At 55.8% G+C, this 127,270-nt stretch overlaps 9 protein-coding genes and 1 non-coding gene across 15 annotated transcripts; 2 read left to right on the forward strand and 8 right to left on the reverse strand.

The window, feature by feature from the left end:
• Positions 1–7,583: 7,583 nt before the first annotated feature.
• On the reverse strand, positions 7,584–10,961 carry LOC138814180 (paraneoplastic antigen-like protein 8B). The gene has a single exon (XM_070003144.1). The coding sequence runs from the start codon at positions 10,664–10,666 to the stop codon at positions 8,834–8,836; it is 1,833 nt and encodes a 610-aa protein (XP_069859245.1). The 5' UTR covers positions 10,667–10,961; the 3' UTR covers positions 7,584–8,833.
• Positions 10,962–19,353: 8,392 nt separating this feature from the next.
• Positions 19,354–27,268, forward strand: LOC138814187 (calmodulin-1). Its single transcript, XM_070003156.1, has 6 exons — positions 19,354–19,512; positions 23,183–23,213; positions 25,021–25,164; positions 25,280–25,386; positions 25,517–25,652; positions 25,743–27,268. The coding sequence occupies exons 1-6, from the start codon at positions 19,510–19,512 to the stop codon at positions 25,769–25,771; spliced, it is 450 nt and encodes a 149-aa protein (XP_069859257.1). The 5' UTR covers positions 19,354–19,509; the 3' UTR covers positions 25,772–27,268.
• Positions 27,269–32,449: 5,181 nt separating this feature from the next.
• LOC138811933 (prostacyclin receptor-like) lies at positions 32,450–36,036 on the reverse strand. The gene is made up of 2 exons (XM_069999904.1): positions 34,750–36,036; positions 32,450–33,565 (listed from the first exon to the last, which is right to left on the reverse strand). Exons 1-2 carry the CDS (start codon positions 35,515–35,517, stop codon positions 33,185–33,187), a joined length of 1,149 nt encoding a protein of 382 aa, XP_069856005.1. The 5' UTR covers positions 35,518–36,036; the 3' UTR covers positions 32,450–33,184.
• A 5,345-nt stretch (positions 36,037–41,381) lies between these two features.
• On the reverse strand, positions 41,382–45,176 carry LOC138811946 (guanine nucleotide-binding protein G(I)/G(S)/G(O) subunit gamma-8). 2 transcript variants are annotated; one of them, XM_069999909.1, is made up of 3 exons: positions 45,132–45,176; positions 42,066–42,151; positions 41,382–41,559 (listed from the first exon to the last, which is right to left on the reverse strand). In XM_069999909.1, exons 2-3 carry the CDS (start codon positions 42,147–42,149, stop codon positions 41,431–41,433), a joined length of 213 nt encoding a protein of 70 aa, XP_069856010.1. In that variant the 5' UTR covers positions 42,150–42,151; positions 45,132–45,176; the 3' UTR covers positions 41,382–41,430. The 2 variants fall into 2 exon arrangements, with proteins under 2 accessions (XP_069856010.1, XP_069856006.1); XM_069999905.1 differs by lacking the exon at positions 45,132–45,176 and adding an exon at positions 43,273–43,324.
• A 2,523-nt stretch (positions 45,177–47,699) lies between these two features.
• Positions 47,700–56,547, reverse strand: LOC138811964 (dapper homolog 3-like). Its single transcript, XM_069999921.1, has 4 exons — positions 56,260–56,547; positions 51,693–51,789; positions 51,407–51,559; positions 47,700–49,884 (listed from the first exon to the last, which is right to left on the reverse strand). Exons 1-4 carry the CDS (start codon positions 56,506–56,508, stop codon positions 48,530–48,532), a joined length of 1,854 nt encoding a protein of 617 aa, XP_069856022.1. The 5' UTR covers positions 56,509–56,547; the 3' UTR covers positions 47,700–48,529.
• A 2,009-nt stretch (positions 56,548–58,556) lies between these two features.
• On the reverse strand, positions 58,557–76,759 carry LOC138814192 (serine/threonine-protein kinase D2). Its single transcript, XM_070003167.1, has 18 exons — positions 75,735–76,759; positions 73,510–73,648; positions 72,203–72,334; positions 70,885–71,039; positions 70,551–70,773; positions 69,027–69,104; positions 68,782–68,935; positions 67,968–68,085; positions 67,432–67,509; positions 66,283–66,541; positions 64,849–64,901; positions 64,677–64,749; positions 63,521–63,627; positions 62,539–62,700; positions 61,104–61,202; positions 59,693–59,960; positions 59,204–59,289; positions 58,557–58,933 (listed from the first exon to the last, which is right to left on the reverse strand). The coding sequence occupies exons 1-18, from the start codon at positions 75,972–75,974 to the stop codon at positions 58,721–58,723; spliced, it is 2,637 nt and encodes an 878-aa protein (XP_069859268.1). The 5' UTR covers positions 75,975–76,759; the 3' UTR covers positions 58,557–58,720.
• A 2,018-nt stretch (positions 76,760–78,777) lies between these two features.
• Positions 78,778–97,089, reverse strand: LOC138814198 (striatin-4). Of its 3 annotated transcripts, none has more exons than XM_070003198.1 (16): positions 96,953–97,089; positions 90,131–90,234; positions 89,622–89,695; positions 88,717–88,795; positions 87,337–87,534; positions 86,725–86,866; positions 85,327–85,486; positions 84,669–84,782; positions 84,232–84,347; positions 82,600–82,823; positions 82,364–82,485; positions 81,651–81,821; positions 81,424–81,564; positions 81,151–81,249; positions 80,931–81,017; positions 78,778–79,896 (listed from the first exon to the last, which is right to left on the reverse strand). In XM_070003198.1, exons 1-16 carry the CDS (start codon positions 97,016–97,018, stop codon positions 79,727–79,729), a joined length of 2,067 nt encoding a protein of 688 aa, XP_069859299.1. In that variant the 5' UTR covers positions 97,019–97,089; the 3' UTR covers positions 78,778–79,726. The 3 variants fall into 3 exon arrangements, with proteins under 3 accessions (XP_069859299.1, XP_069859288.1, XP_069859282.1); XM_070003187.1 differs by lacking the exon at positions 96,953–97,089 and adding an exon at positions 95,497–95,980 and having other exon boundaries at positions 84,232–84,326; XM_070003181.1 differs by lacking the exon at positions 96,953–97,089 and adding an exon at positions 95,497–95,980.
• Positions 95,401–103,860, forward strand: LOC138814210 (ribitol 5-phosphate transferase FKRP). The gene is made up of 3 exons (XM_070003210.1): positions 95,401–95,420; positions 97,048–97,109; positions 100,299–103,860. Exon 3 carries the CDS (start codon positions 100,326–100,328, stop codon positions 101,808–101,810), a length of 1,485 nt encoding a protein of 494 aa, XP_069859311.1. The 5' UTR covers positions 95,401–95,420; positions 97,048–97,109; positions 100,299–100,325; the 3' UTR covers positions 101,811–103,860.
• A 5,239-nt stretch (positions 103,861–109,099) lies between these two features.
• On the reverse strand, positions 109,100–120,543 carry LOC138814215 (neutral amino acid transporter B(0)-like). Of its 3 annotated transcripts, none has more exons than XM_070003224.1 (8): positions 119,821–120,536; positions 116,732–116,774; positions 115,642–115,698; positions 114,966–115,135; positions 113,913–114,146; positions 112,363–112,557; positions 112,144–112,278; positions 109,100–109,926 (listed from the first exon to the last, which is right to left on the reverse strand). In XM_070003224.1, the coding sequence occupies exons 1-8, from the start codon at positions 120,351–120,353 to the stop codon at positions 109,692–109,694; spliced, it is 1,602 nt and encodes a 533-aa protein (XP_069859325.1). In that variant the 5' UTR covers positions 120,354–120,536; the 3' UTR covers positions 109,100–109,691. The 3 variants fall into 3 exon arrangements, with proteins under 3 accessions (XP_069859325.1, XP_069859341.1, XP_069859333.1); XM_070003240.1 differs by lacking the exon at positions 119,821–120,536 and adding an exon at positions 119,382–119,561; XM_070003232.1 differs by having other exon boundaries at positions 109,804–109,926; positions 112,363–112,588; positions 119,821–120,543.
• LOC138814674 (small Cajal body-specific RNA 23) lies at positions 114,778–114,909 on the reverse strand. Its single transcript, XR_011368049.1, has one exon. It is a non-coding gene; the product is annotated as a small Cajal body-specific RNA 23 (non-coding RNA).
• Positions 120,544–127,270: the final 6,727 nt, after the last annotated feature.

Below are 127,270 nucleotides of genomic sequence, written 5' to 3' on the forward strand. Positions count from 1 at the left end.
TTTCCTGCCCGGGCTGGCTTTGAACCGAGATCCTCAGATCTCAGCCTCCTGAGTAGCTAGGATTACAGGTGTGAGCCACTTGTGCCCAGCAACACCTTTTCTTGAACTCATGGCTCATACGTTGTCCTTGCTCAATACTTTATTAGGAGACCTCCATAACTGAGTGGCCATTTTTTACTTCCAGCTCCCTCACCAATACACCTTATAAAAATGTTGTCATGTGCCAGGCGCTGGTGGCTCACGCCTGTAATCCTAGCTACTCAGGAGGCTGAGATCTGAGGATCGCGGTTCAAAGCCAGCCCGGGCAGGAGAGACCGTGAGACTCCTATCTCCAATAAACCACCAGAAAACCGGAAGTGGCGCTGTAGCTCAAGTGGTAGAGCACTTGCCTTGAGCTGAAGAGCTGAGGGATAGCTCCCAGGCCCAGAGTTCAAGCCCTACGACCGACAAAAAAAAAAAAAAATGTTGTCATGTTAGTGTTCAACCCAAATCCTTTTTTTGTTTTCTTTTTTGCTGCCAGTGCATATGAGTGGAAACACACACACACACAACCTAAAGACAAACCAGGTTCTTGTGGTTCACCTTTTTTTTTTTTGGTCAGGCATGGGCTTGAACTCTGGGCCTGGGCGCTGCCCCTCAGCTCTTCAGCTCATGGTGAGCACTCTACCACTTGAGCCACAGCAGTTTTCTGGTAGTTTATTGGACATAAGAGTCTCACGAACTTTCCGGCCCAGACTAGCTTTGAACCTCAATCCTCAAATCTCAGCCTCCTGAGTAGCTAGGATGACAGGTGTGAGCCAACAGTGCCCGGCAAGAATATTTTAAATAATTTTGTATAAGCAGCTATATAGAGAGCTATAATAAACCCAAAATACTTAAGACATATTTACAAAGGAATAATTAAAAATTTGCTTACAAAGAAAAATGAATATATAGCTACTCAGGAGGCTGAGATCTAAGGATCATGGTTCAAAGCCAGACTGGGCAGGAGAGTCCGTGAGACTCTTATCTCCAATAAACTACTCAGAAAATGCCAGAAGTGGCACTGTGGCTCAAATGGTAGAGTACTAGCTTTGTGCACAAAAAGGCTCAGGTACAGCACCCAGGCCCTGAGTTCAAGTCCCAGGACTGTTAAAAAATACACTCATAAACATTTATTTATAGCCAGTGCCAGTGGCTCACACCTGTAATCCTAGCTACTGAGGAGGCTGAGATCTGAGGATCATGGTTCAAAGCCAGCCCAGGCAAAGAAAGTCCGTGAGACTCTGATCTCCAGTTAACCACCAGAAAACCGGAAGTGGCGCTGTGGCTCAAGTGGTAGAGCACTTGCCTTGAGCTGAAGAGCTGAGGGGCAGTGCCCAGACTCAGAGTTCAAGCCCCACAACCTGCAAAATACATTCATACAGACAGACAGACAGAAGACAGACAGACATAAGTATTTATAAGTGTACAACTAGGAGCTGGGAGTGAGGCTCAGTGGTAGAGTGCTTGCCTAGCATGCATGAAGCCCTAGGTTCGATTCCTCAGTACCACATACAGAGAAAAAGCCAGAAGTAGCATTGTGGCTCAAGTGGTAGAGTGCTAGCCTTTAGGAAAAGTAGTTCAGGGATAGTGCCCAGGTCCTGAGTTCAGAGACAGTGCTCAGGTCTTGAGTTTAAGCCCCAGGACTGGGGAGAGGGGGGGGGGTACAATTAGGTATAGACCTGTATATATACACATGTGAACATTTGTTTCTGTGTCCATGTGTTGAATGGAGTCAACAAGCTACCTGCTCATTCTCCTGTGCTGAGACACGCTCACTGCAGGCAGATATAAAAGTAATTTTGAAGCATCCTTAATAGGAGCCTTACTGTGGTTTCTATAGCAACACCTGGGTGCTGTGGTTTCTATATGGACACTTTGAGCAGTGGTTTCCATGGCAACACATCCCTGCAGCTTCCACACTCCCCTCAATCTCTTCACATTTGGGATTGCTTTTCCATCTTTCCTCTCTCTGTTTAGCTTTTGTATTTTTATTTTGGCCTGCTGGATATTCAAGGGAGATGAGAAGAACAGGACTTTGAACTCAGTGCCTTGACTAGGTACTCTCCCTCTTGAGCCATGACCCTGGTCCTTTTGGCTTTAGTTATTTTTCACATAGAGTCTCTGAGTTATGCATAGGCCAGCTTGGACTGCAATCCTCCTATTTAGACTTCTCTCTAGCAGGGATGACTGGCATGTATCGATAACAGGCCCAACTTTTCTATTGGTTTGGGGCTGGCCTCACACTTCAATCCTCCTGATCTCGGCCTCCCACACAGCTAGGATTACAGGCAGGAACCACCAGATTCAACTGTTATCTTTTTTTTTTTTTTCCAAAAGGTGAGATCAGGAGTCATACCAATACAAAGTGGACATAAACATCAGTAGCAAAGGTTTTTTTTCTGTAATTTGTTACATCAGTGAGACTGGAGAGCCAGTTTAAAAGAAAAATCCAGACAGGAGCTGGGAAGGTGGTTCAGTGGTAGAGTGCTTGCCTTGCATGCATGAGGCCCTGGGTTCCTCAGCACCACATAAGCAGAAAAAGCTGGAAGTGGCGCTGTGGCTCAAGTGGTAGAGCGCTAGCCTTGAGCTGAAGAGCTGAGGCACAGCGTCTAGACCCAGAGTTCAGGCCCATGACCAGCAAAAAATAAACAAACAAAATCCAGACACGCTCAAATGTTGTTTCCTCATTATCGAGAATTTAAGCTGTCTTCTCACATCAGGAGAAAGTAGGCAGCAGAACCCCGGCCACAGAAAATTCAGCCTCGGGGCTGGGAAGGTGGCTCAGTGGTAGAGTGTAGCGACCGTCTACTCGACCAGCGAGAAAGAACGACCACCACACCAGGAGTCTTCTCAGATCACGCTTTATTGGAGAGCCTTTTAGTTGTAGGAGAGCTTGGGCGGGAGAGAGCGTGCACCCGAAACATAGCCGCTTATATAGGGAAATAGGAACGCGGGTCGGTCTATTGTTGGTCGCCTGCCTTTCACCGTCACCAGGTGTCATGGGATTGGCTGGGGACTCTACCTGGCTCGCGCACGCGCACAGCCCAGGCGTCCCGCCAAGCACCGTCTAATATGGGGTGGTTACCTCAAAGCTGCAAGGGAGTGGGCGGAGTCTCGCCCCGGCTCCCTACAGTAGAGCGCTTGCCTTGCATGCATGAGGCTCTGGGTTCAATTCCTCAGCACCACATAAGCAAAAAGAAAAAAGCTGGAAGTGGTGCTGTGGCTCAAGTGGTAGCGCGCTAGCCTTGAGCTGAAGAGCTGAGGGACAGCGCCCAGACCCAGAGTTCAGGCCCCACGACCGGACCCTAAAAAAAAAAAAAGAAAAGAAAAGAAAATTCAGCCTCAGGGCTATGGACAAAGAACATTTGGCTACAATTTAAATCAGTACAAATGGACTAAGAAACTCCATAGAACCAGCCTAGCTAAAAGAATGGGCTGGACCTCATTAATTCCCTACAAAGATGCCAGTCACCTTTTGGGTACATTTCAAGGTCTTTCATAATTTTCCCCATTGAAACAATGGAATACAAAAGATCAGAGTTCATCTGGTATGCTAAACTGTTGCTTTGTGAAGCTTTCTTTGATCTCTCTCTCTCTCTCTCTCTCTCTCTCTCTCTCTTTATCTCTCTTTCTCTGTTTTTGTCAGTATTCATGTTTGAACTCCTGCTTTGAGTTTGCTTGCTCAGCTGGCACTCTACCTCTTGAACCATGCCTCCAGGGGAACTTCTGCTGATTATTTTGGAGATGGGGGAGGGGGGTCTTATAGACTTTTCTTCCTAAGATGGCTTCATACTGTAAGCCTCTGGATCTCAGCTTCCTGAGTGGCCAGGAATAGGCTTGAATCACATGTGTGGTGAATGAATCAATGATGCTAAGGTTTCTGTTTTGTTTTTGTCAGTCATGCGGCTTGAACTCTGGGCCTGGGCACTGTCCTTCAGCTCTTCAGCTCAAGGAGAACGCTCTACCACTTATGCCACAGCGCCACATCTGGTTTTCTGGTGGTTTTTGGAGTCTCGGGGGGCTGGGAAGGTGGCTCAGTGGTAGAGCGCTTGCCTTGCATGCATGAGGCCCTGGGTTTGATTCCTCAGCACCACATAAGCAAAATGAAAGAAGCCGGAAGCGGCGCTGTGGCTCAAGTGGTAGAGTGTTAGTCTTGAGCTGGGACATCGCCCAGGCCCAGAGTTCAGGCACCAGGACTGGACCCCCCCCCCAAAAAAAAAAGTCTCAGGAACTTTCCTGCCCTGTCAGCCTCCAGAGTAACTAGCATTACAGGCGTGAGCCACCGGTACAGGGCTGATGCTAACCTTTATCTAAGAGGAGGAGGTGTAATTTGTTTGCAATGTGGTGCAAATAAAATATGGTGCAAACACAAACGTGGTGTGATTTCAGACAGAGCTGGGAGGGACTGGTGGGTGGGGCTTTTTAGACCCCCTAAGTTGCTTGGATTCTCCATTTGGTTCGAAATCCAGAAGCTTCTGAGAACTCTTCATGGAGTTGGTCCATTTCCACCACAGGGAACAGCGACAGAAAATCAAACTCCCCTACCGTGTGCTGGGCATTTCCCAGCTCACACTCCTCCCTCTCTCCCTCTCTGGGACTCAGGCCAGAAACTGGGGTCCTGTGGAGGGGACAGGATCAACGTGGTCCCTGGCAGCTGAGGCTCAGGTTACAGCCTGCATGGGGGGAGGGGGAGGTGCTGGGGCTGAGCTTCTTGCAGCAGCTGCTGGGGCCCAGGACCTGGGAAGGCCGCAGTCTGGGGCCCCCGGGTCTATCTGCTTTTCCTGATAGATTTTTCCAATAACAACAACAACACAAAACAAAATAAGCCACTCCATAGGATTGTCCTCATAGCACATGAAGAAATAGTGAAATCCACAGCGTGCAGAGATTGACATTTTACTGAATAGCAAGAGAAGCGTGGGATTCAGACAAGCCTGCCCTACAGGAACAGATACTAGTAGTGGACTGGTGATTAGAGTTTATTCGAGCAAAACGCTTACAAGGATGATGCTCCCGGCTCAGGCCTGAGCAAAATTCAAGACCTTGTGTCCAAAAGAATCAGTGAAGCAGGCTGGGAAGGTGGCTCATTGGTAGAGTGCTTGCCTTGCATGCATGAAGCCCTGGGTTTGATTTCTTAGCACCACATAAGCAGAAAAAGCCAGAAGTGGTGCTGTGGCTCAAGTGGTAGAGCACTAGCCTTGAGCTGAAGAGCTGAAGGACAGCACCTAGGCCCAGAGTTCAGGCCCCATGACTGATGAAAGGAAGGAAGGAAGGAAGGAAGGAAGAAAGGAAGGAAAAGAAAACAGGAGCCAGGCTGGGCACCGGTGGCTCAGGCCTGTAATCCTAGCTACTCAGAGGCTGAGATCTGAGGATTGTGGTTCAAAGCCAGCCCTGGACAAGAAAACCCAGGAGACTCTTTTTTTTTGTCGGTCATGGGGCTTGAACTCTGGGCTTGGCCGCTGTCCCTCAGCTCTTCAGCTCAAGGCTAGCGCTCTACCACTTGAGCTACACTGCCACTTCCGGTTTTCTGGTGGTTTATTGGAGATAAGAGTCTCACAGAGCCCGGTGCCGTGAGACTCCTATCTCCAATAAACCACTAGAAAACCGGAAGTGGCGCTGTAGCTCAAGTGGTAGAGCGCTCGCCTTGAGCTGAAGAGCTGAGGGACAGCGCCCAAGCCCAGAGTTCAAGCCTCATGACCGACAAAAAAAAAAAAGAGTCTCACAGAGTTTCCTGCCTGGGCTGGCTTTGAACCGCAATCCTCAGATCTCAGCCTCCTGAGTAGCTAGGATTACAGGCCTGAGCCACCAGCTCGCAGCTCCCATGAGACTCTTATCCCCCAATTAATCACCAGAAAACCAGAAGTGGAGCTGTGGCTCAAAATGCTAGAGCACTAGCCCTGGGTAAAAGAGCTCAGGGACAGAGCCCAGGCTCTGTTTGGTCCCCAGGACTGTCAAAAAAGAAAAAAGAAAGAAAAGAAAACATGACAAAATGTAGCAGAAGAGAATGGCCACCCCACCCTGGGGTAGGGGAACTTCCTGGATCTCCCTTCCCAGGTAAGGAGGGGTACAAGCTGTGTGACCTGGGGCTGGTGACTCAGCCTTTCTGTGTCAGCACTGCTCTAGGGACCTGGAAAGGTGTGATGTGTTCAGGTCAGCCCGGACAGCTGTCACTTTTTTATATTGCTGTGACAGGGTGACTTGGGTGACCCAAGTCCTGATGGGGCCTCAGCAACAGTGCCAGGAACAAGTGGGCACCCCTAGTTCCTAAAGATACCTACGTGTTTGCAAAGTACAACCTGGAGAGAATCAGAACCGAGGGCAGCAGCTTTCAACCTGATTGTGGGTCACAGTCACCTTGAGGGTGCTTTGGTTAGGGGGATAATCCACTCCCAAAATGCCTAGATAGGTCCCTGGTAGGCCCAAGAATATGCATTTCTAGCAAACAAGGCATTTCTAGCAAACAAGGCCCGGAGACCGCAGGAAGAAGCACCCGCCGCCCGCTGGGTTTTAGCCAGCGGTTCCACAGCGTCTCCTGGTGGTCACCTGCAGGCATTGCAGCGCGTGGGCCTTGGCGCCTTGTGGGCGGGGCGTCGAAGTGAAGGGGCGGGGCCTCAGTAGTGCCTCGTGACCCGACGGGCTCTCGGGCCCGGGTGGGCGTGGCTTCGTGCCCCGGGGTCCGCCTTGCCCCTGGGGGCTCCGGCGGGGTTGTTGCCTGGCCTCTGACCACCGGAAGCAATGCTTATCCCAATGAACGCCCCTGGGGTTGGGGATGGGCAGGGTGATGCCGTCCAAGAAGAAAAGTCCCTCCTTCACCTGACGGTCACCGTGACCGACTGAACCCGGCGACGCTCGCTACTCAGCAGGATGAGAGCTGAGGCCGGCAGTTCGAAGCCAGCCCAGGCACATCATCACCCCAAACCGGAAGTGGAGCTGTGGTTCACATGGTAGAGCGCCAGCCTGGGGCACAAAGGCTCAGGGAGACAGCCAAGGCCCTGAGTTCAAGACCCAGGAACGACCTCCCACCGCACAACCACAAGCAGCCTTGGGGTTCGGGCCTGCGTGCAGGGCGGGGGGCGAGGGGCCCTCCTTTACATGCTGACATCCGGGTCAGGGACGCGGCGGGCGCAGGGCAGACCCCGCGGGACCCCGCAGCCCTCGCTGTGTGGCGTTGGTCCACCACACTGCCCATCCAGCTCGCCGGAAGAAGCCGGCCTTTCCTCCTAGCTGTCCTTCTGGACCTGTCACCAGGGTCTTGTCGTCCCCTGGCTCCCCTCCCCCCCAATTCTACTCTTGAGAAACTGGAAGATCCGAGCTCTGAAAATCAAGCCTGGGTCTCCTAGAGAAAGCTCTCAGTTTCCTAGGGAAGTGTTGGTCCAGGCAACAGCCAGTGCAAAGGCCCGGGGGCAGAAATAGGCCAGCTCTCTGAGGCCTGGGGGTGGAGGGGGAGAAAGGAGGCCGACAGAGCAACCCCCCCCCCGGGGGGTGGGGAGGAGTTTCTCAGCTCAGGGAAGGGGCTGTTACCTTCTGACTGCGACAACCCACAAATGGATATTTGATTTATTTTATTTTAATCACATTTAGACTCACAGGGCCCCGAGTGGTGAGCGGCTCCGCTACAGGGGAGAGTGTAGATCTTAGGCGATCTTTGGCTCAGAGCTGTGCAGACAGTGATGCAACCAAGCTGGCGGTGTGACCTCTGCGGGGCGCGGGTGTGACCTGGGGGGGGGCGTTGCCCTCTGGCAGTGGCACACGTGGGTCACAGGGTGAAGCTGGAAACACGGGATGGTTCCTGGCGGAGTGCAGTGGGGTTCAACACATCACTAGGCCCCAGCGGGGCGCCTGGGGGGAACAGAGGAGATCGGGGTGGGGGGAGGACCCCATCCTGGAGGGAACATCCGGGGCTACGAAGTGGGGGTCTGGGTCTGGGTCTGGGTCTGGAGGAGCGCAGCTGGGCTGGGGGCGGGGGCAGGCGCAGAGCGGGCGCTGAAAGCGGAAGGGGCGGTGCCGCGGCGTCGGCCCCGCCCACCACGGCCCCGCCCCAGGCCAGGCCCCGCCCCCAGGCAGGACACCCGGGAGGACTCTAAGCCACACAGCACACACACACACACACACACACACACACACACACACACGTGTCTCCAGCTACAGTGAGGAGGAGTCACATGCGGGGGTGGGGGGAGGACAGATCCACCTGTCCATCAACCCCCGGGGGTGGGGCCTGCGGGGGGGGAGGACAGATCCGCCTGTCCATCAACCCCCGGGGGGTGGGGCCTGCGGGGGGGAGGACAGATCCGCCTGTCCATCAACCCCCGGGGGTGGGGCCTGCGGGGGGGAGGACAGATCCGCCTGTCCATCAACCCCCGGGGGCGGGGCCTGCTCCTCAGCCCCAGGCTGCCCCACCCCTGCCCACCGTGGACCTCTATCAGATATTGGCTTCTCTCCTCCCCTTCCTCCTCCCCGCCTCTACTTCTTCGCCTACCTCCCTGCCCTTCTGGGGTTCAGCGAGGCCCTGACACCCCTAAGGGGACCCCAGGCCCCGGCCGATCGGGGCAGGGACTACACGGGGCGTGTGATAGCCACACTGGCCTTGCTGTGGTCGTCGGAAATTCGGGTCCCCGGCGCATCCGGGGCCCGCCGCAGCCTGGGGTGCGTTTTCTTCTGGAGTCCCGGGGTGGGGAAGGACGGCAGGTGGATTCGCTTTGCTCTCCTGAGAGCCTGGAGAAAAGCGGGGCGCAGGCCGGGGCTGGGGAGGGAAAGCAGGGGCGAAGGTCCACTCGGGGAGGGCAGGGTGGGCACTGGGGGAGTCTTCCTAGCGGCATTTGGGGGGCCGCTTGGGACCCCGCCGCGCCTTCTTCCCGCGGGCCGCCCTGGCGCCCGCCGGCGGCTGTCCCTTGGCCCCGGCGCCCCCGGGGCCCTTCTTTTTCTTCTTGGTCGCCGCGTCGTCGTCGACGGAGGCCTCGCCGCCGGCTTTCTTCTCCGGGGTGACGGCCCGGCCGCGGCCCCGGCCTCCCCGGCGGCGCTGGCGGGTGCGGGGCGCGGCGGGGCCGGCGGCCGCGGGGCCCCGCGCCTGGCCCTTGGAGCCCGTGCGCGCGCGCTTGGCGCGGGGCTTCTGGGACGCGCGGTCCTCGGGCTCCGACTCGGGGCTGTCGGTGTCCTCCGAGGACTCGGACTCCGTGTCCCCGGACTCCTCCGAGTCCTCGCTGGACTCCGGAGGCTCTCGGGAAGCCAGGAAAGTCAAGACCTCTTCTAGATCGTTCTTGTGGTGACACTTGGCCGCCCCTCCGCAGCGGTTCTCCTCCTCCTCTTTTACAATGTGGACCATGTCCTGCGCCGCCAGAAGCGCCACCAACTCCAGGAGGCCCCCCTGGATTTCTCCCTCCTTGCTCCAGCTCCCGGGGATGCCCAGCGCACCCTTCTTGCCCTTTGGACGATTCTCGGGTTCAGCCAGGGTAGAGATGCATTCTAGAAGGTTCCCATCCTCCTCGGCCTTCCTCAGCACCATGGCGTCCACCTGGCGGCCGGCCTCCTCCACTTTCACGCGCGTCCCCGAGGTGTCGCTGGACATGACCGACAGGACTTGGGGCAGCGCCTCGCCCTCCTGGCGCTTGTCACCCCAGCCCAGCGACTGGATCACGGAGGCGATTTTCAGCATCTCCTCGCGCGCCCAGGGGTCAGTGGGCTCCGTGTAAGCCACGATGGCCACAAACTCCGGGTTGTCCAGCCCTTCCTTTTCCGGGTCCCCATCACCTTGCGACTCGCTGCCCGAATCGTCGCTGTCCAGGGGCTCCCGCACGGCCATCAGGGCCACCAGATCGGGGACCCCGTTCCTGTCTTCTTGGATGTCCAGGCAGATGGACTGGGTCCCAGGGAGCTCTTTCTCTAATTCCTCTTTCTTGGCTTTGTCTGTCACGGTGACCAGGGCGAGGAACTCGCGGGGGCCATCGCCCGCGTCCGCGTCCTCCTGGAAGGTCCACTTCTTCAGGAGCTCCTTGGCGGCGGCTTGGAGGGTCTGGTACAGCGCCCGCTGGTCCTCGTCGACCGTCAGGTCTTCGGCCTGCAGCTCCTCGATCACTAGGCCCAGGCTGTCATCCGACGAGTCCTCGGCCTCGCTCCGGGCCGGCCGGCCGCCCCGGCTTCGCTTTTTGCACTTGCCCGTCAACCTGTGGCCTCGGGCCCGGTGCCTGGCGCCCCGACGGCCCCGGGGCGCTTTCTTGGCTGTCTGGTCCTGCGGCTCGGCGGCGCCGGCCGGCCCCGCCTCCGACGCCTGGGGCTCCGGGGCCCCGGGAGCCTGGGCGGGCCTCTCGTCCAGCAGCAGACGCTTCATCTGTTTCAGGACCCGCGCGTTGTCCTGCGATCTGTCCTTCCACAGGACCTGCCACGCGCCGGCCGGGCCCGGGACCTCCCTGGGGATGGCGTCCACGTCGACGTCTTCCGGGAACTCCACCAGGGCGGCCCTGGCGTCCTCCCGGCTGCCCAGGCTGACGGTGCGCAGCTGGAACTCGCCCAGCGGGAGGAAGGCGGGCCGCAGGGTGGCTTCGATCTCCGCGCGCCCCAGGCCCTCGGGGAGGCCGGTGACCAGCAGGGCCCGGCGCTCGTCCACCTTCAGCGCCCGGCACCAGCTCTGGAAAAGGCTCATCGCCATGCTGCGATCCGGGGGACGCTGACCCTTCCGGGGGGAAGGCAAAGAGCCCAGGACCCCGGGCTGCGCGCACGGCGCGGGGCGGGTGCAGCAGGATCTGGGGTTCGGGGCTCCCTCACCCCCCTTACACTTTTGCCTGAAGGCTGACAGGACACCCCGCAGGAGGCTTACGTGTGTGCTCGGCCGGTGCCTTCGTTCCTGACCGAGGGGCGCGACCCCCGGCCCGGGGCAGCGGCGACGGCGGCGGCGTGGGGGAGGGGGCCGCCGCTCGCTGGGGCGCTCCCGCCGCGTCTGGGCGCGCGCCCGGGACCCCAGACGCGCCGCGGGGACTGCGCCTGCGCACACGGTCCCCCGCCCGCCCCTCTGGTCCCCGTCTCCATGGCAACACCGCAGGATGCAGCGCTGGGCACCCGGGATGCTCTTAAAGGGCCGGGTGGGCGGGAGGACGCGAGGGCGGGCGACGCAGCCCCCGAATTGCTAATCAGCGATCACAGGGACGAATTCACCTGGCGGCCCGCGGACCCGTCCTCATCGGGAGGTGGGGGGGACGGAGACCTCCTTCCTGGGCGCAAGGGCAAGGGTTGGGGGGTTAATTAAGGGCAGTGGTCAGGGCACTAATTACCCTTCTCAGGGAACAGACAGGAGGCGCTCGATGACTCAGAGGAAAACCAAGGACGCATGCTCACGCAGCTGGGACGGGGAGGAGGGGACAGGAAGGGGGCGAGCTTCAGTTGGAGTGTGGGGTCTTAGGGTCGGCCAAGCCTGGCCTGTGAGCTGCAGGCATCGCCGATAGGGCACTGGATTTACTCAGTCCTCATTTCTTTCTTTTTTAATATTTTGGAGGAACTAGGTTTTGAACTCAGGACTTTATTCTTGCTAGGCAGGTGCTGGAGCCACACCTCCATTTTCCACTTTTTGCTGATGAATTGAAGACAGAGATCTCTCAGGCTTTTATGTCCCGGCTGACTGAAAACTAGTTACTCAGATCTTGGCCTCCTGAGGAGTTAGGATTACAGATGTGTAATCCCATCCAGCCAGTTCTGTGTGGGCTTTTTGTTTTGTTTTGTTTTTGCCAGTTCAATGGCTTGAACACAGGACCTGAATACTGTCCCTGAGTTTCTTTTGTTCAACGCTAACCCTCTACCACTTGAGCCATAGCACCATTTCCAGCTTTTTGTGAGTAATTTATTGGAGATAAGAGTCTCACAGACTTTCCTGCCTGGGCTGGCTTCCAGCTACAAATCTCAGATCTCAGTCTCCTGAGAAGCTAGGATTACAGGGATGAGCCACCAGCTATTCTGATTACTTATGAGACAGAGTTCTTGCTTTTTGCATCCTGGACCATGATCCTCCTTTTTATGCTTCCCACTACAGCTGAGATGAAAGTCAGGCAGCACCACCTTGCCTGGCCTTTTCTGTGGAGATGGAGTCTCATAACCTATTTTTCCCACTAAGCTGGCTTAGAACTGTAATTCTCCCAAGTTTAGCCTCCCAAGTCGCAGTACAGGCACAAATACATCTTTATTTGTGGATTAAACACACACACACATATATATGGATTAAACATATATATTTATATATGATCATCAATGACTTTAAAAGAATTTGAGTGGGTAGGCACCAGTGGCTCACGCCTGTAATCCTAGTTACTCAAGAGGCTGAGATCTGAGGATTGTGGTTCAAAGCCAGCAGGGGCAGGAAAGGTGGTAAGACTCTTATCTCCAATAAACCACCAGAAAACCAGAAATGGTGCTGAGATTCATTAGCCTTGAGCTGAAGAGCTGAGGGACAGGTCTGGGAAGGTGGCTCAGTGGTAGAGCACTTGCCTTGCATGCATGCTTGAAGCCCTAGGTTCCATTTCTCAACACCACATAAGCAGAAAAAAAAAGCCGGAAGTGGAGCTATGGTTCAAGTGGTAGAGTGCTAGCTTTGAGCTGAAGAGCTGAGGGACAGCGCCCAGGCTCAGAGTTCAGGCCCTACAACCAGACCCCCCCCCAAAAAAAAAAAGCTGAGGGACAGCACCCAGGCCTAGAGTTCAAGCCCCACGACCAAACAAACAAACAAACAAAAAGAATTACTTAGAATTTATTACTGTTACATAAGCCTCTGTTAAGTCAGAAACAGAACAAAGAGCCAGGCGCCAGTGACTCAAGTCTGTAATCCTAGCTACTCAGGAGGCTGAGATCTGAAGATTGTGGTTCAAAGACAGCCCAAGCAGGAAAGTCCCTGAGACTTTTTTTTTTAACTGTATTTTTTGTTTTTGTCTTTTCTTTTTGGTACTGGGGATCGAACCCAGGACGTTGCATTGCTAGGCAAGCGCTTTGCCACTGAGCTACATCCCCAGCCCATAAGTCCCTGAGACTTTATCTCCAATAAACCACTAGGAAACCGGAAGTGGTGCTGTGGCTCAAGTGGTAGAGCACTAGCCTTGAGCTGAAGAACTGAGGGACAGCGCCCAGGCCCAGAGACGACAAAGAAACAAAGAAACACTACAGACACACAGGTTGTGTGTGTGTGTGTGTGTGTGTGTGTGTGTGTGTGTGTGTGTGTGTGTGTGTGTGTGTGTGTGTGTGTGTGTGTGTGTGTGTGTGTGTGTGTGTGTGTGTGTGTGTGTATTACATAAGAAGAATCCATTGCAGGGTTGCCATGGCAACCTGGCCCTGAGCCACTGCTAGCCTCAATCTATTTTCCTGGGTTTTTTTTCCCCCCTTAATTTTTATTTCCCCCCCCCCTTTTCACCTTCGTGATCCAGACTAGATCCTCTTCTTTCCTCCAACTAGAAATGCAAGGCCAGGCCAGGCACCAGTAGTTCATGCCTGTGATCCTAGCTACTCAGGAGGCTGAGATCTGATGATCAAGGTTTAAGCCAGCCCAGGCAGGAAAGCTCCTTAGACTTCTGTTGTTGTTGTGGAGCTTGAACTTAGGGCCTGGGCGCTGTCCCTGAGCTCTTTTGCTCAAGGCTAGCACTCTACCACTTGAGCCACAGCTCCACTTCCACTTTTTTTGGTGGTTTATTGGAAATAAGAGTCTCATGGAGTTTCCTGTCTGGGCTGGCTTTGAACTGCGATCCTCAGATCTCAGCCTCCTGAGTAGTTAGGATTACAGACGTGAGCCGCCAGCGCCCGGCTGCTTTAATGATTCTTTACTATGCCAGCCTTTGTGCTAGACTACTAGAACATTCCATTCCAGCTGCTTCTTTTCCTACAAAATCCTCTTAAGTTCACAAGTATTGATGAAGCACAATCAGACATGTGTTGTTCTTTGCCTGCTCTGCCCCCCTCCCCGGGGTCCCACCCTTATTTCACTCTCTCTTGGTAGAGTTGAGTGAGGACGTCATCCTATCTTCTGAAGCCAAGTAGAAAATTTTATTTATTTATTTATTTTTTGGGTCGGGTCGTGGGGCCTGAACTCTGGGCCTGGGCGCTGTCCCTCAGCTCTTCAGCTCAAAGCTAGCGCTCTACCACTTGAGCCACAGCGCCACTTCCGGTTTTTTTTTTCTGCTTATGTGGTGCTGAGGAATCAAACCCAGGGCCTCAAGCATGCAAGGCAAGCGCTCTACCACGGAGCCACCTTCCAAGCCCAGTAGAGAATTTTAGAGTCAGAACTTTCTAGAAGGAAAGGTATAGCATCTAAAGATGCTGAGGGAGCCTGTGGTTTGCAGAGGCCGCAGGGCCCAGGCAGGAGACAGGTAGATAAGATTGTTCTTGATCAAATGGGGACCATCCGAGAAGGGGGACATTGGGAGTCTTTCCCCAGATAACTCTCAGGGAGCCGTGACCCCCAAATGGCCAGCGATGGGACCTTCCGCAGCCACCGCTGCATCTCCAAGGTTCCCATGGAAACAGTTTTGTGAAATTCTCTCCTGAATCTTTGATGGGCAGGAAAAAATAATAACGTATCTTGTTTTGTTAAGTGTCCTCATCCTCGAGTCCAGTCCCCATGGTGGCCTTGCTTTTTGTCTTCCACACACCCCAAACTTGGTCCCGCTTCGCCCCTCTGCAATGCTTCCTGGGGTTCCCCAGGACCCTTCCCCCACACACCTGCCCTCCTTCCAGCTCAAAACATTGGCGCTTGGCTCTGTGGAGGTTCTTGTCCCTTACTATACCAGGTTTTGACATCCCCTGGAGGTTAAGGATGGGTGTCAGTCAGGGTCACCCCAGGGACCCTGGGAGCAGAGTTAGGAAATGGTTGGAAGAAAGGAAGAATGGATGATTGATGTCCTCGGGTCCCTGAACTGCCACTATGTGCCCACCAGATGGCGCCCTGACCCAGCAAATCTCTACCGCGGCGCGGCAGCCAGCTGCATACTCAGCAATGATCGGGAGAACTCACATCAGTCAAGAACAGAATGAAAGCCACCGCTAGCGACCATTGAAAGCCTACAGCGCACCGGACCCGCCAGCGCGCAAACCCTCCGCAGGCCTAACTCCACACAGCAATCCAAGTATTTTACCAACGAGAGGCTCAGAGAGGTTGTTTGATTTTCCCAAGGGTTCACGAGCCATCCACCTGCAAAGAAGATTCCAGAATGCTCTGTCCTCAGCGCCGCGACAGCCTTCGATTCCTGGGTCACACTCCAGGCATGGCCAGATGATGTACAAGCGGGTGACCTGGTTCCGCCACCCTACTCCAGTCCGCTGTGTGGCCACGCCCTTCCACCAACAACCAATCCCAGACCACGCCCCCAAACGTCCAGCCTCTTCCTCCAGTTACAACCACGCCCCCGTACAAACCACGCCCCGCAGGGCCACGCCCACAGCCAACTATATTTCTCCCTGTCGGCCACGCCTATGCTTCGGGGCCACGCCTTACTGTGTCGGCCACGCCCCCATCCCTCAGCTAACTGCTCCTAGTCCTCTGGCTCTCCCTTTTCCTACCACAGATGGTCACTTCCCTTTTACACCTCCTCTTCTGGGAAGGCTGTCCTGATCCTACACCCTTCCCCTGAGAGTATGGCCTTTCCCTCTCAGCACCTACCGCCCTGTGAGCTCTACTACCTTGAGCCTCAGCTCCGTTTCTGGTTTTCTGGTGGTTACTTGGAGGTAAGAGTCTTAGGGATTTTCCTGCCTGGTTTGGTTTCGAACTGTGATCTCAGATCTCAGATCTCAGCCTCCTGAGTAGCTAGGATTACAGGCGTGAGCCACCAGCGTCCAGCAGTACCTGGCTTTTCTTACACTCCTATTGTGGAAAAATGTAAATTTTAATAAATATTTACAGTATGTTAGTTTGATTTTCTTTGATTTTGGTTGTATTTTTTGTGTGTGTGTGTGCCAGTCTTGGGGCTTGAACTCAGGGCCTAGGCACTGTCCCTGAGCTTTTTGCTCAAGGCTAGTGCTCCACCACTTAAGCCACAGCTCCACTTCTGGCTTTTTCTGTGTATGTGGTACTGAGGAATTGAACCCAGGGCTTCATGCATGCTAGGCAAACACTCCACCACTGAACCACCTTCCCAGCCTCTTGGTTGTATTTTAACTGTAGTAAACTTTGCCAAAGGACAGGGAATCATTTTCCAGACATCCATTTCCTTATTCAGTGCAAACCATTAGGCTCTGCTGAGTTTTCCAGTTATCTGCCTGGACTATTGTCTTCTTGGAAATTTGCCCTTGAAAGGATAATTCGAACAAAAAACCCCAAAATTATCTGAGAAATTGTTACAGTATCTGAACAAAAAGAAAGTCAGGAAAAAAGCTTCAGTTCTGATTGGTTGCTTTCCTTGATTACTTGTTGCCATAGTAACTAGGAGGTTAACTAGCAGTTTCACTTGCTTTTTCTTTTTAAATTAAGTACTTGTGGGAAGGGGTGACATTGTCCAGAAAGAAGTGTTCTCTTTACCTGGCTTATGTAACTAATCCCTCTGTGTAGCACCTTTATAACAACAATAAAAAATAAGTCTTGTGGGTTTTCTCTGTCAAATCAGAAAAAGGATTATTTCCCTCCATCCATGAGCATAATGAAATAAAAACCTAAAGTTATTCTAGATTTATGTTTTTTAATAAAGAAATGGATACTTTTGTTCTATCTAAATGAACAGAAGCACTCATGGAGGGGAATGGACTTAAAAAAATCTGGAGTAGGGCACTGGTGGCTCATGCTTGTCATCCTAGCTACTCAGGAGGCTGAGGATCACAGTTCAAAGCTAGCCCAGGCAAAAAACTCTTCGAGACTCTTATCTCCAATAAACCACTAAAAAAAACTGGAAGTGGTGGTGCTGTGGCTCAAGGGGTAGAGTGCTGGCCTTGAGCTGAAGAGCTGAGGGACAGCGCCCAGGCTGAGTTCAAGCTCTATGACCAACAAAAAAATTCCCAAAACTTTGTATCTCTCTCCTACCCTCTCTCTTAAGAGAAACAGCTTTCAGACATTCAAATGCAGAGGTTATCTTCCTGCCCCTGACACCCTGGCTGATGCCATTTGGAGCAAAGTTAAGCAACATGCTGAACTCTTAAACTACAACATTCCAGAGAATCCCAGGAAGGTAGGTATCACAGAGGAAGATACTGAGGGTCTGAGACATCCAGTTAGTCATCCAAGATCATATACCGGGAAGAGCTGAAGCTAGGGAATGAGCTTTTGTCTGCCTGGGTCCCAAGCCTTTATGCCCAATGCTTAGTTGGGGAGTAAGGGGAGAGATTGTAGCCCTCAGAGCAACAGAGCCTTGTGGGAACAACCCAGTCCCCCTCCCTTCAAAGCATTTATCAGAAAGGGGAACATAGAGTTGAGTGGCAAATATAGGTTTGGCTGCACTGACAAAGAGACCCAAAACATCAGAGATTCAAAAATCACGGAGCTTTAAACAATACCAATAAGTGTTTCACTCTGAAGTAAAAATTTGATCTGAGGGACTGAAGAGTGAGCTTTGCTCCAAGAAAACATGAAGAAAAGGCCAGGCATAGAGACACATGCCTGTAATTCCATCCCTTGGGAGGCCAAGGCAAGAGGATCACAGTCTGGCCTACATAGTGACATCTTGTCCAGAAAACACAAAAGAGGGCTGGGAATGTGGCTAAATAGATAGAGTGCTTGTCTAGCATGTACGAAACCCTGGGTCCAATTCCTTAGTAGCATGTAAACAGAAAAAGCCCAAGGTGGCACTGTGACTCAAGTGGTAGAGTGTTAGTCTTAAGCAAAAGAAGCCCAGGGACAGTGCCCAAGCCCTGAGTTCAAAACCCAGGACTGGCAAAAGAAAAAGAAAAAAAAAAGAGAGAAAAAAGAAAGAACAGGGAGATGGGAGAGGGAGAGAAGAGAAAAGGTAGGAGGTACATATTATAATTCTTTTTCTTTTCTTTTGTGCTGGTCATGGGGCTTGATTTGCTTGGCTTTTTCTCTAAAGATTGGTGTCACAACTTCCACTTCTAGCTTTTTGCTGGTGAATTGGAGTGAAGAGACTCATTTCCCTGCCCGGGCTGTCTTTGAACTGTGATCCTCAGATCTCAGCTTCCTGAGTAGCTAGGATTACAGGCCTACTCCACCAGCACCCGGCTTAACAATTCTTGCAGCCTCAGAACAACTGGAACCAGGGAAGTAAATACCAACAGATTTCTTACCCCATTGCCTCAGCACCGGGAAGGTAAAGATCTCTCCCACGAGCTCCAGGTGCAAAAATCCAGGGAAGGGCTCTCATTGGCTCAGCCTACATCCTGTTCTGGATGAGACACAATGATTGGTCTAGCTCCACTTACGGGCCCGTCCTCCAGCCAATCACTGCAGTAGGGAGAAGACAGCTGGGAAATGTCAGCTCCTGTTCTAAACAGAGACCATAAAGTTGTCTTAGCGCCCAGGAACAAATACTGTATCATTAAATCTTTTTCGTCCTCTGGCTGACACCCTGGAGCCAACCAAGTCATCCGGGAGAGAATGATTGATGATGATCCATCATTCTCTGGATCCCCCCCCCCATCCAGCCAAGCACAAAGCTCTGCATACAGCAAGGGTCCAATTCCTGTTCATCAAAGGAATGACTGGATTAATCTGCTCCCAGAGACTGTGCTAGGACAGTCCTGAGCGGATTAGAAGTGAAACAACTTGAGGGTCTCTGACACCTGTGGAGCGCATGTGAAGGTTGGGGAGTAGGGTGGGCGGAACTTGGAAGACCCCGCCAGGGGGCGGGGCCACTTGGGGGCGGGGCTTCCAGACAACATAATTTTCGATTGAACCACCTTCCATTGGTTACAGGGGAGAAACAGGAAAGTCCTTCTGCATCTTTCGCCAGACCCTTGCCGCTTCCAGATCAAAAAGACATTTTGATGTCTTCCAAAGGCCTCCCGCTTCCGCCTCTACTTTATTATGCTCCGCGGCCTCATGCAGCCACACAATTTATACTTTCCCCACCACCGCCGCACAGTGGTTCATTCCAGTTTGACGCATTGCAGGGAAGTCCGGACCAATGGTCGCCCCGCTCTTATTTCCGCCTTGGGACGGGCCCAATAGCGACGCGGCTCACAGAGAGGAGAGGGACGCGTCACGCACCGCTGTGTAGTGCCCTTCCACCGCGTGAAAGTAGTCCCGCGGCGGGAGCGCGCGCGCGCGGCGAGGGGTAAAGTCCGGCCTTGGACAAAAGGGTGGGAGTGAAAGGGTCCCGCGGTCCCGCCGGGGCCGCGCGCGGCGCGGAGGGATCCGGGAGCGCCGCAGTGCGGCGGCGCGCGGGCGGGGCGGGGCGGGGCCGGGCGGGGCGGGACGCGCGCGGCGGCCGTTAGGGGGGACCGTTGGGGCGGGCGGCGGCCGCGGCGGCGCGCGCGCGGCGGGCAGTGAGTGCGGAGGCGCGGACGCGCGGCGGAGCTCGAGCTGCTGCAGCTGCCGCCGCCGCCGAAGGAACCTCGATCCCCCGCGTTCCGGACACCTCGGGCCTCGCCATGGTGAGTGGGGCCGAGGAGCCGCGGCGGAGGCTGGGGGGCGCAGCGTGCCAGGACCCCGAGGCGGACGGAGTGGGGGGGGGTGTCCGGGCCCCCGCCGGCGGCCTCGGAGTCGCCCCTCGGGGTTGCGGTGGCGTCCGAACTCCCCAGGGGGGTACCGAGGCTCCCAAAGCGACTTTGGCGCCGGGTGGGGTGCGAGCCTTATAATAAGGAGGGGCTGCGGACCCCTGGAGGGAGCGCCGAAATGGGCCGTTGGATCCCAGAATTGGGGGTGACCGGACCCCTCCCCCGAAGATGACCCGGGAGGGGGTCCTCGATGCAGGCGATGGCGCCGGGGGCGTCGGGAGGAGGGAGGCCGGAGGCCTGGGTGGGGAGTGGGGGGGGTCCCGCCGGGCTCCTGCGGGGCCCAGGACACGGATACGGGATGGGTCACTTCTGCTCCCGAGACCCACGTCGGGAGAGGGTCCCCAAGACCAGCCCTTGCAGAAGAGGAGGGCGGGGTGCGGGCGGGGGGGGGGCGCGCAGGTGCGGAGATGCGCCCGAGGAAGCCGGTGGGGACGCCGCCCCGGGTCTTGGGGGTGGTGACATTGGTGCTTTCGCCTCCTGGGGGTGGGTTTTGGGGGGGGTGGTGATTGGAGGAGTAGCTGGAAAAGGCTCAGAGGTTACCGGGTGGGTTCAGGCTGTTGAAGTAGGAAGAAGGAGGGGGGGAGGGGTAATCGAGGAAGGGTGTTACGCTTTGGGCTGTGAAAATCTGGGTTTGGGGGGGGAGGGGAAAGGGGGGAGGACTTGGCTTTGCGGGGGGGTGGGAGATGAGGTTGATGGAGGGCTGTGGGCGATGAAGGGGGAAATGAATAACAAGCCAAGGCGGGCCTAGGTCTGGAGGCGGGTATGGGTAGCACCCCGCTCCTCTCCAGAGAAAGGTCCAGACAAAGCCTGTTCTGGCTGGGGTGAGGGTGGGGGGCCTGGAGGACCCCTTTCCTCAGGAGGACGCAGCACCAGGGCATTGGGAGCAGGTGGGTGTAGTTGCTCGGGCTGCTATTGCGCACTGAAGCTGCATGAAATGGGAGCGTGGGGGGGGGGGGAGGATCAAAGTTTGGGGTGCATGGAAGGAGGCTTCTTGTTCAAGCCCAGAGGTTCTTCTCTTCTCCCCGACCCTCGTCCCCCCCTCCCCCCCAGCCCCATTCAGGCCAAGAAAGCTGCCTTTCCAAACAGGGTGCTGGTTTCTCCTGGTCTCTAGCCCTGAGCACCTTCTGCTTCTCCTCACGTGTGCCAAATGACAGTGCTGTGTGTACAGTGTGGCGTCGGTGCCAGCGGATGCCTGTGCCCGTGGCTTCTGGGTAGAGATGCAGAGCTTGACCACAGCGGGTCCCCCAGGGCACCTTTCATTGGCCTCAGAGCCTCTTGTTCCTTTCAGGGTCTTCTGTTGGGTGTCTCTGCAAATTACCACAGCTGGGGCTGGGAGCAAAAAACAGCCGCTCACAACCCCCACACCCCACCCCTCAGCCCCCCTCCAGGCTCCCTGGCAAGGCTGGGGAGTTCAGGCAGCCACCGTGTATCAAATCTCATACTTGCTGACACAGACCTGAGGGCTCCTCTTGCCACCACCCCATTTTTCCCCCAGCAGAGTCTACTAAGGGGCTCCCCCTACCCGCAGCACTGGCAGCACCCCAGGAGGGTCTGGGCTTTGGCCCTGACCAGTTTCTCTTTCCATTTGTCATCAGCAAGGTATGGGTAGGACAAGTCTGATAACTGGGGTTGGACTTTGGCTCTGCGCTCCCCCTTGGCCGGGTGAGGCCCTGGCCTTGGTTTCTGAGCTCATCAAACACCACCCTCTGGCACCACTGGCTGAGGGCTGGGCAAGGCTGAGAAATCATACCCTCTTCCCTCCCCCACCCCAAGCTGCAGCCCTTGGCTAAGGGAGCTAGAGAGATTGGTGATTTTGGAGATGGTTTTTGGTGAAAGCCAACAATCTCTGTGCTGGAAAAGAAAGCAGCCTGGGGACAGGGTGACCAGGGATGGGCTGGTGGCGTGGTCACACTGTGCAGGGAGGTGTGGGCATGGAGCAGGGGGGAGGACGGCTGCATGGGAGCGAGTGCCAGCGTCCCACAGGCCTCCACGAAGAGCCACGCCTATTTGCAGCAACCCCTGGGCAGAGCTGAGCATGATTGTGTGTCATTCACATCTTCCAGCACTGGCCTGGGAATCACAGGCCCCACACAGGCCTGGAGAGCCAACCTTGGGCATTGTGCAAGCTGTCCCAGCCCCCTGGGCCCCCAGCCCCTTCCAGTGTGGTGAGGACAGCAGGGCGGGGGAGTCCCTGAGTGGAGAAGACTGGGAATGAGAAGCAGATGGAATGGCAGCCCTCCCCTCCCCCAGCGCCGCTGTCACCAGAAGCCCATCCCTGGCTCTTACTTTCCCTGCAGCTTCCTCAGGTGTCAGGTCTCAGCCCTTCGCTGCCTGCAGGAGCCCAGGGAGACGGATAGGGCACAGGGCTTATCAGCCCTGCTGCCAGGTTGGTGTGGCGGCGCCTAGCACCCTGAGTCGTTCAGACAAGTCCATTGGACCTCCTAACCTGTCCTTTTAGACTTTGGATTTTTCCAGAATATGTATGTGTGTTTTTCCTTCTCTACCTCCCTTCTCTTCCTTCCCTCTACCATCACCCCCCCTCCCCCCAATGCCTGTTTGGAGCTTGGCTTCAAGTTCTTCTTTCCCATGAAACACACACAGGTGGTAGATTGTAAACCAGGACTCCGATGGAAGTTCTAGAACCTTCTCGTAGAGTGACACAGTTGCACAGTTGTTTGCTTCTGCTTCTGCTTCTACAGAATCCCATAGCAGAATTGGAGCCCCACCCCCTAACCAGGAAGGGCGTGGTCTGGACCCACACTGGCTGGCACACACACATCCATGTACCTTCTCGAAAGCATCCACCACCCCAAGGGACATTTGCCTTGGGATCTTAAAGCTCTCACCCAGCTCCCTGTGCTCCAGCACTGGGAGGAGGACTGGCTCCTGTGTCCTCTCCCCAGCCCCCTCCCCCAAGCAGGGGATGCCCTGCCCCCACTGCCCAGGCTGGCCACACTGGAATGGGTTAAAAACTGCAGCCCTTGGAGCAAATGTTCAATCCTTCACCACACGGCCACTGCCTAGAACTCCTGGCCACATTGGTCCCAAAGAAACAGAACAGAGTGGCATCTGGCCTACCCCATGTGCTTGGGGGGTGGGAGTGGGGAGCGCTTGCCTGGCCAGGATGGTTTGGGGCGCACTGGGACAGCCTCAAGTTAAGAGGATTTTTTTGCCACAGGTCCACCGTGCCTGTCGTCAGATAGGTGGCACAGAGCTGGCAAAGGTGGCCCCAGGCATCTCTCTGCTGCCCTTCCCAGGCCCAGCCTATTTGGGTTCAGGGTTCCGGCTCCCATCAGTGACATCTCTGCCAGTGCTGTAGCCGCACAACTGCCCTGGAGCCAGAACAGCGCTCCTCCCTCCCATGGCTCGTGGGCAGCGTTCTTGGCCCACACCAAGCAGGCCAGGGGTTTGGTCCACCCTGGCACCCAGCTCTGAAACCCTCTCGCCCAGCAGGGGTGCCGTGTGAAACCGACCTCAGCAGAGGGGGCAGGGCAGACGGGGAGCCTGGGGCCCAGTGGCTGACTGACTGTCCTTCCTGCTTTTCCAGGCTGACCAGCTGACGGAGGAGCAGATCGCAGGTGAGTGCACCATTCCAGCCCTCTCGCCCTGTCCCCACCTCCTGATGGACGAATGTGGGTCCCTAGTGCCAGCATAAGAGCCCATCGGTGCCCTGTTCTGCGCCGCCCCCCCCCCCCCCCACGGCCAGGCTGCACAGGCTCTGTCTCTCGCTTAGCAGAGGCTCATTTGGGGCCTTGAAACGAACAGCTACAGACCGAGCCGTCTCCGAGCCAGTGCGCTCCTCCCGTGGGGCCACAGTCCTCAGCTCCTTCTGCGCATGCTTGCACTTGCTTTTCCCTCACAGTTCCCTGCACAGCCCCTGCCCACGGCTGCCTGTGTCCCACAGGCTGGCCTCGCTGGTTGCAGGAATTCTAGTGCCACCTGGTGTGTCACCTGTCACTAGACGTGCACTCCTCGAGCTGGGAGGACATGGTCATGTCCTCAGTGCTCCCCCCCAGGCCCCAGAAAGCTCAGTGGCACAAAGCAGGGTGCAACGGGGGGGGGGGGGGTGTATCCTGTCTGTGTTTTCCTCTGCAGCCCGGGTGGCTTGGGGAGTGGAGCCAGCCCTAGCGTCACTCCTAACCGCGGGCCCCGCAATGCAGACAGGGAATGGTTCCCAGAACAGGCACGGGTGCACCCGCACCCCTGACCCCAACTTTACCATAGGACAAGCCCAGCCCCTGCAGTGGGCCGAGGCCAGGCGGCGGCTAGGAGAGAGGAGGCAGATGAACTCCTCCCAAGCCAGTGGCCCAGCCATACTCATTCACAGTGCCTTAACTTTGGCCCTGGACAGGTGGAAATCTAGATGACTGACTGCCTTGTTTAGGGGCCTTGTGAGCCACTCCCCCCTTCCCCCAGACAGCAGCGCAGCGTTAGCATCCCCAAGGGGGCTTGGACTGATTGTTTGCTTCTGCTTCTGCTTGGCTCTGGGTCACAGCTGCAGTGTGTGTGTGTGCGTGTGTGTGTGTGCGCGTGTGTGTGTGTGTGTGTGTGTGTGTCTGCGTGCCCCTTCCACACCACCTGCCACCCTCTTGTCTCACAAACACCACCCCATTTTCACCCTGTCCTGTACCTCACCCCGCCCACCCCCTCTGCCAATGGGCTGCCAGCATCTGTTTCCCAAAGGTCTTAGGGTGGGAAGAACTTGGGTACCAAATGAGCCCCGTGGGAGGGCGGGAACCACGTGCTTCCCTCCTGCCCTGGCATGGCCCAGCTGTGGCCCTCCCACTCGGCACAACGAGCTCCCCCCCCACCTCACCCCCACGCAGCAGCCCTCTGCTGTGCTCTGCCGATGACCGCGTCCCCCGTGTTCCCCCCCGACGGGCTCAGCAGCTCCTCCCCTGGAAGCAGGCAGCACCCACAGCCAGACTGGCAGTGCCAATCAGAAGGGACTCAGCGCCCACATTTCCCCTTCAGGCTGACCAAAGGCACCCCACAACTGCCCCCTTCCCTTCCTCTGCTAACCTTGGCTGACTGACCTTGACTGCCCGCTTCAGGTCATTTTCAGCTCTCATGCAGTCCATCATTCGGGGTCCCTTTCATCACTGAAGGGGGCGGGGGCGGGGGGTGGTCAGAGCCAGGGGCCAGGAAGTGGGGCGTTATCTGTGGAGAGCTGCCCGCCACTTCCCTGGTTCCATACCGTCCTACAGGCAGCCGGGCACGCTCTGCCAGGGAGAGGTGGCCTGGTCCTGCCCCACGCACTGCGCACAGAGGTTCGGGCCTGACTTGGGTCTGGCTCTGTTTCTCCTTCCTGCAGGGAGGGGGCCTGTACTGAGGTTCGGGGATCCACGTGGGCCTCGTCACCCTGACTCAACCCTCTCTCCCCAGAGTTCAAGGAGGCCTTCTCCCTCTTCGACAAGGATGGAGATGGCACCATTACCACCAAGGAGCTGGGGACAGTGATGCGGTCCCTGGGACAGAACCCTACGGAAGCCGAGCTGCAGGACATGATCAATGAAGTGGATGCAGACGGTGGGCCCTGGGAGTGGGTGGGCAGCCTCGGTCCTGTCCCCCCAAGTGACCACAGGGAGCCCTCTAAGGCAGTGGGCGAGCCTGCTTTCTCTAACCTCCCTTTCCCTCCTTCCAGGCAATGGGACCATTGACTTCCCCGAGTTCCTGACCATGATGGCCAGGAAGATGAAGGACACAGACAGCGAGGAGGAGATCCGGGAGGCGTTCCGCGTCTTTGACAAGGTAGGCAGTCCAATTCCAGCCTGCCCTGTGGGGAGGGCCGGTCCCCCCACCCTGTGAAGGGGGCACAGCCTGGCCCACAGCCCTTCTGCCAGCAGGGGGAGCTAAGCGCAGGTGTGTCCCCACCCCTCAGGACGGAAATGGCTACATCAGTGCTGCAGAGCTGCGCCACGTGATGACGAACCTGGGGGAGAAGCTGACCGACGAGGAGGTGGACGAGATGATCAGGGAGGCGGACATCGATGGAGATGGCCAGGTCAATTATGAAGGTGAGGTGGCGGGGCCTGGGACCTGGGAGGGCGGGGCCGGCTCCTCCTGCTCACCCCGGCCCCCCTCCCTCCCCCCCCATCTCTCGGCAGAGTTTGTACAGATGATGACTGCGAAGTGAGGCCGGGGCACTGGCCACGCCCATTCTCCTGGTCTCGCGCGCTCTTCAACACTCCCCGCGTACCCCGGTTCTAGCAAACACCAATTGACTGACTTGAGAATCTGATAAAGCAACAAAAGATTTGTCCCACGCTGCATGACTGCTCTTCCTCCTTCCCCTCCCTCCGTGCCCCTCTTGGCTTCCTTTGGCCTCCCCTTTCCGTTCCCATCTTCCAGGCCTGATGCATTCACAAGACCACCCCTCCCTCCTGTCCCCCCATCCCCCCCACCCCGGGGAGCCTCTGCCCTTCTTCCAGCCCGGGTGGCTCTCCTCTGTTTCAGTTTGTTTGCTTTTGTTCGTCCTTTCGGTTGCTGGGGTGGCTGCCAGCCCAGTCCCGGACCTGAGGAGCGGGACGGAGGCCCCGGCCCAGGCCGAGGAGCATGCCTTGCTATTGCATGAGCCACTCCATGCTTCCACGCACGAGCCCAGCAGCCTGGGGGGAGGGGGGGGAGCCAGGCGCAGGAGGGCATCTGAGGACCCAGGAGCATCAAGAATTGTGGCAGTGACAGGCTATGGCCCAGGACAGGAGTTGGGGGGGGGCGGTCAAGGGACAAGAAGACTCTGGGAGCTGGCATTCCTTTACCACCTGAGGGGATCGCCAGGGCGGGCAGCATCAGGTCCTGCTGGCTGGTTCTGGGGTGAGGCCGCTCTGCAGATGGCCCTTGCCCCTGTCCCTCCAGCGGTGACGCTGGCCTGCACATACCTGGTGCTAACATCCCACGTGGCTTTGCTCCCACCGCCACGGCCCACCACAGCCCGCCTGGGAGCAGTCGCTGTGTGACGTGCCGGTTAGCCTCTTCTTTTTCCTTTATGCTCCTGGAAAGCTCGATTTTTGTCCCAACCTCGCCAGGCCAGCTGAAGGGTGGGGAGAGAAGGGGACACAGCCCACACCACGCTCTCAGAACAAACCTGCAATAACACAGTCGCCGCCACGCAGAGCACGGAGCGGGCAGCCCCTGCCTCCTGCCCACCAGGGCGGCCGCCCGCCCAGCTCTGCCCCTCCCGTACTGCCTCTGCCACCGCTGTCCCCCCTGCCCTGCCTGCCCCCCGCCCAGCGGAGAGCATGGTCCGCACCCCCGCCTCTGGGACACGTCAGTCACCGTGGGCACTTGGGTCTGGGTTTGTTTCCTTTTTCTGTTCTTCTCATCCGCGCCCCCCCCCCCTCAGGTCGATCAAGTGGCTCTTCCTGCCCAGCTTGGAGACTTCTCTACCCTCTGGCAGCAGCCTGGAGGGAGAAGGGAGGGACAGGGGATGGTGGGGACCCAGCCAGGAGCTGAGGGCAAAGGGCAGGTAGGCGTTGAGGCTGTGGACGTACCAGAATGTTTTGGGTTTTTTTTGTTTTATGTTGTTGTTGTGTTTTCCTTTTTCTTTTTTTAAACCGGGCAATATTGTGTTCAGTTCAAGCTGTGAAGAAAAAAATATATCAATGTTTTCCAATAAAATACAGTGACTACCTGACCTGGCTTTTCCCCTTGGCTGTGCCTCTGTGGGTCTCTTCCCCCATTCCGCCCAGGTAGTTGAGGATGGAGATGGTCGGGCCTGTGCGTCTCTGCCCTGCAGCACCAGTAGGGCCCTGGGACCTCCAGAGCGCTAGGTGGCAGAGCAGCAGAGACCTGAAAGGCCAGGAAGGGTGTGTGGTCTAGGAGGGAAAGTAGGAGCAGGACAGGATGAGGCCAGGTGGGACCCTGGGGGACAGGGGGCGATCTCAGTGGAGACTTGGGGTGACAGCACAGGTCGACCCCTGTGGCTGGAGGACCTGGATGAGGAGAAAGGCTTCCTTCCCAGTCCTCTGGACCCACTGCGGTAGAAGGGGGTAACAGGAAGCCTGAGGCTTTTCTCAGGAGAGTGGATCACCCAGAGGGGGCGGGCAAGCATGGACAGACAAACTGGGCAGAAGATGGATGTCTTGGCTGGACACAAGTTGCCATCCAATAGCTCCACCTCTTCTGTCTGTGGGTACAAGTGCCAGCCCCGGATGAAGCATGGTACCTGCCAACATGGTACGGCAGGTAGGATGATAGCCCTGAAGCGGGTGTGTGCCTCTGTGGAGCTGCAGGTACCAGGCAGGAGCAGGCAGCTGTGAGCCCGCCTGGCAGCAGCCGTCAAGCTGGTTGACACGAGAGAGCTGGACGTCCAAGCAGGCAGAGCCACACCATCTTGCAAGTGACTCCACACCCACTGTGGCCACGCTGAGTCAAACCTCAGCTGTACATTGGCGGAAGCTGGGCATTTCAGGGCCTTTCACCCGCCTCCAACGCCTGTTCTCGTTTTTCCCCCTTGGGCGCTCTGTGTGGGAAGACTTTTACTCTCAGACAGGCTCAGGCATTAAATAATCATGACTTCCCTTTCCCATTCTTTATTAATCAAAGACACCAGCACTCAGCTTTTAATGGCCCCGGGCAGGCAGGCTGCACAAATTCCCCAGTGGAAGCTGCTTCTAGACCTGGCTGGCAGCGCTGGTGGACCAGCCAAAGGCCTGTCCTGTGCAGGGAACTAGACAAGGGGACCCCAAGGTGAGGTCCAGGGCCCCCTCCACTTCCCGGAGGTTAGGGGGCAGCTCCCACCCCCAGCACCAGCCAGGTGTCATTCCCAGCGTGACCAGAAGGTGGAGCCAGGTGGACAGGCAACGCCCGAACTGCTGTGCCCAGAGGGCCAGGTTTATTTCATTTCATTTTTTGCCCCCACTGCTGAGGGTTGGACCCAAAAGGCTTTGCGTGCCAGGCACATGCTCTGCCACTGAGGTGTTTGTATTATTGTCTGGGGTTTAAGCTCAAGGCCTCGTGCTTGTGAGGCTGGCACTCTATCCCCGAGTCATGCCCACAGTCCTTCTTGCTTTAGTCTCTTCCTTTCTTTCCTCCTTCCTTCCTTCCTTCCTTTCTTTTTTTCTTTTCTTGTTTGTGTCTTTTCTTTTTGTCAGTCATGGGGCTTGAACTCTGGGCCTGGGAGCTGTCCCTCAGCTCTTCAGCTCAAGACAAGCACTCTACTACTTGAGCCACAGCACCACTTCCAGTTTTCCAGTCATTTTATTGGAAGAACAGTCTCATGGACTTTCCTGCCCAGGCTGGCTTTGAACTCTGATCCTCAGATCTCAACCTCCTAAGTAGCTAAGCTGACAGGTGGGAGCCACCAGTTCCCAGCTTTTATTTTCCTTTTTTTTTTGGTTCTGGGGCTTGAACTCTGGGCCTGGGCACTGTCCCTCAGCTCTTCAACTCAAGGCTAGCGCTCTACCACTTGAGCCACAGCCACTTCCAGCCTTTTCTGCTTATGTAGTGCTGAGGAATCGAACCCAGGACCTCATGCATGGAAGGCAAGCACTCTACCACTGAACCACCTCCCCAGACCCTCTTCTTTTGTTGTCTTTTCTTTTTTGGCACTGAGGATGGAACTCAGGACATGGCACCTGCTAGGTAAGCGCTTTACCACTGAGCTACATCCCAGCCCTTTAGTTTACTTTTCAAATAGGATCTTTATGTTTTTGCCCAGGGCTGGCCTCAGCTGGAGACCCTCCTTACCTCATAGCTGTGGTGAGAGTCACCTACCACCATGCCTAGATTACTGACTAAATTGGGGGTAAGGGTGGGGAGGGTATCAGTAACATTTTGCTGGGACTGGCCTCCACTTCTGATCCTCTTTCTCTTGCCTCCCAGGTAGCTGGAAATTACAGGTGTAAGCCACCATGCTTGGCTTATGTGTGTGTTTGAGTCCCATCTGTGGGTCAGATTGGGGCTAAGAAGACAAACGAATAAAGTCCCTCTCTGACTCCACAACAGACTACAGCAAATGTCTGGCATTCGTTTTCCCAGATCTGTGTACAGCTAGTAATGTTGTGTTTGAGCCACTGACTGAAATACATACTGATGTGATTATCCAACTGTTGCTGGAGGGGCTGGTGAGCAGGGGAGGGCCAGGGCTGCGGTCACTGCTGCCCGCTATCCCAGCAGCTCAGGGCAGCCTTGCGTGCACAGCACTCTCAAGAGAAGGGTGAAGAATGAACAAGCCAAAGAAGGAAGCCAGGCAGGCCCCCCTTCCCCCAAGAAGCCTTCCTGAACATCCCCTGGGCTCCTCTTTACCCCCTTCATCCTGATTAGGGATTGCACTCAGGCTTTTGTCGTAAGCTACATCCCCAGCTCTTTGTATTCTTTGAGAAAAAAATCTCCCTGCCTGTGCCTGGGTTGGCCAAGAACATATGATCCTCCTTCTGCCATTTCCCCTGTAGTAGCTGGGATTGCAGGAGTGCACTACCCATCCTGCTGAGCAAGGTGCTTTTTTTTCCCCCTGGTCATGGGGCTTGAATTCTGGGCCTGGGCGCTGTCCTTCAGCTCTTCAGCTCAAGGCAAGCTCTCTACCACTTGAGCCACAGCTCCACTTCCAGCTTTTCCATGGTGAATTGGAGATGAAAGTCTCATGGATGGGCTGGGAAGTTGGCTCAGTGGTAGAGTGCTTGCCTTGCATGCCTGAGGCCCTGGGTTCGATTCCTCAGCACCATATAAGAAAAAAGCCGGAAGTGGCGCTGTGGCTCAAGTGGTAGAGTGCTAGTCTTGAGCTGAAGAGCTGAGGGACAGCACCCAGGCCCAGAGTTCAGGCCCCACGACCAGACCCCCCCCCAAAAAAAAAGAAAGTCTCATGGACTTTTCCTGCCTAGGTTGGCTTTGAACCTCAGTCTTCAGATCTCAGCCTTCTGAGTAGCTAGGATTACAGGTGTGAGCCACCAGCACCTTGCCTTTCCCTAGGCTTTTTATTGGGTCTATATATTATCTGTCTGTCTGTCTGTTGATTTACTCTGCCTCCTCCAGCTGTTTTTCTGCGTACAGCTGATGCTCTACCACTTGAGCCACACCTCTAGTGGCTCTTTTTGCTAGTTAATTGGAAATAAGTGTCCCATGGACTAATCTGCCTGTATGAGTTTGGAACTGAGCTCTTCAGATCTCAGCCTCCTCAGTAGCTAGGATTACAGGTGGACAGGAGGTACAGTGCCCAGCTGTCGGTTTGTTTGGAGCCCAGACTGGCCCCAAACTCATGGTATGATGCTTCTTACCTCTGCTTCCCAAGTACTGGGATTATGGTCTGGCTGACTTTCTGTTCTTCCCCCCTACACCCTGCCCCAGTCCTGGAGCTTGAACTCAGGGCCTGGGCACTGTCCCTGAGCTTCTGTTGCTCAAGGCTAGCACTCTACCACTTGAGCCACAGCACTACTTCCGGCTGTTTCCGTGTATGCAGTACTGAGGATTCGAAGCCGGGGCTTCATGCATGCTAGGCAAAGCACTCTACCACTAAGCTACCTTCCTAGCCCCTGACTTGCAATTCTTGGTTTTTGTGTTTTTTTGTCGGTCGCTCTACCACTTGAGCCACAGCGCCACTTCCGGCTTTTTTTCTTTTTGCTTATGTGGTGCTGGGGAACTGAACCCAGGGCTTCATGCATGCAAGGCAAGCGCTCTACCACTGAGCCACCTTATCAGCCCCTGACTTTCAATTCTTTTTTTTTTTTTTTTTTTTTTTTTTGGTCGGTAGTGGGACTTGAACTCTGGGCTCTTCAGCTCAAGGCGAGCGCTCTACCACTTGAGCTACAGCGCCACTTCCGGTTTTCTTGTGGTTTATTGGAGATAGGAGTCTCACAGTCTCTCCTGCCCGGGCTGGCTTTGAACCGCGATCCTCAGATCTCAGCCTCCTGAGTAGCTAGGATTACAGGCGTGAGCCACCAGCGCCCGGCTGACTTTCAATTCTTAAACTCCAGCAATATATGATTACTCAGTCATGACTGTTATGGAAGTTGTGAAATACATTCATTTTATTTTCTGTCTGACATGTTTTTATTATTATTGTTGTACGATTCCCATGACATCAAAGCTATCATCTTAACCAGTTCCAAGTACAACATCCGTGGCATTTGTGTACAAGTGGCACAGGGTGGCACCCTTCTGAACTATTTCCTTACCCCCAAGAGAACCCCTGAACCCACTCACTGGTTACCTCCAACCCATGTTCTTTCTGAACATCATCTGAGGTACAGCAGCTAAATAGAAATAGAGAATACTCGAAACGGCCGCGCCTGGATCCCAGCAACTGCCAGCTGGGACCGCAAGAGTCCTGGCACAGCGCTGCCAATCCCTTAATCAGTTTCTGCAGCCCTGTGGCTAATCACTGGATTATGACCCAAAGCACATCAGGTATGGAAAGGCGATGTGGCTCCAGCCAGCCAGCTATAGACTGGAGGCAGATGAAGCAGGCCCAAGTCAACTTCCGCTATTCCCCGTGCTGTGTGTGCCAAGGCCCGGTGGCCAGCCCCCCACCCCCACCCCCCAGCCTCCCAGTCTCCCTGGGAAGGTTGATCAGAGGCAGCTGAGTGGATGGGGAAAGGGACCAGGACTCACCCGTGGGCGGGAAGGTCCCTGTTCCCCTCCCCCAAGCCACAGCAACTCACTTCCTTTCCAATAGGTCAGCCCATTCCCAGACACCCCGAATTCCCTGCCCCAGAGGGGCTTGGGAAAGGCTGGAAATCCCCTCCCCCGGTGGGGTCCAGGGCAGAGCAGACTGGTCTGTTACTCAGAGAAGTTGACAGTTCTCAAAGTGAATGTGTAAATGGAAGGAAGGAAGGAAGGAAGGAAGGAAGGAAGGAAGGAAGGAAGGAAGGAAGGAAGGAAGGAAGGAAGGAAGGAAGGAATTTTTGGGACCAGACAGGTGTTCATGCTTGAAAGCATTTATTTATCCAGGACAGGTCAGGACCGGCTGTGCCTTCTGGGATAGTCCCCAGGAACCCCACTTCCCCGCCCCAAGGTCTCTATCTTTCTCCTTGGTCCCCACAATCCATGGCTCACATCCCATACTCCAGCCATCCTCAGACCAGCAGTGTCACATCTGATGAAGGGAGGCAGCCCCCCCTTTCCTCCCCCATGCCCTTGGGGCTCAAGCTGATGGGAAGAAGGAGGGGTAGGGGAGAAGTGTTCCCACAATCCCCAGCTCTCTGGGAGCGCAGATGCGGGGGTGGGGGGGGGAGGGGGAGTGTTTGGGAGAGGGCAGGGCTGTCCCCTGAGGGGTGGGTGGCTGGAGCCCCCTTAACGGATGAGGCTGAGGACGGGAGCCCCAACCCCAACAGACCTGAATATACAGAAGCCACTGGGCTCTTGTCCATTTCTTAAATATTTACACGGGAAGATGGATGGAGAGCAGTCGGCCGAGCCATTGGTTATTTTCACAGACGTGTTCTTCACGGGGGACCTGCGTCACCCTGCACACACACCCCCCCACAGTGGCTACCGAGAAAGAGCAGCTGAGCACCCCTTGAATTGGGGGGGGAGAATCAAGGCTCTGACTTCCACAGCCATCCGCTGAATGGGTCCCTGCTTGTCCGGTCCCTGTGTCCAGAGGACAGGCCAGCAGTCAGCAGAGGGAGCAGGCCACCGCCGTCTCGGCTTTGGACAGCGTCCCCTGTGTCCCCGGTGCCACAGGAGGCAGAGGGGCCGTCTGTCTCTCCTTCCAGACAGACAGAGGCACCCAGCTTCCCTCCTTCCCCTCCAGGGCCCAGGGGGCCTGAGGGTCCCCCCTCTCGGAGGCGGGCCTGGGGATGGCTGTCTGCAACTCCCCGCGGGCAGGCTGAGCCCAAAGGCAGCAAACCCAGAGGCGCAGGCGCCGGAAGACGGCCTTGCGGAACAGAATGAACACCCAGGGGTCCAGGATGGGGTTGAAGGCGTTGAAGCGGAAGGCCAGGAGATCCCCCATCTCGCTGCTGTCTGGGGCAATGGCCTGGGTGAAGCCACGGATCTGAGGACAGAGGAGATTGTCAAAAAGTACCAGGAAACCCCCCCCTCCCCCTGCAGCCTAAGCCCCCCCCTCCCCTCTCCAGGCAGGGATGAGGGAGGGGGGGCCTTTCAGAAAGGAAATTGAGATAAGATCTACTCTTAAAGAAAAAGGGGGACAGCTCTTCCCGGGGTGCAGAGGTGGGGAATACCCCAGGAAATATTATCAGATGGTAGAGCAGGAAATGATGGCAGGGGATTAGAGTCATCTGTCTCCCCATCTTTTTGCCGCTGAGCTGATCCAGGATTCTCTGAATGATGATGGCTGAGATTTCAGAGACAGCCCCCTCCCCGCTCCCTCCGGGCCCTGAAACAGCATCATGCAGACTACTGTGTATAGATTTTCCCAGTCTCTGAGCCATCATAACTGCACCCCACCCAAATGGTCTCAGGATCCCCTCCATCCAGCTCAACCTCTTCATTTTACATAAGCAGGAAAACTGAGACCAGAATAAATGTGAGATGAGCAAAGCTGGGCATTGTGGTGCACACTTGTAATCCCAGCAATGGGGAGACTGAAAGCAAGAAGAAAGACTGAACATTCAAGGCCAACCTGGACTATGTAGAAAGAGCCTACCACACAAATCAAGATGTCACCCACCAAAGTTGCTCCAGTGGGAGGGGGTGGACAGGTCCCTTGGACCATTTCCTGTAAACGCTGGAGGAAAGGCCCATTCAGAGGTCTTAAGTTGCTCGCATCTGAATATGGGGGGAGCTCATAGATCGTGGAATCTGTGCTCATAGAGGAGATGGAGAGTCGGGGTACACTGGCTGATCAAGGGCCAGGGAGTGTGGAAGAGGTTGGAGGAGTCCAAGGGGGGCAGAAAGGATTCCTCTAGAAAGTTATGACTGCTTTGGCAGGGGACCAGTCTCTTTTGAAGCCAGGCATCGATGGCTCACGCCTGTCATCCTAGCTACTCAGGAGGCTAAGACCCGAGGATCATGCTTCAAAGCCAGCCTGGGCAAGAAAGTCTGTGAGCCTCTTATCTCCAATGAACCACCCAAAAAGCAGAAGCCCCAGGACTGGCACCAAAAATTTTAAAAAAGCAGTCTCTTTTGAGACTCCATTTCCCCATCTGTGAAATGGGTACCACCCAGCATGGGCAGAGCCCAGTGGCTGCCCTCCTTCCCTGCGGATGGGGTACTCACCGTCAGAGGCAGAGAGCACACCGCCATGATGCCCGTCATGAGGCCCAACAGCATGAGATGATCCACCTCGTCCTCACGGGTCCCCGCGCTGGGCACCAGCGAGCCCTGGCACCGCCGCTGCTGGCGGTACATGCGGCAGAGGCTGACGGTGACAGAGCCGTTGCACAGGAAGATGGCGCTCACCAACAGGGCCACCAGGCTGGCATAGGCCAGGGAAAAAGCACAGCCACCCGGCTCAGGTGCCCGCAGACGGATGAAGCACCAGCTGCCCGGGCAGTACTGTTGGTGCTGACCTAGGCCTAGGAGGGGCAGGGTACAGAAGACCAGGCAGAAGGCATAGATGGTGGGCAGCGCCAGGCGGGCGCAGCGTGGCCCATCCAGCTGGGCGTACAGGTAGGGGTGGCTGAGCGCCAGGCAGCGCTCCACCGCCATGGCGAAGAGGATGAGCGTGGAGGCCAAGCCGAAGAAGGTCATGGCGAAGGCAAAGGCGTTGCAGAGTTCAGGGCCCCCGTGGGCCAGGCCCAGCAGCGAGCTGTTGCGGGCATAGGCCACGAACACGGCTGGGCTCAGGAAGCAGGTGCCCAGCAGGTCGGTCACGGCCAGCCCGGTGACCAGCACGGCAAAGGCTGATGGGTGTGAACGGCGCCGGCCTCCCAGGATGCCCAGGGCCAGCCCATTGCCCGCCACGCCCGCCACGAACATCAGGGTGCTGGTGGCTGGGCCCACCGAGTCCCGTACGTAGGTGAGGTTCTTGCAGGAATCAGCCATGGCTGCCCACCGCCTCCCCACCCTGGTGGGAGGGGTGCAAAGGGGAGGGGGCACACTCAGGTACCCACGCTGGCCTCAGTCTCTATGATGGCCCACATCTGCCTCTCAACCCCCAGTCCTTCATGGGCGTTGGGGGGGGGGGCTGGCTGCCTGCCTGTTGTCTGTCTATCTGTCTGTCTGTCTTTCTCCCCTTTGTCTTCCCCAGTATCTATCCGCCTCCCTTAGTTGTCTCTGTCTTTTCCTCCTAATACCCCAGAGACCAGTGTCTGTCTTTCTCTTACTGCCTGCCTGCCTGTCTGTCTGTCTGTCTGTCTTGCTCTCTTATCCACCCCTGCCTGCCTTTCTCTAGCCCTCTCTCTCTCTCTCCTCTCCTCCCCTGCAGTTCTGCTTCCTCAGCCTAGCTGGCTGGCTGGCTGTCCTCTGTCTGTCTGTCCGTACCTCCTTCTCTCCTCACTCCCGGCCGGCCGGTGCGTGCTGAGCAGAAGTCTGAGTCCTCGGTCTGTGGTCTGTGTCAGCTTCTCCTTCTCCTCCCCTCCCTCCTCCCTCCCCACGGCTCACTCGCGCCCTGGCTTTTTCATTTCCTCTCTGCCCCGCCCTCCCTCCCCCCTGTCTCCAGAGGCCCCCTTGGGCTCCCTGCCCCCTTCCCAGCCTGCACCCCGGTCTTTCTGCTCAGAGCATCCATTTCCTGCCCCTGTGTTTCCCCCTCCCCATCCCATGCACCCCCTCTAGCCACCTGCCACCCCTCTCCACACTCAGGTCTTGGCCGTCTTGTGGGGTGGAGGTTTGAGTCCTAGTCCCCATCCGCCAAGCTCAGGACCTGAGCCCAGTTCTCAAGGTTGGCCAGGAGATGGGGAGATGGAGGGGCGGGGGGGGGGGGGGGGGTAAGAGATCTATTCTGGGCTCCAAGCCCCGGGGTTAGGAGCAGGGCCCAGGGATTGAGAAATGACCAGGAAATTCCTCTGGTCCTCATAGCCATTTCCAGCCTCTACTATGCGCGCTCTGCTCCCTTGATACCGTTCTATCTTCCCCTGGGCTGGGGAAGGAGACAGCCCGCCTGGCCGGGCCTGGTTCCTGGGGGTCCTTGCTGGAGTGTCCTGAGCCGGGAGTAGGGGTGAGAAGGAAAAGCCTGCTTGTAGTCCAGGAGTTGTAGTCGGGTCCACTCACTCACCAGGGCCCTGCAGGCTTTTTGAGGCCCTTCCAGGCCCCAGGCCAAGCGCTGGTGACCTTGACCTCCAGGAATCATATTTTAGTCCTGTTCGATGGCCATCCAGGGTTCCCACAGGGGTGTTCCCACACTCCCCCAACACCCAGACTGGGTCCCTGGGGCCGGCATGGCCAGCCCTCGACTCCCCGCTGTCAACAACAGGGTGGTTCCCAGACAGCCCCCCCCAGCCCTGAGGCCTGGAGGGACCCATGCCCACACCCCTCATTTTTCAGGGAGACCCATAAAGGCCGGAGGCTACTAAGAATCTCATTCTGTGTGACCTGGGTTCCTGTGACTGTCATCTGGTCAGGTGATGGTCCCCACAAAGGGAGACCACAGGCCCCCTGCCCCAGAGGATCACCCCTGACCCAGCCCAGTACGCCATCTGCAGCCTTTCCCTTTCTGTCCCCACCCCATGAACCGCAAGCTCCGGGCCCTCCCCCATCTCCCTATCAGCTGGCACTCAGCTGGCACCCCCGACTTCCGGTGCCACAGCAGTCAGCACCCAGCACCAGGGGAATAGCATGCTGGGGACCAGGCCGGATGCTGGGATTCCTGGAGCTCTCTCCTGCTGGCTTCCTGTCCCCCAGCAGGGGATTCTGGACATCTACTCCTGCACCTGTCTATGCCTCAGTTTCCCTCCTGCACTGTGAGGGCCTCCAAGCTCTGGGCTTTGGTAATAGAGGCTGCTGGGTGGCAGCAACCATAACTTCTTGCTAGCAAGAAGGGCCTTGTGCTAGGGGCCTAGGTGAGCATGTGCAGGACCCTCTAATTCCCAGAGAGGCTGAGACCTCCGCCAGCCAAGCCCAGCCTAGGCCCCTGGGTGAGAGGCGCTTCTGGAGCTCGGGAAGGAGCTATGGGGAGGTGAGTCAGGAGTGAGCTCTTCACACACTGCTAGGGACAGGACTCAGCTTCCCCAGGGGACCCCAGGCCAGAAGAGGAAGGACAACCAGACACAGGGAAGACTGACTCAGGGATATGGGGGGGGGGGAAATGGAGGCCCAGGAGAAGCGGGCGTGAACTTGAACTTGGCATGTGAGTGTGTGTGGGCTGATGGGGGCTGGAGGGGGGGGGAATCCCAAGTCCCAAGCATGGTGAGTGTGTGTGTGTGTGTGTGTGTGTGTGTGTGTGTGAGAGAGAGAGAGAGAGAGAGAGAGAGAGAGAGAGAGAAAGAGAGAGATCATGACTACAGCTCATGGCTATGTTGCTGTGTTGTGCAGACTTGGGGATAAGCTTTTTCTAGAAGGCATAGTGGGCTTATTGGGGCATCTGTGTAGCTGGCTCTCTTCTTTGTGGCTCTTTCTACCAGGGTGTGTGTTTGGATGGGTGTGGGGGGGGCAGTGGAAAGAGAGAAAATGTTTTGTTCAATTTGGCTTGGGTTTTGCAATCCTGGTGGTGGTTTCCTGGCTAGGCGAGCGCTCTGCCACGCCAGCCACACCCTCAAGCCCTTTTGTGTGTATTTTGTTCTTGACACTGAAGTCTCCCAAAGTTGGCCCAGGCTGCCCTCGAATTCCTAATCATCCTGCCACCATCTTGCTGAAGAGCTGGGATTATAGTTGTGCATCACCACACCTGGCTGTGAAGGTGTTTGTGTGTTTATTTGCTTTTAAACCTCATCCTTACCTCTCCCCATGGTGCTATCATTCATTCATCAGCCTCACGGTTTTACTGTGTGCCAGGACAAGTTGGGGACACACTGGAGTCCAGAGGGCGTCATCCGATGGGGGCGTGTATGTCCACATGGCATGTGTGTGGAGTGGAGCTGAGTCACCCTATATCCAACTGGGGCTCCCATCTGGGTGTGTATCAGCAGGGCAGCAAAGCCAAGCTGGCCAGGAAGGGAACTGGTTGGGGCCTTTCCGGTACCCATCAGCTGCTGCCTCTTCAGCCCTGAGTCTGGGCTACATCAGGACAAACTGCAGCCCAGTCTTCCCCCTCCCCCCCTGCTTTCCACCCTCCTAAATTAGGCTTCTCCTCACCCAACCCCCTCAGCCAGGCTTGTACTGCTCTAGGGTGGGGTGAATGGGATACATGGGGGCCAGGCAGTGGCGGGGGGTGGGGGGGCACTTCCTAAGGCCCTGCTACCTCTTGGCCAGGCTGTGACCCCAGGCTGGGTCTGGCCCCAGAGTTGACCTCACAGCTGGGCGGGGCAGGAAGGAGCTGGGCAGCAGGGACCAGAGCTGGTCGGGCTGCGTTAGCAAGGATAATGAGATTAATGGGATCTGTGCTCACGGTGGCTGGTCACCCACGACCTGTCCCTCTGTTCTCCAGCCTCTTCCCACAGACATCTTCTCCTGGTCCTCCCTGTGGTCAGCTCCATGGGGTCCGAATATTCCAGAATTCAAGAGCTAGACATTCTGGGGCTTTGAGGTTCTTAGTGGGTGCAAGGTGCTGAGTCTGACATTCTAGAATGATCTGGCTCCATCCACCCTGGCATCTTTTCTCCTTGCCTCCTTCCAGCCTCAGCTCATCCTTGGCTCCCTCTCCCCTGTCCCCCTTCTCCCTCGGGGCTCCCACAGACATGACGCAACCAGGCCGGAGCCGGCTGAGAGGTGGGAGGCAGGAGGGAGATGTAATTACAGCCGCTTCTGCCTCCATCCTACAGGAAGCTCAGAGTGGGGGCCCAGGGGACCCTAATTTTATGTGAATATGGAGCCTTTGCTACACTCACGCAAGCTCCCCCTCCTGCCCCCAGCCCTGGAAGAGAGCCCAAGGCAGCCAGAACTAGCCAGACCCATTGCATGAGCTGGGGGGGAGGGTCCCCAAGAGTCAGAAAGGCTTGCAAATTCAGCGTCTCCCCACCCCCAGGCTAGCCCGGTCAACCAAGTCAAACCCACAGATACCCCGAATGTGTATGTGTGGATCCCAGTCTTTCTGTCTGTCTCTCTGTCTCTCTCTGTCTCTCTCTCTCTGTCTCTGTCTCTCTGGTGGCTCTGGGATTTGAACTCAGGGCCTTGTACTTGCTAAGCAAGCTCTATATCACTTGAACCCTACTTTCACTCATTTTTCTTTTTGGTCGGTCGTGGAGCTTGAACTCTGGGCCTGGGCGTTGTCCCTTAGCATTTCAGCTCAAGGCAAGTGCTCTACCTTTTGAGCCACAGGCCACTTCCGGTTTCCTAGTGGTTTATTGGAGATAAGAGTCTCACGGACTTTCCTTACAGGTATGAGCCACCCATCACCCAGCTTCCCCCAGTTTTGATAGAAACAGGGAACATCTCATCTTACCTATAGGCAGCGACCCCACCCCCAGCCCACCCTCCACGGTAAACAGCAATGCAGCTCCCTTCACCAGGAGATGCTGGGGATAGAGTGGAGACTGTCCAGCTGAGGAGTCAGGGCCTCTCTCAAGGCTGACTCTGAGGGTCAACACACCTTAGAACTCCAGGGAACCTGGCAATATAGACTTTTTTTTTTTTGAGCAAACTTGACTTATGTACCCATCTGTAATCCTAGCTACTCAGGAGGCTGAGATCTGAGGATCACAGTTCAAAGCCAGCCCAGGCAGGAATGTCTATGAGACTCTTCAATGAACCACCAGAAAACCAGAAGTGGCACCATGGCTTGAAGTGGTAGAGTGCTAGCCTTGAACAAAAAAGAGCTCAAGGACAGCAGTCAGGCCCTGAGTTCAAGCCCCACAACTGACAAAACAAACTTCAGGGACTGGAAAGGTGGTTCAGTGGTAGAGTGCTTGCCTCGCATGCATGAGGTCCTGGGTTCCATTCCTCAGTACCACATGAACAGAAAAAGCTGTAAGTGGCACTGTGGCTCAAGCAGTAGAGTGCTTGCCTTGAGCTGAAGAGCTGAAGGATGGTGCCCAGGCCCAGAGTTCAAGCCCCATGACTTACCCCCCAAAAACCCCAAAAACTTCAGGATGTGTGTGTGTGTGTGTTTGTGTGTGTGTTGGAGGATTGTGCCCATTAATTTGTATCTTCTACTTTCTACTAGCCACATTTCTTTTGTCTTCAAGCCCCCATGTTTAGCTCCCTTGCATCTCATCCAGATATGTCTCTTCCTCCAGGAAGCCCTCTCTGATCTCCAAGGTGGGTGAAGTGCTACCTTTGACCTCACCCCAACAGAGACAGACCAGTCTGCCTATCTATTGTTTCTGAACCCCAGGAGGGTGGAATCTGGGCTGCATCACCCACAGATGGTTTGCCAGCATCACTCAGCACAGAGCTGTTTCTCAGGGAATGTTTAAAAGAAGGAAGGAAGGAACAGAGAAAAGACTCCATGCTTGAGGACTGGAGTTAAGGTAGTGGCAGGGGGGCAATCTGCTTTGATACAAGGGGTGGATCATCATTCTGGGATAGATGCGGGGCTCTTTAAAGTCTCCAGCCCAAGAGGGGTGGGGTATGTGGAGGGGTAGAGAGAGCCAGGAGCCCTTATCTTCTTAGCTTGCAGTGGTGCCTTTGAGCGAGGGACTTCCTTGGGCTCAGTTTGCTCATCGGTAACACAGGTATGGTGCCGGGGCTCCTGAGGTCAACAGGTTCAGTTCAGGATAGGATCGTGGGGTGCTCAATAAAGGACGGAGCCCCAAGTGCTCACTTCCTCCCAGGTTTCCCACACGCCATTGGCACATAAAAACAAGGGCAAGGTGCCCCCAGCTCTACGATTGTGCCTCGGTTTCCCCGAAAACACAAGCAACAACACCACCGTCACCGGGTTTTATTGGGTCATATTTTGGTGGGGGAGTAAACTGTCAGGAGGACTCAGAGCAGGACGCAAAAGAGGCGCTTGTCACGGAAGGGATTCTCGGCGGCAGGGACGGGCGTCACCAGCGGGTCGTCTTTGGCGTGGGCTTCGCAGAAAGCCAGGAGCTCGGCCGCCGCCTGCGACACCTGCAGGCGTCAGGTAGAAATGACTGCCCCCCGCTTCCAGCTCCACAGGGAGGAGGGGTGACCCAAAGCCCCGCCCCTGGACCACCACAGCCACGCCCATTCCAGATCCGCCCTTACTTGCCATTGGCTCCGCCTCTCCTGTGCCACGCCCCCGTCCACTGCTGAACAGTCCCTCGAGAAGCCCCGCCCCTCATTACCAGCTGGCCACGCCCCTTCAGATCACCCTTGCTAGCCGCTGGCTCCGCCCCTTCCAGGCTCCGCCCCATCTGCACTTCGAATCACATTCCCTCGTGAAGCCCAGCCCCTTTCGAGGTCCCGCCCATGACCAGCAGCTTGCCCCGCCCTTCCACCCATTCATCCCTGGCTTATCAATCGCATCCAGCAAGGCCACGCCCCTTGCCCAAAACCCCACCCCCGGCCCGCTCCGGCACCGGGTGCAAACCCCTGCCCAGATCCCCCCAATTCTTTCCAGGCCGCCCACTTGCCCCCGTTTCCTCCCACCGCACCTTCATGCGGTCGATGTTGACTTCCAGCTTCAGCTGCTCTACTGTCTTTCGGGCTTCCGCGATCTTGGCCATGTTGTTGGACATAGCTGTAGGAGGGAAGGGGTTAAATGAGGACAAGAGTGGGGGCTGGGGGCTGGACCCTGAGGCGGGGTGATTGTGATGGGACCCTGTACAGGGGTGGGGGCGGTGTGGTAGTGGTGGAAGCGTTCACTCTCAGGATCCCAGAGACACATAGAAAGAGGGATAATGTCTGGGGAACAGAGGGACGATGGAGGGTAGAGAGGTGCACAGATGGGGGGCACCTAGAGGCAGGTGAGAGCGGAACCGAGATCTGAGACCGAAGGAAGGAGGGACGCCCAGATGGAGGTCTGAGAGGCAGGTGAAGGAGGAAGGGCCAGAAGGGCAAGGCATCAGGTGCTGGATCAGAATCTAGGGATCCAGGTGTCCTCACCCCCCAGGGATAGAGCAAGCGCCAGGAAGGGGGGGGCTCCCCAGGCCAATTAGCAGTGACTCCAGGGAGAAATGCGAATTAAGATCACGGCGGGAGGGGCGCAGAGGGGGCCTCATTAGGATCTTGGCAGCAGCTGCCCCCTCTGCCACCCTCAGGGGGTCCCCCTCCCCAGCCCTGGCCACCTCAAAGGCTCTTCTGCTCATTAGCAGCCAGGAGAGAGAGAGCTGGGGTGAGGGTGGGGGTGAACTCAGCAAGATTGGCAGAGAGATGGAAGGATGGAGAGGAGGAACAAACAGACAGGCCACAAAGGAGGCACAGAGTGATGGGGAGGAGGGAGAGAAGCAGGAGTGGAGGTAGAGGACTCAAAGAGATTAAGGATGGATAGAGAGAAAGATTGGGGGAGAGGGATGGAGCCATGAGAGAAGGGAATGAAGAAAGGGACAGATGGAGGGGTAAAAGGGACAGAGGATGCAGGGGACAGAGGTACCGAGGGGACAGGCGCAGAGGTGAGGGACAGGGGAAACAGACTTGGACACCGAGAAATGGAGAGACTAGAGGAAAGAGTGGGGGGGGGGAGTTGAGGAAAGAACAGAGGTAGAGAATGGCTGATGGAGGCACAAGTACTAAGTCATTCACTCCGCTCACGCAGGCAGGCAGACTGACAGAAAAACAGGCAGACAGACAGGCAGACAGACAGACAGACAGACAGACAGTGGCCACCACCTGGACATTGGGACCCAGACAAGAGCCTCCTACCTGTTGCAGCTCAGGGCCAGGATGGCTGGCTTGGAGGATGCACAGGCAGTGTCATGATCCGCCCCCCCATCCTGCCCCGCCCCCTCCCCTGGGGTGCAGCCCCTCAGGACCCGCCTCCTCCCCCAAGTGACCTCATCACCGAGCCCTGTCTCTCCAGGCCCTCTCTCCATATCTGTCCCTCCCTGCTTTGTCTCTGTTGCTTCTGTTTTCTGTGTGCTTCTCACTCCATGATACCTCACGTTGACAGGTGTGCTGTGTGTGTGTGTGTGTGTGTGTGTGTGTGTGTGTAAGTCCACACATGTATAAGCCACTCCTGGGTGTCCAGTGCAGCCTCTCTCTGTTACATGCAGTTCAAGCTGTCACTCACGATCTCTTACAGTAGAATATGCCATCACCAAAGGCAGCCTGTGAGACTGTCAAATGTACAAGCAGTGACTCACAGAAGCCAGACACCGGTTGCTCACGCCTGTAATCCTAGCTACTAAGGAAACTTAGATCTAGAGGATCATGGTTCAAAGCCAGCCTCTGCAGGAAAAAAAAATTAGCCAGCAAAAAAACTAAGTGGGAGGCATGGCTCAAGTGTTAGAGCACCAACTGAGCAAGCAACCTAAGCAAGTGCATGGCCCTGAGTTCCAACTCCAGCATGAAAACCAAACCAAACCAAAATAACAACAACAAACACCTACAGCACCCACATCCCTGGGCCATTTCAATGTCTCACACACCTTTATGAGGGTCTCCTATGCACAATGCTCTGTGATCATTTGTACAAGAACATGGACACTGTGTGGCACAATATGCCACCTAGCATCGCAGTCACCCATCCATGACAGCACACACCTGGTGACATCTCCTGGTGACATAAATGACCTTATACACTCCTGTCCCATGATGACTCTGCATTTCACACACACACACACACACACACACACACACACACACACACCCTGCCCTTGCCTCTAAGAGTTTACATACAGAGTCGCCACTTTCCATCTATGGCCTCTGGTGTCTTAGACACACAACCTCCCACAGTATCCCCCAACAATCTCACGGGGTCACAGCCACCCTGACATCCCTGTGGTAGGCACGCACAGTCACCTCCTACCATCTCTCACGTGGGTCCCCAGAGTCTCTGTCCATCACCGCCCTGGGCCCAGCCCTCGGTCACGGCTATGATTCTGGCCGCCACACGGGGGCGCCCGCGACCCGCGAGCCTCACACCAGGCCCAAACCAACGCTACCCTGGGGCATAGAAGCAGGGAGGGCAAGTCGCCACTTCTGCCCTGCGCAAGGGGCGGGGGGATAGGGAAGAGAGGGTAGGGGACGGGACAGGAACCGGATCGGGGAGCCCAGAAAGACTTGGGAGGGGAACAGAGACCTAGAAAAGGTGGAGGGAGCCAGGGGAAGAGCAGAGGGTAGAAAGATGGACAGTGAAACAGGCAGGAAAAGATGCAGGGAGAGACAGCTGCAGAGAAAAAGGGACCAGGAGACCATCACTCGGAGGAGATTCAGGGGCTGGGAGGCAGGAGACTGCGGAGAGAGGGCGCAGGGAGGTGGAGTGGGCACAGAGGGACACAGACCCAGGGAGAAGCCAAGCTCCCACCTGCAATCCTATCAGGAGGCTGCGATCTGGAGGATCGGGGCTTGAAGCCAGCCTGGGCAGGAAAGTCCTTAGACTTCCATCTCCAATTAACCAGCAAAAAAGCCGGGCTAGGGGCGTGGCTGAAGAGCACCAGTGGTAAGAGTGAATGAACAAGCAAAGCCCCAAGTTCAAGCATAGACCCGCCCGGACAGACAAACAGAAAAAGGCACAGAGACAAGAAAGGTGGGCCGAAAGACAGACATAGATGGTGACTCACGTCTGTAATCCTAGCTACTCAAAAGGCAGAGATCTGAGGATCGCGGTTCAAAGCCAGCCTAGGGAAGAAAAGTCCGTGAGAAGCTTATCTCCAATTCACTAAGCTGGGGAAGTGGGGGGGGGGGCGGGGAGAGGCTTGGAAGGTGGCTCAGTGGTAGAGTGCTTGCCTAGCATGTATGAAGCCCTAGGTTCGATTCCTCAGCACCATATACACAGAAAAAGCCGGAAGTGGTGCTGTGGCTCAAGTGGTAGAGCGCTAGCCTTGAGCTGAAGAGCTGAGGGGCAGCGCCCAGTCCCAGAGTTCAGGCCCCAGGAATGGCACTGTCGGGGGCGGGGCCTGAAGAGGAGAGCCCGGGGGCGGGGCACTGTTTGGGGCGGGGCGCGGTGTGTGGGAGGGGCTCAGGCTTGGCGCTGGGCCCGTCTCTTGTGGGCGTGGTCTCGTGTGGGCGTGGTCTCTTGGCTGCAATTCCGGGTAGGGACAGAGGTGGATGCGGAGGTGCTGAGAAGCATCTTGGCCCAGCACAGCCCAATTCGTTTTTTACCGCATGGACCGGGAAGCGAGGCGGGCGGGAAGGGAACACTGGTCCCGGTCGTATTTTTCTTTTTTAAATACTGGTCCTGGGGCTTGAACTCTGGGCCTGGACGCTGTCCCTGAACTTTTTCACTCAAGGCTGGTGCTCTCCCACTTGAGCTACGTCCAGCTTTTTGCTTATCGGAGATGAGAAGAATCCCACAGACTTTCCTGCCCGGCTGGGTCCAAACCGAGCTCCTCAGATCTCAGCCTGCAGAGTAGCTGGGATTACAAGCGTGAGTCACGGGATTCTGGACCCCGGCTCCCTTCCCCCTCCCCGCTGGCGGCTGCAGCCGGGCCAGGTCGGGGCGGGGAAGCCGGCCCACATCTGGAAAGCATCAGGCGCCGGACGTGCCAGGGCCCCGGGCCGGCTGCGGAAGGGGGAGGGGACCACGAAGCGGGGTCCGCCGGCGCCGAGGAGGGGCCTGGGCGTGTGCCGAGCCCGGCGCCTCTCCCAGCTGGTTTCCATCAGCAGCTCTGGCCTGGGCAGCCCCCTAGGACGAAACCCAGCTTGGAGCTGGGAAAACAGGGTGCTGACCCAGTCTTCCCTCCCTGCCCCTTTGGCCACCCCCAGAGGCTTTATTGGAGAAACGTTAAATGAACAGCAACAGTAAAGCCTAGACTCAAGTTCCCCGCCTGAATGTCTAGTAGGTATTTCACACTCAGATCATCAATAAATGTGCTCTTGGGGCTAGGAACAACAGCTCACAGGTGTAATACCAACTACTTGGGAGGTAGCAATCCAGAGGATCCCGGTTTGAGGCCAGCCCTGACAAAAAGTGAGCTAGACCCCTCCCACACCGCCACACACACCTCCCCAATCTCAGCCACTAGGCCAGGCACAATGGTGCATTGTGGCCCCAGCTAGAGGAAGGCCTTAAGTAGGGAGTCTGTTCTGGGCAGACCTCTGGTTTAAAAACAGAACAAAACAGGAGACACAATGTATACAACTTACATCTGGGGTGCTTTAGGATCATACCTGCAATCCTAGCTACTCAGGAGGCTAAGAATGGAGGACTATGATTGGAGGCCATCTTGGGCAGAAAAGTCTTAAGACTCTTCGATTAACGAAAAGCTGGAAATGGAGGTGTGGCTCAAGTGGTAGAGACCAGGTTTGAGTGAAAAAGATCAAGGGCACAAGAACCTGAGTTCAAGCCCCAGTACTGGTGTGTGCACAGAGCAGCTGCCTTCATTGGATGTGAGGAAGTTCATGTCTGAAGCATTACAAGTGTGGAGCGGCCTGGTGTAAGAGCAGTTACTGGCTAGCCCGCTGTGTGATTAAGTACAGTCTTCTGAAAACCAAGGAAAGCTTTCATAGTTGCTCCAATCACTCAGACCACAACCCCCTCCCAGCCCCTTCCCTTCTCTCTCTGGCTTCAGTTGCCCATATTAATCATGGCAGCTCTAGGTCTCCATTTACCATCCAAGAAGGGTATAATTATGGGTCTCACCTGGTTAAAAAAAAGGGCTAAGCATGTGAAGACAAATTATGTAAGAGTTCTGGCCCTGGGTGCAAGGGCAGTGTGGAATACCCAGGGAGACCCTGTCTTTAGGCAGGACAATAGCTATTTTGGTAAGAATTGCACCAACTTCCTAGGCTGGCTGTGAACCCTGATCCTCAGATCCCAGCTTCCTGAGTAGTTAGCATTACAGGCGTGAGCCACCAGCAGAGCAGAAAACCTGCCAATCCTGAATCTATACCTTTTCTATAAAGAAATCTCCAGGCACAAATGACTTTACTAAAAAGACCTAAGCACCTCACTCATGTATGCCTATGTTTATAAACACAGAAAGAACATGAAAGAGCCAGGTGTGGTACTGCATGCTTATAATCCCAGCGACCAGTGGGTGTTGCAGAGAGGATAATTTTGGTCTCAAAACTGTAGTCCTGATCCCCTAAAAGAGCTGGGAGTGGGTGTCTCAAGTGGTAAGTCCTTCCAAAAGCAAACAGCAGTTGCTCAATAAATGTCAGTCAACATAGCATGAGAATCCCCTACATATGGAACATTGTGCATTTATTTACCAAGAGGTTAGAAGAAACACAGGATCTGGCCCCCCTGTGCACTGGGGAGTCACCGTCATCGTAATAAATACAGTAATTTAAAAAAAAAAAGAAATGAAAAAGAAAAAAAAAACTGGAACAGGTGAGGGTCATCCAGTTTCCCCAACTCACTGTGGGGAGAGGCACGAGATATAAACCACCTTCCTTCCTCTCGTTCCCTCTCAAGCCTTAAATTGTCCAGGGCGAGAGGTGAAAGTCCTTTCCTGATTTGTTTTGCCAACTCCTATTTGACCCTCAAAACCCCAAGTTGGTGCTCCTTCCCTTGGGGGGAGAGGGGCACTCCGCAGGCAGCACTGGAGACACAGAATCCATCTGTGACCCAGTGTGAGGGGACGTCCCCGGGGTCCAGGGACAGGGAAGGGGCACTTTGTGAATGACAAGGGGCCACATCCGGGCACGGGATTGGGGAGGCGTGAGAAGGCCCACGGATGAGAGCCGAGAAAGGGAACAGACTAGTCTAAACGAACACGGAGACAATTAAACCCACTGCCCCTCTGCATACCAGGGCGTCCCTTCTTGTCTAAAGACTTCAGCGGTGGGTGCTGACGCGCGTCAGCCGGGGTCCCCCCTCTTCCTCCTGGGGTGTGGGGGGGGGCTTTCCAGCCGGCCTGGGCTTGCCATGGACTGGGGGTAGGGGCGCAGAGTGTCTTTGCGCACGCAATGGCGGTCTTTGGAAAGGTGGGTGCAGATGGGCCGGCATGTGGCGACGCGGAGGCCAGGACGCGGGGTGGGGTGGGTGAAGGGGAGCCCGAGGGAACCCCCGGATTCACACGGTGGTCATGACCTTGAGCGAGCCGGAGCGGAAGCGCAAGATCTTCTTCTTGAGCGCGTGAGAAGCCTTGATCCGCACGAAGACCTTGGCGGGGCCCCCGGCGGGCGCGCCGCCCCCCGCGGCCGCCGCCAGCTGCTGCGGCCACACGAGCCCCGCGCTGCCGTCCGAGTCGCTGGAGGCCGAGCTGAGCGCGGGCGACTCGGCCTCGCTGGCGCTCGACGCGCTCTCGCCGTAGGCGCCGCCGCCCGGGGCCCCCCGGCGGCCCAGCGGCCCCGCGCGGCCCGACGAGCACTCGGAGTCGCTGCCCGCGCAGCCGTACAGCAGGCGGCGCTGCGGCGGGGCCGACGGGGCGGCCGGGCCCGGGGGCGCGCGGGGCCCCGGGACGGCGCGGGGCCGCGCGCGGCGCGCCTCGGCGGCGTCGATCTCGGCGGTGGAGCGCCACCGGCGGCACGCGCCCGAGGCCTGGGCGGACAGCGGCGGCGCGGGGCCGCGGCGGGGCCTCGGGGGCCGCGGCTCCTCGCGCTCGGCCGTCGGGTACTTGGGCGGCCCGGAGGGCGCGGGGCCGGCGCGGCCCAGCAGGCTGGTCTCGGACTGGGAGCGCGCGGCCTTGCGGGCCCGGGGCGAGCCCCGGCGTCCCGGGGCCTCGGGCGCGCGGCCTCGCCGCCCCGCCGCCGTCGGGGTCGCCGCCACTCGCGGCCGCTCGCGTTCCCGGGGCGGCGACTGCTCCACGCTGCGGCCGCGCGTGAGCGGCGGCGCCTTGCGGCGGGCCGCGCGCCCCGGGATGTACTGCGCCTTCACCAGGCGGCCCTCCGCCGGGCTGTCGGGGGGCTCGGGGGGCGCCGGCGCGGCGGGCTCTGCCGCCGCCTCCGCCTCCCACGACGAGGCCCAGGCGCGGCTCAGCGGGGCCGGGCTGGCGGCGCGGCCCCCGACGCGCTCCGCCGACGGCTCCCGCGCGGGCCGCGCGCCCCCGGGGGGCGGGGACGCGTCGGGGGGTCGCTGGCGCACGCTGTTCTGGCGCCGCGGCACCCCGTCCGCGCCCCCGGGGCTGGTCCGGGGCTGGCCCGCCCCCCGGTGGCGGCGCCTGCGCAGAAGCGCCGAGATGTAGCCGTCCAGGGGCCGCCCGCCGCCGCCCGCCGCGGCCTCGGGGGAGCTGGAGGCCGGGCGGCCGCAGGGCCGAGGGCTGCGCAGCGCCACCGCGTGCAGCGGACTCGGCGTCAGGAAGGGGCCCGCGCGCGCCCGCCGCTCCGCCGACGAGCAGTCCGACCCCGCCGACGGGTAGGGCGCCGAGAAGGAGCGCGGCACGGCTGCCCGGGCGCCCACCGACTCCGGAGCGCTGGGACTGGCATCGCCTAGGGGAGGGTGCGACAGGGGAGAAGTCGAGGAGGGCAGGAGCCCCCCCATCCTCCCTCATCCCACCCCAGCAACCCCCCATCCTCCCTCATCCCACCCCAGCACCCCCATCCTCCCTCATCCCACCCCAGCACCCCCCCATCCTCCCTCATCCCACCCCAGCGCCCCCCCATCCTCCCTCATCCCACCCCAGCACTCCCCATCCTCCCTCATCCCACCCCAGCACCCCCCATCCTCCCTCATCCCACCCCAGCGCCCCCCCATCCTCCCTCATCCCACCCCAGCACCCCCATCCTCCCTCATCCCACCCCAGCACCCCCCCATCCTCCCTCATCCCACCCCAGCACCCCCATCCTCCCTCATCCCACCCCAGCACCCCCCATCCTCCCTCATCCCACCCCAGCGCCCCCCATCCTCCCTCATCCCACCCCAGCACTCCCCATCCTCCCTCATCCCACCCCAGCGCCCCCCCATCCTCCCTCATCCCACCCCAGCACCCCCCCCATCCTGCCCGCCGCGCTGTATCCTGAGTGAGGCTCCGAACTGCATCTCCACGGGATCCCGCACGACCTCTCACCCCCTCCCATCCCTCTCACGCCCCCCCCCACTCCCACACCTCCCCCCCCCACCCCGCCCGCACCATCCCCCCTCCCCAGACACACTGCTTCCTGGAGGCACAGCATAATTGTGTCCTGACCACGGGGCCTTTGCACTTGCTCTTCATCCATGCTTGCCCTGGAGTGGCCTCCACCCCCTCCTCCGCCGCCTTGGGCCCTTTCCTCACTGCAGGGAGCCCCCTTCGAATGTCACCACGTCTGGGAGACCCCCTCCCTCTTACAGGTAGGTGTACTGACTGCAGTTCCCTCGCAGGCCTCCAGGGGGACTTCTTAGCCCATTTCCCCAGTTTGTTTCTCGTCAGCACATGCAAATATCCGGCACCCTGTATCACTCATCTCCTGCATTAGTTCGGATCAGAACATCTGTTCCATGAGGCCAGGGTGCCGTCTGTCCTGGTCAGTGCCGGAGCCTTACTCTTAATCGGTTCTAGCGAGGCTCAGAGCAGAGGCTCCGCACCCCGTTGTGCAAACCAATAGCAATTCCTGTGAGGAAGGCCAGAGCCTCTGGCCAGAGGCTCCCCAGGTCCTCAGGTTTAACCCCATATGAATGGATGCACACAAGCCAGGAGGGAAAAGGGACGCTTAGAGATCACACCAAGAGCCGGGCTCCGGTGGCTCACACCTGTCATCCTAGCTACTGAGGAGGCTGAGATCTGAGGATCACGGTTCAAAGCCAGCCCAGGCAGGAAAGTCCATGAGACTCTTATCTACAAGGAACCACCAGAAAACCGGAAGTGGCGCTGTGGCTCAAGTGGTAGAGCGCTCGCCTTGAGCTGAAGAGCTGAGGGACAGCGCCCAGGCCCAGAGTTGGATCCCCAGGACTGGCACGCATGCGCACACAGGTTCTCCAAGCCTTCTCTCTAGTGGCCTGGTCTTGGCCTCCAGCCCCACCCGCTCACCTTACCTAGGGACTTGGGCCTCTCGCTGGCGTAGATGCCCCGGGGTTCCGAGGGCCCCAGGCGTCCGTAGGAGCTGGACCCCGAGAAGCCGCTGTCCCCGCAGAAGGTAGAGGGTGGTGACTCTGGGCCTGGGGTGCAGCTGCGGTCTTCATAGAAGCCTGGAGAAGCCATGCATGATCGGGGTTGGGAGAGAAGATGACAGGAGGAGGCGGGGGGGGGGGGGGGGGGGGGGGGGGAGCCCAGGGTGTGTGTGTGGTGGGGGAGTCCCAACCCCTCTCCTCCCCTGCTCACCCGAGCTGCGCCCGCTCTCCTGGTCCAGGCCCCCGGGTTCCAGGCTCAGATATCCCAGCTGCTGGCCGAGGTCCCATATGAGCCCAGGCAGGGCCTCCTGAGGACACAGGGAAAGCAGGGTGGTCAGAGCACCCCCAGACCTCTGTCCACTGGCCCCCACCCCCATGAGCTCTTGAAGGAGCCACATTCCAATTTCCAAAGGATAAAATCAGCACCTGAGCCCCAGGACTCCCTCAGAGATCAATATTCCTGTCCATCATCCCCATTGGAAAGTCCTTTGGGCTGTCTAACTCCTGTCCATGGTACAGCTCTCCTACCCCATTCTCTCTTAGGTTTGATGAGGCCCCCATCATCTGTCCTCCTCTCCCCCCACACCATTGTTCCCCCATCTGTGCTCACAGCTCATCCGACTTGGAGTCTAACTGCAGGTCTTCTTGCTGCATGAGTTGTTCACTGCTAAGGTGTTGCCTAGGAGACTGCAGGTTCCTTGGCCAGGGGTCTGCCTTCTCCTAGCCCCAAGTGCTCCCCCCTTTCCACCACCCCTCCAGCAAGGAGCAAGGGAAGTTCCTGTGTAAGTCTTTTTCTTTTTTTTGGTCAGTCATGGGGCTTGAACTCTGGGCCTGGGCACTGTCCCTGAGCTCTTCAGCTCAAGGTGAGAGCTCTACCACTTGAGCCACAGCACCAGTTTTCTGGTGGTTTATTGGAGATCAGAGTCTCAGGACCTTTACTGCCCGGGCTGGCTTGGAACTGTGATCCTCAGATCTCAGCCTCCTGGAGTAGCTAGGAGGCCAGGCATGTGCCACTGGTGCCTGGTTGTGCAAGTCTTCTTTAAGGGCTTCCTGTTGTGGCTGGACTCTTCCCCCTCAGAAAAAATCTCCATCCTAGTGCTTCCTGGAAGTTCTTCTGTGAGTCTAGCTTTAGTGGTACTGCAACATGATCTCCAGATTAGATTTTTTTCTTCCCCCTAGGTCCTCCTTCTATCTTGGCTCCATTCCCACCAGATATCTCCAGTGTGTGTCCACCACTCCTCAGAGAACCATTCCAGGTTGGACTGAATGCAGGGGGGCTTCCAAGACCCCTTGGACTTAACTTCATTTTGGAGGAGATAGCCAGGGTCAGGGAACACCGCACAGACCACAAGTAGCGGTGGCCAGGGGCTGACGGTTGACCCCAGACAAAAGCCAGCTTGTCTGGCTGGCTGGAGTGGGGGGGAGGCAGGGAGGCGGGGCAGGGGTGGGGTGGAGGAGGGAGGGGCGGGGCATCGAGGACAGACATCCAGCCAGGCCTATTTAGGGCAGAAAGACAGGCCGGCTCCTGCAGCCTCCACCCCCCCCTTCCCCAGAACCGGAGGCCCGGAGTCTGCTCTGGCTGAGACAGCAATCACCCAAGCGCCTGCTCTTACTCTGAGTATGTCACAACGCCCCCAAATTGTGCAGTATTGAGAACCCTTCTCTGGGGCCATGTCTGACACCTCCAAAGTGCCAGCTTGCCCCTGTAGACTCTGACACCCCCCCCACATCTCCTTCCACCCCTCCATGCTTTATTCACAGAATCAGTCCATTCCTTCTCCCATGCTTTTCCAAAATTGCTCCCTTCTCCCGTACCCTGCTCCCCCGCCTTTTCCATTTCTTCCCACATAGGATAAGGCCTCTTGACTTTAAATTATATACATTGTATGTTGATGATTGCAGTTACTCACTGGAGCAGATACTTGTGTCTGAATGCCTCCAGTGAAATACTACATAGCAGTTAAGATGGAGCAAGGCAGATTGGGTACTGCTAAGACACAGCACGGAGCAGGCCCTCAGGATGTGTAGCAGAAGAGGGAGGGAGGGCGTCAGTTAGTCAGGGGACATGTTCTTCACAAATGCATCATGGCTGTTGTCATCTGTCCTTAGTAAAGCCAGAGAGCTACACTCTCACTGGGCAATGGAGACTTAGAAGTCTACGCCTGCAGGCAGTGTGTTGTTAAATCGGTGCCAGTATGTATGATTGTTCCTAAAGGACTTGTCAGACTACTGAGCCAAGTGTGGTAGCACACACCTGGAATCCCAGCTACCCCAGAGATTGGAAGGATCAGGGTTCCAGGTCAGCCAGGACAAAAGGGCTCTTGAGAACTCCATCTGAACAATAACAAAACACTGTGGGCCTTGGGCTGCAGCTTTACCATTCCAGCTATGGCTGGAAGAAGATGGGCTTGGGCTATCTCCTGGTGTGTAAGCTGGCGTGACCCAGGTCAGTCTCTTGTAGGGTTGTTTTAATGTTGGAAGGCGTTAAGAACAATTCCCTTGAATAAGTGTCTCCGAACCTTATCAGAGCTGTGGGTTCCAGTTAAGGAACAGATTTAAACTGTTGCTTGCATCATTAATATCAGTGTGAAATGATATATATTTTTTGGAGGGGGGAGTAAATTCTGTAGGTTGAGTTTCAGTTCTGCTACAGGGAAGGGGAGACATTGGGGGAACAATCAGTGCAGGGGTCTTGCTTTCCCCCCCCCCCCGCCCAGGGTCAAATACCCCCATCAAATACTGCCCCAGTCCATCTCTCCTACTTTGCAAGTCTGACCTCATTCTCCCAGCTGCAAAAAAAAACCATGGAGGTTTAAAAGACCAGAGGTCCATGGCCTGAATACTGCTCCCCCTCCCTGTGGGGGCTCCACCACTTGTGTGTGTGTGTGTGTTCATGTGTGTGTGCAAGGCTTGTATAAGCAGGCCTCCCAGGTCAGCCAGACTTTTCAAGGGCATCTTTAGGACCAGGCCCCTTGGTCTGCTTCCTGAAGCCTGTATTCCTCTCCTTGCGCTTTCGTTTCCCTAGCGTTAATTCAGTAGCATTTAACTTCAGTGAGGAAGTCCTTCTGCAAGTCTAACTTCAGGCCTCCTAGCCAGAAGGGAGCTTTTTCCTCTTTCCTTCCTGGGAGTAAACAGGACCCAAGCAGCCCCCGCCCTGGCCTGGCCCCAGGGTTCACGCCGGGTCAGGTCTGGTCTCCAATAACCCTAGTCTCTACCTGGTGGAGAAACCCTGGTTTCCTTCGGGCAAGTCACAAGTCTGGGCGTCAGTCTTTCCTTGCTTTAATGCGGAGTAGTGTGGGTCCCTGGGTGAAGGCAGGGGCGTGGCTAAGTCTCCACAGATGGGGTGCAGGGATCAGAAGCGCCCCTCCCCCTTGGAGAAGGACCCCCCCTCACACACACCAGAGGCTTGGCACCTCCTTCCCTGGTGATGGGTCGAGTTCTGCCTAGTGACTCGTGTGGGGGGTGGGGACAGGGCTCCCCACCAGCCAGGAGGAGGGAGGGCTATGGGGGAGGAGGGGGGGTAAGGCCAGGACACAGCCGGCTCACCCTGCTGCCTGGTCCCCCTCTCCTCCCGAAGGCCAGGCAGCTTGGGGCGCAGGGGGTGGGGGAGCTGGCGTGGAGCCCCCCCACCCCGCATCCACCTCTTAACTTTGGGAGGGGGTGGGGCCTCCCACAGCTGTTTCTGGTTGGAGAAGAATGCGCGGGGTCCCACTCCGGGCTGGGCCGGGGGCGGGGCCGGCGCGCGCCCGCGTCTGGCTGCAGCCCCCCTCCCCACTTCCCATCTGGGGAGAGGGGGGCAGTCGAGGTCAGCGACCGCGGGACCCTCCCCCCCCTCCTCCGCCACCGCGGCTCAGGTTTCCCCAAACGGGAAACTCTGACCACACACAGGGCTTGAGGACGGGGTGGGCCGGGGGAGCCGGGGGTCTGTGGGCTGGGGGGAGGGGAAGAGAGAGACTGGGGGGGAAGATACAGAAATGGAAAGAGGGAGGACCAGGGAGTTAGAGATGGAGACCGGGCCGGGAAAGAAGCCATCCGAAAGTGAGAGAGATGTGGTGGGCAGGGGCAGAGAGGGAAACTCAAGAAGGGGGGGGGGTTCGAGACCCTCTTAATGGGGGGCCTCTGTCCATCCTGCGCGCTAGGGAGGCCGGAAGTCGGACCACCGGGCCTCCCCTTGGGTGTAGGGAGGCCCGGGGCCTGGTGCGGGGGGTTGGGGGGCGCCTTGGCGCAGGGTGATCCTGGGGGACCCCTTCCCCTGTGCCCCCGTGCGATCTCCAGGCCCGCGGGGGGGGGACTTGGCGAAGATGCAACCCCCGCCCCGGCAGTTGGGGAGGGGGGTGGAGCACAGGGGCGGCGACTCTTTGCTTGCTGTGTGACCTTGGATGAGTCGCTTCCTCTCTCGGAGCCTCAGTTTCCCTCTCTGTGAAATGGGGGCTAGGTCCCCCTCCCCCCCCCCGGCTCTGATCTGGCAGGCTCTGCGGGAAGCCAACGCGTGCATAGTACTGGGACCCAGGTTTGACACGTTCTTGGCGCCCAGAGGGATCGTCCACCGGGAAGAAGAGGAGGGGACCGGGCCTGTCCATCGCCCCGGCGGAAAGCAGACAGTGCTCCCCCCCAGTCCGCCCACCCGGCCTGGGGGCGGCGAGGCCAGGTCCCACCCATCACCCGCCCGGACTGCGGGGTCTCCAAGCCCGCTCCTCGTCCCTTCTGCCCTCCCCCATCTGAGCATGCAGACCCCCGGACGGACGGACGGACGGACGGACGGACAGGCGGCCCCTCACCAGCTGCTCCTCCAGCGCCGCCGCCGCCCGGCGCGCCGCCGCCGCGTCCTCGTCCTCGTCGGCGTCCTCGGCGTCCTCGGCCCCGGCGCCCCCCATCCCGGGCTGGGCCAGCCGCAGCGCCTGCCGCACGCGGTACTCCTGCCGTTCCCGGAGCCAGTGCAACTCGCACAGCCCGGCCAGGCTCCCCTCCAGCCAGCCCCGCAGCCGGCCCCGCTCGGGGCTCACCGGGAACGAGAAGGCCCGGATCATGGCTGCGGCCCCCCGCCCCAGCCCGGCCGGGCCCCACGGCCGCCCCTCTCTCTCCCGGTCCCACCTCCCCGCCCGCTTGGCCGGGCTGTCACCGTCTCATCTGCATAGACGCCCGCCCATTGGGCCGCCCACCCGCGCCTTATCTGCATAGACACGCCCCCCAGCGACACAGCAACGGCCGCCTATTGGCTGGTGACCTCTCTGACGAAGATGTTCAGCGGGGCACTGGCACCGCCCAACGCGACGCATGCTCCGAGCGGACCTACTCACTTCGCTTCAAGGCAGCCTCGCCACGCCCCCTCGTAGCGGGCCTTTGGGGATTTGGTCACGCCCCCTCCCGACGCGTCACAATGAAATTAGCCCGCCCTCGTCCCGATACCATTGGTACACGCTTCCCCGGTTCTGCAGATGGCTCCGCCCTCTTGCGGGCGAGCTCTGGCTGCCATTGGACTGATCCAGGAGAGGGGAAGGGTGGCCTATAAATAGAGAAGGGATCCACGTGACATTTTGGCAGCTGTTTCCAACCGCCCCTCCTCAATTTTCAGCTTCTGAGGCTGCGCACGGGGAGGCTAGATTTAGAGGAGCAGCCCCGATTTCGCCTCCTCTTATAAGAAGCTTTCCCAGACGCTCTGCTGTAAAACCAGACACACACACACACACACACACACACACAAAATTATGCTTTTCAGCAGGGCGTGGATCTTGCTTAGAATAACCCCTGCGTTTGCTTTAATGTCTGCTAGGGTTGCATTGAAATCATCTTTCCAGCATGGTGCCCGGCATTTTTCTTTTGCACTGGACCTGAAAATTATGTAGCCAGTCTTGATTCTAAGATTGGTTGTGTCCCCAAATTCTGGAATGATTCTCTGCGAGGAAGTCTATGTTTGGCCCAGAACAGAATGTGTCTTTTATCTCCCAGGTGCGGTGAGGCTCTGTGCTGTAAGAGTCTGCGCTTCCAGGGGCCTTTGTTCGACGTTCTAAGAGGCTTTGTTCCGCGCCTTCTAAGATGCTCTGTTCTCCCAGTTCTACGGTGCAGAGTCCCAGCCTCACTGGTTCCCAAGGCTTCTGAGTCCCCACGCTCCGCAGGCTGGGCTGGCGCCCCCTCTGGCGGCCGGCCTCTGTCACTACACTAAGAACCTTCCTACAACCTTCCCGGTTACTCCTTAAAAGCCAGTGCTCCTCTCAGGGGCCGTGGCTCCTGGTGCGAGATCCTGCCATGGCAAAAAAAAGTGAGAGGAAGCTGGCGGCCAGTGGCTCACATCTGTCATCCTAGCTACGCAGGATGCTGAGATCTGAGGATGGTGGTTCAAAGCCATCCGGGGCAGGAAATTCTGTGGGACTCTTATCTCCAATTAACCACCAGAAAACCACCGGAAGTGGTGCTGTGGTTCAAAGTGTGCGATAGCCTTAAATGAAGAAGCTCAGGGATAGCACCCAGGCCTTGAGTTCAAGCCCCTCAATCGACAAAAAAAAAAAAAAAGTGTGAGAATCTACCCAGCAAAATGCCAGATGTGGTTCAACAGATAGAGCACCAGTCATGAACAAAAGGGCTGAGCAAGTACAAAACCCTGAGCTCACTCCCCAGTACTGCAAAAACCACAAAACAAAGCACATGCCTATAATCCCAAACCTAGGCACTCAGGAGGCAGAGGCTGGAGAGGAGGATCTCAAGTTGGAAGCCAGACTAGGCAGATAGGAAGACCTTGTCTCAAAATCAAAATACAAACAAAAGTGCTAGGGCTCTGGTTCAAGTGGTAGAGCACTTGCCTAGCATGCATGCACAAGACCCTGGATTCGAACTCTAGCACTGCAAAAAAAAAAAAATTAAAAGCATCACACCATGAGTTGATGGCCCCCAAATTTCAATGGCTCAGATTTTTTTTTTAACATTATCTTGGGACAGAAGTGATACAATTCAGTAGACAGCACACTTCAAATTTTGAATTTTGCACTTGTCCCAGTGATATTCGCTCCACGATTCTCTGGGACACTGGGCCATGACTACAAACTAAAGAGTCAAGAATGGGGTGTGATCAGAGACCCAGGCATGGCGAGAGACAAGTCCATTTTAATTGTTGGGGAGACAGGGAGGGCCTTCGAGATAACCTCCCCACCCCCACTGCAGCATCCTGCAAAAAGAAGCATCCAGTCTGGGCGGGTAACTGCTTCCCCTAAAACACTCCAACTCTGGGATGTTCCCCGGAGCAGCAGCTCATAAGATGCTGATGCGCTCGGCTAGTCCCTGCATCTCATGGTCCTGCGGCAATCGGGCGCTGGCGAGCTCCCCATCCGCGGGCAATTCAGGGCTGGTCAACATGCGCTCTGTCAGGAACAGCTCCCAGCGTGCGTCCTCACTCTCGTGTGTGATGTACCGCTCGCCCATTTTATTCTCCAGCTCTCGGAGATCCAGCCACGTCTGGTACTCCTGGCCCCGGAAGAGGTAGGTGAGCTTCGGGGCTGCATCTATGGCAGCCAATTGTGGCCAGAGCAGTGATGGAGGCTTTCTGCTCAGCCAAAGACCCACGGGGTACCACCAATGATGAAGCCACACCCAATGTAAGTGCTCAGCCAATAGCAATTTATCCCCGCCCCCTTCTTCAGCCCAGCCAATAAGGGGCTCTCTATCACTACTTGCCCAGCCAATAAAGGTCTAGCTCCACCCCCTTCCCCAGCGCAGCCACACCCTCTGCATTACCTGTAACCAGGGATGGCTGAGAGACTTGTCCACGCTGTAGCGCTTTCGCATCTTCACTTGAAGCAGGTTGTTGATGAGGTCGATGGCTGCATAGGATGGAGAGACCAACTGTTTGCCACTGTGACTGGTGCCATCACGGTGTGCCCGGGCAGCTCAGAAATCTCACCTGCCCCAAACCCTTGCCTACTGATTTCCTGACCTATACTGCAAATCTGTGCCTGGTGCTGGCGGCTCAAGCCTTGTCATCCTAGCAACTCAGGAGGTTGAGATCTGAGGATCATGGTTCAGAGCCAGTTTGGGCAGAAAGGTTCATGAGGCCCTTGTCTCCAATTAACCAGCAAAAGGCTGGGAGGTGGTGTGGCTCAAATACAAATAGTATGCTTCAGGTGAGTTTGGTGGAATCCTCAGACACAGGAGGCTGATGGTACAGCCCCTGTGACCCCACCCACATAGGCCACGCCTCCCACCAATCTCTCCAATTCCACTCACCACCAGCTGAGATGTTGCTCCAGGGGCTGGCAGGGTACATGAAGGCAGCATTCTGGATCTGGTCATTAATGTCCTCATCCTCATTGAAGGGGAACGTGCCGCTGAGGCTGACATACATGATCACCCCCACCGACCACATGTCCAGTGAGCGGTTGTAGCCCTGGTTGAGCAGCACCTCTGGGGCCAGGTAGGCGGGTGTGCCCACCACCGAGCGCCGGAAGGACTTCTCCCCGATGATGCGGGCAAAGCCGAAGTCACACAGCTTCACCTGCAGAGGTGAGAGGTGCAGGGTCTGGGGGGGATGAAGCCACATCTGCCCTGGTGTGTTCCTGTACTACCAACACGATATTCCAAAGGAAACAGATGCTAGTTGGTCTCTCAAGCTACGTGATCTTGGGCAAGTGACTCAGTTTCCTCATCTCTCCCAGGAGGGGCATAACAGCACATCTCTCAAGGATCAATCCACCGAACTCGCAATACAACATCTTGCTGGGATTACAGGCACGAATCATCATGCTCATCTACCTACCTCCATTCCTCCCTTCCTTTCCTCCTTCCCTGTGTAATTTATTTATTTATTTATTTATTTTTATTTATTTTTTGTTGGCTGTGGGGCTTGAACTCGGCCTGGGCGCTGTCCCTCAGCTTTTCAGCTCAAGGCTAGCACTCTACCACTTGAGCCACGGCGCCACTTCCAGTTTTCTGGTGGTTTATTGGAGATAGGAGTTTCACGGTCTCTCCTGCCCGGGCTGGCTTTGAACCATGATCCTCAGATCTCAGCCTCCTGAGTAGCTAGGATTACAGGCGTGAGCCACCAGTGCCCCGCCCCAGTGTAATTTATACCATCATAAAACTGTTAGTAAACTATGGAAAGTGCAGCTCTTCCTGTCACAGGGCCTTTGCACAGGCTGTTCCTTCTGTCTAGAATACCTCTCTCTCCAAAACACAAAGTGCTACTCCTTCAGATAGTGTTTTCTGACTCTCTCAATGAGGCTATGTAACTTCTGCTTTTGAGAGTTTCCCTATAAAGACCACCAGCTGTTCCCACCATTTGTTCTCCCCTTCTCCCTTTATAAAAATCCTCAATGTAATGGGACACATGGCTGCCCAGAATCCAGACTACATTTCCCTGCCTCCTTAGCAGCAAGCTCAGACCATGTGATCAAGTTATGGCCAATAAGATGTGAGGAGAGATGATGTAACTAAAAAGGACTGCCTTCGTGAAGGTAAGGGGTGTGTCCACCTCATCTACTTTCCTCTCTCTTGTTGTTGTCTGTACTAAGACTCCACGGCAGGCAGAAACAGACTCTTTCTTGTCAACCATTGTCACCTCAGGTGGGAAGACCCCAGATCGCAGTGGGGGCCCCGGGGTTGGCCTTGTTTCCTAGAACCAGGAGGGGACATAACTGACCTGAGGGAAGGGATCCGCTGAGGCCAGCAACACGTTTTCTGGTTTCAAATCACAGTGCACGATGTTCTTGAAGTGAAGGTGTCTCAAAGCCACCAGGATCTGAGAAGGAGGGCAGGGCCCATGAGGCCGGCAGAAGGCACCCCAAGTCCACCCGAAGCAGCCAGCCCTCTAAACCTCACCCAGAACGTTTTCTGCATCCCTGAAGGTGCCCCCAGGGGTCAGGAGATGTGTGAGAACATGGAGTTTTAGATGTCTGTCTAGACGCATTTTTACTGAGAGCTAAGAGTTCGATAGAGTCTAGAAAGGATGGGCTAGAGTGGAGGGACTGGGGAAAACCTGAGGCCCTCTGGCACGAAGCACACTCCTAACTTGCTTAGCAAATTATTAGTCTTAATAAATACCAATGACATTACTTATCCATTTAGCACCATCGTTCACTATTAACCTCTGCTGGGTTAGGCCTGCCCACGCTGGATGTGATTCTTTTCTTTCTTTCTTTTTTTTTTGGCCAGTCCTGGGGCTTGAACTCTGGGCCTGGGTGCTGTCCCTGAGCTCTTTCACTCAAGGCAAGCACTCTACCACTTTGAGCCACAGCATCACTTCCAGTTTTCTGGTGGTTATAAAGAGCTCCTGGTTTTCCTGCCTAGGCTGGCTTCGAACCACGATCCTCAGATCTCAACCTCCTGAGTAGCTTGGATTCCAGGCATGAGCTACCTGGCTGGGCGATACTTTCTAGAGCCCAAGTTATTTTGGTTCATAGCACTGCCTGGCAAGAGACCATACCTGGAAGAGGGGCTCACAGAGTGTTGAATTTAATAAAAGAATGAATGACTAAATGAGAAAAGAAACCTCTTGTCCCATTTTCCTATGTAATAAAAATTCCTGCAGCTATAGTTTATTTTTCTGTGTGTGTGTGTTGCGGGGGGGGGGGGGGGGGAGTACTAAAGTTTGAACTCGGGAACTGCACACAGTCCCTTAGTTATTTTCATTCAAAGCTGATACTTTACCACATGAGCCAAAACTCTATGTCTAGCTTTTGTGCTGGTTAACTGGAGATGAGTCTCATGGACTTTGCTGTTTGGGTTAGCGCTGAATCCTTTTTTTTTGGGGTGGGGTGGGGGGGTCAGTCGTGGGGCTTGAACTCTGGGCCTGGGCACTATCACTCAGCTCTTCAGCTCAAGGGTAGAGCTCTACCACTTGAGCCACAGTGCCACTTCTGGCCTTTTTTTTGCTATGTGGTATTGAGGAATCAAACCCAGGGCCTCATGCATGCAAGGCAAGCACTGAGCCAACTTCCCAGCCTCATTTTTTCTTATTGCTGTAACTACTCCTTGCCTTTTTTCTTCTCCATCCTCCCCACCTCCCCTCTTTCCCCCAGCCAGTGTCCAGGTCCCCAGGGCCTCCACAAGGGGGAGCCTGAGGCTGAGTGGCACACCTGGGTAATGAGGAATTTGGTTAGGCGCTCAGGCAACCGGCCCTTCTCGCTGGAGAGAATCATTTCCAACATGTCTCCATGTAGTTTCTCCATCACCACAAACACCTTCTCAGGTGTCTCGAACATACACTCCAGGTTCACGATCCCGGAGTGCCGCAGACTCTGGGGGAGGGGAAGGATGGGGGTGAAAGGGTCACAGATCAGGTCATCCATGAACTCAGACCCTGGCAGATAACATGAGAGCAGATGACCCACCCAGTAGGCTGTCCCTGGGGGAGGCCAAGACGCCCTACGGCACTGGACAGGTGTCTAGAAGCATCTTTGCATAATGACATAGGGAAGTCTGCAGTGGCAGGAGGGTGAAAAGAATGGACATTTCTTTTTGTTTAAGATTTCTTTGGTTGGTCATGGGGCTTGAACTCCGGGTCCACACTCTGTCCCTAAGTTCTTTCGCTTAAGACTAGCCCTCTACCACTTTGAGCCACAGCCAAACTTCTGGTTTTCTGGTGATTAATAGATTAGAGTCTCACAGACTTTCCTGGCTGGGCTGGTTTTGAACCACAACCCTCAGATTTTAGCCTCCTGAGTAGTTAGGATTATAGGTGTGAGCCACCAGCACCAGGCGGGACCTTGTTTTTGTTTGGCTTTTATTTTTCTTTGGTGCCTTGTTTAGGGCTTGAACTCAAGGTCTGGGGTGCTGTCCCTTAGCTTGTATGCTCAAGGTAATACTCCATCATTTGAGCCACAGTACCACCTGTGGCTTTGTGTGGTTAACTGAAGATGAGTCTTATGGACTTTTCTGCCCTAGCTGGCTTTGAACTGTAATCCTCAGATCTCAGCCTTCTGGGTAGCTCTAATTACAGGCGTGAGCCTCCAGCTGTTTGTTTTCTTTTCATTTTAAATTTGTTTTCCTTCCCCCTTCCTTCAGGCCTGTCCTGACCTTGCTCTACTTCTCCTGCCCAGATCCCTATCCATGGGTCACCTGAAGAATGGCCACTTCGTTCCTCAGCTGGCTCTCCTGCTTGGTGGGAAAGCGCAGTTTGTCGATGACTTTTACCGCCACGTCCCTTCCAGTCTTCCGGTGCTTTCCTGAGGGGTGGGGAAGGGTGAGGTAAAGGAGGAGGAAGTAAGGAATGGGGACCTCCCAATCCTGACAGGATGAACACTGCCCCTGCTGCCTACCCCACCGAGAACAAGCAGACAGGGTTGGTGGAAAGTGATGGAAGGTCACCCGAGCGGCTTGGAGGGGTCCCCAACATGTAAGAGCCGTGACTGGAGATGACAGGAAAAAATGGAAGAACGGCAAAAGATGGAGCTGCAAAGAGGGAAACGGACAGCAAAGGAAATTTTACTTATATCCAATCAGAAACTAGTATCTAGTGATGTGACCAATCAGAGTGTGGAACTTTTACTTGATTAGTAAAGTGAATGCTGAACACCAGTGGCTCATGCCTGTAATCCTAGCTACTTGGGACGCTGAAGTCTGAGTATCGAGATTCCAAGCTATCCTAGTCAGAAAAATCTGTGCCATTCTTTAATCTCCAAGTAACCATCAAAAAGCCACAAGTGAGCTGTGGCTCAAGTGGTAGAATGCTCACCCTGAGTGAAAAAGTGAGGGAACAATGTTCAGCCCTGAGTTCAAGCCCCGATCAGCACACACACACACACACACACACACACACACACACACACACACACACACACACACACACACACACACACACACACACACACACACACACACACACACACACACACACACACACACACACACCAGCAAGGGGGCTGGGAAGGTGGCTCAGTGGTAGAGTGCTTGCCTTGCATGCATGAGGCCCTGGATTTGATTCCTCAGCACCACATAAGCAGAAAAAGCCAGAAGTGGTGCTGTGGCTCAAGTGGTAGAGTTCTACCCTTGAGCTGAAGAGATGAGGGACAGCACCCAGGCCCAGAGTTCAGACTTTATGACCACAAAAAAAAAAAAAAAAAAAAAAAACCAGGAAGAAGGCTCATTGGTTTTGCCAATGAGAAGATTCTTCCTCTAAGCCAATCAAAACAAAGGCAAGCATCAGGCCAATCAGAAAAGGTAGGTGTGGCTCCATGAAGGCCCCGCCCATCCTCAGGGTCAGCCTAGTTCTTACCTCCATAGACCACTCCAAACTGCCCCGAGCCCAACACCTCATCTGGGAAGATCTGGTAGACAGTGGCAATGTCCTATGGGTTGGGGACAGGAGGGTTAGGGGTGTAAACGGAGATGGGGTGTCAAGGAGACTGGGGAAGGTGTATGGGAGCTGGAAGGCATCAGGAGCTTACCACATTCTCTTGGATTTGACTGTTGGACACAGAGATGCTCAGAGAAGCTTGTCCTGGGGAGAGAGGAGAGATGAGAGGTCAAGAGACCCTGGGGTCAGGGAGGTCTTCACCCATAGCTCCAAAGAACCCCCTCTTCAGCCAGCCCAACCAGGATTGGATGGAGTGGTGCAACGTGCAGCTTTGTATGGGCCCATTCTGAACTTTACTTTCCTCTTCTAGAAAATGAAAACCAAAAAAAGGCCTTGCTCCTACGGCTACTGGGAGGAGAAAAATAAGAGGAGATGTCTCAACCCCCATGATCTCAGAGCCCACAGAGGGAAGGTGGGAAGGAGAGGCAAAAGTGACACCATGACTTCCAAAATATGTCCCATTAGAAACCCAGCCAGAGCCTGGCATTTCTTTTTACTATGTGAATGCCCCGAGGGTCCAGCTTCTCCCCACCAAAAGATCCTAGACTCTACCTTCATCTCCTTGTCCCAATCCGATTCTCCTCTCTCCCTTTCTCTCTCTTTTTATTAGTCATGAGTCTTGAACTCAGGGCCTGGGTACTGTCCCTGAGCAATTTTGCTCAAGGTTAGTGCTCTACCACTTTGAGTCACAGCACCACATTTGATTTGCTGGTGTTTTATTGGAAAGTCTCACGGACTTTCCTGCTTGGGTTAGCTTTGAACTACAATCTTCAGATCTCATCCTCCTAAGTAGGATTACAGACATGAGCCACCAGAACCTGGCTGTCCCTTTTCTTTTTTTTTTTTTTTGTCAGTCCCAGGGCTTAAACTCAAAGCCTGGGCACTGTCCCTGAGCTTCTTTTGCTCAAGGCAAGCACTCTACCACTTGAGCCACAGCGCTACTTCCAGCTTTTTCCGTTTATGTGGTACGGAGGAATCGAACCCAAGACTTCATGCATGCTAGGCAAGCACTCTACCACCAAGCCATATTCCTAGCCCCATTTTTAGGTTTCTGAAGACAGGATCTTGCTATGTAGCCAAGGCCAGTCTCCAACCTGTGAGTCTCGCATCTCAGCCTCCTGTGTGATGGGATTCAAGGTACGCACCACCATGCCTGGCTCAATCCTCCCCTTTCTTTTCATATCCTGATAAGGAGGCTAGAGGAATCTTGCTGAAACACAACCCTAACCTTTGCTTTCCCTGCTCACAATGCTGCTAGTCCAGGTCCCTTCAATGGCCCACAAGCTGCCCAGCTCCTGTCCCAGTGTCACTGTCCTGACAGAGCAGGCACTCAGTAAATGGGTAAACAGTCATTCCGTCTGGCATAGGCTGGGAGAGAAGTAATGTGCTCAGGATCACATGTAAGATTAGGGGCTTAACAGAGACTGGAACCCAGACCTGCTGAGTCTATTTCTTAGGCTGCTCCAGGCTCTCACCTTCCCTAGGACCCCACCTAAGCCCCTCAAGACCCAGGGCAGGGACTCACGGTGGGGCGCATGGCCTGGAGCACTGGGCGCATCTTGGAGGATGACAGGCATCAGGGCTTGGCGGATGGCCGTCTCCCAGCCCCGGGCAGCCTCCGCCCCCTGACCACTCGGCCCACCCGGGGCTCCGCCAGGCGTCTCCCCCACAAAATAGGTAGCATTGGCGGTGATGATCTCAAAGCAGTGTGGGTTGGTGCCGGGTGGCACGAGGGTAAAGTTCTGGGCGGGTTCCACGGCGAGGATTTCTGACAGTGGGATCTCCTGGTAGGGCACAGAATCAGTACAGGTGAGGACACCATGCTGGCCCATGGGGTTCCTCCACTGATTCAGAGGGGCATCCAGGAATCTGGGTCATGAGAACAGGCCTGGCTTGCATGGAATGGAAAGGCTTCCAGGGAGAAGTGATACTCAAGCAGACACCACCAGAAAGACTGGCAAAGAGTGAATGCGACAGCATGCACAAAGGCCCTGAGGCCGAGTGCGCCACAGCCCCCATTCACATGAGATGGTGTCTGCATACTGTAGGTGCTTGATGAGTAAAGGAAGGGAAGGAGGCCACAGCCCTGAGGCCCACAAGAAGAGTCCTGGGTTTTGTCTGAGGGTCCTAGTGAGCCACTGAAGGGCTCTGAGGAAGGGAGGGGTAGCCTCTGGTTAAGCAGAGGGTAGATAGGACAGATTGAGATCAAAACAGAAGACCAGCCCAAACAGAAGACCAACGAGGGGATTGGTGTGTGTGTGTGGGGAAATGCAAGGCCAGGTACAAAGTGGCTCATGCCTGTAATCCCAGCTATTGAGAGGCTGAGATCTGAGGATCACAGTTCAAAGACAGACCAAGCAGGAAAATCCAGGAAACTCTTATCTTCAAGTAACCACCAAAAATCTAGAAATGGAGGTGTGGTTCAAGTGATAGAGCCCTGAGGTCAGTATTGCTACTTGAAGCATTTTACAGAAGAGGGATCTGAGAGGGAGGGAGGTTAAGGAATTATGCCATGGGTTCCCCAGCTGGGAAGCAGTGGGAGCCAATAGGGCAAATAGGGGTAGATTGGCTAAGGGGCTAGAAGAGGAAGCTGGGGGTGGGGAAAGGATGTGATTGGCAGGTTTGGGTGGAGGGATATGACCAGAGGGGTTGGGGATGCGGGGCCCTGGCTCACCTTGTAGTATCTGTTGGTGGTGTTGTTCTGAAACAGCGTGATGCACTTGCAGTCTAGGCGCCAATAATGCCGCTTCCTCTGTTGAGAGAGATGGGGGAGGGGAGGGGCACCCCCTCCCACCCAGGCTGTCAGGGCCTGGGGTTTGCCTGGAGCTCCTGAGGGGCCTAAAGCACTATTCAGCCAAACTCTGCCCCAAGCCCCGCCCCCTCGTGCCCCCCCCCCCGTGCCTTTATTTTAAATCCCGTTGCTTGTTCCATTCCAGACCCCTAACCCACCCTTCTGATTCCAGCCCTGTCTCCATCACCGCCTCACACCCCTCAAATCTGCTCCAGCTCCACTGGGGCTTGGCAGAGGAAACCTAACATCCAGCTCTGATTCTGCCCCCTGACTAGCCCCGCCCACCCAGAGCATCCCAACCCCGCCCACTCAGGCTGTGCAGGCCTGTCCCTAACCCTAGCCCCGCCCACCCAGACCATCCCAACTCCGCCCACTCAGGCTGTGCAGACACGCCCCTAACCCTAGCCCCGCCTACTCACCAGAGTGTCCTTGTTGCTGTAATGAACCACCCAACCCTCCCGCAGCGTGGTGCTGGACTTGCGTGTGGTGTGTCGCACTGACTGCACCACCCTCATCAGGGGGATGTAGCCCAAGGAGCTGTTGGGGAGGAAAAGGAAGGGGTGAGATGTCACCTGTCAGATGCAGCAGCAAGAGCTACAGGGGCATCTCTGGGCCATCGGGAAGTGGGGCCTGAACTCAAATCCTATAGTATCAGCACAAAATAGGTTGGCCTGTGGGCTGGTACTCCTGCCTCGGCCTGTCAAGTTCTGGAACTACAGGATTACATTACTGCACCTGGTTTTCTACTGTGACTTAAAAAAAAAAAAAATGTCCATCAGGGCAAGGCACTGGTGGCTCAGGCCTGAAAACCTAGCTACTCAGGAGACTGAGATGTGAGGATTGAGGTTCAAAGCCAGCCTGGGTAGGAAAGTCCGTGAGACTCTAATCTCCAATTAATCACCAGAAAATGGGCACTGTGGCTCAAAGTGGTAGAACGCTAGCCTTGAGCATAAAGAGCCCAGGAACAGTGCCAGGCCCCAAGTTCCAGCCCCATGACCAATCAAAAAAAAAAAAGAAAAAGAAAAAGAAAGGAAAAGAAAGAAAGGAAGAAGGAAAGAAAGAAAGAAAGAAAGAAAGAAAGCCAGCCAAAGAAAGAAGTCCATTAGGAACAAAGGTTAACTGTTAAATTTTGGCACTTTGAAAGGTTTGCCTTGGGAACTGAGAATCTTTACCCCATTGTAGAGATGGGGTAGTGGTTAGCTAAGGCAAGGGCATCTTGGAGAAACCCGCTACCTCTGGGCCTTTCCTCCCTCGCCTTCCTCTTCCTCACTGGCATGGAGGGCATTCTCGGAGTGGGAGCCAGGGATGACACCAGTGTCATCTGTCTCATCCAGGAGGGCAGTCTTGTCGGCCTCACTGAAGTCCGTGGCCTCCTCCATTGGCACATCTGAGGGAGCAAGGGCATCTGAGGGCCTCTACCCAGCCTCAGGCATCTACCCTGTGTTTACCACCCCCAGCTCAGGTGCCCAGCCTCTTACCTCCGTTGATGAGCGCCTCCCCCAGACAGTCATTGGGGACACGGGTGGCACAGCGTTTGTGACAGTTGAACTTGCAGTCTGATAAGACAGGGAATGGGCGGTCATTTACAGGATTGAACCTTCACCTTAATGCACAAGCTCAGGAGTCTGTTCTTGTTGTCTAGCTGCTTTTTTGTTGTTGTTGTTCCCTGACTTTAAGCCATTTTCTCCAACCGTGGGACCTGAGACTCAAGAGGAGACTCTGAAGCTCAGTGAAGCTGGGCTTGGTGGTACATGCTTGTAATGCCAGCACTTGGGAGGCAGAGGCAGGAAGATCTCAAGTTCAAGGCAAGCATAGGCTATATGGTAGTTTCCAGGCCAGCCTCAGACATATAATCAAGCCCTATCTCCAAAACAACAAAAGCAAGCCGAGCTTAGTGGCTACCACCTGTAAACTTAGGTATACAAGCGGTAAAGATCAGAAGGATCATGGTTTAAGGCCAGCTCCAAAAACAAAAGTGGGTGAGACTCCAACTCAACCACCTAAAAAATCTGGGTGCATTGTACTTGTCATCCCAGCTGCTTAGGAAGTAGCAACAGGAGGATTGAGGTCCAGGCTAGTCCCAGCATAAAAGAAGAAAGGGCTGGAGGAGGGGGTTCCAGAGCATTTGCCTAGCACAAGGGCAAGCCTCTTGAGTTCAAACCCCAGTTTTGCAAACAAACAACTCCTTTAGGATCTATAATTCTACGTTCTCCTTAACTTAAAATTCTAGAATGTGGGGCTGGGAAGGTGGCTCAGTGGTAGAGTGCTTGCCTTGCTTGCATGAGGCCCTAGGTTCAATTCCTCAGCACCACATAAGCAGAAAAAAAAAAAAAAAAAAGCCAGAAGTGGTGCTGTGACGCAAGTGGTAGAGCGCTAGCCTTGAGCTGTAGAGCTGAGGGACAGTGCCCAGGCCCAGAGTTCAGGCCCACGACTGGACCCCCCCCCAAAAAAAAAATTCTAGAATGTGGCAGATTCTGACATTATATGACTGTGGGCTTTTTATATTTTGGCACTATTGGCGGTTGCCTTTGCTAGGAAGATGCTCTTACTTGAGCTATGATTTAGTCTTTTTTTGGGTATCATAGGCTTGAACTCTGGGCCCAGGCACTGTCCCTGAGCTCTTCAGCTCAAGGTGAGCACTCTACGACTTAAGCCACAGTGCCACTTCCAGTTTTCTGGTGGTTCACTGGAGATAAGAGTCTCATGGATTTTCCTTCCGTGGCTGGCTTTGAACCGTGATCCTCAGGTCTCAGCTTCCTGAGTAGCTAGGATTATAGGTGTGAGCTACTGGCTGACTCAGCTGATGTTCTATGGTTCTCTCATGCCAGGAATTCTTCTGTTCTGTAGCTGGGGACTTCCCTGCTAAGTGTCTGATGAATTTAGATTCCCAGAGTTCCAGGATTGTAGAACTCCAAAGGTTCCAGGGCTTTTCTGTCTTGAGAATACCAAGATTTTTGCTTTGGGCTAGAAGTCCAGGTTGGGGGTGGCTGGAACCCACTAACCTTTGCACTGTAGGCCCTGGCGGAAGAGACCCTTGAGGAGTTTCTTGCAAGCCTGGCAAACAGTGGGCCGTGTGTAGCTGTGGATGAGAAAGGTGTGCGGCACTTTCACCTTGGTGAGCAGCATCTTGTCCAGCTCGATGGGGCGGCCCGTGTAGAATGAGGAAGAAGACGAGGAGGAGGATGAGGGCGGCCGGCGACCCAGGAGATCCGTGGTGCTCCGGGTCTACAGGGTCCCGGAGGAGGGGAGGGACAATCAGTGCCTGTTCCCATGCAGAACCCACTCCCAAGCCCCCAACCCCCCCCAGCCCAGCCTGCCCTACCCCCAGCCCCTCACCAGCTCCTCCGCCATGCAGGGCAGGGACTCTGAGCTGCCCAGGCGCACTGAGTGACCGCTGGCCAGGGAGGTGGATGACAGGCGGCGCTTGCGGGCCCCGCTGCAGTTATTGGGGATGCTGAAGGCACAGCGCTTGTGATAGTTCAGCCCGCAGCCTGCAGAGGGTGCCACATGGCCAAAGACACAGCTTAGGCCGGCTGCCCCCCTACACCTTCTTTTTGTTGGGGGATAGAGTCTCATTATGTAGCCCAGGTTGGTAGCAAACTCATGATCTTCCTCATCTCCTGAAGGCTTGGATTCCAGGCATGCACACATGGTTCTCACCCTTAGCATTTCTGCTCAAACCCCAATCCCCTTCTAAAGGCATTACACCACTAAAGTTACCAATCACCAGACCCAATCTCTAATTCTGACCTGTAGCCCTACTCCCACCCTTGATTCCACCCTCCCACCAGGTCCCCAAAACTCTTTTCATCCCCGCTTCCCTTCCCACTACAAGGGACACCCCTAGAACTTCACCCCAGTCCACCCTGTTCAAATATTACTCCTTTCATTTGCCCCCACTGCTAACCTTGCCTCTCATTTCCACCCCCCCCCCTTTTTTGTCGGTTGTGGGGCTTGAACTCTGGGCCTGGGCGCTGTCCCTCAGCTCTTCAGCTCAAGGTGAGCGCTCTATCATTTGAGCCACAACTCCACTTCTGGTTTTCTGGTAGTTAACTGGAGATAAGAGTCTCACAAATTTTCCTTGCCCAGGCTGGCTTTGAACTGCGATCCTCAGATCTCAGCCTCCTGAGTAGTTAGGATTACAGGCGTGAGCCACCAGCACCCGGCTTGAAGCCATCCAGTTTGTGGTATGACTGTCCTAGCAAGCCAAGTCAGGTGCCAGAATGACAAAAGATGGACCTTGATGGTCAAACTTTATGTGCTTCCCCTTCGGAAGGTGCTGCAGTGAAGGTATTTTTGCAGATAGGACTAAAATCTGCTATCAGAGGGCAGTAATGCAGGTGATTATCCTAGTTCATGGCTGGGTCTGACTCAATCAGTGCAAAGGATTAAAGAGCTGAGGCACTTAGGCCCGAGTTCCTTCCTGCCAGGCCTTGCAATCCTCTAAATAAATTCCTTCAGAGAAGACTTAATATTTATCTCTGGTTGTTTCTCTGGATCCTTGCCCAACACAAACTTTCACGCAACTTCTCCAGTTTAAGAAACCAGCCCCGCCCACATCCCAAGCCCCACCCACCCCAAGCCCGGCCCTTATATCCGCTCTCCCTAGATCCCACCCCCTCGCCCCGCCCACTTCCTAGGCCCCGCCCCTCACCGTCGCATTTGAGGCCTTGGCGCACCAGGCCGAAGAGCATCTCCCCGCAGTGGTCGCAGAAGGCTGGAGCGCGGTAGGAGTGCACGGTGAGGGCGTGCGGGCGGATCTGGAAGTCCTCAAAGGTAGCAGAGGCTGCAGGCAGCAAAGAAGGACACAGGCCTGAGCTCTGAGTCTCTGGCTATGTGACAACCGCCCTCCTCAAGAAAAGTTACTCTGGCCCGTGTTTCTCACGCGCCCCCCCCCCCTTCGGGCCCCCCCCCCGAGTTGCAAGGTTTGATCTGTCCCTTCTGTCTTCATTCACACTCTGTGTTCTGCAGGGGTCCAAACTTCAGTTCCACCACTAGGAAAATACCTACTTGCTTATACCCTGCCCCCACCCCCCAGAGGCTGACAGAGAAATGGGGCGTGGTTTCCTGGGTAGAGAGCTGTCCCTTTTATCTCCTTTGATTTTGTTTTGACTAGACAGACTCTCCCTGTCTCTATAGATTTGTTGTTGTTGTTGTGCTGGTCCTGAGGCTTGAACTTAGGTCTTTGAGCTCTCCCTTGACTTTTTCACTCAAGGCTGGCACTCTACCAACTTGGGCCACAGATCCACTTCTGGCTTTTTAGTGATTCATTGGCGATACAGGGTTTCATGGACTTTGCTGCCCAGGCTGGCTTCTGCAATCCTCAAATCTCAGCCTCCTGAGATTACAAGAAGCTGATTGCAGGCACGGTGAGCCTCCAGCACCTGGCTCTAAGGGAGATTTTACAAGTACAGGTGCCAGATCTCAGCTTCCCTTGCAAAGATCTACTCAGTGATCACTACAGTGGGAGGATGCCTTTTATAATCACAGATAAAGAAAAGAATTTAAGTGTGAGTTCCCACGCTTCCTAGGCAGGAACTCTACCACTTGAGCCACACCCCCAGTTTGACTTGCTGTAGTTATTCTTTTCAGATCGAGTCTTGAGCTTTTGCCCTGGACATGTCTTGGACCAGGGATCGCTCCACCGTGTAATGGGGTTTGCAAGTGAACACATCACACCTGGCAGCTTGGTGTGGAAGGTGTAACTCAGCGTTATGCCAGGGACTTTTCTTCATGTGGCTGTGGATGGTGCATGATTGGCCAGGGCTGGCTGAATTCTCCAATGTGAACCCACAGTGCATATATTCAACAGTGATTGGCAGGGCCCCTAATTCGCCAGGCAGGCCCACAATCCCTAGCCTATAAATGCCTGGTTGTGAATCTGATCCCCGCCCCCTTTAGAGGCACCACCCCTCACCCAGAAGCATTCTTCCCTCCCCTCCAAGCAAAGCCAGGCCTCACCTGACAGCACCACCTCCACCAGGTCGCCCTCCTGGATGTCCCCTGCAGAGCGCACCAGCTGCAGGAGATTGGCAGACGTGGGGTCATGTTTGAAAAGCAGGATCTTGTCGTAAAGGCCATAGAAGCCGCACTCTGGGAACTGAGGGGAGGGAGAAGGAGGTGGTGAAAAGGAGGTGGAAAAGCTCAGAGCCTTGGTCTGGAACCCTCCTGGGGGGAGGCTGGCAGTTTCCTCTGGAAACTCAGACACCACCACCCCCCAGCCCACTGCTTCCTGTCTGTCCCCTCCTAGCCCCAGCGGGGGGCAGGGCAGGATGTGGGGGCTCCAGGTGTGCTGGGAGGGGGATCACAGGCCTGAGTTTGGTGTCTGGTGCTGGGCAGCTCAGGGAGCAGCTAGACCTGAGGGGACCCCCCTGAGTAAGCACCCCCTCCTCTGTCCCCCACACCCCAGCTTCCTTCCTGGATCTATTGTCCCTGATAGTTGGCTCTAGGCCCAGCATTGGGGAGGAGGGAGAAGGGGATTTTGGACTAATGTAAGGGGGGGCAGGGAAGATGCAGGGTTGCTGGAAAGGCTGTCCTTTGCCCCCAAATACACATAACCCAGGTGTCAGGGACCCAGTTTTGGGGAGTCCAGGGCAGGAAATGCAACCTGGTAAGACAGAAAGTGAAACAAAATGCCCAGGTGAGGTGCTGAGGGAGGGCAGGAGAGAGGGGGGAGGGCGCCCAGCCGCACCTGGACAGAAGAAACTGGGCTGAGCTCTGAGCTGGGAGGACAAAGAATTGTACCCGCGGACAATCTCCACCCCCAGCAGGGCAGTCCTAGCAGGCAGTCTGACTTGGGGGATGGGGTCTGGGCCTGCTAGATTTGGGGATTTGGCAGTTCAAAAGAACAAACAAACAAGTTAATAAGCCTTAGTGTTCTACAGAAAACCAAGGATTGCTTGGCCTTGGTCCCCAGGGAAGGTCTTCTCCTAAAATTGAAGAGTTTCCTTTTCTGTTTCTTTGGGGGAGCCCAAAGAATTCATTTTTAGGGAGTTGAGGAAATCCTGGATGTTTGATGCTCCCAACATGCTCACAATTATATACCCTGAATTCTAATGATTGTTATTGTACATTTGAGGATTTTAATGACCTAGATTAGCAGTCATCAAATATTTCCAAGTGCTTTGTGTATATCAAAGGAAGATTAGAATTATCTGGATATCATAGCATTGGAGCATTTCAATAAACCATTCCAAGATTTGAACATTTTAATGTCAGAGGATTTTGATGACCTAGGAAACATATTGCTACTATTTCAAATTTTAAAATTCCAACATTTTCAGAAGCTGGTAAATGAAGAGCATAGAAGCCCACTATTCTAACTTTTAACAATGTAAAGATTTGGGGAACCAGGCCCATTTGGTCATCTCTCTCACCATGACCCTACAGGCTTGGCCTGGGAGACCCTGAAGTCTATAAAGTTTAAGAACAAAGCCAGGCGCTGGTGGTTCATGTCTGTCATACTAGCAACTCAGGAGGCTGAGCTCTGCATACTCAAAGCAAAATCTGAGACTCTTATCTCCAATTAACCAGCCAAAAGCTAGAAGTAGAGCTGTGGTCCAAGTGCTAGAGTTCTAGCCTTTGGAGGAAAAAGCTAAGGGACAGTGCCCAGACTCTTGAGTTCAAGCCCAGTAGGGGCACAGGGATTAGGGGAGGTTTCAGAAACACACACCCCCAATCTCTGAGGAGGACATGGAGGGCATCTGCCTCTGTACACACATCAGGTTGGGGGAGGAGAAGGATCTATCGGGTCCTGAGTCCTCACTTGCCCTGGCCATCTGTGCAAAAACCTACACCCACACATGTCACCCGATCCCCACGGCCAGCCCGGCTTCGGTTTCTACTGTTTCCAACAAGTGGGGGACTCTAGGTGGAGAGGGAGGTCCCCCACATTTGCTGTCCCCTACCTGCCTCTTTCCTATACAAATCCGGACGGGCACCTCCCTTCCTCCCTCCCCGCTGCAGAAAACAACAAACATGCAGGGACTCGCAATTTGAGGAGGCCTCTGGGGCACCCCACCCCTGCCCTGGCCTTCCCCAAACCTTGGTAGTGGGGTAAGGACTCAACTGGGGGCCAGTGCCTTTCCCAGTCGTCCAGCAGGGCCTCCCTCTCCTCCCCCCACCCTCTGCCCGCGCCCCCCTGCTGGGGCCTCTTCCCAAGCAGGATCGGAGAGCCCCAGCCTCACCTTCTGGTCCACAATAGAGCAAGCCAGCTGCTTCACGTGGGCCAACTCGGAGGCCGCGGGCAACAGCACAAACTCGCGGGTCAGCCCGATCTGGATGTGGAAGGAGACTCCCGAGCCAGGCGCCGGGCCCTGGGGCAGCAGCGCGGGTGGCGACTGAAGCTCCAAGCCAGTGGAGGGCGGAGGAGACCCCGGCCCCGGAGAGCCGGGGAGCCCGGCGGGATGGGTGGGGGCAGCGGCCATGGGGGGCAGGTCCGGACCCGGTGGCCCACCCGGGATCCGGCTGGGGAAGTCCTGGAAAACCGGTCCTAGATCCCAGGGGACCTAGGGGAGGAGCTCAGGGAGTCGGGAGGAGATAACTGGCCAGATGAGAGACCAGAGGATGGCGGGATTCTGGAAAACGAGAGAGAGAGAGAGAGAGAGAGAGAGAGAGAGAGAGAGAGAGACAGAGACAGAGACAGAGACAGAGACAGAGACAGAGAGACAGAGACAGAGACAGAGACAGAGAGAGATCTAGTGGATCTCACGCCTGGGATCACGGGATCACAGACCATCAGAAAGACAAGTGGTGGTGGTAGAGGGAGGGAGATCCAGCGATGGAGAGATGCCAAGAAATCAGCAAAACCTAGCAGGTCAGGGTTCAGAGATCAAGAGATCCCGCGATCCAGAGCCCCGTGGGAGAAAGAAGAGGTTGAGAGAAGAACAGGGGGGATCCGATCTCGGGGAACAGTGGCTCTGAGACCCAGGATCTCACTAAATAGGTCACGTTGGGGGTCGAGGACAGAAGTCTCTGGGTTGGGAAGCCAGTGGGTCCTAAGGATCCAGCCCAGGGATGGACAGAGGGGTCCCCGGGGCCGGGACGAGAGAGCAGGGAACCTCACGGGTCTCAGAAGTTGGAGAAAAGTTGGGGTCCGGGGCCGCGGGGAAGGGGCGTTACCGGAGGCGGGGCGGGGCGGGGGGTCAAGGGAGGGTCGCGCGGCGCGGGCCCCTCTTTTTTTCCACCCCTCCAAAGTTTAAGTACGCGGCGGCGGCCCAGGAGGAAGTGTCGGGAGCGATGGCGCCGTCAGCCAATCGATTCGGGGCTCGTGACGTCGCGGGGCGGGGCCGGCCCGGGGCAGGAGAGTGGGGGCGGAAGGGGAGGGCGGGCCCGCGGGCCGGGGCGGGCGGGGGCCCGGGGACCCGGGGACCTGGGGTGTGTGGGGCGGGGCGGCAGGGGCGCCCCTTCTTCCCTCCAGAGCACCCGGGTTTGAGAAGTTAACTTCTTTCCCGGAGCGGACGGGGGCGGGGCCGCTGTCACCCCGCACGGGGTCTCCGTGGTCCTGTGAGGAGAGGAGCCCCGCCCGGCCCGCATCCGGCGCTCCCCGCTGGGGCGAGGGTCGGAAATAGGGTGTCAAGTCCGGTCTGCTTTCCGGGCCCTCAGCATCACCCCGCCCCCCAAGCCGGAGCCGCGGGGACACGTCTGCAAAGTACCTCCAACCCATTTCCCAGGTGGGAGGACCGAGGCCTGGCTTCAGGTCTGTCTCAAGACGGGGGGGGGGGGGGGACCGAGCTGCATGGTGCAGAGAGGATGGAGCTGGCTTCCATCTGTGCCCCCCAACGCCCGTGGAGGCCCACAGGGCTGAGGGGCAGGCCAGGGAGGGATGAGATCCAGAAGGCAATCTCTTGGGGCCGTGCCCTTCCCTACTTTAGGCCCCTCCAAGAGCCCCCTCTGGCTACTCCTCGGGGCTGTGACCTAACACGCAAGGTCTCAGTGCTGCAAGGCGGGTGGAAACACAGCAGTTCTTTGGGGGCTGGAGGCTGTGCGTTTGGAGAAAGGGGAGGCACCTCAGGGCTGCATGATTTCTAGGGTCGCTTGTTCCTTCTGATGAGCCAACCAACCGGGAAACATCTACTCCTGAGGGCCTCCTGTGTGCGGGGCTCTGGCGGGCACACCTCCATTCCCTTTCAGGAGCAGTTCTGACTTGATTTCTTTTCCCGCACTGCAGGAAGCAGAAGCTACACTGCCATGACTTGTCTCCTCACCTGACAGATGCCTCTAGCCTGGCCATGAGCTGGGGCCAGAGGACTGGTGGGTATGGGGGCTGCAAAGAGCCCCCTTACTGGCTCAGGAGTGGTGGGGGTAGCTGAGGAGGGTGGTGTGGACTCCATCACCACATCCGGGGGCCTGGGGCTGAGGAAGGAAGTCTGAGGCTGGAGTGAAACCCCAAACCACCACCTGGGGAAGCTGGGAGCCTGAGGGAAGTGGGTGGAGCAAGGCCACGTGCTATGAGCAGCCGCTGTGGCCCGGGCTTTCCAGATGGGCTGGTGACTCACAGTTTGATGCCAAACTGTCCTTAGGACATAGCCCATATAGCCCACCTGCACCCTCAGGTGCCGTGGGCCTGGGCACCAGGCACAGAGCCCTTTACCCTCTACCCTGAGGGGGATGAGCTTCACAAGCTAGGAATCACATGGGGACACCTGGCTAGGAAGAAGGGAGGCCTCGCAGCAGAGGGACAGGACTGGATCCCAAATCCCTGACCTGCCAAAGCCTTGAGTAAGCCCTCCCTGCCTCATCCCCTGTAGCAAGGGGAGGGGGAGCCCCATTTTGCAAGGTCCTGGGGACCATGAAATGATTATAGATAAAGGCCTGAGCTCAGGCCTGGCTCCCAGCAGCTGCACAAGATGACCCCTGGGAGGGGAAGGAAGGGACCCCATGCGCTGTGGGGGCTGGGCTACCCGTGTCCTCTAGGAGCTTTCCCGGCATGGATGGCAGGTCTACCAAGGCATGGGGTGGGGAATGAAAGGTGCTTGCTGGCAGGCTCAAGCGCCCAGTCAGGCATGATCTGTAGCTGAACTCTCATTGCAGCCTTTGCCCCTGGGGAGGGCACACGGAGATTCGGTCCCATGCCCCTGCTTCCGCCCCTCCACAGCCACCCCACCCAGGCTCTCCAGCCCCTCTGCCCCTTCATCCTACCACAAGAAACTCCAAACCCATCAGACCTCCTCTCCACAAACGCCCCCCAGCCAAGCTCCTCCCTTCAAGTTCAGTGGCATGGCACCCATCTTACTCCAAAGGGTTTATTGAGACAAGTTTTCACATACAAGTTCAGGGCAGAGGTGAGGGTTGAGGCTTATAAACAGGGGCCTGGGGGTGGGGGGTGGGGGAGGGACCAAGGGTGCAGGGGGGGAACCCAGACAGAGTGAAATAAATAGAGGCAAAGTGTGGAGCCAGGAGACAGACAGACTATCACACAGTGATAATGTGGGTGGCGCCATTAAAGTCCCATCCATTTATACAGATATACAGGGAGTTGGGGGCCCAGGGCCTGCCCCACCCTCTCCGCCTGGCCTCTTGTGGGGGGCTGGGAGGGCTGCCCTTGCAGGAGTGGGGCTCGTCTGGAGCGGCCTCCCCAAGCAATTCCTGGTCCTAGAGGCCGGGTTAGTGTTGGCCAGCAGGGGCCTGTCTGGAGACTTCCCTACTGGGGGGCTGGAGGCGGAGGCGGGGCAGGGCTCAAGGGCAGAATCTGGCACCTTGTGGCATCTTGGAAAAAAAGGACCCCCAAGGACCCCTGGTCCTGGCTGCCGCTGCAGTTGGGAGGGCAGCCAATGGTAGGAGCAGGCCTTGGGGCCCCCGCTGGAGGGGCGGGGAAGGGGCAGGGCATTTCTGGAGAAGGGGCCTTTAGCACCACCAGGCTCTGGGGCAGGTGGGAGGAGGCTGGGAGCCGCCTGCAGAGACTCAGGTCAGGAGACTGGAGACTGGACCAGGACAATAGGTTAGGGCTCCTCTCGAGGTCCAGCGCCGCCACACGTTCCCAGAGGCGTGTCAGCCATTTTCCTAGGACTAGGGGACTTGGCACAGCCTGAAGGAGGGGCTGTGAGGGCAGTCCAGCGCAACGATGAGCGTTCTGCCCTTCCCACCCACAGCACGAAAAGGTCTGATGCCCTCACCTCCGCCCCACCTGCCGGGCCCTGATCTGCAGCCAGCGTGTGGCCAGAGTGAAGCCGGGCGGGCATCATACGAAGACCTTGGCTAGGGCGTCGGCGCCAGCGCTGGCAATGAGGGCCTTGCTGGGGTGGCAGGCCACCGCGTGGATGGCCTCCTCGTGCTTCTTCCGATGAGCTGTAATCTCCTGCACACACGTCTTGTTGTCCAGGCTCCACAGGCGCAGAGAGCAGTCGTGGCCTGAAAGAGTAGGAGCTGTGGGGACCAGCATGGAGCCAAAGGCCTCCCCTCCATGGGGGCGGGGAGGGCAGGGTTCTGTCCTCTTCCCTGCATTGCTCTGCCCATCCTGACCACCATCCAGCTAGTCACCAACTGTTTACTGAGCATCTGTGTGCCAGGCCCTGGGAGGTTCCTTGTCCTGTGGCCACTGCCGTGAGGTAGAATGAAAACACAGCAGACGGGGTGGGGCTTGAGGGAAAGCCCAGGAATCCCATGCTGAGCTGGGGGGGTCCTCCAGGTCCCCCCAGAGACAACACAATGCAAAAGCCTGCATTAAGAACACAGCAGCCAGCACTCCAGGGGAGGTCAATGGCAGTTCAGGGAGGGGTGGGAGGTGAAGTGTAGCGGGACAGCCTCCAAGTGTCGGACAACAGGCAGCAGCACAACAGCTGGGTGACTGCCAGGAGCCAGATGTGTGAGGGTCCAGGGCCTGGGGGGCCTGGGGCTGTGGCTGGGCAGGAGGCACTAGCTGGGAACAGGGAAGCATTGGTGGTGCCCAGCTCCCTGAACGGAATGCCTCCTGCAAGTATATTACCCATGAGCCCCATGCTGTGCATGTGCTACTGTGCACACACTTCAGCTGGCGGGTTTGGGGCAGGGCTGCTCAGCACCAGTGCACGGCAGAGAGGCAAAGCCAGAGATGTGCTGCACCACGCTCATCCCTGTGCACATGCACAAATACACACGTGCACACTCACAGCCACATGTGGTGCTGGCTGAGTCTAAGCCTCAGGCCTGGCTCTCCGTGGAGGACCCTCACACCCCTGCAGGTACAGCCCGAGGCAGCAGGGTGGGAGCTCCACCCCCAGCATATCATCCTACTGCTTTCCCCCCTCCCCACATGCTGTGCAAGGCAAAGAATCGTGCCAGCCTCTGCAGTGTCCCAGGGCAGTACAGGTAGTATAGATGGCACAGGTGACAGGTCTCCAGAGGACAGTGACCCTTATCCTCACAGGAGCGATGGTGGTCCCCACCCTGCTGAGGTCCCCACTTACTGCCTGACATCAGGAACACGCCATTGGGGTCCACAGCCAGGCAGGTGACGGCGTCCAGGTGGGCAACCATGGAGTGCACGGATTTACCTGGAGAGAGAGAGGGTGGTAGCCGGTTCCCTTCCCGCTCTGGGCATCAGCAGGAGGGTGAGGGAGCTTGGGTGGCACCTGCAAGCTTCCGGGGGGCACCAGGACTGGGTCTGAGTTGGCTCCGTGCCCTCACCTGTCCTGTTGTCCAGGAAGCGGATGCCCCTGTCGTCGTGGGCAGTGATGGTGAGCGGCTGGTTGGGGTGACTCACCACCTGGTTGATCTGCATGGGGCCTGATGGAGGGGAGAGGGAGGGATATGAGGGGCAAAGTGTGGAAGCAGAGACAGGCCACGGGGCCACCGTGCTGCTTCTGCAAATGGGGGAGATGACACCTGTGTCACCTGCAAGCAGCCTTGCCCCTCCCTCCCCTTCTCTCCTCCCCAGAGCCCCTCCACCCAGCCCCTTACCACTGCCTCCCCGGGACTCCAGTGTGAGGAGGGCGCTGCCGGCCTCCAGGTCATACAAGACGGTGTCGCCGGAGCGGAAGGACGCCACGATGTGGGTGGGCTCGGTGCTGGTGAAGGCCACTGAGGTGGGGACCCCGTGCTCTGAGGGCAGAGGGAAGAAAAGGCAGGGGTCAGAAAGGCTGGCTCGGCGTGGCCCGGGCATCCCGGGGTGCCCCCCACCCCCTCACCGCTGGCCGTGGGAAAGGTGCAGAGGCAGGCCGGGCTGCTGCTGCTGGGGTCCCAGATGCGAATGGTGCCGTCGGCAGAGCAGGAGGCCAGGCGCTGGGAGGTGGGACTGAAGGCCAGGCCCCACACGGCGTCCCCGTGGCCCTCCAGGACGTGGCTCAGCACACTGGGGTCTGGGGAGGAAACAGGCTTCATGCAGACCCGTGCTGAAGCTGCCCAACAGTTGCTTGCCCAGGGCCCCAAACTCAGCGCCGGGCAGCAGAGGGTGCTGCTTGGCACCCCTGCACCCTGATGGCTCCACAAAGCAACTAGGCCCTGTGCTCTTTTCTGTTTGCTCTGCCACTGCCTCCCTGGCCACTGGAGCATGCGTAGGGGGGCCCTGGCACATCCTGCTGACACCAGTGTGTGGCACTGACTGGGTGGGCTGCCCATTGGCTAGTGATGGCTCACATTCCCAGAAGGCAGGGCCCTCTGCCCTCGGCCGTGACCCATGATGGGACCTAGCGCAGGGCCAAGAGCGAGGAAGCATCGAGAGCCAGAGCAGGGCGGAAAGCGAACCAAGCGCCATGCCATCGTGCCTGCTCTGCCCACCCTCACCACCCTCCACTCGGCCACAGAACCTTGGCCCGGCCACAGGCTCCGCACATGCTGCCCCCCCATGCCCGTGAGCCAGCGGGAGGAGGGGAGGCAGGGCTCCCTCACACTGGGTCCTCACCGTAGCCGTCGTAGGGGTCCATGTTGAGGTCCGGGATCTTCCAGCTGTGGATGCGGGCGTCGGCGCCGCCGCTGTAGCAGCGCTCGCTGTTGCTGCCCATGGCCACGGCCAGCACGGGGCCCCTGGAGGAGGAAGTGGACCGGACGCTCACCTTCCCTGGCCGAGGACCCCGAGGTGAGCTGCCAGCCCCCACAGCCTAGAGACAGGCTTCCAGTAGCTTCTCCCTCCCTCCTGACCTGTGGGCGCGGAAGGCGTGGATGGGCTCCACGTCCAGCGCGGCGTTCTTCTTGGCCGTGGCCGCCTTCTGCAGGTTCCACAGCTTCAGGGTGCCATCCTCGGAGGCGGTGAGCAGCGCCGACTGGCTGTGGTGGAAGGCCAGGGAGCGGATGCCGTCGTAGTGTGAGCGCAGGGTGAACTTAGGGTTCCACGTCTTCTTGAAAGCATCTTTGCTGTCGGACAGCTGGGGGGGGGGGCAGGGAGGCTGCCTCAGTGGTGCTTGGCCATCCTGGCGGCCATGTAGAACCCAACACCAGCCCTGAGGACCCCACTCCCCCTCCCTCCCCCGAGACTGACCCAGCCCTGTGCCCACAGCCCCTCAGCCTGTGTGCCAGTGCACTGGCCTCTGACAAACATGGGCCTGAATCCTCCGGGCCCCACAGCTCAGAGAGGAGTAGGGCGGGACACGAACAGCTCTAGCCACAGGCCCATGGGAACTAGGCTAAGAGCAGAGCTACACTCAACAATGCAGCCCCAGGGACCACCAGACAGCCTGGCCTGCCTGGCTTTCTCAAGGCCGTGGCAAGTGCGTAGGGTTTAAGCAGAACCCACTAAGGGGAGGGGATACAGAAGGAAGCTGCACATGCACAGGCCCTGCGGCAGGCGGCACCAACATCGGGTCCAGAGCCTAAGAGGCCAGTGTAGCTGGGCTGCACATGCAAGGGGAGAGTGGCAGGAGACGAGGGCAAAACAGGAGCCAGGAGTATATTCCCCTAAGAAAAGACTGGGGAGGAATGAGGAACTGCAGGATGTAGAGCAGGGGAATGATACAGCTTGTCTTGGTGACCCCAGAAAGGCCTAGATGAAGGGAGGTGAGGAGTAGCTACAGAGAGGAGGGTTTGGAGGTGGTGGCATGATGGGAGGAGGCTGGGTCAGAACCTGCAGGGACTCCCTCATTTCCACAAGTAGAAGGGGCTGGGCTCAGGAGCAATGATGAACACGTCAGACACTAAAGTGCCATGACCCAAGTGAGGGGTTACTCTGGACCAACCCCGTTATCTGGTTCAGCCCTCCTCCCAGGTCCCTGTGGTTTCCCAGGGGGCAATAGGGGGTAGGCAAAGCAGCCCATGGCACATGCTGGCACACCCTCTTCTGATCCAGGTACATACACGCCATCCTCACCTGCCCACAGAGCACAGGCACTAAGCTCTGACACCCAGGGGTCCTTCACTACAGACTACACCAAAGTATGTGTGTATGGCGGGGGGGGGGGGGGGGGTGTGTGTGTGTGTGTGTGTGTGTGTGTGTGTGTGTGTGTGTGTGTGTGTGTGTGTGTGTGTGTGTGTGTGTGTGTGTGTGTGTGTGTGTGTGTGTGTGTGTGTGTGTGTGTGTGTGTGTGTGTGTGTGTGTGTGTGTGTGTGTGTGTGTGTGTGTGTGTGTGGTCTGGCTTGAAGCCATCTTCCCATACCCCAAATTGCCAAGGTGGGAGGGCCCCTGGCAAGGTGCCCAGTCCCCCAAATCTTCCAGACCTGTACCACCTGCCTCTGTACAATGGGTAAGTGGGGCAGAAGGAAGCACACCAGGTCAGCCACCTGCCCAGAGCTGGGCAAGGGCGCTGGGCAGGGGGCCCATAGGGGCCCCCAAGAACTTACATCACAGCTGAGATCGTTGTCGTTGGTGACGGTGAGATCTGCCAAGTCCCCCAGGCTCACCTCCCCGCCCCCGATAGTGTCCATGATGAAAACGTCTGAGGAGAAGCCAAAGGAACCTGGTAGGGGGAGGGGAGGTGGGGGAGAGAGGGCCAGGGAGAGAGAGGAGGACAGAGAGAGGCAGAGAGAGAGATAAGGAGCCAGAAAGAGAGCCAGGGAGGACAAGATCAAGAATCACAGCTGGAAAGGAAGAGACAGAGAGACAGACAAGACAGGGCAGGCCAGACAAAGAGGGAGACAGAGACAGACAGACGAACTTTTGGGACAGGGAGGCTACAGACTGGAGGCTGAGCCTCGCCCCTGCAGACACAGCAGCCCTGAGCTTAGCTCTGCAGCCCCCCTCTGCTGTGGGCTCCAAGGCAACTAGGGGAGGGGGTTACCTTCGTGAGGCCGGGGCTGGGGGGTGCCAGGAGGTGGGCCCGTCACTTTGGGGGGCAGCCCGTCCACATCCCGAAGGTCAGCCAGAATTCCCTGGAGTTTGACCCGACGGCTTTCTTCAGGGATAAGGCAGTCGTAAGTCACCCCCAGTCCCAGCCTAGCACCTGAAGAGTGGGGTAACTGCTCTTCCACCACCATGGGCCTTCCTGTGATGGCGAGGGCCCCAGAAGGACAGGCAGGGGTGAGTGAAGGGAACAGGGGATTCTCTGAGGGGCAGTGGACAAGGAAGGCCCTGCCCTGGTTCTCAGTCTGCAGCCATTCACCTCTGTGACCCCAAGGCCCCTTGGCCAAGAGACACAGAGCAGCTCCCTCCCCACCCACTTCCCCTATAAAGTCCTCATCCTGTTCCCTCCATAGCCTGGCCAGGACACCAGCCCCGCTCTTGAGGCTGGAGGCTCTGTTTCCTGAAGAGCTGTCCACCATGGCCCCACGGGGACTTCCAGGGAAGGGGGTGGCTGCCCGCTCCCGCCCTTCTCTGGGAAGCATATCCGTCCGGTGACGGGCTGAGCAGGACGCAGCTGCAGGTGACACACACCAGGGACAGCATGCAGGGTCTGTCCCTGCTGGATGAGGAAGGCGGGTGGAGGTCCCCCGACTCACCTAGTTCGTGGGGATTCCCCTCGCCAGCACAGCGCCGGGGGTCCGGAGACCCCTCCCCATCCTCTCCTGAGCCCAGGAAGTCGAACTCATTGATGGCATCCTCTGAGTCGTCCTCCTCATCCTCGTCCTCCATCTCAGGCACCAGGGCCTTGGATGGCAGCTGGGCAAAGGGGAAGGCAAGCAGATTAGGAGCTCCAGCCCCCTACCAACCCTCTCAGAGCAGCCCACGGCCTGCCAGCTGTGCCCCAGGGCTAGGGGCACCCCTGCAGGGGTGTCCTGTGCTACCCGTGCCTGCAGCCCCCTTCCTCCCAGCTTGGCCAGAATACCCCCAGTCTGGCATCTCAGAAAGAAAAGCACACAGCAAATCTCTGAGAAGGGTGCGGAGCTCCACAATTGGGGGGGGTTGGAGGGGCCAGACTCCCCCTACCCAGCTAGCCACCAAGCTCAACCCCTGACTCATAGCTAGGGGGCGCTGCTCAAGTGGTAGAGCACCTACCTAGCAAGGGGAGCCCTAAGGGAAAAATCTCAGTACTACCAAGCCCAAAAAGAACTCATAAACTGGGCGTCAGTGGCTCATGCCTATAATCCCATCTACTGAGGAGGCTGATATCTGAGGATCACAGTTTGAAGACAGACCTAGAGACTCTTATCTCCAGTAAAACCCCCAAAAGCTGGAAGTAAAGCTGTAGTTCAAGTAGCAGAGTACTACTAGTTTTGAGCAAGAAAATCTCAGGGACAATGAATAGGCCTCGAACTCAGGCCCCCCCAGATCCCTCCCCTGACCTGCACTCAGAAAAAAAAAAGGGGGTAGGCGGGAGAAAGAACTCAGGCTCTCTCAAAGTACTTTGCACAGGCTCACTTAACCCCCTAAACCCTGTGTCCAGCCACAAGACCTCTGCATGTTCTCTCCTGCAGGTGAGAAAGCAGGCTGAGCGAACCATCACCTGTGGCAGGCACCAAGTCCAAACTGGGCCAGTGCCCTAGGCAGCCCAGCCAACTGCGGCCTCCGCCTGCTCCACAGCACATCCTCTGCCACTGTCCACAAGGCTGCCACCAGCCACCAGCTGGTTCACCTCAGCTGGTTCCTGCCCTTTCAGCCAGCACAGAGCTCAGCCAAGGCCGTGCCCTGGCTACTAAGGGGGAAACATGCTGGCTGTGTCAACAGGCAGAAGCCAAGGCCACACTGAGGTGATATGGACACCACCACAAGCAGGGTGTCCTGATCCCAACAGCAGCCCTATCAGGGCTGAGCTCCTGGGCCCACCCACTCCACCCCCACCCTTTATAGAGCTTGCAGCACACATAGAAACCAAGTCCCCGCGTGGTGCCTCTCCCAGCCTGCTGGAGGGGACAGAGAGACACGCGGGGCAGGCACGTGGGCAGAGGGCACGGGCTCACCTTCACGCGCTGTTTTTTGTGCTGCACGCTGTCCAGCTCGTCATCCTCGTCGCTGTCTTCGTCCTCGCAGTTCTGCAGGAAGGGGATGTGCTCCAGCACTGAGCCACCCAGGCGCTCTTTGCCATCTTGACCCGCTGCATTCCTGCATGTGACGGGGGGGGGGGGGGGGGGGGGGGGGGCAGGCAGGGTTGAAAGCCCAGGTCAGAAGATGTCCAGGCTCCATGGCCAGAGCTTGATCCCAATCACTCACAGCCCAATGCAGCCTCTGCCCGGCAGACATGACCTACCATCGCCCGTGCGGCCAGAAGCCTCCGCCCTCTGACAGGCATCCCCCCACCTGCCTCCCATCTCTCCAGCCACTTGGAGGCAGCCTCATCACTATATTGCCAGGTGAGTCTGGAACACCTGGGCTCAAGGGACGGCCCCCCCCCCCACCTCTGCCTCCTGAGCTGGGGGCCTCCATTTCGCCCTGATGCTGTCTCTTGTCACTGAGATGATGAGTGTCAAGTGATGAAGATGGCTCTGTGCTGCAGCAGGCCTGCGTGGGGTGAGTCTTGAGCACCCCAGCAATGCATGGGAGGGGGAGAGGTGCCTTGGGGCCTCAGGACTCACCTCTTGATCTGCTCCTCGATCTGCTTCACCAGCAGAGACTCGCCGCCACTGAGTGTCCCAGGACCTGGTGCTGCCCGAGGGCCCCCATCGCTGGGCTCGGCTGCCCCATTGAGCTCCAGCGACCGACCCAGCAGGGAACGCACACGCTTGGAGCGCATATCAAGGATGGTGTCGGTGTAGCCCACCTCTTCCAGGTACCTGCAGCAGAGAGGGCAGGTCACTCAGCCCGCCTCCTCACAGGCTGCAGGGCTCACGTGCTGCCATAGCCAGCTGAGCACATGGGAACACAAGACACTAGTTTGGGCAAAGCATGCCCAGCGCAGCCAGCCAAGCTCCAGGAGAAGCCCCACTGCCCAGGCCCTTGACACTACGCAGGAGCACATGGTGTGTACTCTGTGCTCCCTGGGGCTCTGGGAGGGTGCGGAGTCACAACATCCACACATATTTGGGGTATGCCAATAGGCATGCAAAGAAGCAAGGGGGCGACAGGGACTTTGCAGAGCACTAGGGCTGCAGGAGGAGCGTGGGCAGCCACTCTGCTGTCACTGGGTGCTTGCTACCCCTGCAACTTACAAGTCAAGCCAGCCGAGACTGGCTCCAAGGGAAAAGAAAAAGGGATGTCTGTGGCTTGAAATGATGAAAGCCGGCAGGGCCTGGCTGCTCTGCCAGCTACTCCCCCCGCACCCCCCCTCCCAGCCTGTTCTGTTCCTCGTCCCTTAGCAGTGGTGAGGCACTCGTGCCTGGACTCTGCACCCTGACACAAGGCAGGCAGAAGCCAGGAGGCAAAGGTGGCCGTGGGCTGTATTTACCTTTGCATGGCCTGGGGCAAACAGCACCCAACTCTCTCACCCACGCAAAGGAGGGGCCAGGACAGGCACCGGCTCACACATCCTCTGGGGTCATTACTCCTGTCCACTTCCAGCTGGCACATGCCTGTAGGTACTGTGCCTGCACAAGTGCTAGGCAGCTTCCTGTCTACCAGACTGAAAACCTGAAAAGCCACCTCAAGGAAATCCTGAGACAGGATCAGCTGCTGAGAGCCTTGGCTCTCACAGCACAGCACAGCACAGCTTTTGTCTCTTGTGGTGCTAAGAACCAACTGCCCCAGGTTCTTAGGTGACGGCTCACAGCAGACGGGTAGGAAAGCAGAGTGTCGTTTAACTCACTCCCAGCTACAATTTCTAAGTTTTCCCAGAAAACTCCAATCATAAGACTAATTTGTCTGGAGGTGTGCGCGGGCCAGCAAGGCCCTCCCAGCTGTGGCTGGTGGGACCCTGACAGCCCTGGTGAGGACAGGAAGGGCTATGGACTTCAGGCTTATCTCCCCGGCCAAATGTGCGGTATGCCCGGCTCCCACCCTGCCCTTCCGCCCACACTCACTGCCGCAGAAGCTGCCGGCCCTCCTTCCACACCAGCGGGCTGTTCTCCAGGGTGACCGACTCCACTGGGCCATTGGAGACTGCCAGAGCAAAGACAAGGAGCTGTCAGTGAGGGCACATCACTCACTGCCACACCTCCGTCCCCCTCCTAACCCCATGGTCCCCCTCCTGCCTGGCTGCTCACCAGGCTGCCCAACCCTGACAGGAGTAGAGTTCTGCCCTCCAATGTGGGCAGCTGCTAGGGTCCTGGGGTAGGAGAGTGGGCAGTCTGGGGACCTGGGGCAGGTTAGGTGATATATCACAGCCTCAGTTTTATCTTCTGAGAAATGGAGGTGATACCCATGCACCCCCTTGAAAAGAGGATACTCTTAGGTCATTTGTCACGAATTTCTTCGATGAGTGTATTTGAGCATCTAGGTGACCTGCCTGGCGGGCACGGCTGTACTGCACTATCCACTCTGGGTTCCAGCCCCACTGTCGACCCCTCTCCCTCACCCACACACCTTCCCCACTCTCCTGCGGGAAACTGAGTTCTCTTCCAAGGGGCACAGACTTAAGGGCCCCAAGGACAGAGCCTGTGGCTGTCTGCTCTCTGCAGGGCCCATTCTGTGACACAAAGCCAGCACCCCATAAATACATTTTTCTGCACAAATGATGGAATGGTAATGCAGAGACGCAACACTGTGTCTCTTTTGTGCAGTCATTCCTCTGTTTCCACAGCACCCTATAAATAGCCCCACTCCCTCTCCCCATGCGGGGGGGGGGGGCACAATCAGCATCTATAGCAGGAGAGATGGTAGGTAGGCAAGGCAGGCACTGAGGACACGCATCCCCCACCCACCAAGCAGTCCCATCCCCACAATCCTCCTGCTCAGCTGGGGCTGGGCGGGAGGGTGCAGAAGCTACCTTGCTCTGACAAGTCTGGTTTCTTCTCCCCCTGGTTCAGGTCTGTCCCAAACTTCAGTTTATGATATTTGGCCCTAAAACACACACATACACACACACACACACACACACAAATGATTGCTGAGCAAGACAGAGTAGTAGGCAAGACCAGCAAATCCTGGGGCCTCTAGCACCCACACCTCATCTCAGAAGCTGGCCTGCTTGGCAGGGGCAGTACCATGGGGTTAGGCCAAGAGGACTCCTTCCCCGCTCCGGAACTCCCTAAAGAGGTAAGCCTCAGTCCTATTCCTTCCACCCCCCCACCCCCCCAAAGAACAGGGCCGTGACAACATAAGGCCACCGAAGGGGTAAGGAAGAGGGCCACCGGCCACACTTTTGGCACCTGGTAGGCCAACCCTGAATTATTACCTGAGTCCCACCTGTTACACCTGGCTCTACCTCCCTCCCCCCCACTGAGGGATGATGGGAAGGGGCATGGCCCAGCTCAGGAAACAGGCTGGCTGGCTAACCTTTCCTGCTTCAGTGCATACTCCAGCATCTTGATCCGCCGCACCAGGTCTGTCTTTAGATTCTCCTGCCCTTTCCTCTCTCCCTGGAGGAAGGCCACCTGAGCCTGGGGAACATGAGGACAGAGGGAAAGGAAAGACAGTGAAACTCAGGGCTCAGGTACACTGACGATGCCCTGTCCCACACCGGCACCAGGACTCAAAGGAGCAGAGAGAGGATGGGCTGGACCACCTCCAAGGTCCCAGCCCCGCCCCCAGAAAAGCCCAAGAGGATTCTGCAGCCCTAGACTCAAAGAGAGCCAGTTCAGGCCCAACCTGACTGCTGCCTCCTGGGGAGAAGCTGGGTCAGGAGCAGATAGACAGGAAGGGGTGCTAGGTATTAGCAGCTCAGCCCTCCCCCCACCCCGGCCCCAGTCAGCTGCTGTCCCTGAGGTGGCTGGGGGAGGTGGTATCCCGCTATTCCTTGCAAAGCATCTGTCCCTGGGAGGCGTAGGAAGCTGCTTCTGGAGCTTAGGGACAGGAGTGGGTGGGCCCAGCACTGCAGCACAGGAGCTCTGCCACCCGGCCCCCACCACACCGTGGGATAAGGCATAAGAGGTGCACGGTTCCGGCCAGGTTCCTGCCCAGCCCCACACACTGTCTGCTAGCTGGGGCTGCCCCGGTCTGTCAACAGGTCATTTGGAGACATGGGGCCAATAGCCTTCAAGGCAGAATCCTGGCCTTGACCACATTCCAGAAGCCCATCTGCCAAGGCCTGAGCTCCAGCCCATGCTGGCTTCTTCCCAGGGCTCCAGGCAGCTCAGCCTGAGCGCCAGGCCTGGCACAACCACTGGTTTCCTGCACCGATTTAAGCAGGTCTCCCCTCTGTCCAACAAGTGAGGCTTTGTCCTCGTGTGTCTTCTCCATCCCAAAGTGACTACCATGAATCCCTTCAGAGGGTGCAGAGAGGTGACAGAACCCCTCCCACTGCTTGTCCAACAACCTCAGGTCTCCACACAGTGTAAAGGGGAGCAGTGGGGATGCCTAGGGCTCTGGCCTGCATGGCTCTGTGCAGTAGACAGGCATGGCAGGGCCGAGGGCCGAGGGGAGGAACAAAGGTACCATGTGAGAGGGACAGGATGGGATCCAAGACCCAAGGCCAGCCAGAGTTGGGGGAAGGAGATGTGGGCAGAAATGGGGAGACGGGGATGAAGGCCTCCAAGGGGCTGCAGCAGTGGCACAGGAATGTGGGAAAGGTTAGCGATGGAGCAGGTGACAGGTGGAGGACGGTGAATGGTGATCCCTAGCACTGCGAGCACAGCAGGGCTGCGAGCGCGTCCCAGAGGTCAGCAGCTACCACTGGAGACACAGCAAAACTAAAGGTGATACCAGGAGACTGGCAGTGGCCTGAACCAGGACAGAATAGTGGACGAAAAAAAAAGGGGTGAATGCCGGGCACCAGTGGCTCACGCTTGTAATCCTAGTTACTCAGGAGGCTGAGATCGGAGGATCATGGTTCAAAGCCAGCCCAGGCAGGAAAGTCCATGAGACTTATTTCCAATAAACCACTAGAAAACCGGAAGTGGTGCTGTGGCTCAAGCGGTAGAGCACTTGCCTTGAGCTGAAGAGCTGAGGGACAGTGCCCAAGCCGAGTTCAAGCCCCACAACCGACCAAAACAAAAGGGGGGGGGGTGATAGGTCTTGGCCCTCCCACTTGTACAGTGGGACGTAGGACCCCAGCCCTGACCCCCTCCTCAGCACACCTAGCAGCTTTGCTGTCTACCCCCTAAGTTCCTCTGGCAAAGGGAAGAAGGTGTGGCTGACGCATGTGGGATGCTGGCATCTTCCCCAGAAAAGAGAAGCTTGTGGGCTGCTAGGCCTCCAGGTACCTGATCTGGTCTGCAGCATGGCAGGTGGGCTCCCTGTTTTCTGCCACCCACTCACTGCCAGCCCCTCCCCCCACGGCCAGCCCCCAAACATGCCCCACACCCTCTACTTCAGGAGGCTTGGCTGCCATCTCTCCTGGCTCCTGCGACCTCTGTCCCAGGTCCCCCATAGGGCTCCTCTCCTCTTCCCAAGCTTCAGGTGCTGCTGGCAGGGATGGGGTCAGGGGACCCTAGGGTCCCTGGGGAGGTTGGGGCAGGGACTGCTCCCTCTCACTGGGACTCTAGTGTGTGTGTACATGCTGTTCCCTCTCCAGCCCAAACCAGCCTCCTGTGCTAGCCTCTGAGGGCAGAGACCACCTGGTACACTGCTCAGCACCCCCCATAACTATTAGTTCCTGCTTATAGTCAGTAGGCAGCTCCCTGCTGGATGCCTCCCACAGAGTACTATCCCCTCCTTCCCCCCAGCATGTCCCAAGCACTTCCTGATCACAGGAAGTCGCCCTTCCCACAGCACACGTTCCATAAGAAAGGTGTCTGGGAGGTGCTGGAGAAAGGGCTGCAACTTGGCGAGGCAGCCTGCTCAAGCCCTGGTTTTATGAACACACCCCACCCCTCTACCTCAACAAACCGACACCCACCCACCCGCCCATCCACAGAGCCCAACTACACAAGCAATGGTACACCAGTTAGTCAGCAGAAGTAATGAGAAAGCCAGGCACGGCGGTGGTCGCCTGGCCTCCCCAACACTCGGGAGGCTGAGGAAAAGGACAGAGCTCTGCCAGACCCTACCTTGCAAGAATGGGGGTCAGGAGAGAGGGGGAAAAAACATGTCATATATATGGTTCAAGTGTGTGTCACACATGCACATGTATCCTACACATACACCTAAGGTATCTGAATTCTTATTAATGTAACAAAAGAAAAGTGAAAGGTGAAGTGATGATGCTGGAACCTGGACAACAGAGACGCTAACAGAATGCTCTCCACCAGGTTCTCAAACTCCAAATTAGAAAATAAACATGGAGGGCTGGGAAGGTGGCTCAGGGGTAGAGTGCTTGTCTTGCATGCATGAGGCCCTGGGTTCGATTCCTCAGCACCACATAAGGAGAAAAAGCTGGTGCTGTGGCTCAAGTGGTAAAGCACTAGCCTTGAGCTGAAGAGCTGAGGGTCAGCACCCAGGTCCAGAGTTCAGGCACTATGACCGACCAACCAAAAAAAAAAAACAAAAAACGGGGGGGGGGGGGGACTGGCTGAGTGCTGGTGGCTCATGCCTGTAATCCTAGCTACTCAGGAGGCTGAGATCTGAGGATCACAGCTTGCAGCCAAGGCAGAAAAGAGTCCTTGAGTTCCAATTAACCACCAAAAGGCTGGAAGTGGAGCTGTGGCTCAAGTGGCAGTGTCAGCTTTGAGAAGCAAAAGATAAAACAACAACAACAACAAAAACCTCAGAGACAGTGCCCAGGCTCTGAGTTTAAGCACTAAGACTGGTACAAAAAAAAAAAAAAAAAAAAGGGAAAGAAAGAAGAGGGAGGGAAGGAGAGGAATAGAGCAGATAGGTATGTAGGTATAGATAGGAGGTATTGTATGTACAATTGTACTGGTAAGGAGTCCCAAGACCAGGATTCAGCCTAAGCTCTGCTATGTCGCTCAGGTTGTGACCCATGAAAACCACCAAGCTTCCCAGAGCCAGTTTCTCTCCTGTGCAAGGGACAGGGATGGGGATGGGATACACAGACAAGACCTGTCAATCATTGCTGTGATCCTTCATAAATCATTTGTCCTCTCAAAGCCCGTTCTTCCTCTCTCTGCTGATTATAAAAGGGAATAGTGTCATTTGCCCTTCCAGAATGTTGCAAGAATGAAACATGTATCCAAAGTGCTCAGCACAGTATCCAGCACATAACATGCACAGAATGACAGCAGGTGTCACTGCTGCCCAGTGAGGTAGCAACATTGGCCCTGCCTACACAAAGGGATATATATATGTATATGCATATACACATGCATATATGTCTATATATATATATATATATATATATACATGTAAAACAAGACACTAAGAAAGAGTTTTGGAAGAAGAGAGCTGGCCACCAAATGCAGATAACTTATGTAAGGTGTCTGAGCCACCCCAGCCCCAGCCTCTCAGGGGAGGACAGGCTAAGACTAGCCCTGTGGGAGGGAGAGATGCAGCTATGGGAGAGCGCTCCCCATTCATCTGGTTACTTAGATTCCTACTTCAACGAGATAGAAAACAGCCAATCAGCCAGGGCAAGCTGGGCTGCCAGAAGCAAGTATGGACTCCTGCTAATAACACCCCAGCCAGAAACCCTCAGATCCTGGCGGCCCATCCCTAAATCGCTTCAAATCTTCAGCTTTTCTGGGGCCTCAGACTTGTCCAGACACTGTCCAAAGGGACCCACGATTCTCAAGGTCAACAAACCCAGCCCAATCCTCCCTCTATCGTACATCCTGGAGAGGGGTATCTCCACCCCCCCAAAAAAACCCATCTCCACCCAGGGTTCCTCTGAGATGTTTCTTCACTCTGCCTTTCTGCTCTACACATGTTCCCCCTAATGCATCACCCCAAGGTACCCGACTGATTTTCCTCATCTCAGGCACCCCTGTCTTCATGTTGGCAAAGCTCCGGACACGCCCCCTCCAGCTCAGGGCCCTCTACCTGACTGACACCGCACGTCCCTCTCAGAGCCAACGCCACTCCTCCACACCTCCAAAATGGGGGTCCTAGGTCACACCCTAAGACCTTCACTCCCAGGGACAACCTCTTCTTCCCCATTCTCTGCAGCCACTCATGCCAGGGCTCCCCGAACTTTCCTCTCAGACTGGACCTCACACACTTCATTCTGGGACCCCTCGCAACCATATTCCCACTCCAAAAGTCCTAGCACTGCCATCTTTCAGTCCCACCCCCCGCCCCCCGTTTCTCCTGTCCGAACGCCTCCAGATCAGCCCGTCCCAGGCTCCCGGACTTCCTCCCCTCGCTCTCCTCGGACTGTCTGGCGCCCAGGGGGCCCCGAGTGACCCCCTCCCCCATGACACCCCTTTCTATCCCACCCGGAGCGCTGATCTCTGATTCAACCTCCAACCTGTCAGCTGGCCGGAGACGGGTTGGGGGGGGGGTGTCCCTCGGTCTCGCCAGACACCCCCCCTCCGCTCCCTTTCCCGCGTTCTCCGAGGTCCCCTCGGGGTCTCCGGAGCCCCCCGGCTGGCCGGTCCCTCCCACCCCCGGCCCTCTGCCCGTCCCGTCCGGCCGGTCCCAGGGTCCTCCCGGCCCCCCAGAGCCGACCCAGGCCCCAGGACACCGCGCTCGGACGGCCCCGGGCCGCTCCCCGGGACCGTGGCGGGCCCCTCCCGCCCCCCCGGCCGTCCCGGCGGCCATTGCTCCAAGATGGCGGCGGCGGCGGCGGCGGGTGAGGCCGGGCCGGGCGGGGGCCGGGGCCGGGCAGCGGGGCGGGCGGGGGGCCGGGCCGGGCTCGCGGCGCTCACCTGCAGCTCGGCGCGCTCGGCCTCCCAGCGGGCCTTCTCGGCCTCGAAGCGCGCCCACTCGTGCTGGATGAAGTGCAGGATCCCGGGCAGGCTGAGGGGCTCGGGGCCGGCGGTGGGCCCGGGGCTGCCCCCGCCGCCGCCGCCGCCGCCGCCTTTCCCGACCGGACCGGACCCGGAAGCAGGCGCGGAGCCCGGGGCCGCGCCAGTTGGGCCGGGGCCCGGGCCGGAGCCGAGCGGTCGGCAGGAGGAGGCGGCGGCGGCGGCGACCGCGGCGGCCGCTCGCTCCTCCATCATGGAGGCCCCGGGCCGAGCCCGCGCGCCCGCTGTGCCTCCCGCGCCTGCGCGGCCGCGCCGCTCCCCCCCCTCCTCCTCCCGCGCGCGCACCCGCCCGGCGGGGGAGGGGACGGGGACAGGGACGAGCGCGGGCTCGGACGCGCGCCTCGCCCACCCGGGTCGGCCCCAAGGCGCGCGTGCGCGTGAGTGGGAGGGGAGGAGCGGGGCGGGCCCAGACCCGGGCACGCGCCCCGAAGGTCCTGCGCCTGAGCAGGGGGGGCACCTTCCTGCTTCGCTCCTCCCACTTAGCCCCAGAGAGACTCTTCCCTCCTTAGACACAAATAGTCCCCCCTCCCCCCGTAGCTCTTAGTCCTTGAGAGAAAGGGGGACCACCGTAGGTGTTTGCAAGAGGTGTCCCAGTCCGTCTTGGTTCCTGGCCAGGTCGGTTGTCATGGCAACCCTTTCCAACCTGGCGCCCCCACCACTTCTCCAATCGCTCCTCCTCTCCCCCTTTGTGTCTTGTGGAGCCCCAAACCGATCCTGTCTTGGTACCAGGAAGAGGTTGCTAAGGTAACCCAAGTCCCCGGTGGTCCTTCTGCTCCTACCCCATCGGTTACCATGGCAACCTCCTTCACCTAGTGCTCAGGTAGAAAGGACCCCAGCCCCAAGGACACGGGATTCTTAAGAAAAACACCTCTTTCTCAACCTCTCTCTGGTAGCTACCCGGTTAGCCATTACCATGGTAACCGTCTCCCCTTCCCATGTGGGAGGTCCAAGGACCAAACCAACCAGGTGTTTTTATTTAGAGATGTTCTGGGACAGTTGCTATGGTTACAGGGCCTGGACCATCTCTCCAGGGAGATGAGAAATTGGCAAGGCTAAGCTTTGCTGACTGTGCTAACAGGGAGCCCCCCACCCCCTTACAGTGACCCTAGGAACCAGCCCCCCCCAAAGGAGGGAACGTTTTAGGATTGTCTTTTGGAGGTGCAGTGTGCCTACAAAAGGTGTTATCATGGTAACATTTCTTTTTTTAGCCTTACCTTTTCTGGACATATCCATGAGAGAGGAATGGTTTTAGGTTATTGTGAAAACTCTCATCTCTCCCAAGTATCCCACCCCACTCCTGTTACACCCTCTGTGGTACCCAGGTTTATGGGACTTCCAGAAAATGGGGTTCTCTGACCTTGTAGATGGCAGTACTGAGTGAGGGGAAGAAGAGATGGTGCTGTGTTGTACAAAGTTGGCTCATGCAGGGTTTTCTGGTTTTCTTTCCCTCAGCACAACAGCTGGGCTGGGCTGTCACTGCCCTCCTGGAGCTCCCCCAGCCTGCCACCTAGGAGGTAAGAAGTCCCTCAGCTCCTGGGAAATTGCCCTTTCCTCACAGGCTTTCCCACATTGATTACAGTTTCCTCTCTGCTGCAGAGGCTGGGGCCAGTTCAGAGTGATAGTTTCATGGGGGAATGAAGAGAGCAGGGAGATCACTACTTAACCTCTTTCTCCATCCCTGTCCCCTTCTCTAGGCAGGCCCTGCTTCTCTTACTCAGGTCCCCACTCTGTTTCCCACCTTGTCTGTAAATTGTTTGGGCTTTGTCAGGCGTCTCAGGTCTGCAGGACAATCCCAACCCAGTGCTCACCTCCTTCATCCTGGGTCATCAGAACACAGGATCAGGCGGGGGGGGGGGGGGAAGGTGTGGGGAGGGGGAGAACACAACTAGTGGCTCATGCCTGTAAGCCTAGTTACTTAGGAGGCTGAGACCTGCAGGATCACTTTTTAAGGCTAGCTCAAACAGAAAGGTCCACAAGAATCTATCTCCAAAATAGCCAGAACAACAACAAAAAAGCAAACAATATGAGTTCAGTTCATCTTGTGCCATGCTCAAGCATGGCATAAGCACCTGCCGAGTCAGGGTGCAGGGAGATTCACAGACTCACTGGAGATGGACTGAAATTGGGCTGCCCAGGGGGCTGCAGGAGAGAGCACTGTGTTAATTGGTTTAAAGCATGACTGTGGAACCAGCTTCTTGGGCCCGCTGCTTCCTAGCTGTGTGACGTTGAGCAAGGGACTCCACCTGTCCCTGCCTGTTTCCCCATGCTTGTTTGTGTATGCGGTGTATGTGGTGCTTGAAATGTAATGCCCAGGGCCTCATGTATGCAAACATCCATTCTACCCTATGATGTGATCATACTATTAGGATTGAATGACTGTGTGAAGTCCATAGAACCCAGCCTAGCACATCATAAGCTGCCATGAATGTTTTATCATCCTGACCCAGAGTGAGGTAGAGCAGTCCAATTTTCAATCTCACCATTCCAAAGCTGGGCATCACTGGTTCCTGCTGGCCCAGGCTGGCCTTCAATTCCTGGGGTCAAGTAATCCTCCTGACTCAGCTTCCCAAATAGCTGAAACTAAGGGTATGCGCTGCCATACCTGGTGTAAGTCACTCTTCTCTTTCTCTGCAGTGCTGAAGGATGGGACTCAGGGCCTTACTGAGCCATGACCGCTGCTCCTGAGCCATGCCTTCAGTTCAGGAGCCGCTCTTAAAGTACAGCTCATATTCTTAAGTGCTGTCCAAATGGGACTGAAGGAAGGCTAGCAGCAGTGGATGGACCAAGGACTAGGAAGGCATTGTTGCCTCTCAGGGGAGACAAAAGAGGGAAGACCAAGGAATGGCTGACCTGAGTGGGCGTTACAGATACACAGAAGCCCTCACCTTGGACACTGTATTTTTATTTTTTGATCAGTTGTGGGGCTTGAACTCTGGGCCTAGGCACTGTCCCTCAGCTCTTCAGCTCAAGGCTAACGCTCTACCACTTGAGCCACAGCGCCACTTCCAGCTTTTTTCTTTTTGCTTATGTGGTGCTGAGGAATCAAACCCAGGGCCTTATGCATGCAAGGCAAGCCCTCTACCACTGAGCCACCTTCCCAGCCCCCCACTTCTGGTTTTCTAGTGGTTAATTGGAGATAAGAGTCTCACAGACTTTCCTGCCCAGGCTGGCTTTGAACCATGATCCTCAAATCTTAGCCTTCTGAGCTAGGATTACAAGAGTGAGCCACTGACACCTGGCTGGACACTGCATTTTTAAATTGTAGTTTGGGGTTGTTTCATTTTTGGAGACAAGGTCTCACTAGGCAGTTCAGGCTATCCTGGAATGCTTGATCATGCTGCCTTAGCCCTCTGAATGCTGGGATTACAAATGTGCATCAGTATGCCCAGCTCTGTGTGTTGGGGACACAGTGAAGATGGAGGAGTTCTTCCCTCCCAGAGTGCACAGGCTGGTAGGACAAGCGGACTCATTAACCAGTGATGAACGAGTATGGGCAGGACTGGGATGGGGAGAAGGGAGAGGAGAGTTGCTGCAGGAGTGTGACAAGCAGTCTTGATAAGTCAGAGAAGCCTTCCTGGAGGAAGGAGTGGCCAGCAGAAGTGGAAGTTCTCTAGGAGAAAGAAGTCTAGAAGAAGGGATGTTGGAGAGGAGATCCTTCTAGTTAATGCTCCACCACTTGAGCCACAAGCCCCACTTCCAGCTTTTCTGGTGCTTAATTAGAGCTAAGAATCTCATAGACTTTCCTGCCCAGGCTGGCTTTGAAAGAGCCTCTAAAAAACTTTCTTCAGGGGCTGGGGTATGGTTTTGCAATAGAGCTTGCATAGTTTGTGCAAGGGCCCCAGATTTGGCCTCTGCACCAGAGAGGGAGGGAGGGAGGGAAGGAGGGAGGGAGGAAGGAAGGAAGAGAGGGAGGGAGGGAGGGAGGGAGGGAGAAAAGAAGGGAGGGAGGAAGAGAGGGAGGGAGAAGATAGAGCTAGAAAGCAAGCAAGCAAGAATGAATGAATCTTGGTGAAATTGCGCCAAACCTCAGAAGTTGTGATGTGTGATAGACAGGGAGACAGCGCCATCTGGTGTTTGCTTGGGAGTATGGCCCATGATTAGAGACCAGCCTCTCTAAATGAGATGGCCTACGTTGTGGTCTTTTTATATATATATATATATATATATTTTTTTTTTTTTGGTCAGTCATGGGGCTTGAACTCTAGGTGCTGTCCCTCAGCTCTTCAGCTCAAGGCGAGCACACCACCGCTTGAGCCACACTCCAAGCCACTTGGTTTTCTGGATAGTTAATTGGAGATGAGTCTCACAGACATTCCTGCCCCGGCTGGCTTTGAACTGCAATCCTCAGATCTCAGCCTCAGTAGCTAGGATGACAGGCGTCTGCCACCGGTGCCCGGCTTGTTGTAGTCTTTTTAGAGGTAAGGCCACAGGATGGCCTTGGAATTCTCGATCCTCCCACCTCAGTCAGCCTTAAGAATGCTTAAGTGTGCAAGGGGGCCGGGGTGGGGTGGGGGGACTCACACCTGTAATCCTGGCTACTCAGAATTTTCCAGAGCCCATCCCCAATTAGCAAAAGAATACCTGCCTTGGTAGACTATACAGCCCTGAGTTCAAGACCCAGGACTGGCAAAAAAAAAAAAAAAATGCGCGGGAAAGCTGGGGTTCCCCCACCACACACACACCCTCCCCGCTTTCCTCTCCAGGACGCCAGAGCCCCGGCTGCCGGCCCCATGCGGCTCCCGCGCTACTGGGCTGTGATGGCGGCCGCCATCACCCTGAACCTCCTGGTCTTCTTCTACGTCTCCTGGCTGCAGCACCAGCCCCGGAACCCCCGGGCCCGGGGCCCCCGCCGCGCAGCCGCCGCCGGCCCCCGGGTCACCGTGCTGGTGCGGGAGTTTGAAGCGTTTGACAACGCGGTACCCGAGCTGGTGGACTCCTTCCTCCAGCTGGACCCGGCCCAGCCCGTGGTGGTGGCGGCCGACACGCTGCCCTACCCGCCGCTGGCCCTGCCGCGCCTCCCCAACGTCCGCCTGGCGCTGTTGCAGCCGGCGCTGGACCGGCCCGCCGCCGCCTCGCGCCCCGAGACCTACGTGGCCACCGAGTTCGTCGCCCTGGTCCCGGACGGGACGCGAGTCGAGGCGCCGGGCCACCTGGAGCGCATGGTGGAGGCGCTCCGGGCCGGCAGCGCCCGCCTGGTAGCCGCCCCGGTGGCCACGGCCAACCCGGCCCGCTGCCTGGCCTTGAACGTCAGCCTGCGGGAGTGGACGGCCCGCTACGGCCCGGCCCCGGCGGCGCCCCGCTGCGACGCGCTGGACGGGGACGCCGTGGTGCTGCTGCGCACGCGCGACCTCTTCAACCTGTCGGCCCCGCTGGCGCGGCCGCTGAGCACGGGCCTCTTCCTGCAGACGGCGCTGCGCGGCTGGCCGGTGCGGCTGCTGGACCTGCCCTTCGCCGCAGCCCGCCAGCCCCCGCTGGCCACGGCGCACGCGCGCTGGAAGGCGGAGCGCGAGGGGCGCGCGCGGCGGGCGGCGCTGCTGCGCGCCCTGGGCATCCGGCTGCTGGGCTGGGAGGGCGGGCGGCTCGAGTGGTTCGGCTGCAGCAAGGAGAGCGCCCGCTGCTTCGGGACGGTGGTGGGCGACACGCCCTCCTACCTGTACGAGCGCCGCTGGACGCCGCCCTGCTGCCTGCGCGCGCTGCGCGAGACGGCGCGCCACGTGGTGGGCGTGCTGGAGGCGGCGGGCGTGCGCTATTGGCTGGAGGGCGGCTCGCTGCTGGGCGCCGCGCGCCACGGCGACATCATCCCCTGGGACTACGACGTGGACCTGGGCATCTACCTGGAGGACGTGGGCAACTGCGAGCAGCTGCGCGGCGCCGAGGCGGGCTCGGTGGTGGACGAGCGCGGCTTCGTGTGGGAGAAGGCGGTGGAGGGCGACTTCTTCCGCGTGCAGTACAGCGAGAGCAACCACCTGCACGTGGACCTGTGGCCCTTCTACCCGCGCCACGGCGTCATGACCAAGGACACCTGGCTGGACCACCGGCAGGACGTCGAGTTCCCCGAGCACTTCCTGCAGCCGCTCGTGCCGCTGCCCTTCGCCGGCTTCGTGGCGCAGGCCCCCAACAACTACCGCCGCTTCCTGGAACTCAAGTTCGGGCCCGGCGTCATCGAGAACCCCGAGTACCCCAATCCCGCGCTCCTGAGTCTGGCCGGTGGCTGAAGCCGCCCCTGGAGGTGGGGGGGGGGTCCGTGCCGACGGGGAGAAATGGGGTGCATCAAGTGCTGAGGGCCCTGGGCGGGCAGAGCCGGCCCCTCCTGGGTCCTGGTGCAGTCCTCCGACTTCCTATCCCGGGTTAGGGGGGCCTGCGGCGGTAGCCCTTTGCCTCAGTTTCCCCCCCCCCCCCGGGATTCTCGGCGCTCCTCCTTGTGAGACCCGCCCACTAGAGGGCGCCGTGGCCTGATGGACCCCTCACTCCTTCCCGGAAGTGATCGCTGCTACTCTGACCCTCCCCCCCCCCCTTTTCAGGGACAACTGAGGCCACAGTGGCCAATTCCCTCGCTCCAGCTCCTCATGTCCCTATCCAGCTGGCAGGTGGGGAGCTGAAGGCAGGACTGCAGGCTCCAGAGCCCATACTTCCTCTCTATAGCCACCTCCATAAATGGTACACAGGGGAGGGGGACTTTGGGGAATCCCCATTTGTCTTGATCAAGCATCTAAGAGTGAGCTCCCAACATATCATGTCTGTATTTATTTCTAAATTATGTGCAAGTGTTAATACAGTCTGTATGTTACTAATAAGGCTTAAATAATTCCACTTTAAAATTTAAAATGTAGCTGGGTGATTTAGGCTTATATTCCAGCTATTTAGGAGATGGAGATCATAGTTTGGAACCAGCCTAGGCAGACAAATCCTCAAGACTGTATCTCCAATTAACTAGCAAAAAGCAAGGCTAGGGGCTCAGTGGTAGAGTGCTTGCCTTGCATGCATGAGGCCCTGGGTTTGATTCCTCAGCACTACATAAGCAGAAAAAGCTGGAAGTGGTGCTGTAGATCAAGTGGTAGGGTGCTAGCCTTGAGCTGAAGAGCTGAGGGACAGCGCCCAGGCCCAGAGTTCAGGCCCCACCACAAAAAAAAAAAAAAAAAAAAAAAAAAAAACAAAAAAAAAGCCAGGCTAGAGGTTCAATTGGTAGAGCACTAGCCATGAGTGAAAAAAAAAAAAAAAAAGGCCTTGAGTTCAAGGCATGGTGCAAGCATAAATAAATAAATGCATGAATGAATGAACGAGTAGGGGCTTTACTGTCTTTCCTCATCCTAGCAGGCTGGCCTTGAACACCTGGTTCAAATGGCCCTCCAGCTGGATTCATTGGCTCATATCTGTAATCCCAGCTACTCAAGAAGCAGCCAGGCCCTGATGGCTCACACCTGTTATCCTAGCTACTCAAGAGGCTGAGATCTGAGGATCACATTTCACAGCCAGCCCGGGCAGAGAAGTTTGTGAGACTGGTCTCCAAATGACCACCTGTAAACTAGAAGTAGAGCTGTGGCTCCAAGTGGTAGAGCGCTAACCTTGAGCAAAACAGCTTAGGGAAGTGCCCAGGCCCCGAGTTCAAGCCCCACAATTGGCAAAAAAAAAAAAAAAAAAAAAGGCAGCAACAGAGATTGGGAAGGTATCAGTTAGAGGCTAACCCACCCAAAACATTAGTGAGACCTCCTACACAAAGAAAACAAGCCTGGTTGACATGTCTATGATCCTAGCTCCACAGAGATCCTGATCTGAGAGCAGCCTAAAGCAAAACTGCAAAACTCAACCTGAAAAAGAAGGCAAAAGGTTGGAGGCATGACTCGGGTGGTATCACACCTGCCTGGCAAGCAATTCAAACCTCAGTATGGAAGAACTAAGAAACAAAAAGGATCCTCTTGCAGCAGGCTATTGAGTGCTGGATTACAAGTATCCCCCACCATTCTCAACCCTGAGGTGTATTTCTTGAAAAGCACTGAGCTCAGGATGTAGCTCAGAGGCAGAATGAGAATCATTATTAGCTGACCTGAGCTCCCAAGGGGTTAGTAATTTCTCAGTGCTAATGCAGTGTTTTAGGGGACCTTTCTCTCTACTATTCATGAATAGCAAAAATCATTCAGGGCTTTACCATGCTGTCTCATTGGTTTTATATAGCCAAACAATTATAGTCAGCTAAATTTGGCTATGATAGGAAACTCCTACTAACTATTAAGATGAACTGAATTTATATTAGAATATGGACTATTGAAACTTGCCTTTATCAAGTCTTTGGTTTTTGTATGTATGTGTGCTGGTATCGCAGTGGTGGCTGAACTAGTTCAGGGCTCTTGGATTTTTCACTCAAGGCTAGCACTCTACCACTTGAGCCACAGCTCCACTTCTGACTTTTTGGTGGTTCATGCAAGAGAAGTTTCACACATGCCAGGTGCTGGTAGCTCACGCCTGTAATCTCAAGAATACTCAGGAAGCTGAGATCTGAGGATCAGAATTCAAAGCAAATAGGGCAGGAAAGTCCATCAGACTCTTCTCCCAATTAACCACCAAAAACCGGAAGTAGTGCTGTGGCTTAAGTGATAGAGTGCTGGCCTTGAGCTGAAGAGCTCAGGGACAGTGCCCAGGCCCAGAGGACAAGCCCCATGACCAACCAAATAAAAAAAAGTTTCACAGACTCTCCTGACTTATGGCTTCAAATCTAAATCCTCAGCTCTCAGCTTCCTGAGTAGCTAGGATGACAGGTGTGAATCACCAACTAGTAAGTAAGTGTTAATTACTAATATGAAGCAGCCAGAAGAGAAGTAATGAACATTTCAAAAGCTGCACTGTACTGCAACAAACCAGCTAGACTCCAGCCTCCCTGCAGGTGAACATGCAAGCAGCAACAATTGGAGCACAGAATCAAACTCTCCCTTGGGGCTGGGAAGATGGCTTAGTGGTAAAGCGCTTGCCTTCCATGCATGAGGCCCTGGGTTCGATTCCCCAGCACCACATAAGAAAAAAAGCCAGAAGTGGCGCTGTGGCTCAAGTGGTAGAGCGCTAGCCTTGAGCTGAAGAGCTGAGGGACAGTGCCCAGGCCCAGAGTTCAGGCCCCACGACTGGACCCAAAAAAAAAAAAAGAATCAAATTCTCCCTTGTAAATATACCAAGTCCTTTTGAAAGGGATTAGGGGCTAGGCATTTTCCAGGAAGTACCAGCCTTGTGTGAAATGAGGGATGTCTGTATGCTGTACTGTTAGAATCTTGGCAGTGACTCTCCACCATATCATCAAATCGCCTTGTAAACAAATGGCTCTGGGTAATTAGACACCAATACAAGGCATTTCCACCACCCAAGCTTACAGAAGTCACAGGCTGACTGTGATCTTTGGCAGGTAGCCCCACAAGTTTACATATGAAAATGTTTATTCCATGGGCTGGGAAGATGGCTCAGTGGTAGAGTCCTTGCCTTGCATGTGGCCCTGGGTTTGATTCCTCACTACCACATAAGCAGAAAAAGCCAGAAGTGGCGCTATGGCTCAAGTGGTACAACACTAGCCTTGAGCTGAAGAGCTGAGGAAGCCCACAGTTCAGGCCCCATGACTGACCAAAACAAAACAAAACAAAAAAAAACAACAGTTTATTCCAAATGACCATCCTTTCATTTTCCTTTGAATTATGATTAGGATGATAATTGAATTTGTGAGTTCCCCCCCCCCTTCAGGGTTGAGGATCAAACCCAGGGCCTTATTTTTTTTGGATAGAGATCTTTTATTTTTGCCCAGGGCTAGCCTTTGACTTTGATCCTCCTATGTAAGCCTCCCAACTAGCTAGGATAACAAGTGTGAATACTAGGCCTGGTTTGTTGAGGAGGGGGTAGGATGGGTCCCAGGGGAGTGACCATGGGGTACTTTTCCTCAGGTCTTACATGACCTCCAGTGGCCTTGGGATAAGGCATAACAGAGCCATTGTTCCCCCAGCTGGGAAAATTGGCAGCCCCCCAAGGTCATATACCTGGTAGGCAGCCAGCTTCTCACAGACAGGCAGCCTTGGAACAGCTGGAGCCCTGTTTACTCATTCATGCCAATCCTGAGCTCCTGAGATGTGGGGCCAGGCCTGTGCAGTGCAGTACAGTAGTAATCCACCAGTATAATAAACTAGCCAGTCTTACAAACACATGACAGGCCCAAAGTATTGTTTGTTTGGCTCTAACCAGCACTGCAAAAGTAAATAAAGCATTCAAGAGGTTGTGGCTGGAGGATCTCAAGTTTGAGACCAGCCTGGGCTATGTGGCGTATTCTTTTTTTTTTTTTTTTTTTTTTGTCGGTCGTGGGGCTTGAACTCTGGGCCTGGGCGCTGTCCTTCAGCTCTTCAGCTCAAGGCGAGCGCTCTACCACTTGTGCTACAGCGCCACTTCCGGTTTTCTGGTGGTTTATTGGAGATAGGAGTCTCACGGTCTCTCCTGCCCGGGCTGGCTTTGAACCGCGATCCTCAGATCTCAGCCTCCTGAGTAGCTAGGATTACAGGCGAGAGCCACCAGCGCCTGGCTTATGTGGCGTATTCTTGTCTTAAAATACCTAAGTAAGTAAATAAAATAAACCTATGATCAACTAGAATAGAATAGGTGCCCACAGAGCAGCGTGGGGAACGAGATGGAGGTGACATTTAAGCAATGGCTGAGAAGGAGTCAAGTAGAGATGGGGAAACGAGGAGTGTCCAGGCTGTGAATAGCTAGTGCCAAGGCCCGGAGGCAGGTGAGGCCTGGTATGCTGGAGAGGGAATGAAGGAATGAGTGGGAAGTGGGGAGGAAGGCAGGAGAATGGGAGGTGAGGCTGGTGGGCCTTGGCTTTTTCTGAAAGACTTGGCATTAGAAATGGAGGCCACAAAGCCGGGTGCTGGTGGCTCACGCCTGTAATCCTAGCTACTCAGGAGGCTGAGATCTGAGGATCGCGGTTCAAAGCCAGCCCGGGCAGGAGAGAGCTTGAGACTCCTATCTCCAATAAACCACCAGAAAACCGGAAGTGGCGCTGTAGCTCAAGTGGTAGAGCGCTCGCTTTGAGCTGAAGAGCTGAGGGACAGCGCCCAGGCCCAGAGTTCAAGCCCCACAACCGACAAAAAAAAAAAAAAAAAGAAAGAAAGAAAGAAAGAAATGGAGGCCACCCCAAATGGAAACTGGCGCCCTCTGGTGATCATGCTGGGAACAGACTAAAGTGGCAAGAAGGTCCAAGGTTGGGCAAAGGGGAAGGGGAGGCTGATATCACTGGACCAGGTGGTGTGTATAGCATGGGGTGCAGCAGAAAGGGCCAGATTGGGGAGTTCTTTACAGAACAGAGAAAATGGGATTGCTGATAGCCTGGATATGAGTGTAAGGTCTAAAGGGTCTGTGCAGGGTCTCTCGTACCAGGCTCCTCTCCTGTAATCCCTGAACCTCCCCACCAACACCAGATAGAATCAACCCAAGTGAACCAAGTCACCATGATCTCTGATGACTGCAGCTGCACCCTGCGTGTGTTAGCACTGGTGAGTGTTGCCTGGTGCCCAGCTATTGAAGGGTTCCAGGTTTGAGTCCCAGCCCCTGGAGGAGGCAGCAGTGGCTCACCCCCCCACTCACCATCCTTCTGAATGACTTGCAAGGATTTCACTGAAGACAGTTCAGTAGGGGCTGGGATGGGAAGGTGGCTCAGTGGTAGAGCGCTTGCCTTGCATGCGCGAGGCCCTGGGTTCGATTCCTCAGTCCCACATAAGCAAAAAGAAAAAAAACGGAAGTGGCGCTGTGACTCAAGTGGTAGAGCGCTAGCCTTGAGCTGAAGAGCTGAGGGACAGCATCCAGGCCCAGAGTTCAGGCCCCACGACCGGACCAAAAAATAAAAATAAAAACAAAAGACAGTTCAGTAGCTTTAAAAACCTGTTTGAAATTGCCCAATGGCAAATGGTCTGTAATCCCAGCCTCCTCAGGAGCTGGAGATCTGGAGGATAGAAATTCCAGGCCAGCCTTGGCAAAAACTTAATGTGACCTCATTACATTAACCGGATGTGTGGTAGTGCATTTGAATTATCTCAGCTATGTGGGTAGCTATGTGGGTAGTGTATTCTTCTAGGACATCCTTAAGAAACACAAGACCCTATCCTGGAAGAGAAAACCCTAAAGTTACTAGGCATGTGGTCAGAATGGGCATGGTTAAAGTGATAGCGCACCTGCCAAGCAACTGCAATGTCTTGAGTTCAAATCTAATGTCAAAAAAAGGAGAAATTAAATTGCATAGGATATTTTTCCCATTCTTTTTTTTGGGGGGGGGGTCATTCATAGAGCTTGAACTCCAAGACCTGAGCACTGTCCCTGAGCTTTTTCACTCAAGGCTAGTGCTCTACCACTTGAGCCACAGCTCCACTTAGTTTTCTGGTAGTTAATTGGAGATAAGAGTCTCACAGCCGGGTGCTGGTGGCTTACGCCTGTAATCCTAGCTACTCAGGAGGCTGAGATCTGAGGACCGCGGTTCAAAGCCAGCCTGGGCAGGAGAGACCATGAAACTCCTATCTCCAATAAACCACCAGAAAACCGGAAGTGGCGCTGTAGCTCAAGTGGTAGAGTGCTCGCCTTGAACTGAAGAGCTGAGGGACAGCGCCCAGGCCCAGAGTTCAAGCCCCATGACCAACCAAAAAAAAAGAGTCTCACAGACTTTTCTGCCCTGGCTGGCTTTAAACTACGATCCTTACATCTCAGCCTCTTGAATAGCTAGGATGACATGTGTGAACCACTGGCTCCCAGCTTCATTATTATTTTATGGTAATGTTGGGGGGCTTTGACTCACCGTCTTATGTTCTTTTTTTTTTTTGGTCAGTCGTGGGGCCTGAACTCTGGGCCTGGGCGCTGTCCCTCAGCTCTTCAGCTCAAGGCTAGTGCTCTACTACTAGAGCCACAACGCCACTTCTGGCTTTTTCTGCCTATGTGGTGCTAAGGAATCGAACCCAGGGCCTCATTCATGCAAGACAAGCACACTACCACTGAGCCACCTCCCCAGCCCCCGTCTTATGTTCTTGCTTGGCTTTTTTTTCTCAAAGCTGGCACTCTACCACTTAAGCCACAGCTCCACTGCTGGCTTTTTGGTGGTTAACTGGAGATAAGAGTCTCATAAATTAGCCGGGCGCTGGTGGCTCACGCCTGTAATCCTAGCTACTCAGGAGGCTGAGATCTGAGGATCGCGGTTCAAAGCCAGCCCGGGCAGGAGAGACCGTGAGACTCCTATCTCCAATAAACCACCAGAAAACCGGAAGTGGCGCTGTAGCTCAAGTGGTAGAGCGCTCGCCTTGAGCTGAAGAGCTGAGGGACAGCGCTCAGGCCCAGAGTTCAAGCCCCACGACCGACAAAAAAAAAAAAAAAAAAAAAAAAAAGAGTCTCATAAATTATCCTGCTCAGGCTAGCTTTGAGCCTCAGTCCTCAGATCTCAGCCTCCCAAGTAGCTAAGATTACGGGCATGAGCCACTGGCTCCTGGCTTAGTCCAATTCTTAAAACACCTAATTAAATACACTTGATAATTTTATTGCCAAATAGTGTCTTCTGGAGGGATAGTATTTTTTTCTTGGTCTTTCCCCCAGAGTTCCTGGAGTGTTTGTTATTGGGGGTAGCAGTGGGGAGTACATGGCCTGGGGACATTATGGGATGTACACTGGAGGGTTTGGTGGTCAGAGCACCGCGTGAGCCCGCCCCTACACACGCGCGCGCGTGCACACACACACACACACACACACACACACACACACACACACCACAGCTAAAGGCACTGGTACAGCCCACATGACGTGGCCTGGCCATCCTCATTCAAAAGTGTAAAAATTCTCACCCACTTGTGCCAGTCATGGGGCCAGGCACCAGGGGAGAGCTGTGTAGCTCTGGGTTGGGGCCGAATATTTTTGCTTTGGGTGGAGACAAGAGTTGAGGACTCAGGAGATCCAGGTTCCTACAAGTACATAGAGTCCAGCAACAAGGTCCCCAATTTCCAGGAGCCCCGACTATCTCCTAGAACCGTGATTTGTCCATGAATCTACCCTTAGGGACCTCACTGTCCAGTGTCCCTCCACCCCCAGCAGGACAAGGCAGGCCCTCCTGGGAATTACATGACGGATTCCTTCTCGAAGGTGGCAGCATCCTCACTGGGGCTCCGGGGCTGTTTGAGGAGGGGGTTCCCTTCCTCTGTGGGGACCGTGTACAGGTTGAGTGGTACTTCAGTCTTCACCTGGAGTAGCTCGGGTTCAGAGCTCTGTGACTTTGTACCATCCACGTAATTCTGGAGGATTCCCGCCCCCAAAGCGTCACCTTCCACGTTGATGACGGTACAGAACCGGTCCCTAAAATGGACAAGAAATGAGGTGCTGAGAGGGAAGGAAGAGGCCAGAGGAAGCCCAGGCCCGGCCACCCAACTCTTCCCCTGCAAGCTTTTGTATTTTTTTTTTTTTTTTGTCGGTTGTGGGCTTGAACTCTGGGCCTGGGCGCTTTCCTTCAGCTCTTCAGCTCAAGGCGAGTGCTCTACCACTTGAGCCACAGCACCGCTTTTGGCTTTTTGGTGGTTTATTGGAGATAAGAGTTTCACGAACTTTCCTGCCCAGGCTGACTTTGAACCTCGATCCTCAGATCTCAGTCTCCTGAATAGCTATGAACCACTGGTGCCTGGCCAATCTTCTGTATTTTCATCTGTTCTGTTTGGTTTTTGTTTCTTTGGCAGTACTTCTCTGTGTTTAGCTGATGCTCTACCACTTAAATCTTTTTATTTTTATTTTTTTAATTTTTATTTTGCTGGTCATGGGGTCTGAACTCAGGGCCTGGGCACTGTCCCTCAGCTCTTCAGTTCAAGGCTAGTGCTCTACCACTTGAACCACAGTGCCACTTGCACCTTTTTCTGCTTATGTGGTACTGAGGAATTGAACCCAGAGCATCATGCATGCAAGGCAAGCACTCATCCACTGAGCCACCTTCCCAGCCCAACCACTTAAATCTTTTTTTTTTTTGGGGGGGGGTCCGGTTGTGGGGCCTGAACTCTGGGCCTGGGCACTGTCCCCCAGCTCTTCAACTCAAGGCTAGCGCTCTACCACTTGAGCCACAGCGCCACTTCTGGCTTTTTTTTCTTTTTTTGCTTATGTGGTGCTGAGGAATCGAACCCAGGGCCTCATGCATGCAAGGCAAGCGCTCTACCACTGAGCCACCGTCCCAGCCCACCACTTAAATCTTATATCCAGACTTTACTTTTTTTTTTTTTTTTGCCCCCTGCAGGTACTGAGGCAGGTACTGAGGACCTGGCACTCTACCGCTTGAGCCACAGCTCCATTTCTGGCTTTTTGGTGGTTAATTGGGGATAAGAGTCTCAAGAATTGGGGCTGGGAATGTGGAACTTAGTGGTAGAGTGCTTGTCTAGCATGCATGAAGCCCTGGGTTTGATTCCTCAGTACCACATACACAGAAAAAGCCGGTAGTGGCACTGTGGCTCAAGTGGTAGAGTGCTAGCCTTCAGCAAAAGAAGCTCAGAGATAGTGCCCAGGCCCTGAGTTCAAGCCCCAGGACTGGCAAAAAAAAAAAAAGAGCTGGGTGGGCGCAGGTGGCTCACGCCTGTAATCCTAGCTACTCAGGAGGCTGAGATCTGAGGATCACAGTTCAAAGTCAGCCTCAAAGCCAGCCAGGACATGAGACTCTTATCTCCAATAAACCACTAGAAAACCGGAAGTGGTGCTGTGCTGAAGTGGTAGAGCGCTCGCCTTGAGCTGAAGACCTGAGGGACAGCGCTCAGGCCCAGAGTTCAAGCCCCATGACTGACAAGAAAAAAAAAAAAAAAGGCTCAAAAATTATCCTGCCTGGGCTAGCACTGAACCTCTGTCTTCAGATGTCAGCCTGCTGAGTAGCTAGGATTACAGGTGTGAGCTACCAGTACCTGGCAGCCCCTGCTTTTTCCTGGTGATTTTAGAGATGAAGTCATAGACTTTTCTGCCCAGGTTGGCTCAAACCTTGATCCTGTAGATCTCAGTCTTGTTAAGTATTTCAAACTACATTCATAAATCATGGGCACCATCCTAGTTCCTGTGTCAGCTTTCTGAGTACTGGGATAACAGGCATACACTACCATGCTGCCCAAATATTTATACTCTTAATAGTGTAATTATGATCCTAAACAACTATGTAACATTTATCAGGTTATTGGGGGCAGTCTGAAAGGGTGTGTGTGTGTATGTGTGTGTGTATGTACATTATATTAAATCAGTCATCTAGTCCTTAAGACCCTCTTCTCTGTATTTTACAGAGAAATGGAGACCTAGGGAAATTACTTGCTCAAGGCCACACAGTTGGTGGCACTAGGATTGGAACCCAAGCTGCCAGGCCTGCATCATATCAACTAACCACTCCCGTTTACCACCTTCTAGGGTTCCTCTTAGAACCCCAAAGATGACAGTCTTCCCTCTTCCTGGAAAGCTCAAGGTCCCACCTGCTCCCTCTAGCAATCCAGGCCGGGTGGGCTTTCCTCTTCTGCCCACTCTGGCTTGTCCCCTATGCCCGGGGTCCCCCTGTGTCCCCCAGCTCACACTAGCCAGTCCACAGCCAGGATCAAGGAGATCTCCTTGACGGGGAGGTTGATGGCTTCCAGGATGATGGCAAGGGTGAGGACTCCTCCCGCGGGGATGCCGGCCGCCCCCACGCTGGACGCGGTGGCTGTGATCCTGGAGGAGGGGACATGAGGCAGATGACGCCGGGGTGGGAGGACACGGGGACCAGGAGGACCCCCGCGGCCGCCTCGCACTCACAGGATGGTGATGACCTTCACCATGTCCAGGGATTTCCGGTTGAGCTGTGCGATGAACACGGCGGCCACGCACTGGAAGAGTGCCGCGCCGTCCATGTTCACCGTGGCACCGATGGGAAGGATGAAGCGGCTGATGTGCCTGGACACGCCATTCCTCTCCTCCACGCACTTCATCATCAGTGGCAAGGTGGCAGAGCTGCGGGGGACCAGAGGGGGGGAGGGACGACCTGAGGCCACGCCCACACCAACCCATTAGAGCCACGCCCTCCAATGGCCACGCCCACACGACAATGCCCACGCCCCTAATGTAGACCACACCCTTTCCCAGGTGAAACCACACCCACATGTTAATGAGACGGGGGTCCACAACACAGGCCACGCCCACATCCCAATTGAAACCAGGTCTGTAAACAAAGACCATTCCCAAGACTCCTGTCTCTCAAAATGTCTACAGAAATTCCCACTTAAACTATGGGAGACCTTGTCTCAAGCAGAATAAAGGAAGAGGGGACTGGTGATATGGCTCAAGTGGTGTTGCTAGTCGAGCAAGCTTGAGGCTGTTGAGTTCAAATCCTACTACTAAAACAAAAAATTAAAGCTGGGCGCTGGTGGCTCACACCTGTAATCCTAGTTACTCAGGAGGCTGAGATCTGAGGAACGTGGTTCAAAGCCAGCCTGGGCAGGAAAGTCCCCGGGAGACCCTTATCTCAACCAGTCAAAAACCGGAAGTGGTGCTAGGGCTCCAGGGGTAGAGCACTAGCCTTGAGCTGAAGAGCTCAGGGACAGCACCCAGCCCAGAGTTCAAGCCCCATGACTGACAATAAAATAAAAACAAATAAAAATTAAAAATCACACCTGACCCTGCAGAGCCCAGGTGTTGGCAGGCTCCAAGCAGAGTTAGTTTTGTTTTTTGGGTTGTTTTTTTTTGGGGGGGGCATGTCACAGGCAGGAAGATTCAGAGAAGACCAGATGAACAGGAGAAGGTTGGATTAGAGTCAAACCTGAGCCCCTAGAACCAGGCTGGTGGGAAAGGGGAGATGGAACGATGAAAAGGGTTTTTGTTTGTTTTTTGCCAGTCCTGGGACTTGAACTTAGGGCCTGGGTACTGTCCCTGAGCTTCTTTTGCTCAAGGCTAGCACTCTACCACTTGGGTCACGGCACCACTTTAAGCTTTTTCTGTGTATGTGGTACTGAGGAATCGAACCCAGGGCTTCATGCATGCTACGAGGCAAGCACTCTACCACTGAGCCACATTCCCAGCCCTCCTCTTCTTCTTCTTTTTTTTTTTTTTTTTTTGTTGGTGTTGGGCGCTGTCTTTGCGCTCTTCAGCTAAAGTGAGCACTCTACTGCTTAAGCCACAGCACCACTTCCAGTTTTCTAGTGGTTTATTGAAGATAAGAGTCTCACAGACTTTCCTGCTGAGGCTGACTTTGAATCATGATCCTCAGATCTCAGCCTCCTGAGTAGCTAGGATTAATAGGCATAAGCTACCACTGCCTGGCTTCCATTCCTATTTCTGTATGAGGATCCTGCCCAGGGGGTGAGGCTCACCTGGAAGAGGTGCCAAAGGCAGTGGCCAGCGGTGCCAGGATGCCCCAGAGGAAACGGTAGGGGTTTTTGCGGGTGAAGATGAAGTAGATGAGAGGCAGGACCAGGAGACCATGGATGGCGTGGCCCAGCAGACAGCACAGGATGTATTTTCCAAGATTAGTGAAGAGCTGCCCCACATTCTCCATCTCCACAATCTTGCCCGCCACCAGGAACAAGATGCCCACAGGGGAGTACCTGGTCCCCCAGGAGAGAGGACCACAGCTGCTTACAATGGCAGGGCATTGTGCACCCGTAGGAGCCTTCCCAGCCTACTCACCCCCACATAGCAGGCAGAAACCTGAGCACCATACCCACGTCTCCCAGACCTGGGTGATCCTCCGTTACTTCTTCCAGGCCAGGCCCTTTTCTTTGAAGGTGGTGCAGCCAAGAGACAAAAGCCCATGTGCTCAGATTTGAACTTGACCCCCAAATCCAGCTGCTATCCTGTGAGCCATTTGTTTTCTGGTTATAGCAGATGATGTGACCAGATCCAATACATGATCAGGATATGGCTAAAGGGGTGTGTGTGTGTGTGTCCCAGAACTAGGGCTTGAATTTTAGGGCCTTGTGCCACAACAGCTCCACTTCTGGCTTTTTGCTGGTGAACTGGAGGTAAGAGTCTTATGGACTTTCCTGCCCAGGCTGGCTTCAAACCAGAGTCCTCAGGTCTCAGTGTCCCGAGTACCTAGGATTACAGCCATGAGCCATTGATGTCAGCTTTAACTCATTTTTGAAGTCAAATTGAGTGTCACTGCTCAGCTCTGGGCATGGACATGTCTTCCTTCACCTTATCCTTTATGGAGCTCTTCCCTGGCATGACTGTAGTGTTTGTTCTGAAAACCATGGGGTGTCACCACGTCCACTCAAGCAGGGCACCCCCAAACCAGTCTTGATACTCTTGCTAATGGAGGGGGCAGGTCAGCACCACAAGGAAAAGACCAGGCCCTAGAAGTGGCTATTGAGGCACAGAGGTAGCAAGGCACTTGCTTAAAGTCACACAGCCTCAGCACCCACCACATAATCCAGGACACCAGCACCATGGTGGCGTCGTTGAAGGTGTTGAAGAAGCGGATGAGCAGCTCGCCCTCTGGCCCCAGCCTCCGCAGGGCCACGCCAAAGACGATGGCAAAGACCACCAGGCCCAGGATATTCATGCCCTCCACTTCTTCACCCTGGGGCAACTTCTGGTAAGAAACACATAGGCGTGTCCACCTGCTTAGTGGACAAGGCAGTTCCTCAAGGCTCCTTGGCCTTCCCTAGGCTCAAGATCCAGGCGACCAGGGGCAAGAGACTTGTCACCACAGGTCACCCAAAGTGAGAGGGACTGGAATGGGGGGGGATCCCCAGGGAAGGGTAGGATTCAGAAGGGAAGGGGTGCCAGTGTGGGGAGGTATCACAGAGGGCTTCCTGGAGGAAGAGACATCTGTTGAGCCTGAAGGACAGGAGGAATGAACCAGGGCATGAGGGTGGGAAGACAGTTCTACCAAGAGGAAACACAACGGGCAATGGCCTAAAACGGTGCACCCCCAGATTGGCACTTAGGAACAAGCCTGACCCACGGAGGAAGACAGAGAATAGGCAGAGGGGCAGGGATAGGGCAGTGGAGGCAGCGGGGGGGGGGGGACAGAATGAGAGAAGAGGGAGGCTGAGGTGGGACACAGCTTTGAGAAGGAGAACAGCCAGCACTCACCTGCACCTGCGTCCCGTTCATTTGGGTCTGGTTGCTCCGATCACTGAAAGTGGAGTACTGTGGGAGGGAGGGCCAGGAAGATCCTGTAAGAACTGACATGGAGGAGCCCCCATCCCACCCAGGAGCCAACTGTGTTCCACGTCCACCTACATATTTTGATTCTTATTCAGTACTGGGGGCCAAACCCAGGCACTGGCACCTGCTATGTAAGTGCTCCAAAAACCAAACCAAACAAAAATATGTAATCAAAAGGGCTCCCCCCCCCTCTCCTGCCCCTGTCAGTCCTGGGGCTTGAACTCTGGGCCTGGGTGCTGCCCCTCAGCTCTTCAGCTCAAGGTAAGTGCTCTACCCCTTGAGCCACAGCACCACTTCTGGTTTTCTGGTGGTTCATTGGAGATGAGTCTCACAGATGTTCCTACTCTGGGGGACCGGTGTTTTATGAGGCAAGGTCTGGGGAACTTTACCCAACCTGGTCTTTTAATTCCAGGAGCTGAAATTAAACGTGTATACTACCACACCCAGCCACCTTGAGCCTCCTTTAAACTCAACCGTCTTTTTTTTTTTTTTTTTTTTTTGGTCAGTCATAGGGCTTGAACTCTGGGCCTAGGCACTGTCCCTGTGCTCTTCAGCTCTACCACTTGAGTCACAGCACCACTTCTGGTTTTCTAGTGGTTTATTGGAGATAAGAGTCTCACGGACTTTCCTGCCCGGGCTGGCTTTGAATCATGATCCTCAGATCTCATCCTCCTGAGTAGCTAGGATGACAGGCATGAGCCACCGGCGCCTGGCTTCAACCATCAGCTTTTATCATACCCCACTTTTTAGAAGTAGAAGCTGAGACTCAGAGGTAAAGCTGTTGTCACCAGGTAGAAAAACCAAAGGAGGTAATGGAGCCCAGGTCCAAACCTAGGGCCTCAGGACTCAGTAGCTTCTTGCTACTCCCCCAAACTTCACCCCCTTATTCTCATTTCCTCATAGGGAAAAGCCCGGATGGATCTCAGGGCTGCATACTCTCAGGTGGACAGGGCCACAAAAATTGTTTTTACTTCCGCCCCAGCCAGGGGACAACTTCCCCTCCCTGGAGACTCACAGATCTGAAGGCTGCAGTGACCAGGTTGGAAGGGAAGATATTCCTGCAGAGATAAGACACACAGGGGCTATTAGAATACCATAAGGCGGTGTGGGGGGATCGAGGGGAAACGGGTGTGTTTTGCCGGGAGAGGGCTGGATGGGAACAAGTCCCCATCTTTACCCGTACAAGACCTACCCATGCCCAACCAGGCAATGGAGCCTGCTTGCACCACTTTACCCTGAGCTGGCCCTAGAAGGTTGGCAGGATTGTGGGTTGGAGGTAAAGAATGTTAGGCTCAGAGGCAGTAGGGGTGGGGGCGGGGCATGGAGGGCGGAGCCAGGGCAGGAAGGGCCTGGGGTGTGTCTGGGTGACAGGGGCGTGGTCTTGAATTTGAGGGGCGTGGTCTGGGTGGAAGGGCCGGGTCTCCCTGGCCTCAGCCCCACCCGCTGCCTGGAATAAGTCACTCTGGCCAGGCTTGCATCAGCCGCTTCCTGGAGGCCTGGTCCCCCAGGGGCTGGCACTGGGTTGGAGGGCATAGGGGTGATGGAATGCAGCAAAGATCAGGTCACGCAGGGTGGCAGGGGGTTGCTGTGAGGCTGTTCTGCGGGAAGGAGTCTAATGCTGTACATAAACCAACTCATACCATCCTGGCCCCAGTCCGGGGATTGGAAATTGAGGTAGCCAAAAGCAAGAAACTTGCTCAACGCCTGCCATCCTAGTTTACTCAAGAGACTGAGACCTGAGGATCACATGTCGAAGCCAGCCTGGGAGCAGGAAAAGTCCATCAGACTCTTGTCTCCAATTAACCAGCAAAAAGATGGAAGCAAAGCTGTAGCTCAAGTGGTAGAGTGAAAAAGCTCAAGGACAGCGGCCCAGGCTTGAGTTCAAGTTCCAGGGCTGGCACAAACAAAGCCTTGCCCAGGTGGGATGTGACAGAGGTGGGATTTGAACCAGAAGCTGCCTCTGGAGCCATTACTCCCAGAATCTTTTTTTTTTTTTTTGGTGCGATCGTGGGGCCTAAGTGCTGCCCCTCAGCTCTTCAGCTCAAGGCTAGTGCTCTACCACTTGAGCCACAGCACCACTTCCGGCTTTTTTCTTTTTGCTTATGTGGTGCTGAGGAATCGAACCCAGGGCCTCATGCATGCAAGGCAAGCGCTCTACCACTGAGCCACCTTCCCAGCCCTACTCCCAGAATCTTTATGTGTGTGTGTGTGTGTGTGTGTGTGTGTGTGTGTGTGTGTGTGTATGGCTGGCCTTGAACTTGTGATCTTCCTACTTTTCCTACTTAGCTTTGTTCTGCCCAAGTACTGGAGACTGAATCTAGGGCCCCAAAGGCTCTACACACTTGAGCCAGGCCCTCAGCCCCTTTTTGTTTGAAGACAAGTCTCCCTAGCTACCTACCTAGGCTGGCCTCAATCTCATGATCCTCCTGCCTCTACCTCCCCAGCAGCTGGGATTACAGACATGTGCCATCATTCCTGGTTGCAGTGTTCTGAGGCCTGGTAGGTGATGGTGGTTGATGGGTGTGTTAACAGCTGGTGGAAGGCCACGTGTCTCTCTGAGGGCACCTCCGGCCACCAGGGGGTGTGTCAGTTGGTGAGATGTTCCAGCTAAGTTTGGAGGTGCCCCACAGTTTAGGCCCTGGGTGAGGCCTGTCCTCACAAACAGCCTCAGGTGGGTGTGCCCACCTCCTGAACCCAGCTAATCTCTCTCCTCCAGAAGCTCCAGGTTCCCAGCTGTGACCATGCAAACCCAGCCTCCAATGAGTCAGCAGACCCCTAGAGGCAAGAATACTCAGTTATGTGCCTCACCACTTCCTGTCCCCACTTCCAGGAAGTCCCCAACCTACAGACATTGCATCAGACTCCTATATGTGGCTATGCAGCCGGGAGATCCCAGCCACCCGAGAGGCTGAGATCTAAGGATCATAGTTGAAAGCCAGCTGGGGTAGGAAAGTTGGTGAGACTCTTCTCTCCAATGAACTACCAAAAGGCAGAGGTGGAGCTGTGGCTCAAGTGGTAGAGTCCTGGCCTTTGAGTTTAAGCCCCAGTACAGGTGCATAAAGACACACACACACACACACACACACACAAACACACACACACACACACACACACACACACACACACACACACACACACACACACACACACACACACACACACGAGCATGGTGGAAAAATGCAAAAGTCAAAACAACACATCAGATTTCCTCACCAGGGCTGGGAAGTGGCTCAGTAGTAGAGCGCTTGCCTTGCATGCATGAGGCCCTGGGTTCGATTCCTCAGCACCACATAAGCAAAAAGAAAAAAGCTGGAAGTGGCGCTGTGGCTCAAGTGGTAGAGTGCTAGCCTTAAGCTGAAGAGCTGAGGGACAGCACTCAGGTCCAGAGTTCAGGCCCCATGACCGGACTCAAAAAAACAAACAAAAAAAAAACACCAACAGATTTCCTCACCAAAGCTCTAAGCTGCCAGCTCTGGGGACTCCATGGGAAAAGCAGAGGAGGAAGGGAAGTGGGAAAGGGGATACGGGGCTGACCTCATAAGGTGCCCTGGCCTCCAGATGAATCGAGAGAGGAAGAGGCTGAGCAAAATAAAATAAAGCTGACTGGATCTGGAGATAAGTGGTCTGAGCAGCCCTGGGAAGTGGGGGGGGGGTGAAGCTCTCACCTGCTCTCATGAGAGTCCTTGGCTGGTCAGGAAGTCCCAATGGGCATGGATAACTGTTTTTGGGGTCCCCATACAGCTTCTCCTGTCCCACAGCCAGAGCTGGGGATGTCCCTGGGGTCCTCTTCACTGGCTCTCCTGACTCACAAAGACCCCCCTCCCATGGGTGGGGGAGCTCCTGCTAAACCCTGTTGCCCCTGATCCTGTCCTCAACACCCGCGAAAGGGCAAGGTCTGCCCCCCCCAACACTGGCCCCATCCACTTCCGTGTCTCTAAGTCTCCTCCAGTCCACATGGTGCTCTGGCTCTGCCCAGCGCAGGGTACCACCTGGGACTCCGGGGTTGTGGGGTGGGGGTGTGTGTGATGAGGTGGGGATCTGGAGTGATGGGGTGGGATGGGGTTTGGGGTTGATGGGGTGGGATTGAGGGGTGGGGTGTCTGACCTCACAAGATCCAGGAAGGAATCGAGCACCTCCTTGCTGGCCTGTGGGACATCGCCAGTGGCCCCAACGGAGGCATCGACGGAGTCGGCGCCGGGCCGCAGCAGCAAGGCCAGCGCCACACCGAGCGCGGAGGCCAGCAGGGTGGAGGCCAGGAAGAAGAGCAGGGCCCAGGCGCCCAGCCGGCCCAGGGCCGTGGGGTCCAGGCTGGCGGCGCCGCCCACCAGGCTGCACACCACCAGCGGCAGGATGATCATCTTCAGCAGGCGCAGCAGCAGCTCCCCGGGGAAGGCGAAGGCGGCCCGGCGCTCGGGGCTCACGGAGACCCCCAGCCCCAGCGCCACGCCGGCCACCACAGCTGCCACGGTCAGCAACACCAGCGCGTTGGCCCGGAGGCAGCGGCGCAGCCGGGACTGGGCCGCGCGGCGCCCGCCTGCGGCCCGAGCCTCCCCGCCGCCCAGCGCCGGGCCGCCGTTGGCGCTGGGGTCCGGCTCCGAGGCTGCCTTGGGGTCGGGCTTGGGGGGATCGGCCACCATGGCGAGGCGGGCGAGGCGTGCGCGCGGAGCTCCTGGGCGCCCGGGGCTGCGGTGAGTGCGGTCCTTCCCGCCACGCGGAGGCCCTTAAGGCGCAGGGGAGGTGCGCCACAGCGCCCCGCGGCAGCCACGCGGGGAAGCGCCCCGGAGTCAGGCAGGGTGAACTCCCGGGCTCTGCCAGGTCTTTTTCAGTCCTCTCCTGGGCGGAGTCCTGGGGCCCCCTGCGCCTTCCCTGCTCTGGGTGCGCGCGCGCGCGCGCGCGCGCGCGTGTGTGTGTGTGTGTGTGTGTGTGTGTGCGCGCGCGCGCGCGTGCAATGCCTGAGTGTAGAGAGTGAGTTGAGAGCGCGTGCGTTTGTTTCTTGGACTCTGGCTTTTGGAGGATCAGAGTACCAGCACTAAATAACAAACCACCACCAATTAAAACCAAATGTGTGGCTGGCCTGTAACCCCAGCTACTAGGGACGCTGAGATCTGGAGCTGGATGGAGGTGAGGCCCAGGTGGTAGAGCAGAGCGCCCACTATGCAAAAGGAAGGGCAGCAAGTGTGAGGAACTGAGTTCACACACCAGTGCCACACACACACACATATATTCAAGAGGGAAAATGATGAAAATGAGGCTGAAGCAGAGATAGGAGCCCGACCAAGAGGGCGGCAGAAGTCAATAAAAAGGAGATGGGGAATAGTTCAGGGACAGAGCCTTCTGCATTTATTGTGACAGAATATTTATCAGGCATTGTGGAATGTGTCTGAAATTCCAGCAGGAGGAGGAGGAGGCAGGAGGATCAGGAGTTTGAGGCCAGCTTAGCAAGACTTAAAAACAAAATATAGCCAGGCGCTGGCAGCTCATACCTACTCAGGAGGCTGAGAGCTGAATCAAGACATGAGACTCCCATCTCCAATTAACTACCAGAAAGCTGGAAGTGGAGCTGTGGCTCAAGTGGTGGAGAGCTAACCTTGAATGAAAAAGCTTAGGGACAGAGCCTAGACCTTGAGTTTAAGCCCCAGGGCCAGCACACATTCTTACACTGGATCACACAGACTTGAATAAAAATCAGAATGGCGTCACTCATGCTAAAAGGTGCACATGAGCAAACCTAAGTTGTGATCTGACTTCCTGAGAAATCATGAAGAGGGTGAGATTTCTCAAAAAGGCCAGTTTCAGTGGACCAGGAAGTTTCATCAGGTTTAATCCTCAATCCTTTAATTGCAACAAAAAGTAACATGTGAGGCTCTGCCTTGAACCAAATATGTATCTATTGTTCTATCTCACAAGGAAAGTAACTGTGAAATCATGACTCTTCAAAGCTTTCCTTTCTTCAAACCAATCTGAGGCTGGGGACGAGGCTGAGTGCCCATCACTTGCTTGTCTGGCACGCATGACAAAGCCCTGATTCCATTCCCAGTGCCGAGGGGAAAAAAGCCTTTCCATTTCCCTGAATCAATGCTCATTCTGTGTCATGGAACAATAAGTTGCCGGGTTGTAGCATCACAACATAAAACCAACTAGTATTGCTGAACCAAATCAGATATGGCAGTTCATGCCTGTAATCCCAGCAATGCTGGTGGGGGGCAAGGGTGGGGGGCACTAAGGAAAAAGGATCCAGAGTTTAAGCTAACCTGGGCTACGTAGCAAAATCCTGACACCCTCCTTCCCCCCCCCCCCATAAAAAGAAAGGAAGGAAAAGGGAAGTAAGGAAAAGAAAGGAAAGGAAGAAAGGGAGAGAAGGAGGTGGGGGGGGAAGGAGGGAAGCAGTGGATCTTTGGGCCATCTATGCCACTTCCCACCCTGGCCTGGGCAGAGCCAAAGCAAGCAACTGGAGAAGGGGCCACTCTGCCCTTCCTTGCTCCGCAATTACTTTTTTAAGGGCTGGCTTGTCTGATTCCCAGAAGGCCTCCCCCAGATGCAGTGGCCCTGGAATTTTTACCTGTTGTCACTCAGGTTTCTGGGCCTTTGGGGCCAAAACCTGGGGTGTTAGGTGCTGCCTTCCCTGCCATCCCCCAGGTCTTGACAAAGCCAGGCTCCTGCCACCACCCCAGGACCAGGCCTGGGACTCACCAGTGCCAGAAGACTCAGGTGACCTGGATAGAAAGACATTCAAGCTCACGCCTGTAATCCCAGCTACTGAGGGGGCTGACATGTGAGGATCATGGTTTGAAGCCAGCCTAAGTGAAGCTCCCAAGACTTTTAGCTCCAATGAGCCAGCAGAAAACCACAAGTGAAGGTGTGGCCCTGAATTCAAGCCCCAGTACTGGCACAAAAAATTAAAAAGCCACACACCAGTGTCACAGGCCTGTAATGCTAGCCACTCAGAAGGCTGAAATCAGAGGATCAAGGTGTGAGGTCAGCCCAACTAACCAGCAAAATGCCAGACTGGAGGTGTGGCTCATGTGGTAGAGCTCCAGTCTTGAATGAAAAAATCCAACTGAGAGAATGAGGCCCTGAGTTCTCAGTTTAAAAAAAAAAAAACAAGCCAAACCAGGAGCTCCTCTGTCAGCACAAATGGGGAAACTGAGTCCCTATGATCCATAGATACTTCATGAAAGTACAACAGAATCTAAAAGGGCTGAAGATTTTAGGTGTCCAGCTGCCAAAACCCTGGAAGGTGAGACATCGAGGCACACATGGAGAGACATCAACTCATATTCCACACAGCTCTTCCCTTACCCCTTTCCTGTTTTTTCCCAAGATAATATCTGGCCAAGTTGTCCAGACTGGCCTTGAACTCTTAGAATCGAGTGATTCTCCTACCTCAGCCTTCCCATAGCGAGGACTGTACGCATTTATCATCGGGCCTGGCTATTTTAATTAACTTACTGTTTAGGCAATTATATTTATATGGTTCAATTATAATTAAAATTAATTATGTTACTTAATTGTAATTATATAGTCAAATTAATTTAATTTAGTTATTTAATTTTTGCTGTCCTGAGGATTGAAATCAAGACCTCATCCTTGCTAAGCAAGTACTTTACTACTTGAGCCACATGTCCAGCCTTTACTTATTTATTTATTGCCAGTTCTGGGGCTTAAACTCACCCTGGGAGCTGTCTCTGAGCCTCTTTGTGTTCAAGACTAGCACTCTACCACTTGAGCCACAGTGCCACTTGCAGAATTTCTTTTTTTTCTAGTCCTGAGGCTTGAACTCAGGGTCTGGGCACTGTCTCTGGGCTTCTTTTGCTCAAGACTAGTACTCTACCACCTGAGCCACAGTGATGCTTCTGGCTTTTTCTGTTTCTATGGTACTGAGGAATTGAACCTAGGGCTTCACGCATGCTAGGCAAACACTCTACCACTAAGCCACTAAGTCTCATGAACTTTCTTGCCTGGGCTGGCTTTGAACCGCAATCCTCAGATCTCTCTCAGCTTCTTGAGTAGCTAAGATTACAGGTCTGAGACACTGGTGCTCAGCCTTAAATTTTATTTTTGAAAGCTTTATTATCTTAGATTAACTTCTGAGGGGTCATGATGGGGACATGATGGGGTCATGTGTACCCTCCCTCCTTGCCATGCCAAGGGACAAGGCCTGTGGGCAGACTTGGCATGATCGACAGAAGGCTGTGCCCTGCGACACATTTGTGGGTGGGGCTGGGGTGGGGCCCAGCCTCCTGAGAAGCCATTGGCTGGCAGATGTATGCAGCGGTCCCGCCCCCACCCTTTGACACAGCACTGCAGGGGCCAGACCCCTGTTGTGCAGGAAGGAGTCTGAAGCAGGAGTCTGCAGACTCCTTTCTGCATCCATAGAAAGACTGGAACCAAAGCTGGGCGCCGGTGGCTCATGCCTGTAATCCTAGCTACTCAGGAGGCTGAGATCTGAGAAGCTCAGTTCAAAGCCAGCCAGGGCAGGAAAATCCATAACACTCACCTCCAATTAACCACTAGAAAACCTATAGTGGATCTGTGGCTCAAAGTGGTAGAGCGCTAGCCTTGACTGAAAAAGCTCAGGGACAGTGCCCAGGCCTTGAGTTCAAGATCCAAACTAGGCTGCCGCCAGAGGGCCTGGAGAAATACATTTCGGCCCATCCATGCGGAAGACCATGCAGCTTTATAAAAGAACAAGCCAGGTGGGTGGTGGTGGCTCACACCTGTAATCCTCGCTACTCAAGAAGCAGAGTTCTGAGGATCACAATTTGAAGCCAGCCCAGGCAGGAAAGTCCATGAGACTCTTCTCTCCAATTAACCAGTGAAAAGCTGCAAGTAGAGGTGTGGCTCAAGGGTAGAATACCAGCCTAGAGCCAAAACGCTAAGGCACAGCCTCTATTGCCAGCACTCGGGGTTGAGTTAGGCGAATGGCCAAGTCAAAACACAAAAAAACTTTCATGGAGCCGGGCACTGGTGGCTCACGCCTGTAATCCTAGCTACTCAGGAGGCTGAGATCTGAGGATCGCGGTTCAAAGCCAGCCCGGGCAGGAAAGACTGTGAGACTCCTATCTCCAATAAACCACCAGAAAACCGGAAGTGGCGCTGTAGCTCAAGTGGTAGAGTGCTCGCCTTGAGCTGAAGAGCTGAAGGACAGCGCCCAGGCCCAGAGTTCAAGCCCCACGACCGACAAAAAATAAAAAATAAAAAAATTTCATGGGTGGTGGAAGTGTGTGTGTATAGGTGGAGGCCAGTCATATAAAGGTATGAGACTCCATGTCAACCAATGGCTAGGTGCAGTAGTACACACCTGTCATTCCAGCCATAAAGGGAAGCATGACTAGGAAGACTAAAGTCTGGGGGAAAGAGCAAAACACAGTCTCAAAAATAACAATAGTGGGGCTGGGAAGGTGGCTCAGTGGTAGAGTACTTGCCTTGCATGCATGAGGCCCTCGGCTCAATTCCTCAGCACCACATAAGCAGAAAGAGCTGGAAGTGGTGCTGTAGCCCAAGTGGTACCAGCCTTGAGCTGAAGAACTGAGGGACAGCGCCCAGGCCCAGAGTTCAGGCCCCATGACTGGCAAAACAAACAAACAAAAATAATAGTGGGCTGGGAAGGTGGCTCAGTGGTAGAGTGCTTGCCTTGCATGCATGAGGCCCTGGGTTCCATTCCTCAGCACCACATAAGCAGAAAAAGCTGTGCCTCAAGTGGCAGAGCACTTGCCTTGAGCTGAAGAGCTGAGCCCCATGACCACCACCACCACCACCAACAACAACAAAAAGTAAGCCAGGCACTGGTGGCTCACGCCTATAATCCTAGCTACTTAGGAGGCTGAGATCTGAGGATCACCAGGGCAGAAAAGTCTGCGAGACTCTAATCTCCAGAAAACTGAAGTGGCGCTGTGGCTCAAGTGGGAGATCGCTTGCCTTGAGCTGAAGGGCTGAGGGACTGTACCCAGGCCCAGAGTTCAAGCCCCACAACTGACCAAAATAACAACAACAAAAATAATAACAACAGTAAAAAAAAAAAAAAAAAAGGCTCGGGGAATGGCACTAGTGGTAGCAGGCTTCCTTAGCAAACACAAGACCCTGTATTCCAACCCCGGATCTGCAATAAACAACAAGGCCAGCAAACAGTGGGTCGTAGCTATAATCCCAGCTACTCAGGATGCAGAAATTGGGAGGACCAAAGTTCTAGGTCAGCCAGGCAAATAGTAAGACCCTATCTCAGTCAATAACGGGGTCAAGGAAGATATATGCCTGCCATCTCTGTTGTGTGTGATGGGCATAAGTGGGAAAATCATGGTTCAAGTTGACCAGGGCAAAAACACAAGACCCTACCTGTAAAATGAGATAAGCCCAAAAGAACTTGAAGTCATAGCACCTACCTTGCAAGATTGAAGGCCTGAGATCAGTTCCAAGTCAAAAAAAAAAAAAAAAAAAGATTAGGCCAAAAGAAAGCAAAACAGAAAAGACTGCTAAATATTTACTCAGTGTGTTTCTAGGAGGAAACAGTTTTGAATTGGACCCTTTGCCAATTTCCATGGTATAAATTAACTCCCCTAATGTCAAAGGAAAAACAAACAAAAAAGGATCAGAAAGCAAGAGATGTTGACATTGCCTTTGATTTCATGTAAATTATGTACCTGTGTGTTTGTATAATTTAATGTCTCTTTCTCTCATTTAATAACAGCTATGTTTACTGGGTTGCAAAATTCTGGAAGGTTCAGCGATCTGCTCTGGGGAAGTGGTCCTGGTGCACACCAATGGGTAGATGGAAAGCAAATTGCTGTTGTTTTGTTTTGTAGGGAGAACTGGGACTCCATCCTGAACCCAGGGCCCTCATGGCAAGTGCCCTACACCAATCTAGATCTGCACCCCTAAAAGCTAAATTTGGGACAGCAGCCTAGAAGAGAGTTTTGCTTCACACTTCTCAATCTGTGCTTCCAGAAGGCAGAGATGCCCCTGAGAAAAGTCACAAGAAACTGGGGCCTGTGGGCTGGTTTCACACCTGCGCCTGCTGGGAACCCGACCCCGCCTCCACCTAGAGGCTCCGCCCCAGGCCGGAGGCCCCGCCCCCAGCAGCTCTTCCAGCCTCTGATGTGATCTGATCACAGTCCGGGCTAGTTAGGGGTAGCTGAGACTTTGCTCTCTCCTCCGGATCCTTAGGTGAGGGTGGATGACTGCAGGAGGGGCCCATGGGACCAGGAGAGGGGGAAGGGGAGGAGGGAGGGGAGGGAGGGAGGACTTGTGCATCGATCCCCTGCCACTGTGGCACAAAGCAGGCCATGTGTCTTCAATTACCTATGAGATTTCCTCCCCTCCTTAATAAAAAGTACCTGCCCTCGGGTGGGGGGAGGGGGAGGGGGACAGCTGTGCTCGGGATGGGGAGGAGGGAGGAGAGAGGAGGGCGAGCCTGAGCCTGGAGGAGGAAGGGAAGGGAGGGGGAGGGGAATGACCTAGCAGAAGGGACAGCTGGGGTTGCCAAGCCATTCTGGCCCGTTCCAGAACATTCCCACAGTGGAATGTTCAGCATGAAAGCCTTAGAAGGTTCTGGGAGGTC

The sequence above is a fragment of the Dipodomys merriami genome, unplaced genomic scaffold (genome assembly GCF_024711535.1).
Source record: "Dipodomys merriami isolate MVZ:Mamm:240054 unplaced genomic scaffold, mDipMer1.0.p SCAF_106, whole genome shotgun sequence".
Lineage (NCBI taxonomy): Eukaryota > Metazoa > Chordata > Mammalia > Rodentia > Heteromyidae > Dipodomys > Dipodomys merriami.

Bases quoted from the DNA above. Each gene is read 5' to 3' on its own strand.
- LOC138814180 (XM_070003144.1), bottom strand. From the start codon at position 10,666: ATGGCGATGAGCCTTTTCCAGAGCTGGTGCCGGGCGCTGAAGGTGGAC.
- LOC138814187 (XM_070003156.1), top strand. The intron at 23,214-25,020 runs GTGAGTGCACCA...CTCTCTCCCCAG, and splicing joins GACGGAGGAGCAGATCGCAG to AGTTCAAGGAGGCCTTCTCC. The intron at 25,165-25,279 runs GTGGGCCCTGGG...CCCTCCTTCCAG, and splicing joins CAATGAAGTGGATGCAGACG to GCAATGGGACCATTGACTTC.
- LOC138811933 (XM_069999904.1), bottom strand. From the start codon at position 35,517: ATGGCTGATTCCTGCAAGAACCTCACCTACGTACGGGACTCGGTGGGC. The intron at 33,566-34,749 runs GTGAGTACCCCA...CTCTGTCCTCAG, and splicing joins TGTGCTCTCTGCCTCTGACG to ATCCGTGGCTTCACCCAGGC.
- LOC138811946 (XM_069999909.1), bottom strand. From the start codon at position 42,149: ATGTCCAACAACATGGCCAAGATCGCGGAAGCCCGAAAGACAGTAGAG. The intron at 41,560-42,065 runs GTGCGGTGGGAG...TGACGCCTGCAG, and splicing joins TCAACATCGACCGCATGAAG to GTGTCGCAGGCGGCGGCCGA.
- LOC138811964 (XM_069999921.1), bottom strand. From the start codon at position 56,508: ATGATCCGGGCCTTCTCGTTCCCGGTGAGCCCCGAGCGGGGCCGGCTG. The intron at 51,790-56,259 runs GTGAGGGGCCGC...CTGTGTCCTCAG, and splicing joins CGGCGCTGGAGGAGCAGCTG to GAGGCCCTGCCTGGGCTCAT. The intron at 49,885-51,406 runs GTAAGGTGAGCG...ACCCTCCCCTAG, and splicing joins CGAGAGGCCCAAGTCCCTAG to GCGATGCCAGTCCCAGCGCT.
- LOC138814192 (XM_070003167.1), bottom strand. From the start codon at position 75,974: ATGGCCGCTGCCCCCACCCATCCCGCCGGGCTCCCCGGCTCTCCGGGG. The intron at 64,902-66,282 runs GTGAGTCCCTGC...CTCTCTCCCCAG, and splicing joins TCCAGGCCATGCGCCCCACC to GACAAGCTTCTCTGAGCATC. The intron at 64,750-64,848 runs GTAAGCTCCTGA...CCCAACCCATAG, and splicing joins GTCAAATCCAAGAGAATGTG to GACATTGCCACTGTCTACCA.
- LOC138814198 (XM_070003181.1), bottom strand. From the start codon at position 95,790: ATGATGGAGGAGCGAGCGGCCGCCGCGGTCGCCGCCGCCGCCGCCTCC. The intron at 90,235-95,496 runs GTGAGCGCCGCG...CATGTTCCCCAG, and splicing joins CCGAGCGCGCCGAGCTGCAG to GCTCAGGTGGCCTTCCTCCA. The intron at 84,348-84,668 runs GTAACCCCCTCC...TCCCCCTACCAG, and splicing joins CCAGCCCCGGCCTCACGAAG to GTTCCTTTGGCTTCTCCTCA.
- LOC138814210 (XM_070003210.1), top strand. From the start codon at position 100,326: ATGCGGCTCCCGCGCTACTGGGCTGTGATGGCGGCCGCCATCACCCTG.
- LOC138814215 (XM_070003224.1), bottom strand. From the start codon at position 120,353: ATGGTGGCCGATCCCCCCAAGCCCGACCCCAAGGCAGCCTCGGAGCCG. The intron at 115,699-116,731 runs GTGAGTCTCCAG...TCCCTCCCACAG, and splicing joins TCACTGCAGCCTTCAGATCT to TACTCCACTTTCAGTGATCG. The intron at 112,558-113,912 runs GTGAGCCTCACC...GGTCCCCCGCAG, and splicing joins GCCTTTGGCACCTCTTCCAG to CTCTGCCACCTTGCCACTGA.